This window comes from Cynocephalus volans, chromosome 8 (genome assembly GCF_027409185.1).
Source record: "Cynocephalus volans isolate mCynVol1 chromosome 8, mCynVol1.pri, whole genome shotgun sequence".
In the NCBI taxonomy this organism is placed as follows: Eukaryota; Metazoa; Chordata; class Mammalia; order Dermoptera; family Cynocephalidae; genus Cynocephalus; species Cynocephalus volans.
In genome coordinates this window covers 14,439,311-14,561,206 of record NC_084467.1, presented here as the reverse complement: position 1 = coordinate 14,561,206, position 121,896 = coordinate 14,439,311, and the positions used below count along the sequence as shown (strand labels likewise).

Below are 121,896 nucleotides of genomic sequence, written 5' to 3'. Positions count from 1 at the left end.
CGGGACCAAAATTCAAGCCAAGCCTTTGCCACCAACTTTCTGGTAACCTGGGGCTAGTCCTTACCTCTTTCTGGGCCTACGTTCTCTGGTACCTAAAATGACAGCATTAGGCTTGCTGCCTTCTGAGCTCCGTCTAGCTGACACCGACAGCCAGGACTTCTAGCCCCAGAAATCTCCAGATCTATATGGGCTGGAAGTAGAGTGACCGACTTGTCCCGTTTGGCTGGGACTTTCTGAGTTTCAGCACTGAAAGTCCTACCAAGAGAAACCTCCTTCAGTCCTGGCTAATTGGGATGGTTGGTTATCCTAGCTGGAAGGTGATTAGGTTAACCTCCCATCTCATCTTACCCACAAAGAGCAAGACACAGCACCTTGCTTTTGCCCCTGTGTGGCTGCAGAACTATTTTCTAGCCATTTTGTTTCTACATGTCATGTTTCTATGGCTCAGTTGAAAACCCCTTCAAGTCTGGGTACCACTTCTGCCACTTCCTTCAGATCTTCTGGTCTTTGCTTGGCCATCTCCTCCAGGTCAGGCTTCTCTCCTCTGCACCCCCCACACCTCATGTCTCAGAATGGTCTTTCTGTTCATCTTTGTCAGTTCTCCTAGAGCCCCTTAGTTCTTTCCTCAGCATTTGGTGCAGGATCTGTGCCCAGCAGGTGCTCAGTGAATGACTGTGGAATGTCTGAACCTCTCTGGTGCCCAGGACAGGGCTGCTCCCACCCCCCAGGAAGGTTTCACACACCAACTTCAGGGCAGCTCTGTGTCAGGACAAATCCTTCTGGAAGAGGTTGCAGAAAGACACTCCTCAGATGTGCCTTCTTAACACTTTCTGTTCCACAGGCCCCTCGGGAACCTGAAAAAGCCTGTGGACCCCTTCTCAGATTAATTTTTAAAAAATGCTTTGGGATTACAATGAAAATAAATTTACTAAAATACATCTATTAAAATATTAAAAAAACAGTTCGATCCCGGGTTTTAGCACCCCTCCCCCCCAAATGAAAACAAATTTGTGATAGTTACATGTATGCTTCTTTATTAATACAATAGATTATAAGATTTAGTGTGGATCTAATATGACCTTAACTTCAGAGTTGTGGTAGCTTAAGTGATACCTTGAGATACTTACAGTAACTGTAGTGTGATATGAAAATACATGTGATTTCTATTAGTGACAAAATCACAGGGACTTCTATGTGCTGCTTACATTCATAATCAAAGGAAATGCTAAATACCATTTAGTGATTACTGAAAATAAGGATATAACCTTCGTCCACCCCAATGTCATGGACCCCGCAGAATTCTATTCTCAGTCCCCTTAGGGGTTCATGAAACCCACTTCAAGGCAAAGGGGGGTTTTGATTCTTTAGGTTAAACAAGAAAATCATCAAGAGATGAAAGAACAGAAAATAAAGAGTAGTGACCAGATTGGGTTGGGTTAACCTGAGTAAGGTCTCCATACAGGTGAGTTTCGAAGCTGGATGTTGTAAAAGGTGAGTCCATTTTGGCAGGCAGCATGGAGCTGTGGTTGAGGGAAGGAAATATGGGGCGGGTTTGCTCATGACTGAATCGAAAACAACAGACTAACATCAGAACCACAACATCACCCCAGAGCAAAGCCCTTGTCTCCTTTGTCTTTTTTGTCATCGAGAACACCAAGGCATTGTCCCTGTAAGACAGGGCACCTGCCCTCAAGCTTACACACAAAGAGATAAAACAAACACAAGCATTAATAACAAGACAAAAATTAAATTGCAATTCGAAAAATGCAGCCAGAAGAATCTGGAACACATCACATATCTGGCTAAGGGCACACAGTGCAAGCCACAGGCGTTCAAAGGTGGGGTCACCTTCCCTCTGAGGTTTGTGGTGAGGATCAAACGTGGAAATGGACAGGAAGCTGGCAGTGTAGGAGGCCGGTTAGAGCATGTGCTTTGGAATAGTTTTGACTGCTCAGCTCTCAGTGACCTTCTCTGTAGAATGGGGATAATACCTAAGTATAATGTCTGACATATACTAATGTTTGCAAATTGGTTCAGGAGACTAGAGGACTTGGCCTTTGGGGTATAGGTGTAAAATCATATTTGAATGAATGAATGAGTGAATGAATGAATGAATGCGTCCTGAGGTTGGCTCATGACTCCAGACCGATTCGCTCCCATGCTGCCCCCTAAGGCAGTTCAGGGAAACGTGTGAGTGTTTTTTGGCGGCCGGCGGGTTAAGGGGATCCGAACCCTCGATCTTGGTGTTATAACCCCGCGTTCTAACTGGCTGAGCTAACCGGCCAGTCCCAGTCCAGTGAAATGACCCCTGGCTCTGGGGTGAGCGTGTGAGTGTGCGATGGTGGGGAGGGGTTCAGTCAGGGTCGGGGAGCCGCGGCCCCTCAAAAGAGGCGAGGCCCAAGCCGAGCTTGCGGTTGTCACCCCAGGAGGGTCTTTTCTCGCTCTCCCCCCAACCCCTCACGCGGTCTGGCCTCTCGGTGGACCTCGGACTAGGGGGATCCTCAGTGCCCGCGCTGATCTCGGGACGACGAGGCCCACAGCTAGAGGCGGGGGCAAGAGCCGAGGAGCCCATCCCCGGGTGGCCGCGTGGGGGACCTGCCGGCGGAAGCGCTGCCTTTCCAGGGAAGAGAGGGCTAGGCCATCCCAGGCTGGAGTGGGGATGGGGAGCTGACGCACCTTCCGATGCTGTGGTCCCCCAGCCCTTGTCGCATCCGTGGGAATCTGGGCCCGGGGGAAGGGGAGGAGCGGAGCCTCCTCGGCAGACGACGCAGGGGAGGGGGGGTCCCTACAGGGGGAAGCAAGCGCTGCCTGGGTTTCCTGCCCCTTTAAGAGGATGGGCTGGCTCTGCGGCGGTTCCAGCTAACCCGGTCCCCGGTGCAGCTCTGCGGTCTGTGTACCCGGGCAGACAATCCGAACGCAGTCGGCGACAGGACAGGACGCAGGGGAAGGCGTGATCTAGCTGGGGAGCTGGGCGGAGCCAGAGCCGCCGCGGCCGGTCTACTGAGCCCAGAAAGCGCCGGAGCCCGGGGGTGGGCGGAGCCTCGGGCCCGTGGAACGCCGCAGAGGGAGGAGGGGTGGGCGGGGCCAGGGCGGGGGCGGGGCCGGTGTCTGCAGTGGGCGGGGTCCGCCGCAGAGTGGGCAGTGCCGGCCGAGAGTCCTCTGCGTGCGGCTGCCGCGGCCCCTCCACAGCGTCTGTGACAGCCGCGGCAGTGGGACCCACGACCCTCGCGAGCCTCGCGCAGCCACCGCGGCCTCCATCGCGTCCGGAGGAGCGGCCGAGTCCCATCCCTCTCCTCGGCGCCCACATCCGGGGGCAGTCCGGCCCGCCGTCGCTGCGGAGGCCGCATCTGGCGCGCATCTGGAACCGCCCGGCCGGCCGCGCTGGAGCCCGCGCCCGCCCTGGCCCGGCCGCGCCGGGAGCCCTGCCCGGAGCTGGAGCCGCACCTGGAGCCGCGGGCCCGGGGCCCTGAGCCGCGCAGCCGGCGCATGGTGAACTCGCTGCTGTTCGGGGAGATGGCCTTGGCCTTCGGCTGCCCTCCGGGCGGCGGCGGCGGGGGTTGCCCCGGCGGGGGAGGCGGCGGGGCTGGCCCAGGGCCGTCGCCGGTGACGGCGGCGCTGCGGGACGACCTGGGCTCCAACATCCACCTCCTGAAGGGGCTCAACGTGCGCTTCCGCTGCTTCCTGGCCAAGGTGCACGAGCTGGAGCGGCGCAACCGGCTGCTGGAGAAGCAGCTGGAGCAGCAGCAGAGCGAGCGCGAGCGGCGGCTGCGTTACAAGACCTTCTCCCGCGAGCAGGCCGTGCAGACCGGGCCCGAGCTGCTGCGACCGCCGGCGCCCGGCGGCGGGCACGGCAGCGGCGCGGCGGCCGGCGCCGGCGCCAACGCCAACGCCGCGGTCCTGGGCGGCCTGCCCCCCGGCGGCGGCTCGCACCCGCAGCACTACGGCCGCCTGCCCGGGACCATCTGGAGCTACACGCAGGTGCGGCGCACGGGCGGCGGCGGCGTGGAGACCGTGCAGGGCCCCGGCGTGTCGTGGGTGCACCCCGACGGCGTGGGCGTGCAGATCGACACTATCACGCCCGAGGTCCGCGCGCTCTACAACGTGCTGGCCAAGGTGAAGCGCGAGCGCGACGAGTACAAGCGGAGGTGAGCGGGGCCGCGCCCCTCCCCCGCCGCTTCCTGGGAGGGGGCATCCAGGTCCAGGCAGCCCGGGAATGTGTGAGCGGGAGGGGTCTGGGTGGGCAGCTGATCCCGGCAGGTGGGCTGGAAGCTGTGTTTGCAGATCGCCCTACACACGCTGAGACTCAGTTATTAGATCCAAGAATGGGGGCGGGCGCTGACTACTGTGCGGGACACCTCTGCGCCGTCGCTGGTCCAGGCACGTTGTTTTCTAGGTGACATAATAGCTATCTGTGTTTTATGTGGTCTCATTTATCCTCACGATAATGCAGAGCGTAAGGCAGTCTTATCCCCATTTTTCAAATGAGGAATCTGAGGTGCAGAGATTGCAAGTGACTTGCCTAGGGGGGGCTTAGCTAATAAGCGGTGAGGCCAGGATTTGAACCAGTGACTTTAACTACTCCTGGCTAGTCCGTCTCCCAGTCTTGGTATTTTCCCAAGGATGCAGGAGGCAGGCTTCCCTCCCTCAATGGGTGAAATGAAAAAACTCTTAACCAACCCACTGCCTATTTCTTCTTTGAGTTAAATGAGATCATGTGTTTGAAAATGGATGGATCTGTCCCTGCTCATTGGGTTTGGGGTCTGCTGTCTTGCTCCAGCTCTGTATCGTCCAGCACGCTGGGCTGTATGACCAGAACTACATCAGACTGGCCACAGGCTTTTTATAATGCCTCCCTTCATCCCCTTCCTTCCTACTCCCCGAGTCTCATGGATTAGTTCGTTCATCCCCAACGAACTCTGCTTAAAGGCCCCCAAGGAGGAGATAACCTAGGGCTGGAAAACTGGACATCGAATGGACCCAGACCACCATCTCTGGCTAGAGCTGGGGGGTGGGGTGGGGGTGGGGCAGACTGCCTGCAGGACTGGCCAGTGGATTCCTGCCCAGCCCATATTCCCCAGCTGGGAGACTGTCATTGCTTCCTGCCTGCAGCCTGGCTGACAGTACCGTCTGCTCAGCTTTCCGGCTTTCCGATAAGAGGAGAGGGGTTGTCTGTAGCATCTTGGATGGGGGTGGGGACCCCTGGTCCAGGTGGCTGCTGTCCCGGGCAACTCTGCATTTGGAGCCACAGTTCCGAACTCCAGGGCTTGGAGGATGTATTGAGAAGGACCTTTTCTTCCATTCCTAAAGGTCTGTTCAGGGAGCTGGGCATGGATCTCCTTCCTTATTCTCCCACTGGGTAGATTAGCAACTGGATTGGATTCAAATGCTGGCTCCGTCACCTGCCAGTGAGATGTTGAACCACTTGGAAGCCTGTTTGCTCATCATAGGAATGGGAATAGTAAAATCCCACAGTTGCCAGGGGGAGAGTAGGATGGTGATGCTTTTTGGAAGGTATAAAGTAATCCAGTTGATGTTATTAAAGATGATAGGCACTTTGTCAAGCTTGCAGGGATGCCAGAGACTCAGGTCTCTCTCATGCAGAGCCTGACTTTCTGGGGGTGGGTCTTACACTCCACTGGGAGATAAGCTTCTCTCTTGGGGTACCTTTCTCTCTTGAGGACTTGAGAATGGTCCAGTGCCTTGCCACAGGGAGTCCACCTCTCTGCCCCTCGTGGTCAGCCTCTTTGGGGCGGGCTAGGGAAACAACCCTTGCTTTTGATGGTGAAACTCGTGGGAGGGATGGGCTGGGCCCTCCTGCCTGCCAGTGTTGATCGTGTCGTCATGCCTCAGGCTTGTGTTGTGATTGTTTTATTGTGTGTGTGCTTTTTGGACCTGGCTACTAAGGAGATGGAAAAACCATGCCCAATCTTAGAGGGAGATAGGTTGGCATTGAGCAATGATCTGTTCGAATTGCACCAAGGGTGTGGGGTGTGATGTCAGCCTCTGGCACTGGCGTGGAATGAGCCGGCACTGCTGAGACAGGTGGAGTGCGGGCGTCTCTCTTCCCGCCCTTATGGGGTGCATGCGCACCTTCTCTTCCTCCATTTCTTTGTGAATTGGAAAGACCCACTTTTTCTGAAGTTGAATGTGGGCTTTTCCGAAAGCCTATATATGCCCTTCCCTTGGCCTCAGTTTCCCTATCTGTAAAGTGAGGTGGGTTGGCTAGAGCTGTGCTCTTTGAAGTCCTAGGCTTCCTCAGAGATGCTTTAGGGGTTCCTTGAATATTTTATTAAAATTACTATTTAAAAACACATTAAGATGTTAATATAGTCATATAAATGTGCTCACTCACTTTTAAATTCTTAATGTTAACTCATTAGATTCTACTAACTTACTAACTTGTTAGTAGTTGGCTTCAAGTTAAAGCCTCTTGCCTTCTCTGTCTGAAGAGTTTTCTGAGACTGCAAAGCAAGCTGCTAAAAAACCATTTGTAGCTACTTATCTGTATAAGTCAGGATTTTCTTGATACTCTGCAGCCAAAACAGGAGATAGAATTAAACTGGATGTGGGACTGGCATCCATAATCCCAATTCTAAATGTTAATGGATTAAAATAGCCTCACTAATCTCATTGATTCAATTGAGAATAGGTGAGTGTTATGTATTTGAACCTACAATATAAATTTGTACAAGTAATATTCTGCTTTTACTTGTTTGTATATTTGGGTCTCTCATAAGAATTTTATTTTGAGAGGCGGGTCGGCATACGATCAACTTTTAAAAAGTTTAAGAACCCCAGGGCTAGATGATCCCAAAGAGTCTTCCTGGCCTTAGCAATATTGCATATAAATCTGAATTTGAGCTCCCAGCCTACCTCTGATTCCTGGCCCGTAAGAAAAGTCACAGTCTGAACGATGAGACCAAGGTGTTTGCCTGGACTGCTGGCCACCAAAGCCTTCAGATCCTCCCAGGATTTTTGCATGGAACTCCAAGCAGTGACTAATGGAAGGAGCCTGACCAGGAAAGGAAAGGTTCCAGTGTTTCCTCTGGTCTACCCGGAGGAGCACGCAGCCTCGGAGAACCCCATTTGCTTCCCCAGAGGGCAACCTGCAATGAGTGGCTCAGTGTTCTTTAAGCTGGAGGCGTTTTGGGTTCCACTCCATGATTTATGCGCATATCCTTGTGCTACCACCTGTACTATTCCTTATGTGAAATATTTTAACAGCTTTATTGAGGTACAACTTGCATCTCACAAAAGCCACCCATTTTAAGTGTACAAGTCGAAGACTTTTAGTCAATTCACAGAGTTGTGCAACCCAACATAATCCAGTTTTAGAATACTTGCATCGCCCCCCAAAGAAGACCCTTCATGTCCATTTGCAGACAAATTCCATTCCCATCCCAACCCAGATAATCGGTGATTTGCTCTTTGTCTCTATGGATCTGCCTTTTCTTGATATTTCCTATAAACGGTATCCTATAATATGAAGTCTTTCATGTCTGGCTTCTTTCACTTAAATAATATTGGTTCATGCATGTTGTAGCATGTATCAGTAAGAAGTTCCTTTTTATTGCTGAAAACATTCCACTGTATGGATAGACCACATTTTGCTTATCTATTCACCTACATATTCAATATATTTTAAATTAAAAATGTCACCTGTGTACCATCTAACATCACGTCGTGTGCCATCAGTGGTACATGAAATGTGCTTTGGAAATGCCAACCTAAACCAGAGCCCATGGCCTGGAGTGCACGAGTCCCAGCCCTGTTCACCATTGCTTTGGTTTCCCCTTGGCCCAACCAGCTCTTTACCATGTAAGAAATGTGGTCACTGAAACTGTATTGAGGGCAAGGTTGTCAAGCATTGATTTTGAAACCAAAACAAACATCTCCGCTCTGTTACCACCCAGTGCTACTGAAATATCCTGTTCTGACTTTGCAAACTGGGGGCTTTTCCCTGGGAGATTCCTCTTGAATCTATCTGAACTTTAAACAAGCAGAAAGTTCTCTGAATTGTCATCCAAGAGACCTGGACTCTAAGTCCAGCTCTACCACCAGGTGCTGTGTGACCTCTGGCCAACAGCTGTCCTCTCTGAGCCTCAAGTCTTCTACCCTTACATGAGGGGGTCTCTTTAGGTTATCCCTCCCAGTTTGCTGTGTACTTCAGGTCTGTGACTCGAAGGGGCCTGGGTCAGGGCTGATCTTTCTGCCTCCCGAGATGATGGTGTGTTCCCTGTGGACTTTCTCTGTCCTGGGCCTCCCGCTCCCTCTCCTGTTCTGCTCAGATGACTAGGGGCCAGGCTCTGGGCATGAGCAGTGCCGCCTAGCCCATCTCCTGGCAGAGCTGTTTCCACAGTTTCTTCTCTCTTCATTGGTTCTGGAAGGAAGAAGGAAAGCTTTGAGGTTGTCAAGAAAAAGGTTCCTGTAGCCCGGCAGCTGAGGGGAAAGTTGTCATGGGTTGTTTGAGGAAGTTGCCCAGCACTGGTGGTGCTGGCCCAGTTGCCTTTTGGGCAGGGTGACATTTTTGGGGGTCTGGTGCCCCCGGTCTAGAAGCCCCTCTAGTAGGATTTGTTGCTGGCTAAGTTTGTTCCCTCCCCATGCAGATTGCTGTGTGTATGTGCCCCTGGTTTAAGTCAGCTCAGAGGCTAGGTTTATTTTTCCCTGGCGCCTGGGGTGATTGGAGGGTCTTTTGAGAGCCTGGAGGGACTACCATGATCATTTAACCTGGTGGTTTTCAAGTGGGCTCTTCAAAGCCCTGGAGTCCAGAGCAGGGTGCCTTGGGTCAATTCTGGGGACAGTGGGGGGGCTGAGCACCTGGGATTTGACCCATGTCAACCACAGCAGCTCCATTTCCATCCGACTCCCAGTTTGATAGTCTGAGGAAGATTCAGTTTGAAAACAGGATTCTGCTGTTTAAAAAGAAAGAATGAAAGAGAGCGCTGATTCAGCTGAGTACTTTCATTTTAGAGATGGGGAAACTGAGGCCTAGAGGAGGCTGGCCCACACAGTCAAGCTGAGCAGACCTTCCATCTGCCATTCAGAGCTTCCCCCACCGCTCCAACGTGGTGCCCACATCATCTGCCTGCAGCCGGCGCTTGGCAAAGTTCTTTCCACCTTTGTGTGTGTCTGTTTTAAGCATTGGGAGGGACTTTTGTCACAGCTATTTCTGACCGTGAGCCGGAAGGGGCTGGCTGGGCTGTTGGCTGGAATGGAGGTCTCCAAAAAGGGATGGTGGGTGGGCCAGCTGGAGTGGCCCCCGCCTTTTCCCGTCATACCCCAGGGAGGCCCTCGAGCAGGTGGGTGTTGGCCCCTGAACTCCCCAAAGCCAGAGGACTGCCCTGGAAAGCTGCAGAGGGCTTCGTTGCCTTTGACACTTTTGTTAGTTCTGAAGCTGGCGCTGATACGGATTTCTATTTCTGGTTTTCCAGTGAGGCAGCCTGGGATGGTAGAAAAAGGGTTCAAATCCCAGCTCTGCCACTATCTGTGTGACTGTGGGCAAGTTGCTTGGCCTCTCTGAGCTGCCTGAGCCACTGCTTCCTCCTTGTAAAAGGGGCATAATAGTGTTGCTCTCTCAGGGATGGGGGAGGAACAAATGAGCCGTGTTAAGGCACCTGGGACTTGGAAGGCACCTGGTATGTCCCCTACCCCACTTCACCCCCCTTGACCCAGCAAAGTCTGTTCCCTTAATGTACAAGGATTTCTGGGCACAGCCCTGGACTGCCCAGCCAATCCATTTCAGGACATGTCGCCACTCTCTGTGTCCCGTGGAAGGCGCCAGAGGTGGTGTTGGGGGCGGAGGGAAGAAGGGCCGCTTCTTTGTCCAGCATCTAAGAGGGTGTTCAAGCTCCTTGTAGCAGTTGATTTGTGTCTCCGGAAATCTCTTGCCACCGCCAGCCCTTTCTTCCAACCTCCTTTAAAGAAACACACAAAACCCCCTCCATCTTACTCCTTGGTTCATGAGAGTACTGTATTACAGTCTCTTGGCCTGGCTGGCATTCTCACTGGGGACAAATTTGGGAGGGATTCTCAGAGCCTCAGGCTAGAGGGAGGGGAATGAGGTCCCAGAAAAGAAAAGGAAGCCGGGAGACAGCTGACGCTGAAGATTCCTTCTCAGAGGAATGCAAGGCGGGGCTTTTGCCTGGGCCTATGGCTGCACGGCCCTTGAGCCCCCTACCCCCAGCGTGTGTGCACACTCACACACACATGCATGTGCCACACAGACACCCACATGCACATGTGTGCACATGCATTCTCTCTCATACACAGATGCATACACATGTACACACACCCCTAGCCTCTTTCTCCAGGCCCATGGCCCACATCCCCACGTGTTGATATTTGAAGGACACGGAAGGGTAGACCCAGAATTTGAACACACCCTCTTCTGCAACGAGATGCATTGACTTCCAGGAGAATTGATTGAAACCACGCCGTGTATCAGTGACACCGGAGGCTGTGGACTTTGCATTTGTTGTCCTGGCTTTTGATTGCATCAGGGAGATGCAGCTGGGCTGGTGTTCCAGTTATCTCCCATGTCGCAGATGGCTGAAGGCCTGGGGTAGGGAAGGATGCAGCCCTGCTGTCCCCCATGCTCAGGATTCGGGATGGGTTGACCTTCCCTGACTTTCTTCCGTCAGGCGTCCCAAGCGCCCACTACCTCCTGCCTCACAGTCCCCACACCGTGAGTGGTAATTGCCTGGGATGTGTCTGCTCCCCCGTCGAATGTAAGCTCTTCGAGGGCTGGCTGCAGGTTTGTCTTCAGCTTGTGCTTGTGGCCAGCTAGAGCCTGGCCAGAGTCCACACTGAGTGAACATTCATGTGGTGAGAGAGGGCTCTGTGCCCAGCTGCTGTGCTGGTGGGCACCCAGGGAGTGAGGGTACAAGACAGACAGACAAACGACCCAGACTCAGTGTCCAGGGGTGGGGCTGCTTGTGCAAGGACGGGTCTGGACTTAGAGTCGGAAGACCTGGGCTTTAGTCTCAACACATCAGTTCAAGAAGTTTGAATAAACACCCAATGCCTGATCCCAGATGCTGGGGCCGTGGTGCAGGAGTTGAAAGCTGAGTGTGGGCTGATCACCGCGTCTCGGAGTCTCACTTTCCTCATCTGTAAAATAGGGATGCTAAACTCTGTGTCTTGAGTTGTGGGAGGAGGAAATGGGCTGACATAGCTACAGCATGAGGTATGTGAACGGTAAAGTTCCAGAAGAGTTACATAGGAAGCTTTCACAGGACAGTGGGTGGGTGCCCTAAGTGGGGTGAGCTGTGAGGTGGGCAGAGGTTGAAAACCAGGCTGGAAGCTGGGGGAGGGTGGCCCATGCCTTTTGCTCGCAGCATCTGTGGGTTGTGCAGCCTTCTGGGCATTGCCAGACTGGGAGGTGCTTAGAGGATTCTGGGCCAGATCGGAGGCTGGTGAAGATCTGTGACACTAAGAAGTAGCCTCCTGCCCACACTGGGCACCGGGTGCTTGGCTTCCTGGGCAGGATGTGGTTTCTCACCCTAGTCCCTAGTACAAGAGAGGTTGGTTGTTACCCAACAGCAAACCTGGCAAATGCCTCAGGTTCTCTCGAGGGGCTGTGGCCTGGCTGTGCCCCTTGGGTGGTGACATGGGTCAGCTGGAGCCCTGGAGAGTCCAGGCCCTTGTCCAAGCTTGCCTGTGGTGTGGTCTGAGCATCACTTTGCCCACTTGGGAATGGGGACAGTGGAGAGGTGGGCTTGCTCGTGGCCTGTGAAGACTGTGTTCTCTTTGTAACTTTATTGGAGTGGTCTGGATTCTGTTCATGCCATTTAATTTCTCACACCTCAGTTTGCCACTCTGTAAAATGGGGGTAGGGTATCTTATGAGGAACCCTGCTTTCCAGGGTTGATGTAAAAGTCAGTTGAAATAATGGAGTATGAAAACATTGTGAAAAAATGTTTAAAAATGAATTGATATGTCTTAGTAGCTGCCATTTATTGAGCACCTACTACATTACTAGGCTCTGTGATGACTTCTTTAAACAAGTGATAATTATTAGAGCAACCCCAAGGGGTAGGAATTGACTATGCTCATTTGAAAAATAAGAGGTTCAGAGAGGTAAGGAAATCTGTCCCAGATCTTACAGTGAGTTCAGTCTGGGTCTCCAGACCCTGAATTCAGTGCTCTTTCCCAGGAAGTGGCCTTGTCCCATGTCACCTGAAGGTTGGCTGACCCAGGGTGAGGAGGCAGGCAGGAGGCAGTCCATGGAAAGGTCTCCCCGGTGCCTGTCACAGTATTGCTGCAGCAGGTGGCAGAACAGGAGGTGACTGCTGCATTGGAAGACTTCCTGCTGTCACTTTACAGTAATTATTTCTTGAGAAGCAAATGAGTCACTGGCAACGGCAGATGTGCCTCCCAGGCCACCATAGCAATCCTGTCCAGCTCCCCTTCCCTTTACAGAAGATCTTAATGGGGGCCAGGCCCCGGTGGGGGGAGCTCCTGGTCAGCCACAGCTGGTGGCACACTAGGCTGGTGGGGCTGGCAGGGGGAGGGATGAGAAACAGGGGACATATATTATTACTTGTCCAGTGCTTTCCCTGTGGTCCCATTTAAATCCTGTGGCAGCTCTGCAGGATGAAAACCGAGGCTCAGAAAGGAGAAGTTACTTGGCTCCAAGTCTTGTAGCAAAGCCAGGGCTGGCTGTAGGTCTCAAACCCTAAATGAATGCTCCTTTTATCCTGCCCAGCCCCTGAGTGTCCCCGGGGCAGAGCCACAGGTTCTCATCAGCTGATGACAAGCAGGAAGGAGCACTGGGCAATCTGGTGGCTGGAAGGAAGCTGGTCTCCAGCCTGGGCTGGGGTCTTCCGAACTTTTGCTTTCGTTCAGTGCGGTGAACTTTGCCAGGGTATAGGGAACTTGTCATAGTCATTTTGTGTCTCTTGATGGGGAAGATGAGACTGCTGGGTGTGGACATTTGAAAAGCCAAAGCTCTGTTATTCTTATGACAGTGGCTGAGCACCCACCGTGTGCCAGGCCCCATGCTGGGCACTGGGCTGGGGGTAGGGGTAGAAAACATAGCCCCTGCCCTCAGGAGCTCACAGTCTGGGGACACAGGCAAATATGTCATGCCATGTGCCAACATCATGTGACAAATGTTTGCTGAAAGAGTGCCTGTGCATACTAGGAGTACAATAAATATTTATTAGTTAATTAATTTATTAAATGAATATTTATACAGCGGTTACTCTTTGCCAGGCTCCATTCAAAGCAGCTTACAAATATTTAATTCATGGAACCTCATAATAACCCAGTGAGTTGGGTGCTATCATTAGCCCATTTTAGAGGTGCTGAAATTGAGCCACAGAGACATTGAGCGAACTGGGCCAAGACACAGCTGTAAAGTGGCAAGGTAAGATTTGAGCCCAGGAAGTCAGGCTCCACATCCAGCCTTTATCCTGTGCCGTACCCAGAAAGGGGCATGCCCATGGCAACCGGATTTCCTGCCCTGAGCCTCAGCTTTCACTTCTGTGAAATGGGGGTGATAGATCTGACCTCATGAGGCTATTTGGAAGACTAACTGAAGTGATGCCTGAGGAAGTACTTTGTAAACTGGTGAGTGCTGTGCCATGGGGACTAAATCGCTGGAAGCCCTGGGCCCTCCCCAAATACTGTTTCTTCTCCAACTTCCCATGCAACCTGGAGCTACTCACAGCTCCATGAAATGTCTTGTCTTCTCCTAGCGTTTATATTCATGCCTCCCCTGGATCTCAAGACACACTTGGATGGGATGTTTTACAGAAACCTGCTAAATTAGATAGCTTGGAGCAGAGCATTTGTGTGGAACTCAGAAGCTGGGAAGAGAGGAAGCCTTAGGGTGTTACCTTGGGAGAGTAACTTTGCCTTTCTGAGCCTCTGTTTCCTTATCTTGAAAATGGAGATATACCACATGGATTGCTTGAGAAAGCAGATGAGGAGATGGCACTGCTGATTGCTAAATGAGGCTGGGGGTTCTGGGGAGAGGAGCCAGGTGGAATCGAATGGCACTGGGGCCTTGGCCTGCTGGGTGGGGGGCTGTCTCTGAACTGTCTCCAACATGCTTGCTCAGCGATTTGGGCTCCAACTCCACAAAGTGCAGGTTCACACAGACCTGCGCTTGCTCCTCTGCTGCTCGATGGCGGGAGGCCCCTGCAGTGGAGACATTGCATGTGCCCTCTTAACTGGCCAGTTTTATTACTTGGGTTATTTAAGATGGATCTTGGCTCACTGCTGCCTATTTGCCACCTTGGGGGAGGGGAAGAACTGCTGGTCTAAGGAGACCTTGTGAAATTCCCCGGCAGACAGGCTCCTCTCTGGGCAGAGTCGGAGCATCTTCCTAGGGCCCATTGACACCCTCTTTTTGCCCCTGGCTACTGTGGTAATGGTCAGAAGACAATCTTGGGGGGATAGTGGAATTGCTTTAGGGGAAGCTTATTGCAAAGTCAGGACCAGAGAGCCTTGGAGCTCTGGATGGAACACTGGCAAGACCCTGGGGTGCCTCCAGTCAGGGCCAATCAAGGAAGGCTTCCTGGAGGAGACATCACTTGGGTTGTATTTTGAAGGTCCAGTAAGTGTGTGGAAGAGGAGGAGGGGTGCTCCAGGTGGAGAGAGAACGGCTTGTGCAAAGGCCTGGAGGTCGGACTGCCATGCCAGGGCACAGTCTGGAGCCTGCTCCTCATGCCCAGGCTTAAGTCTGGACACAGCCAGAACTTGGCCTGTCCTGTGTCTTCTTTCCTGTCTCGTCCTGCTCACCCCCCCCCCCCCCGCCATGGCCTTTCTGGCTCTCATTTCTGTTCCGCTATCTCTTATCTTCCCTCCTCTCCTTTCCTTTCTTTCTTGTTTCGATCTCCCTTCTTTATGACTTGCTCTCTCACCCCTATATTGCCCCCATCTGAGGCAGGGGCAGGGCTGTGAGGGGATACACTGTCCCCTCCCCCACCCAGCCAGATGCCAGGCCCCAGTGGGTAGCTCTTGCTGCTGGGGATTTGTGAGCCTGTGTGTGTGTGTGCGCATGTGTGCATGTGAGTCTGTGTCCAGCAGCCTCTGTCTATACCCTTAGGATTCAGAGCCCCCATGGGCAGGACCCCCATTAAGGGGCCTAGGATTAGACCTGGGTTAGAGAGTGGGGGCCAGGCTGCTTACCTTACCTCTCCGGTCTGACTGCCTTGCCTGTTCCTTCTCCCTCACACCTGTGACTTCCTCTTATCCCCTGGCAGACCCAGAGGGCTTGAGGTACTCTCCAAGGTCATTTCATTCATCCCCACTGCTTCCAGGCAGTCATTTCCCTGCCATCCCAAATAAGTAGGTGTACCTCTGTCTTTTTCAAAAGACCTTCTGAGAGGTTGTCCTTCAGTGTTTTATATATTTTTTCCGCTCCCACCTTCACATACCCATGATCATTTTACAGATGACAAAACTGAGGCCCAGAGAGGGAGAACAACTACCTTGAGGTCACACAGCAGAGTAGGGGCTGGAACCCAGGGCTTCTCACCCTGCCCTCCTGAACAGGGCTCCTCTGAGACCTTTGAGCTAAGGGCTCCTTCTGGGGCTGCTAGTTCTTTAAGGAGGGATTTTGAAAACTCCCAGAGGCCAGAGCACTTGGAGTTAAGAAGCCTCTGCCAAAGTCATAACATGGAGCTTGTAAAGTGGGGTCCACAGAGACCAGGACCTGCCCCTTGACCAGACATCTGGGTTCTCAGTGCTGGGGATGAGTCTCTCTCAGCCCACAAATAGACCTCCGAGGTCACCTATGGAGTTTGTCCACTTATAACAAAAGGCACTTCCCCGGCACCTGGCTTTGGGGCGTGGGGGTGTTGACTGACCTGCCGTCGTCTGCCAGCCTTGTGCTTGGCTCATTTCTCTGTGCCTTGGTTTCTTCTTGTGTAAAATGAGATGACGAGACCAACAGGACTGTTGATAGCCTGGCCCAGGGAAGGCTGTTCCTGTCCCCTTATCTCTGGGGTAAGTCTTGGCGTTGGACGGTTTGAGAACTTTGCCTAGAATGTTGGAATTGGGTGAGCTGTAAAGGCTAATCCTCCAGTCCCCGTAAGACCATGTTTCCAGAGCCCCCTCTCTGGGGATGTGGCCTGACAAATAGTGCTTTTGGATTTGTATACATCTTTATACGGAAAGTCTTAAATTATATTGCAATTGGTTTTATACTTGCTGTTAAACAAAATACTAACATTTAAAACATCAGGACTTATCTGACTTGGGGAAACTGAAGGCCTGAGCTCAGCAGGCAGAGCCATGATTAACCTGATTCCAAGTTCAGAGGAACCCAACTTATAGGTTGTTTGTTCCTTTCTGAGCCTTAAGGCACAGGTCAATTGGGGGCAATTAAAAAGTAATTGGTCTTGCTTTCACTTGCATGGGAGTTCCAGCCCCAGCTCTAGGGTGAGACTGCCTGGGCTCATTTCTTTGCTCTGAGCCTCAGTCCTCTCATCTGTAAAATGGGGATGACAACCTTAGCTCATGAGATTGTCGTACCTTAGCTCTTACTGCTCTGTCCCTTCGGCCCTGGCCTGGCCCTCCCCAGCCCCCAAGCCCCAATACAGTGAGAACCGCCTATTCCCTCTGCCTTCTGGCAGCAGACTGGGCCCTTTGTGTTTGGGCACTTCCTTTCCCCAGCAGAGCTGCCTGCCTGGCCAGCGAGGAGGAGGTCACGTCCCTTCTCCTCCCCAGCATACTGTCAGCGCAGGGTGACTGGGAGGTCAAGACCCAGCATTCTAGGCTGTGTTCTGTGTTTAGTACAGGGTGTCTCATGGAGGCTGAGGCTTCCAGGTGGGCTTGATAGAGCGTGGGCATGCATGGGTCTTTCTGACCCTGTGCCTGCCTCCCAGCGGATCACAGAATGTCCCAGCCTGCCCACTGTGTGGATGTGGAAGCAGCCTCAGGAAGTCATATCACTGGTCTGAGGTCTCACTCTGAGACAGGGGCAGAGCTGGGATTCAAATCTATGCCTGGTGGACTGTTCACCCAGAGTACTTTCTGCAACATATGTGGGCTCAGTCTACCAGGCTGAGAAATGGGCCTCATGTTCCTGGCCCCTTTCCTGGGGCTGAGATACTGGAGTTGGAAAATAGGGGTTCAATCCTACTCTGCCCCTAGCAGGCAGCAAGGCAGCTGTTCTTCCTTCTGGGACTCTGTAGGTGATGAGTGGATGGCTTCTGGGTTCCCACAGATGACCTCTGCGAGGACTTGTGGGTGAAGCACTTGCTCCCAGGCCTTGCAGAGGGGTGACGTGGAAGGCTGGCTTGGCATTGTTTTTCCAAGGTTGACGTCAGGGCAGCAGGTTTAGGGTTTCATCTGTAAGACAAAGGCTGCTTTGTAGCTTCTGCCCAGTTTAAGTCTAGGCACATCACCCTCCAAGGTGGGAAACGAGGTGGAAGGGATTGCAGGGCCCAAACAGCAGAGCCCTGGGAGGCTTGGCCCTCAGCTCCCTTAAGAAGGAAGCCAGGATCTCCTAACCCTGTAATGCACATCTTGCTCATTTCTCAAGAGCATCCTGTGTGCCCATTGCGGTGCACAGAGCTTCTTGGATGTATTCTCTTGAACATCACAACACTCTAGAAAGGTAGCTGTGGTCATGCCCATTGTGCAAATGGGAAAATTGAGTGTCAGCAGGTGAAATGGCCTGTTGCTTGTCATAGCTAGAAAGTGATAGCACTGGCATGTGACGTCGGGTCTCTTGGGCTTCAAATATCTCCATTGGGTTCCACCACGTCGAGTTTGATTTCACCCCCAGATTTGGGAGGGGAGTTCTGAAAGCCCAGACACCCTAAGGTGAAGCTGGAGCAGGTAAACCTCATGGCTTTGGGGCATCCAGAGATTTAATTTCTCTTCTCAGGATTCAGAGTTGGGTCACTGTGTTTGGAGCGTGTGTTGTGTATATGCGTCTGTGTGTGTAGGTATGTGTACATGTAGGTACAAGTTAGGGAAGAAGTTTGGATGCTAGAGGTCTATAGTCACCGGAAAATAATTCCAGGGAGGCCTTGTGGGCAGATGTAAGGAGTCATCCCAGGGGACACCTAGGACCTTCTGCTCTTCTTTTTCAGGATTACTCTACTTGAATATTCATTCATTCATTTGTTCATCTATCATTTTCTGAACTCCTATGCTTGGGCCTTATGCTTGGGCTTTGGGGATGATACTGTGTGAATCGGGAGCTTGCCAAATGACTTTTAAATCAGGGCTGCAAGAGTACTTAGAGAGTGTTTAAGGACTCCCCCTATCTCTCTTTTTCAGAGAGGGGCAGTGACTTGCCCAAGGTGACACAGCAAGCTAGTGGCAGAGCTAGGACACAGGGTCAGATCTGCAGCAGCATGTTCCCACTTCTCTGCTGTGCTGCCGACGGCTCTCACTCCTGGCTGGCAGCCCTCTTACCCAGCCATTCCCTCTACAGCTATGTGTTCTTGGGCTTTCTGGAGTCCTCCCCAACCTCTGTTCTGAGAGACATCCCGAGATGCCTACTGGGCCCTTGTACAGGTCTCAGGCTGGAGCCGAGCTTGGTCGTGCTCTGTCCTGAGATGACACCCTTGCTCGTCTGGAACATGAGGTTAGCTGAGCCCCCAGGTGCAGAGACTCCGAGGCTCTGCTTTACTTTTCCTTGCTGGACACTGGCTTGTTGTCCCCAGGGGCTCTTTAGAGGCCATCTGTTCCTCCCTCACCTTGAGGCTAGGACCATTACAAATCCTGCTTAAAGATCTGACTGCCTAGGAAGAGCATTCCAGAGCCTTCCCCTAGACATGACTTTCAGCATCTCTGTGGCCTTTTCCATTGGAAAATGCTTCCTGGTCTCTAGTTGTATCCCTAATGCTGCTCTCCCCACTTCTTTAGCCTCCCATAGAAAGGGAAGTGGGTGGACACCAATTGCCTTGTAGTTCTCAAGGCACCCTCTTCCCGCCTAAAATCCCTCTTTCTTCAATTTCCTGTGTCTCGACTCACAGACACAAGTTGGGGCATGCTCTTTGTGTAGAAAGGATCTGGCCGGTCCCTTTAGGATCCCACAAGTTCCTGGGAAGGAGGCACACTCCTTCTCCTGGGATCATGGAGCCCTCTGAGCTGGAAGTGGCTCTCAAGCCCAGAGATCACCTGGCCCCACCTTTCCTGATGGGGAAACTGAGGCCCAGAGAGGTTGAACAACATGTCTACAGCCATCAGCCAACCTGGTGGGGTTGGGTGTTCTCCTTCATGGGGCAGTGCTGTTTCCGTGGTTTGGTCAGGGGCTCGGTTTTCCAGCTTGGTAAAGAGGCTGGTGGCCTCCTGGCTTGCTGGTCCCTGCCCCAGATAAATGTCCTGGAAGCAAAGCAGCCAGGCCCACATGGTTCCATAAGGCTCTCTGGCCTGGAATCAGTGCCTTTGCCAGTTGCCCCTCTGGGTTGGCAGACTCTTGGTGGTCCAGGGCTGCCCTCAGAGCCGAGCTGTGGCACCTCCTCTGCTCCCACCTGTCCTGTGGTTCCCTCTCACCCCACAGCCTCCTAGACTCCCTTTGGGCCCCGTAGTCCCCGGGCAGGCCCCTCACTCCCAAAGGTGGAAGCTAGGAGGCCTGAGTGTAAGTCAGTGATAAAGTTGCCAACGGGATGCTCGCTGCTGTGGCTGGGGCAGGAAGGGGTTAAGCAGTTTTGCTTGCCAGGGCTGGACTACCAGCTGGTGTCCTGGCCCCTTGGGCCAATGAGGCCATCTGGCCTGACAGATGCTACATTGTGTCCCATCTGTCCCAAGGCAAAGTCACCAGGAGGAGACTGCCTGCTGCCTTCGTGGGCCTCCTGGGGTGGGTGTGGACCCACTGGACAGGCTGTCCTCTTCCCATTGCCCTGGGGTAGCTGGCTTACGGGGTCTCCCCGGGCCAAAGGAGGGAGAGTCTGAACTCCTGGGCTGGTTGGAGCTTTCTTGTGCAGATGGATCCAGAGAGGTACAGGGACGGGCCCAGGGTCACACAGTGAGTCAGCGCAGACAGAGTGGAACTTGCACCCAGGCCATGTTCACTGCTCCGCGCCATGGCTCTAGCTCACAAGGGTGAGGGCTTACTATGTGCCAGGCACTTAGAGACTCTGGGTACCTGACAGCACCCCAGTCCCAGCACAGGGGAGAGGAAGCCCAGAGGACAAAGCCTCTGAGGGGAAGCAGGGCACATTTCGGCCAACTTCAGGGCCCTGGATGCTGTGACAACCCTCCCAGCAGACAGAAGGAAAGGGGACCAAGAAAACATTAGGCTCTTGGCATTCACAATCTTGTAGAATCCTCACAACCCAGTGAGGTAGGTACTGTTGTTATTCCCATTTTACAGATAAGGAAACTGAGGCTCAGAGAGGTAAGGTCACTTGTAGCAGATCCCCAGCTGGGGGGTGGCTGAGTTGGGCATCCATCCCAGGTCTATCTGACATCAAAGTATTTTGGGGTATGGGACAGGGGACAGGTACAAATGGCCTCACCCTTCCCCCAGGCTGGCTCCGTCTCATCTCTCTTGTCTCAGACTATCCCCTTTTTGGCTTTTTGCTGAGTCCAGGCCAGGGATCATGTGGCCAGAGGACCCAATCTCAGGGGGAAGAATATCTCCAGTTGTGTTTGAGTTAAGAAGAGAAGCCATGCGAGTGCTGGTCCTTTGGCATAGCTGGGGTTGGTGTCCCTCTGCCTTCTGCTGGCAGCTTCTGGGCAGTGCTTTGGGGACTCCCCATAGACTCTGCCCATTTGAGGGTCCCAGGGCTCTGCCCTCCAATGGGGGCTGGGGTAGGCCAATGGGAGCCCTACCCCAGGAGCCACACAGTTAGGGCCAAACTGCCCCAGTCTGGCCACCCAGGGTGAGGCCTTCAGCCCTTTGGTCTTGGAGGTTGGGGGTGGTACACCTTGGGGTCCATTCTGATCCCTGGGAGACTGAAGCATACCCTCCTTGACCTTCTCCCAGCTGCCTGGTATAGAGAAATGAATCCAGGCTTTGGGGTCAGACAGACCCAGGTTCTAATCCAGCATCCATCACTTCCTAAGGTGAGTGAAGCTAAAAAGTCTGGTGGTTATGAGCTTGGGCTCTGGAGCCAGACTGCCTGGATGCAAGTCCTGGCTCCACCGCTTCCGAGCTCTGTGACCTCGAGCAGGTTGCTTCATTTCCTTGGGCCTCAGTTTCCCCATCTTTAACATGGGCATGATCTAGTACTGACCTCATAAGGCGAGTTACTAGCACATACTATCAGTTCATAATGTTAACTGTTAGCACAAGTCACCTCACCGAGGTGAGGCTCAGTTTCCCCATCAGTAGAACGGGAATGAGGAAATGAGAGGCTCCATTAAGATGCTGTGCCAGGGGCTTTACATCACAGAAGGTTCTCTGGAAGTACTTGCTCCATTTTATTCCCCCTCCTGTCTTGAGGGGACTGACTTCTCATGGAAAGAGGAAGACTCGTTTGTGTTGAGGGGTGCCCAGTGCCCCGCCTCTGCCCTCCCCACTGGTTCATGTTGAGTTGAATGCCAGGGCCCACTGTGATGACAAGAGGCTGGTGTTAAGTAATGAGTCTGTCCCCTTGAGCTGCATGAATATTGAGTCACTAATCCCTCTCTTGGCATGGGCAATTGCAGTCTAATTACCTGTCCCAGCTGTGCCTGGAGCCTGCCCCTTCCAGGCCAGTTGGGACAATTACGGCACTACACATATAGGCAGTCCCCGCCACGACCCATCCTCAGTTGCACAAACCCCATGTGTAATTGCTTTACTGGGTCCTTGTCACTTTTGCCTTCTTCCTTCTAGTGATTGCTCAGGAATGTTCTCCCTTTACCAGCCTGATAGCAGGAAGCAATGGGCCCTGGAGTTGCACTGAGTGCTGCCTGGCTGTGACCTTGGGCTCATCACTTTACCTCTCTGAGCTTCAGACTTCTCATTTATGAATGGCCTAGACTCCTGAGCCTCCCCTGCTGACATCCAGGGATCCCCTGTTCTGTGCTGTTTTTTCACCTCACACGGAGCTGGTTTGTGCTTGCCTATCCTCATTTAATCCATTTTACAGATGAGGAGACTGAGCCCTAGGGAGATGATTTGGCTCAAGGCTGCAGAGCCTTGTTTTAAACCTAGATTGGGAATGGTACGAACTCTTGCTGGGTGGGCTCTACCTGGCTGCCGACCCCTCATTTCCTCATTTGTCCCGGCTGCAGATGATCAGGGAGACTTTGAACCCAAGGCAGTTGGCCCAGGGCTGCTCCTGGTGACTAAGGTGGTAGATGGGGAGTGTGAGGCTCTGATAGGGAAATTACACTGAGCTGCGACCCACAGTACCCTGCATTTACCTTCAAGGCAACACAGTCACTTGGAATAAACAATGGAGAGACCCAAAGTACGTATTAGGTTTCCAAAATAGTCTTGGGAGCTGCTGTTTTTCTCAAAGCTGTAAACATATCCCTGGGTGGGGCCCCCCCACACCCTCCTGGGCACAGACCACCTGGGCCTCCTGCTTCTTGGCCTGGGTGCCCAGACCCCCTGCTGGCTTCTGGACTTGGGTGAGAGCTGAAACCCTGGAGGCTGAGAGCCAGCTGACACTGGGGATGGGGGCTGGATGGGGGTCTTTGGGGTCTTGGCCAGGCCTGGGCAGAAAGGCAATGTCTTGGGGTTGAAGAGCTGTGGACACAAACCTTTTCATCACCTGTCCCATTATGAGGTAGGCCCAGGCTTCAAGGTGGAGAGAAGAGTGTAGCAGAGCCAGCCTGGACTGTGGAGATTGTCTAGGGAAACTGAGGCTGATGGGGAGGGGTGGGCAGGGAAGCCATGTCCAAGGCCACAGTGAGTTAGTGCTACACTGGTTCTAGATTGGATCTCCTAGGGAAGGCACTGGAGGTGATTCTCGATCAGCCCTTTTTATTCAGTGAACACTTATTTGGTGCCTACTGTGTACCAGCCTCTGTACTGGGTACTGGAGTAGTAACTGTGATCCAGAGATGGGCCTGATCTTGCAGGAACTGAGTTAAGTAGGGAGGACTGGCAGGTGCACAGATAGCCTTAGTACCAAGTGACCCAGAGCCTTTGCAGTACAGAAGTGGGGAACCTGACCCTGACCAAGGAGTCAGGGAGGGCTTCCTGGAGGAGAGGTATAAGCTGGGTCCCAAAGTCAGCCTTATATAAGGGAAAGAGAGAGAAATGATGAAGGGGAGGGTGAGTGCCAGGGGCTTTACCATCACAGAAGGGAGAAGAATACAGGCAGAGAACCCAGTACATGCAAGGGCCTTGGAGGTGTGATGCAGCATGGCACATCCGGGCTGGAAGTGCCAAGGGTGTGTGTGTGGGGAGGCTGTTTCATCTTGCCCCACCCTAGCATGTGGCTGCTTGCTCCAGGGCTCATCACCCACCAGGTGAGACCTCCACCCTTTTGGAGAAGAGGTGTCAGGCCCATTTCTCAAATGAGCCTGATCTCCCAGCCCTTGCTCCTTGGGTAAGTCAGAGTGCCATCTGTGAGGAAGGGCAGTGTTTATGGTGCGGCCTTCCTCCACCTGGGAATGAAGCAGCATTTTGCCTGTGGGGAAACTGAGGCACAAAACAGTGTTGCTGCAGGAGCTGGGATAGGACCCAGAGCCCCTGCTTTTCCTTGGCTCCCTGGGCAGCTGGGAACCTGTGGTGGGGAACGCTGGGGAGCCCCATGCGTGGGTAGCCTTGATACACACAGCGCTTTGAGGGGCACTAAAGCCTTTTCTAAGTCTTCACGCTTGACCCAGCAGCCCACTGCAGAGGGATAACTGGACAGATATGCAAATATTAGTGTACCAAGATGTTCTTTGCAGTGTTATTTAGATTGCTAGGACTTGGGAATGACAGCGGAAGAGCCATGAAATCAATGGTGCCACGGCCTCCTGCTGTATCACCTGCTCAGGATGCTGTTGTAAATTAAGTGGAAAAAGCATGCTTGAAAACCACATAAGATCTGATTTCATTTTCACTTTTTAAAAATCATGTAAGACAAAAAAAATCTTGTAAGAAAAAGTTAGGAAGGGTGTGCAGACAGTGTTTGCAGTGATTTTCTCAGGGAGGGGAATTTAGGTGGGTTCTTAATTTTTTTTTTTGTTTGGCTTACCTGATTTTTTTGTTTCTTGTGTAATCAGCATAAAACACTCATGCAATTTAAAACAAGGGAGACATGAGCAGGTATTTCAGTCTTTTAAAAACTTAAGTGATTTTAGTTCTTTGACTAGGTATACGTGACATTGTTCAAAATTAAAAAGATACAGAAGGAGAGGAAATTCTGACACATGCTACAACACAGATGAACCTTGAGGACATTATGCTAAGTGAAATAAGCTGGTCCCAAAAGACAAATACTGCATGATTCCTCGATATGAGGTACCTAGAGTAGTCAGATTCGTAGAGACAGAAAGTAGAAAGGTGGGTACCGGGTGCTGTGGGGAGGAGGGTATGGGGAGGTGTTGTTTAATGGGTAGTTTCATCTTGCAAGATAAAAAGAGTTCTGTGGATGGACAGTGGTGACGGTGGCACAACAGTGTGAATGTACTTAATGCCACTGAACTGCACATGTAAAAATGGTGAAAATGGTAAATTTTGTATTATACGTATTTTACCAAAATTAAGATAAAAAGTTACAGAAGGGATAGAGTGAGAAGTCTCTCCCTCCCATCCCCCAGCCACCCAGTTCCCTCTCTGGAGGTGGCCAGTGTTTTCAGTGTGATGGTGGGTCTTTCTTCTCCTCTGTCCTGCTCCTGCGTACCAGTGGTCAAGGGCAACCTGATGGGCTCTTCACTTATGGGCAGAGTGAAGATGCCTCTTGGCCCTGAGAGCCCCGGCTGAGTGCCCCCTTCCATCCCTGCTTCCAGTGCCCAGATCTGCCTGTCCTTGTTGGGATGGAGGGATTGAGGACCTGAGGCTGGAGGAGCCAGAGGTTCTGCCTAGAGAGAGCCCCAGAACTCGCTTTAGCTCCAGAACTTGCTTTCCCCCTCTCCGTGGGAGGAGAATACTCTTATTCCACTCTTTTGAGTCCCCAGCACTTGGCTCCTGAGCCACCACTTGCGAACGGTTTGTTGAATCTATCCTGGGGGAAGATGAAATCTGAGTCGCAGCCACGCTGAGATGGGCTGCTGGGCCTGGGTGTCTCCAGAAACACCCACACTCACTCACTGGGGCTTCCTTGGTGCCAGGTCATGTGCCAGGCACTGGGACATGGCGCTGGCTTTGCCACGAGGGAGATGAGCCTTCCTCCTGTGTGTCTTTGGCAGCCCTGTGTTTTGCCAGGCTTTGATAGCAGGGGGCGGTTTGGCACCCAGGTCTTCTGTCTGGTGCCCGGGGCCCTGGCCAGTCTACTCAGTGGAGCTGCCACCCTAACTGAGCGGGAAAGACAGGATAAAGGCCATGTTCCGTGACTCATGATAGCTAACATCTATTGAGCATTTACTAGGAGCTGGGTGCTGTGCTAAGTGCTTAACTAAGTATGTTGAGGCACTTACTCCAACATCCCCACAGGGAGGTGCTTCTTTTAGCCCCTACTTAAAGGTGGGGACCTGGAGCACAAGAGGTTAAGTGCTTTGCACAAAGGCACATGCATCCCAGTGTGGTGGGGCTAGCTCTAAGACCTCTGCAGTCAGCGCCTGATGACAAACTGCAGCCCCACCCCACCCCACGATTTCCATATGCAGCAGAGCCGGAAGGAAACTGAGGCCAGAGAGACAAGGATGCTGTCTCAGACCCTAGAGCTAGTTAGCGACAGGGAGGGCAGGGAAGGGGAGAGAGCAGCTATTGTTCAGAGCCTGCACATATCATCTCTTTCACAGGCTGTGTAGCAGCCCCCAGGGGTCCTTTAAGATGTCCATTTCACAGATGACCAAATGGGGAGGCTCAGGGATAGGAAATCCTTTGCTCAGGAGCATGTTGCCAGTAACGTTGGGATTTGAACCCACTTCCACCCAACTCTGAAGCCGGTTCCTTTTTTGCTCATCCCGTGCTGGTTTCAGCTGGTTGCCTTGGCCGGTCGAGGTGGTAGCATGCTAAATCCCCCTCTACCTGGGTTCTAGAACCTGAGAAGTGAGCACATGGGCAAAGCAACTACCCTGCTAAGCAGCTCTTTTCCAAGTTAGTGACTGTGTCCCCATGTGTGCACTTTTGTGCACCTGACCCTGGAATTATAACCAGGGGTTGTGTGTGTGTGTGTGTGTGTGTGTGTGTGTGTGTGTGTGTGTGTGTATTTTCTGAGCAATGTGCTGTGGAGCACAGGTAGGGAGGGGGATTTATGGAACTGATGAGAAACTGGCTTGCCATTGAGAGGCTGCTCAGGCTTAGGTGTCAGATTGAGCTGGATTTGACCTTGAGCAAATTGTTTCACTTGAGCCTGTTTCTCATCTGCAAAGTGGGAATGATAACACCTGGCTCACAGAACTTTGGTGAGAATCAGAGATGGTGGGAGTAAAATGATTAGGCTAGCACAGAATAAGCATTTTACAATAAATGCAAATCCTTCCCTTCTCCCAGGAGAGCCAGTCTGATGAGGGAGGCAGGGAAGTGAAAATTTACAGCTCCCTGGATGCTGTGCTGAAGGCATTGGCCCAGGACCTGAAGCACTGGGACAGGTGTAGTAACTCATCCTGGGGAAGTCATGAAGAGCTCTCTAGAGGAGGTGATGAAGGTGTCCCCAGGCCTGCAAGAGTTTGGAAGTGGTGCCCCAGAAACCTCTCAGTGGCCTGCAATTTGGGATGCAGCTTCCTCCACACCGTGAGATGCCTGTTGAGTCACTTTCTTCTTGGAGTGGCCTGCTTTGTGGGGATAGTGCCCACTTGGGTGTGGTTTCTAGACAAGCTCTCAAAGGATGGCACTGCCCAGCACGCTGCTCCGGATTACGAGCGTCCACAGAGCCACAGTTTCTCCAAAGGTGTTTTCAATAAGTGATACCAACTGTGAGTGACGCTGGGAACTTGGGCACAAACAGACACCAGGTAATTGGAACAGATGGCTCATAAAACAGCTAAAGCCGCAGATTGGCATTGGTCAGGGGACCCAGGGCTTCTCTGGATCCCACTTTGCCCACAAAAGTCAGTGCTGGCTTGAGAGAATGCCTTTAAATGCTTTGTAACTGTTGGGTGGTGCCATGAGACCAGCTGGGCTCTCCTGCCTTGGTTTCACCTGCAGCTGTGGTGGCACTTATCAAGACAGACCTGAAAGGGCTGAGCATGTGCCCATTAATTCTTGGGGTATGTGTGGAGAGTGTGGAGGGTGGAAGCAGATGTTTGCTTGATTTTGCTGGTGGGGGTATTGGGGCCATTAGTGTCTGGCTTCTTTCCCTCTGCCACCCTCCATCCCCATGGGCTGCTGGTCACATAGCCAGGTTATGGTGACATCTAGCTCATTATCATAATCATCAACACCATGATTATTATGGTAGCATGATAGGGTTAGACAGCCCTGGTCTGGCCCTGTCACTCGTAGTGTGGTCCTGGAGCACTTTCCCAGCCTCTCCCATTCATCATTGGGAAGTCGTGGGCATGACAATCATGACACCAACTACATGCTCATGGTATGCCAGGCACTGTTCTGGGTACTTTTCATATATTATTCCGTGGAATATTTGCCAAAAAAAACCCCTGTGAGGTGGGTGGTAATTTCTCAGGGTCACAGAGCTGCAAGATGGACAGCTGGGATTTGATTCCAGGACCCTATCTATGGCTCTAGAGTCCCTCCTCTTCTCACTACTGCACACACTGGTTTGAACTCAAGGACTGATGTCCCAGTTGGCTTTTCAGATTTTGCAGTTTATCATATAGCTCTGTGGTTAGTGTGTTTGTCCAGGGACCAGGGAAGTTTTTTTCCATCCAGTCTGACACCATTGCATTACTCATGGGAAAGTGAGGCTAGAAGAGGGGAAGAGACTCACCCAAGGTCACACAGCCAGTTAGGGGCAGAGGCAGAACACTCGATCCAGGGCTTCCTGCACAACACTGCCTGCCTCTTTGCTTGAAGGTGTGTGGGTCTGGGGTCCAGGGATCAATTAGGGGCTTCTTTCCCACCTCTCTCAAGGCTTGGTGGCTTGGAGACTGGCCAGCTGCCCTGCAAAGGGTACCCATGGTCAGCAGGAAACAGGTGGGAGAATGTGGATGACTCCATGCAGCCAATCCCCACTGCCCACGGGCAGGACTGGCTTTCACCTCCTTGCTGGGAAAATTCATCAGCAACTGAATTTCAGTTGCCTCTGGGTGCCTAGAGTGTCAGGACAGGATGGAGAAGTGTGGTGGTCCCGATCTTCACCCACCTATCTGCCCCTCCCTCCTGTGGCAAGTGCAGCCAGGGTAGTACCAGTAATGAGAGTGGCCGTCGTCCATCAAGCGTGCCTGTGTGCCTCACTGGAGCCTGCTCATCCCATCTGACCATGAACCCTGCAAGGGAGTATTGCTCTCCCCATTTTACAGAGGTGGAAACTGAATTCCTAGCTAGAGGTTAGCAGGCCCTTTGGGGACCACACAGAACTTTCTCAGTTTGCCTGCCCTTCCTGGTGGGGTCAGTAGAGATGCCTATGATCTGTGATGCTAGGCACTCAGGAACTGTTTGTAGAATGAATGAGTGACAAATAAATGAATGAATGCATGCTGCCACCCCATCCCCTGCTTCTTGGGCAGGGAGAGGGTGCTTGGTGGGTGTCTCCCACTAAGGACAGGCAGCCAGAGGCCTGACATTACTCAGGACAACTCTGGATGGAGTTGGCATCCCTGAGGCTGTCCACCTCTTCTGGGCTCCAATGAGGGGCCAAATCCAGGGCCTGCAAATAGCACTGCAAATGTCATATCCGGAGAGATTGTTACAGATCTTATTATCAGACTGAAGCCCAGGGCGGAGAAGGGTCTTGCCCGGGGTCGTGCAGTGAATTAGCAACACAGCCTGGACTCCAACTAAGATCTGCTTCCTAGCCTGGTACCCACCCTCTCCTCCATAGGGAGCTTCCCTATGGACATTAGACACCCCCAAACTGCCCCCTATTCCCTGAGCAGCCTTGCAGACCTCGCCTCCTGGGCCCCCTGCAGGAGGCTGCTGTTTTAGGTTGAAAGCAGGTCTGTGTGTCTGTCTGCGTGGGTGGCAGCCTGCTGGGTGGAGGGGCATACTTGACATGGTGGCTCTGCAAACCCAACCCATCACCAGCTTGCAGTGTGTACTCCAGCCTGCCCGGGCCATTACTGCCTGCCTGTAATGGAATCGGCTGCCCTGGTTAAGTGTTCACATTAAATTAATACCTCCTCCGTGGAGACAATCAGTTGGCATTTAATTTGTGTTTCCTTCCGCGAGCAGCGGAGGGCAGCTGGGCAGCTGGGCTCTGATGGGCATGTCTGCGGGGCATCCCTTCCCAGGGATCAGGGTCTCCATGGAGATGGGAACGCCAGGGTCCACAGGAGGAGGGTGGCGGTCAGGCTGGGTGCTGCCTGTGAAGGGCAGGGCTCTGTTCGGGGCAGGCAGGGCCGATGGTAAAGTCGGAGGGGGCCTCCCTGCTCAGGGTTGCCTGAGCTTACTGGCTGTCCATTCTTCTGGGAGAAGAGATGCTCCCACCAAACCGAGTGGGAGGAGGACGTCAGGAGGTGAGAGCGTCCTGTGTTCCAGCGTTTAGCTAGCGCCTGGGAGGATGTGCTGGGTGTTAGTGGTGGTGGGGTCTCATTGGATTGCCACCCGCTCCCACTGCCCTTTTTCCTTTTCTGTATTTTTTTTTTTCTGCCACAAACACAAACTGCCTGTAGTATTAAAGGGGGATGGTGTGGAATGAGGAAGTTGACCCAGGCATGATTTTTAGGCTCTCTAGAAGGGCCCGGCAGAAGCAAGCAGGCCTCTGGATCTTTACCGCAGCCCTGACACATAGGAGAGCCCGCTGTGCTCGGTGACTCTCCGGCTTCTGTGAAACTGCATTTGAAGAAAAGCCTCCCCGGTCTGCCTCTGTGCCGATATCCTCTTCCTCCAGCTCAGATTTTATTCTAGAGAAGAACTGCCAGTCAGCGCGCTGGGGCTTGGGCCCTCCTCCGCTGCAAGACCTTAGGCAAGGCGCTGTCTCTGCGGGGATGGGACAGACTTTTGTGCATGTGCAGATGGACTAACACAGAAGCCTGCGTGGCGCAGAGTCAAGGGGTACCAGCCAGGCCAAATCTCCTGTGGTCACAGCCACTAGGCTCCAGCAGGTTGCTGGCTCCTGGCCCTGCTGCCATGGGGTGAGGTCTGGTGGCCAGGGTGGAGCAGCCAGGGCACAGGTGCTCGACCCGCCAGGAAAAAAGCTGCCCTCCACCCCAGCCTGTCCGCCACCAGAGGCCAGGCCCACGCTTGGCCCAGAATGAAGCTTTCCACAGATGGCCCTGGCCCAGCCTCACCTGAGCTGGTTTCCCATCACCTGAGTGAGTCGGCCTAGGCGTGCCGGCCACTCGCCTTCCCTGGCAAGGTGTGTACCATTCCTGCGGTGGCCTCCCAGCTCTCTGTGTGGCTGTGGGAGCTGGCACAACGCTGCGCAATTCCAGCTGAGCTGCTGAGCATCAGTTGTCTGCTGCATGCCGGGGACGGGACGGGCTGTTCTCACCACACCATGCCCTCGTGTAGTTCTCACAACTACCCTCAAAGGTGGGCGGTGTGCCTCCCGCCTCATAGATGGGGAACTGAGGCCCAGAGAGGGTAATTGACTTGCCCAAGGTCACACAGTGGGGAAGTGGTAGGGCAGGATTGGAACCTCCTCTTGCTGCCCAGGAGTCTGAGGACTCTCCCCGCAGGAGCCTTAATTGTTTTGCTGGGGCTGCACCCACTTTCTGCCTGAGCTGGAGCCCCGGAGCCTCTTTCTCTGAAGGCACAGGAAGTGAAAACCCTGTGAGTCAGCCCCCCTGCCAGTGACTTCAGCTTGGGTTTCCGCCCCTCTGCAGGCCAGGCTTTGTCAGCCCCTTTCCTGTGGGTCCATGTGTCATATTAAGCTGATGGGGGAGGGGGAGGCACTGGCCCTGAATGCTGGGTGGGGGCGGGGGCTGGCATTGAAGCTGCCCACTCCCTCCCCCCAGTGGCCATTGGAGACTTCTCGTCCATCACGTGGTCCCAGCGGTGGCTCCTCAGGAATGCGGGGAGACCACATCTGGTTGGGGCGGGTGCCACCACCTCCCCCTTCTGGCCACCAGCCTCCCACGTGTGCTCCTTCTGCCGAGATGGTGCCGAGGCCCCAGATCTCAGCTGCAGTGTCCTTTTGTGGAGTCATTTCCTCTCCCTGCGCTCATTGTCCTGATGTCCCTGCCTCCCTTCCCTGGCCCAGGAGGGCTGTGGGAAGTGGGAGAAGGAAGGCTTCTCTTTCTCCCTGTTTCCTGCCCTGGCCTGGCCTCTCCTGGCAGAGGCTCTGGAGCTGAGTGGATGGAGCTGGAGCCGGGGCTGTGCTGGGAACTCAGCTCCCAGGAGCCCCCTGGATGAGATGGTCCAGATTAAGGATGCTCCAGGGGAAAGGGGCTCTGGCTGGTGGGGAGGGGTGGCTTGGGAGAGGTGAGCAGGGGGCTGGGATGTTGAGTGCAGCTTGGATTCATTCATTCATTCAATAAATCCATTCGATAAACAGCTGACTGCTTACCAAGTGCTGAGCAGGTTTTAGTGCAGGGAATGCAGCAATGAGTATAGGAATGGTGATTATAACCAGTTCTCTGGACTGGTGGAAGCGCTGGACCCCAGCTTTAGACCTGGCTCCTCTGCACCTCTTTTCCTGCCTAGACCAGGGATCTGGCCCCTCGTTTCCTCTCTGCCCACTACCCTGGCGGTACTGGAGTTGGTGGTGGAGGGGACCACCCACTGGAATCCATTGCTGTCCCTGGTGTCACGGGGCTGGCTCTTTTGGGCAAGTGCTGTGTGCCATGGGATACCACGGCCAAGCCTCCTGGGAAGAGGAGGTCCTGGGGCCGGCTGCCTCAGCCCATGGAGCAAGGAGGAAAAACAATTGAAGTGGATGCTGAGGCTTGGGGAAGAAATTACATTTGATTGTTAGTTCTTTTTTTATTTTTATTTGTTTTTTGGCAGCTGCCCAGTACAGGGATTGAACCCTGGACCTTGGTGTTATCTAACACCCATCTCTAACAAACTGAGCTAACCGGCCAGCTGAAGAGATGATGTTTGAGCCAAGCCTGGGAGAATGGATAGGATTCCAGGAGGCTGAGGAGGAGGGAAGGAAAGAGCAAGTTACCTAACTTCTGAGCCTCTGTTTCCTCATCTGTAAAATGGAGACAATCCTTAGGGGAGGGCCAGGTGATATTTTATATATGTATGTATGTATGTATGTATGCATGCCTAAATTGGCGAATACCACTGAGAAGATCATTAGTAAATGTACCTTCTCTCATCTAACACTTGAAGAGAGAAGAATTTGGAAGTTTCATGAACTATTGGGTAAGGGTACACAGGGGCAACTCTAAGTGGTTTAGATCTTCATTTTTCTACCTGTAAAACGGGGACAGGGTTTCTCTGTAGCTTGACAGCCCACTGCGTGTGAGGCATTGGGATGGGGCAGACCTATTTAAAGGCCCCGGCTGCCTCGTAGAGAGTTGGGATGTGTATGTCATCCCAGTTTCCTCCAGTGACAGGCCCTTCAATAACCTGGGATCCTCTGACCAGAAAGGCGCGACCCCCTCTTGGTGGCAAATGGCTGCTGGCCTGTGCCTTCCTGCTGTTCTGTGTTTATGCTCGTCCGTCTGCCTGAAACACCCTCCCTGCTGAAACCTTACTCCTGTGGGCAGCCCAGGTTAGGGGAAGGGACTATGTCTGAGAAAAAGGTGTTGACATCTCAGAGCCAACAATCCTGGGCTGACCAGTTTTGGTTTAAGCTGCGTGCTCCCTCGCTCTGGGCTGAATTGCAGTGAATGTGGGGTGTTTGGGGCACCTTAAGAAACACCCCAGTCAGTCAGAGCAGCTGAAGGGCAGAACTTTTCTGCACTGTCAACACTGGAGCCGGCTGAGCCAGGCTTTCCCGCCGCCACTGGGAGGGACGTCAGTATGGGCTGCGGGCTCGTCTGTCAAGCCAGCTGCTGTATATAGGCGAGGTCTGTCCTCAGTCTCCTGGGAGCAGGCAAGCTGGCTGCCCACCCAGCCCGGCTTTGGAAATAAAAGGCCTGTGAAATCATTTGTGCAAGCTCATCCCCGGGGGTGCAGCTCAGGAAACATGATCGAGGTGTGGGGCGGGAAGGGAGGGCTGGATCGTGTGGTCCTTCAGAGCCTGGCCACTCAAGTGCCATCTGCAGACCAGCATCACTGAGGAGCTGTCTGCCCACCCCAGACCTGCTGAATCAGAGTCTGCATGGTAACAAGATCCTGTGCACATTTTAGTGTGACTCCCTGCTTTGGAGTGGGGACTAGGTTTGAGTCCCAGCTCCCTGCTTACTAGCTGTGTAACCTTAGACAAATTACTTCACCTCTCTGAGCCTCAACTCTCTCATCTACAAAATGGGTTTGGGTAAACATTTTTTTACCTGAGAGAATTAATTCACATTAAAGCATAAGATATATGTATATAAGGCATTGAGCACGGTATGTGGGACCCAGCCCATGCCTGTCAATAAATGGTTGCTGTTAATGTGTCTGGAGATCCGAAGACATGGGCTGGTGTTCTTGCCGTGGGTTGATTCTGAGCAAGTCGCTTTCCCTCTCTGTGCCTCATCTTCTCCATCTGTACAATGGGTCTGTTGACCCTTGCCCCGCCTTCCTCATGAGATAATTGCTCAAAGGAAAGGTGAGGGGGTGCTGTGCCTCATTCTCAAGGGCCCATCTGGGGAATGGAGGTGTGTATCAGTGAGATGCCCCCGGGTGCCTGTGTTCAAGGAGAAGACATGCCTGTCATTCCTCACCCCTCACTGCCCCCTTCTCTGCTGTTGCTGTAGGATGCAGTAGAGAGGCTGTCCCCAGAAGCCAGGCTGTAGCCACACCACACTTGGGCTCTCCCATGCACCTGCTGTGCTCAGCTGCTTTGAAGTCGAGTCCCCTTCCCCCCTCAGAGCAGCGTGGCCAGGAGAGATGATTCAGCTCAGGACCTGTGTTCTGGGCCTTCACCTCCCTTGACAGAAGTCCCAGATGCCCCATGCTACTGGGTGGGGTGTAGGTGGCTTGGGGACTTCTCCCAGTTGGGATTCTTGTCCTCCACATTGGGCTTGTCCTTCTTAACCAGATGTGGCCTGGGGCTAGACTCTTAGCCCTGCCCTTGATGTACTGGGTGACCTTGGGCAAATGATTTGTATGCTCTGGGTCTCAATTTCCCTATCTGTACAGTGAGGGGGACCAGTGAGATGGCCCTGCCTGGGTTAGGCACTTAGATCCTCTCCCTGCCCCTCCTTAGCTAACTCTGTGTCCTCCAGCCCTGGCAGGAGCCCGAGTCCCAGCCCCACTGCTGTCCAGGTCCGGACCCTGGAGCCCGTGGCAGATCTAGGCCTGGCAGCTAACGTCGGGGCTGGTAAAGACCAAAGAGAGCTGGGAGAAGGAGAGCGCGTGTGTCCTCTGGGAGCCCTGGCTAGGGCCGTCTGGTGTAGGAGAGGAGGAATTTTCCTCTGTGTGTGCAAACAATATCCATCTTCTCTTGTTTCCAAAAGCTGGTGACGTCATCGGCTCTTCATTCGTTCCTCCCCTCTGGCCTATTTTTAGCTGGCCCCGACAGCATCCTAAAAGGCTTCCAGACCTCCCTGCTCTGAGGCCATGTAGGGAGGGCAGCAGTGGGGTCAGGAGAGAGAGAAGCTTGTCTGTCTGTCCCAGGATGGAGGGAGGGAAGGAGCCTGCCCCCAGCTCTTCCCGGGAGGGAGGGGACTCTGCATGGGGACTGTGGGTTAGAGCTCAGGCTTTGATGGCTCCTGGGTCTATGGGGAGCCCCGCAGGGGGTTATGAGCAGTCAATGTGGGGCCTCCCACCAGGGTTTGAGTCCTGGCTCCACCTTCCTCACCCTGACCTTGGGCACAGGACTCTGTCTTCCTTTCTTCACCTGTAACACAGGGATAATGATAATGCCTACTCCAGAGGGTTGAGTGACTTTATGTAAAACAGTGCCTGGTACAAAGGAAGTCTCCATAAAGGGGAGCTGGTGTTGTTACGGTTATTATTGTTATTATCATCTGACCCCAGGGAACTGCTCCTACCCACTTCCTAGGTACACTGTGAATCTTGTTGTGCCTTCTCCCCTCTCTCCTTTCCTGTCGAGCTTCAACCAATGCACGCATGAATGAAACAATACATGGAAAGTTCTCGGTATGGGGCCTGGCACATAATAAGCGCTAAATAAGTAAGAGCTATATTTATTGGGTTTTGTTTTAATGTAATAAAAAAGACTTGGGCTTGAATTGCAGTCCCATCCGCTGACAAGCTGTGTGTCTTTAGGTGAGACATTTAACCTCTCTGAACCTCAGTTTCCACATCTGTAAAATGGGATGATAACACCTATGTAGGAGATTTCTGTGTTGGTTATGGTGGGCTGCAGGACAAAGAGACTACAAGATTGCAATGCTTAGCACAGTGAAAGTTTGTTTCTCATGGATGCAAAGAAGAGCCTGAGGTTGGAGCTGGCTGCCTCTTGCAGCAACAGAGGGAGCAGCAGCATTTGCACAGCACTTTAGTTTGTGTGAAGGCAGGGTGGCGATCCTGCCCGCCTTTGTCTCTCCCCCATGCCGTGCTCATGCCTCGAACTTGGCACTTGTCACCACCACCTGGTATTATGGTCATGCATCAAGCCATCCTCTCACATACTATCCCTAGGCTGGGAGCTCCTGGAGGGCAGGCAGGGATGGAGTCCCCAATGCACCCTCCTCACCCAGCCTGGGCACAAGCTGGCATTGTGTCCGAGGGCTGGACTGGCACGGGGAGGTCACACTCTGACCACCTGTCCTTCTTGGCTTTTGCAGATGGGAGGAGGAGCTCGCCAAACGCATGAACCTTGAGACCATGGTGGAGACGCTGCAGGAGGTAAGAGCCCTCGAGGTTCCCATCAGGAGAGGCACACAGGAGAGCCATGTGGCCAGGGCACAGTCTTCATGGGCAAAGATGGGAGGCAGTTCCCAACACAGTCCCTGTTCTGCGTTTCCTCCTGCTGCCTCAGTTTCTCCTCTACGGAGCCCAGAGGCCTCTTCTGCATCCTTTACTTTAGAGCTAGGAATAGACCAGCCCAGTGTCACAGAAAAGCTCAGATACAGGAGTTGAGAAGCCTGGGTCCAAGTCCCAGGGATGCCCCAGCTTGCTGGATGACCTGGGACCAGTGACTCCCCTCTCTGGTCTCTGTCTTCCTACTTAGGGCTGGCACTAGGTAGTCCCTAAGCCCCTGGTGCCCCAGCTAGCAGGTCCCCTGCGTTGGGGCAGAATGCCTTGGAGAGGGGGTATGTAGGCATGACACCAGGAGGGCTCCCAGCCCGATCAGACTTCCAAGAGCATTGAGGACCTTCCCCTTGCTGCTCTGGCCCCCTTGCTGCTCTGGCTGGTAGCTCTGCATTCTGGGCCTGCAGTGCACCCTAAACAGCAAAATTCACCTTCTTGGCCTCTATTTTCCTTTCCATCAAATGGGAACATGAGTAGTGACCCCATGAAAAGACATGAAAAGTTCTTTCAAAATTTCTAAAACATTGGGCCAGCCCATGGCTCCCCTGGGAGAGTGTGGTGCTGATAACACCAAGGCCATGGGTTCCGATCCCTATATAGGGATGGCCAGTTAGCTCACTTGGGAGAGTGTGATGCTGCCAACACCAAGTCAAGGGTTAAGATCCCCTTACTGGTCATCTTTAAAAAAAAAAGAAAAAAAAAAGAAAATCTAAAAAATTGCTTTCTGATATTTAAAGCATTTACCTTCTAAGAAAGTTAGAGATAGATTGAAATAATTGTCAATGTATAGAAGGAAAAGGATGAATGCCCCCCTTTCATGACAAAAATATTTTTTTCTTTACAAACGTAGCATGTTGTGGTCAAATAGTAGGAAAATTCAGAAAAGCACAGAGAAGAAAATAAAATTACCTCCAGTTCTACCTTCCACAGTTGATAAATTGGTGTGCAATCTTCCAGTCCTTTCTGTGCAACACACACCCAGACCCTCTCGATGCACATGTTAGGTTGACATACATGATGTTGCCATTTTTAAGACCAGAGATGGTCAAATACTTTCAGTTTCACATGGATTGATATTTTAATGTATTGAGATCACTTGTTACATTAACCTGTTCTTTTCCTCTTAACATCTGCCACGGATTTTTCCATGCAATAAATAATCCTTTGAAACCTGTTGTAAGCAGTCAGCAGGGAAGCCAGGCAGGGACGAGGTCCTTGGCTCCCTTCGCTGGCATGCAGGCGCCCAGCCTGGTTGGACATCGGGAGCCCAGGGCTCTGGACCCAGGTGTCCAGTCCCTCCTGCCTCTCAGGATGCCTGGTCCCTCTAAAGCCTCCCCGTCTCTGTCCCCGCAGGCAGCGCAGGAGGCTGACGCCATCCAGGAGGAAATGAATGAAAAGATCGAGCGGCTCAAGGCAGAACTGGTGGTGTTTAAGGGGCTCATGAGTGATGTAAGTGCCACCTGCTGTCATCCCAGGTGTCGTGACCTCCCCCCACACCTGTCATGCAAACGCTTCATTCACTCCGAGGCTCCAGAGCTCGGCTTCTAGTTAGAATCCTGGCTGGCTGCGTTTGACCGTGAGGATGACAGATGCATCGGAGACCGGGCGCCCTTCTCCCTGCCACCTCCCCATTTCCGCTTCCGTCGGTCTGAGTAGAGATGCATTAATCTGCTGCTTAACCCATCCCGCCCTCCCTGGGGCTTCCACTGATGGTCTGTGTGTGTTTGCTCTGACCCCGTCCCAGCGTGCCTCAATGAGGATGGGCCCAGTGGGGCCACAGTGGGGCACAGTGGGGCAACTGGCAGCTTGGGGCCCAGTGTGGTCTGGTCTGTGCCAGCCTCAGAGGCTCTGCCGTGGCCTTCAACAATGTTACTTGTAGGGTCAGGAAAGGCCAGTGTGCGTGTCCTTTTGACAATCTGGGCCCCTCTGAGTAACTACCGGTTGGGGGAGCTGTTGGTAGCAAAGGTCTCCTTGCTGCTGGGGACCTGGGTGTCCTGATGCCTTTGAGCAGCAGGTGGCATGTAGACAGAGCCTGCCAGAGAAAAAGAGCCTGAACGTGGGTGGCTCAGCCTGGTGTGGCTCCTGCTGCTGAGGGGCATGAGGCTGGGCGTGGTTGGAAGAAGCCTCTAGGGACCTCAGGTGGAGGCCACCTGGCTTCCCCTCACTTGGGTCCTAGACGACCCCCCGCTGCCAGGATAGGAGGAATCCGGGAGAAAGACCTGCCTTGGCAGGCACTGCTGTGTGGGGAACAGGTGGGGCATGCGGGGAGGCAAAGAAGGAATATCTTTCAACAGTGGGAGTGGTCTTTCTTTTTTTCTCTGCTCTAACAAAATCGACACTGACTCTGTGTCTGCTGAGAGGACGCCTTCCAGCCCTTAGGGAGACCAGCACACAGAGCCTCACACTGTCCGCTCGATGGGTGCCGAAGCCCTTAACTCTTGAGGCCCCCACGTCCTTCCCTACCCTGAGCATCGCTGACCCAAGCCTCCACTCCCAGGAAAAGTTCAAGGCTCCCTCGGACTCTGGGGGCCTCCCCACCTCTCTGCCCAGCCCCTCCTGCTTGCTCCATCCCTCACTCACGTAACCCCCTGCTGTCCTCCCTGCAGCCCATGACAGACCTGGACACAAAGATCCAAGAAAAGGCCATGAAGGTGGACATGGACATCTGCCGCCGAATCGATATCACGGCCAAGCTGTGCGATGTCGCACAGCAGCGGAACTCGGAAGACGTGTCCAAGATCTTCCAGGTGACCAGCTCACCAGCTGCCACCCCCACCCCCCAGAGCAGCCCTGGCTCCACCCCTGCCCAGCCAACCCTTTTCCCTTGACAACCCGCTCACTTTCCTTCCCAGAGAGGTAGCATTTACCTGGCGCTCTGGCCTCCCCAGGGAAATGTAGAATCAGGGACTCAGGGACTCATAGGCCCATCTGACTCCACCATCGAGCCTGACTGCTTTGTCCTGTGGCTGAGGAGACCGAAGCCCAGGGTGATGTGATGTGCTCAGGAAGGAAGTGGCAGAGTTGGCTAGAACTCAGGTCCCCTGATCCTTCAGGGCTCGGTCCACCAGCCTACACAGTGTCCTCTGCCCTGCTGCCTGTCTCTTCCTCTGGGTGCCAGAACCGGGCATCATCTCCACGGTTAGGGAGCCCTGGCCAGGCTACTGGGAGAACTGCAGGAGCTGGCCTGGGCCCTGGCAGACGGGCCTCAGAATTCAGAAGAGGAGCTGTTGGCCTTTGACTATTTTCCGTTACCTCTAAAGAGTCTCTCCACACCCCCCTGACCTAACGTGCAAGTGTGGGTGACCTGAGCGAAGGCGCCGGGTTAGCATTGGTGAGGCTGGCCTCTGAGAGGCCTTGGGGGCTGGTCCAGCAAACTGAGGGCACACACCATTCTCCGAAGGCTGCTTCTTGATTTTTGGGTGTGGTTTGGCTTTTGCTTGGGCCCAGGGCAGTATGGTGTGTTGTCGCTTTATGTGTGTGACTTTGGACATAGATGGCGTCATCTGGGCCTCGCTGGGGCCCTTTCTCGATCTCCATGCCTTCTCACTGCCCCTGTGCTGGGAAGCAGGGGAGATTGAGGCAGGCTCTGTTTGCTCATGTCTTGTCTGCTTGGAGTAGAAGCTCGGTGAACCTTGGGCCACCTGTTCGTCGCTTTTGCATGTGAGCAGGAAGGCTCTGGGAAGCATGGAGTGGTTTTGGCCATTGTGAGGGGTTCTCTGTCTTCCTGGCTGGCTCTGAGACATCCAAATGGACTCTGTGCCCCAGTCTGGCCCGATGCTCTCCCCAAATCCTGGAGCTGCTTCTTTGTGAAGGGGCGAGGCCTCCCAGGGCAGGGAATTCCAGGCCATCTGTGTCCTTCACTCTGCATGTCTATCACCTCACGCTTCCTGCTAACGCCACCTGCTTCTTAGAGGACCTGCGCATCTTTCCCAGCAGTGGCTGGCCCCAGCCACACTCCATCCGTCCCGTGGGATGCTGGCTCCCTTCCCAGTCTACCCCTACCCTCCATCCCAGCCAAGCCCCCCAGTTACCTTAATCTCTTTCTTCCCCGTTCAGGTGGTCCCCAAAAAGAAAGAGCGTAAGGTGGCTTCGGATGATGACATCTCCGAGCAGGAGGGAGAGGTGAACCGGTTCTCAGATGACGAGGTTGGCTCCATGAACATCACGGATGAGATGAAACGCATGTTTAACCAGCTGTGAGTGTCCCTGCTGCCCCTGCTGGGCGCTTCTCCTCTCTGTTGCCCCAGATGGCTGGGGCAGGGCTGGCCTGGGCTGGAGCGGCCTTCAGATAGGTTTAGTTGGTTAGCACGGTGCTCTTGAAGAATTTGGGTTCATTTTCAACATTTATCATTTGGGGAGTTTCATACTTTCAGTCTCTCTTGGAATATTGATAAGAGCAGGCGTCGCTGGGCCCCTGGCATAGTGGAGAGGGTGGGTTAGCGGCTGCTGAATCTGGACCCGGTGGGCGCTCTTCTGCATGCTGCCATCCTTCCCCCTAAAAAGGGGTGGGAGGAGAAATTTGCTTCAGCTCAGTGAGGGGGATGGGGGGGCTGTTCTTGCCCATGGTATGAAGGGGCTAGGCTGTCCCCTGGGCATGTGTAGAGTGTCTGATTCTGATGACTCCATGATCCAGAGGGCCCATGGTAGTGGATCATATTTGTGGGCTATTCTCAATCAGGCCTTCGATGGATCTGCTCCACTAGTCTGCCTCTGCTGGGTTGGCTGAGTTGACCCATGCATGGGTCAGGGGAGGGCTCCCGAAGTTCCCTGAGCATTGTCCATGCCAAGCGTGCTTTACAAACGTCATTTCACTGACACTCAACCTAGGAGGTAGGGTTCTCACTCCCCTTTTGTAGACAAGGAAACTGAGGCTCTGAGAAGAGAAGCCACACGGCCGACCACTCAGACCTGGGATTCAGACCAGGCCTGTCACTCATTGTGGTGTGCCCCCACTGTGCCATGCTGCCTGGGGATGGGGATGGTCAGAAATGGGCCAGAGCGGGCTGGTACCAGCTCTTGGAAGCTGGTTGTGTGCATGTCTGTCCACTCCCTGTTCAGTGATGTCACAGCAGTAGCTTAAAATTTGCCGCTGTAGGAAATTGGCAAATGCTGCCAATCAGGGCTCGACTCCCCCGCCCCTACAGAGAGCTTGTTTACAGCACCTCACTGGGTGTAGTTGGCTTGGGGCAGGAATGACATTGTTGCCGTGACCCTTTCAGTGCCATATTCTCATTCCTGATCCATCTTTACTCTAAGCCATGTAGTACCCTAAAGTGGGATGAGGCAGGGGAAGAAACAGGTGCAGCTGCGGGCATAGGATGACTTCCCTGAGGGTCTTGAGTCACAGGGTAGGGCTGGGACTTGGTCTCTGGGGTCTGTCTTTTCCCCAGCCCATTGGCCTGCTCTCTCCTTGGAGTTCCTCACAGTCGGGCCCCTACACCCTGAGAACTATGCTTTTTCCCAGTCCTGAGGCTGGCTTAGTGTTACACAGCCCAGAGATCACACCACCCAGCCCCTGCATCGTACGGATGAGGAAACAGGCCCATGCGAGAGGGGCACGCGAGGAGTTAGCACAGAGCCAGGCCCCTCTTCACGGCATCACTGCCCCTGCCCTGGTCCCCTTGCAGCTAAGCCAGACTGACTCATAAGGAAGATGAGGAGGCAGGGGCAGGAGTTGGAACTGGGATAGGGATGTGAGTTCCTTTGCCCGATATTTTCCTGGGTCTGCCATTCCCTCGAAACAGAACAAGATGGGGGCTGTATTGGGGGTTTACTATTTGAGGGTGATGAGGAAACCCCCTGATTCATTCATCTTGGACATCTCATATTCTCTTCTTTGGCTGACAAGAGGGGCTGTTGAAAAGAACTACTGGTTAGGTATAGGTTTTCTGAATGTTGCTCTGAGCATTTCTGAGCCAGAGCCCCCAGGCTGGGTTTATTTGGTTGAACTAAGGGCTTCTCCGGAGAAATTGCAAAGTCCCCAGGGAATTGTTAAGCTGACCAGGAATGGAGTGGGCTGCAAAGGGACACATTCTGAAAGCCAAGTCATGGGCAAAGGCTCCTGTGTGTAGAAAAAGCATTCAGATCAGTCAGGCGAGAACATGCTGCAGAAATGGGCGCCTGCCTGTCGACAGATCTAAATTGGGTACAGTATCTAATTAGATTTGTCTGTTTGTAAAGTTGCCCAAGTTAAAGAAAAACCCTCTGATCCCTTTGATCACCTCCAAGCCCCCACTCCGTAGTTCTAAGCAAGGCCACACTCACCCCACCCTGGGCGGGGCCCTGACATTCCCCCCCCCCCCCCCCCCCCCCCCCCAGTTCTAGTGAAGTCTTTGAATAATGCACCCATGTCAGGGCTGTGTTTTGATTTGATCCAAATCAGTTGCTTGGGCTTCAGACCAAGGAGAAGAAGAGGAATTTGCTGCTTTCTCTGCACCGGGGCCAGACCTGCTCCTCAGCTCAGCCCCACCTTCTAGATTTGTGAAGGGTGGGGGTGCCTCTTCTGAGTCCCTTCCCTTGTCTATCTTCCTTTCTCTTTTGGCTCCCGGTCCCTCAGCTGGGGTTTCCTTGATATTCCAGAGGCTGGGAAGGAAGTGAAGTCAGGAGTTGAGTATGTGATGCGGTGATGGTTGACCCCAGGGTCCCCGGAGACATGCCTCCCTCTCCAGCACTTCCCCCTTCCCCCTCCCCCAGTTCTGGTCCCTGGACTCCGAGCCACCTACAGGCTCCCACAGAAACTGCTTTTTGGGGAGGAATCTGCCCGGCCTGACTCCAGGGGGTGCTGTAAGCAGCTTTTTACCAGAAATTCTTTCGCATTGGGCCGATCCAGTGATTCCCAACCCAGTCCATCATATGGTGGTCGGGAGCAATGCCCTGAGGATCAAGGAAGGAGTTGAGGGAGGGAGCGTAGGCAGTGGGGAGAGCCCTGGGATGGGGATCTGGAGATGGCATCCACACCCTCCCATGCCAGTGATTTGCCGGGTCAAATGATTTGACTCCTCCTCACTCAGCTTTGCTTTTGAGTAGTGGGTGTGCTGGGTGGGATGATGTTTAAAGTCCCCTCCAGTTGGGATAACTAGAGCATCTTGGCAGACCCCTTAGTCCCAGGCAAACCTGGACGGTTGTTCACCCAGATCTAGACAATCAGGAGGCCCTGAAATCACTTAGGTTTTGAATTCAAATCCATTTTCCAGCATGTAATGGTCTAGAAGGCCACCCAATCCCTCTGAGCCTCAGTTTCCTCACCTGTAAAATGGGAATAATAATTACGCTTACCTCACAGGATTGTTTTGAGGGTGGCATTGGTTGCATTTTAATATATACTTAATGACCATCCCAGTGCCCAGCACACAGTGGGTGCTTGGTGATGTTTTCATGGGGAGGAAAAAGATGTAGGAAACAGAAGATCTGGCTTTCAGCCCCAGTTTCTGCTACATGCTAGCTGTGTGGCTTTGGACAAGTGACTTATTCTTTCTGAGCTACAATTTCCTCGTCTGTAAAATGGGAATAATAATATCAACCTCTCCCAGTTGCAGAGAACATGATATAAATCATCTCGTGCAAAGTAGCAGCTGAAGAAATACCTGTCAAATGAATGAAAAAAATCACAAATTGGACTCAGGAGGAAAATATCTTTAGTCTCCATTAAATCCTGGCACCTTAAAAATATACATTTTAAATGGTACAAATAATATATATATATATATATATATATATATACATTCTTCATTTTAAAAGAGTTAAACTCTTTTTGGGTAAGGCCAGTGTCCCCTCTGGCTACCACCCCTGTCTTTTTTGAGGACCGCCTTGTAGGTATATACCCACTGAACAGCTGCTCCTTTGTGTCCCCTGAACGGGCCCCTGGAGTCTGCCTTCTGCTCACTCATGCCCTCTGGTGTCACCCCCATAGGCGGGAAACCTTTGATTTTGACGACGACTGTGACAGCCTGACTTGGGAAGAGAATGAAGACACGCTGCTGCTCTGGGAGGATTTCACCAACTGCAATCCAACCATTGACTTGCAGGGCGAGGTGAGGCCAGGGCCTGGCTTCCCAAAGCCCGGGGGTTGGGGGGCACCTTGTTTCAATGATCCCTCATCCTGTTCTTCCCCTGCAGCCCCCACCACCCAGCTAAATTGTCCCCTTTGTTCTGTTTCCCCAGCAAGAGGAAAACTTAGGCAACTTGATCCACGAGACTGAATCCTTCTTTAAGACGAGAGACAAGGAGTACCAGGAAACGATAGGCCAGATAGAGGTGAGGTCTTGGGCTGTGGAGTCCACTAGTGAGGCTCCCCTGAGGGCCACACAGTTGAGACCCATGGGAATCAAGTGCCCATGTGGGCAGGGCTGGCAGAGTGGGGGAGGGACAGGGTCAGGAGGCCTACCAATTCCCTGCCTGGTGCTGGGTGAGTCACATCCCTCTTAGGGCCTCAGTTTCCTAATCTATAAAATGGGGACGATGATCCCTGTATGTCCCAGAGAAGTTTTTTTTTTAATTCAGCTGAGATGATAATCTCCTCATAACCAGAGCTGACACTGAGTGATATCAAGTGACACTAACTAAGCACTGAGTACACCCTCCCAGTATCCTTACCTCTACTCTATGCGGTAGGGACTGTGCACCCATTTTACGGAGGAGGAGATGAGGTTGAAAGAGACCATGTGACTTGCCCAAGGCCTCACAGCCAGGAAGCAGCATTTAAGCCAGTTCTCTCTGGCACCAGAGGCTGTGCACTTGACCACTTCTATAAGTGAGAGTTACTGCTGTTATCATGCTGGAGAAAGAGAAGCCCGGTACTGTCCCTAGAGGAAGTATCATTTGGTAGAGGAGAAGGATCAGAAACATGCGAGAGATGACGTGAGGATTTTTTCTGATCAAGTCCACCATGAAGGAGCTCAGAGTTGCTGAGCATGGTGGAATTATCAGAACTCCATGGGGCTTATCAGAGTAAGCTGCCTCTGGGGTTGCTAAGTCACCACTCCCCTTTGACCAGAAGTGGTTCTAGAGGTGATGGACCAGTGTGCAGAGAGCAGAGGGTGATGGAGGTTGATGTCCTGAGGCAGAGTCCTGAGGGCCTGATGTCCAGTGGTGGCCTTGATGGTGTCACCACTGAGGAAGGGAGGAGAGAGGTTGCTGAGGGCTCTGCCATGAGGATGACTCGCCCTCCCCCGGGTCCCCCTTGGTTCCTCCCAGCTGGAGCTGGCCACGGCCAAGAGTGACATGAACCGACACCTGCATGAGTACATGGAGATGTGCAGCATGAAGCGTGGCCTGGATGTGCAGATGGAGACCTGCCGACGGCTCATCAAAGGCTCCGCAGACAGGTACCTGGCCTGCCCTACCTGGGGACTTAGCAGTGGAGTCTTTGGAACTGTAATTTATAGCCTGGCCATGTTTCATCTTCCCAACCCACCTGTCTGCCCCTCCATCCATCCACCCCTGCATCCAGGGAATATTAGCCCACCTACTATTACTGTGTGCTGGATGACTTACATATCCAATCTCATGTAACTACTGCCACAAACCTGCCCCCCAGTGATTCAGCAGATACTTGTCAAAGGCCTCCTATGTGCAAAGCCATGGGGATGCAGTAATGAGCAGAGCCCCTACCCTCTTGGAGCTTAAGCCCCATTTTCTGCTGACTTGGGGTGGGGTGGGGTGGAGGAAGTAGATGGGGCATCCCACCATTGCTGATTAGGCTCCTATTGGGAAGGTATTTCCCTTTCTTTCCCATATGCCATCCCAAGGCCAGATGTGCCTGTGTCTGGGAAACTGACATGCATCAGGCGTGACACAGACAAAGACAGAGCCCCTGACTTCAGGGCATGCAACCTTGTTGGGGGACAGATGTGCTGGTAACAAAATGAGATAATACATGGAGAATGCTTGGCATGGAGCACAAATACACGTCGATTGTAATTGTCTTTCTTATTATGACTTTGCTGTACAAGAGGGAGAGATGCTCTGTGGGAAGCACTGGGGGCAGGGGGCTCAGCTTAGCCTGTTGTGCCTCTAACTCACCGAATCCCCCAGAACCCACTGCTATTATCTCCATGATTCAGACGGAGGAGCAGACCCTTAGGCAAGTTGACGAGGTTGCCCGAGGCCCCCAGCTCATCTGTGATAGAGCCAGAATTCCAGGCCAGGGCTGGTGATTGGAGGTTGAGAACCGAGCTCAATCCGTGATCCCTGCTCCCATGCTTGGGCTTTCCGTTTAGAGAAGCCGGTGCACCCAGACCAGTTAGGGGCCAGTGCAGGGGGCCCCATGAGGTCTCAAGAGCCATGTGCAACTTATGAGCTTAGGGGATTCTGAGCCAGGTCCGGACTTCAGGGCAGCACCCCCTCTGAGGGTAGATATTACAGGAGTGACTGCTCAGCCCTCCTGCTCCTTGGCCCGTTAGGGGCCCCAGGCTGCTCCTAAATGTTCCCCTTTCTCTCTTACTTTCCAGGAATTCTCCGTCCCCCAGCTCCGTGGCCAGCAGCGACTCAGGAAGTACAGACGAGATCCAGGATGAGTTCGAGCGGGAGGCAGATGTGGAGCCCATGGTCAGCTGATGACCGAGGCCCCATGTGCCTGGTGGTCTTGGTGATGGGGCTCCTGCCCCCCCTCTCCGCATGGGGCCAGGAAGACTCCTCGGGGTGGGGCTCAGGTCCTCATCACACAGACTTCCTGCGCCTTCCCTTCTCTGGAGGCCCCGAGGGACTGCTGCTTCCTTCCACCTTCCTCCCCCAGCGCCCCTTCTCCACCCACCCAAGGAATGGTGCTGTCAATTTCTATTGTTCTCCACATTACAAATGCAGACTTCTGTCCGGACGATGCAGTGTTAACTGTGCCTTCTCCCTTAAGCTGAGCCACTTTGAGCTCCAGAGAATTATTCCTAGCAGGTGTTTTTATACAAAACTCTAAGGTGAGGGTGGTGGCCCCCCGGGCGTGGGATAATGTGGTTTTCTACCCTCCCACCTGCTCCTCTGATTGGCCATGAGCTATGCCCTCCCTTCCCGTCTGCCAGCGCTGACCTATCTGGGGCTGGGGATGGTCTGCCTCCGCCGCAGGAAGCAGCCACTTGCCTCTGCAGCCTTTCCAGGCCTGGGTGGGGACTTCCCTGATATTCTTACTCACTGAAAGAAAAGATGGAAGGAAGGGAGGGAAGACAAATTTTTATTTTCTTTTTGGATCGAGTGGCAAAGTGGAGGGGCAAGGCACCGTGGGGGCAGGTGGAACCTCACTGTGTTTAAACTACTATGCAAAAAACAAACAAAACAAAAGCAGCTTGCCTTACATCATTGTGGGAGGTAGGCCCTCTCCCAGACTCCTGGTTCCCATGGCCCCCCTGGGGCTGGGAGGGAGGCCCAGGTTGAGATGGGACCATCTCTCTCGCAGCCTCTGAGGGTGAGCACTGACCGGGGAAGGGGTGTGGTCAAGGTTGGTAGCGAGGCCTGGGTTCCTGCAAGGCCACAGTCCACCTGACTGCTTGCTTTCTTTGGGACCTCTTGGGATCGGGGTGGGGGTGGGGGTTCCTTTCATTGCCCTGATGACTTGATGTTCTCCCTCCCTCTCTAGCCAACAATAAGGGGTTCTAGGTCTGTAATTTCTCTGTGAGAAAGTCTGAAGGGGTCAGGCCTGCTAACCACCCCCCTCCCCCAGTGGCGCTTGGATTGGTACTGGCCTGCTGTCATCTTGGTTCTCCGTGGTGCCGCAGTCGCCCGCTACTTGGCCACTGGTGGGGAAGAGGCATTGGAAAGGGAAGGAGAGGGAGGCAGCAAGGGTTGCTGGCAGATTGGAGGTGGCTTGAGTGGGCACTCGAGTGAGGACCATCCTTGTTCTGTTCCTGGATGTGCATGCAAGCCTCTTTCTGTAAATCACTTGACTGACCAATAGGGGGGTGAATCTGAGCCAGTATCTCCCCAAGACCTGAGTGGCTTCAGTGGGCCTGAATTGAAGAGCAATGTGTTGAGACCACCCACCAAATCTCAGCTTGGAGCCAGCCAAGCAGGCTTTGCTTTTTCTTTTTCTTTTTCAAACTTCTTTTTGTACCCACCATGGTGGGTATGAGTGCTGATTTTTGTTTTTGTTGGCCTGAGAGCTCCCTCTGGAGGTCAAAGGAGCAAAGTGTGCCCAAGGACCACGAACCCCCTCACTACAGGCTGTCTGTGTCTGCAGGCAGAGGAGGGGACGCTGGGTTTGAGTGGGATCGTGGTCCCCTGTCTTTCCTCTCCTGGGCACCATCGACCTTTCAGGGCCTTTTCTCTCTTCCATTTCCCCCACCTGTTTTGTAGTCTTAAAACCATTGTACAGAATATTCAGATAAATGTATAGAGAGAGACAGAGAGAATGTTAGTGATTGTGTGTGATGTAATTTATCAGAATCTGGTGGCCTTTATCATGAGTTTCTTCCTTTGCTTTACTTTGTTTTGTTTTGCTGGGAGAACATCCCACTGGTTCTCTGCAGCAGTCTGGCTATGAGGTTTCCATTGCCAGTGTCCCTTGTTAGCCAAGCAGTCCCTTTTGGCAGGTACTTGGAAGGACAGTGGTTTTGGAAGAGAAATAGCTCCTTCCTCTCCTCCTCACTGACCCTTGTTCTAAAGGTTACAGGGTTTCAACATACCTGATTATTATTGTTATTGTTGTTATTGTTTTATTTTTATTTTAACCAAAGGTTATCAGAGCCAGTTGGGCTTGGACCTCAGCTGCTGAAAAGATTTTCCGTTTCCATGAGGGCAAGAAAATGCTGTATCCAGGGCTGAGGGAGGTTTGGAAGTCGGGTGGGCAGAGTGGAGCCAGCCCTGGATTGTTTCTCAAGGTGGTGGGAAGGTGACAGACATATCTTTAGAGTTAAGACAGTAAGAAGCGGTATAAGTATTTGAGGACAACTAAGGCTACCATGGCAATTGGTGTCCAGTGGTACTATTTTTGCTTTGCCTCTTGTATACATAGGTCATTTGTTTTGGGGGACTAGGGTGCTCTGAATTTGTTTAGGGAACATGAAAGTGGCAGGAGCCAGAGAGAGGGACACTGGCCTGAGAGTTCCTGCTGGCTTTCAATATCGGCTCTCCCCTTGGGAGGGAGAATTGGGGGCAGGAGGATGGGGGCAGGGATAGCAAAGGTGTGGTGGATCTGCCTCCTGGGCTGGTTCCTGGGTCTTGGTCTAGCTGCCTTCCCAGCAAGTTCTTTTTCATTTTGTTGCCAGTGGGCCCTGCTTGTCCCCTTGCCATGAGCCCACAGCTTGCCAAGAAGACTCCACTACTCGCTGGGGCAGCACCAGGCCCAGTTGGGACAAACTGGTCCGTCCTTTGTAAAATTGTAAATACTTCATTTTGGTTTTCTATTTCTAAGCCCAGTGTCATATTGACACTGGTATATAGAATTGTTCTCAGATGGGCCCTTCTGTGCTGCCCTCTCTCACTCTCCTATTTTGGGGGGTTTTATACACAAACAGAGGATTGGGGAGGGGCAGGGATAGTAGCATTCTTTTGGCTCCCAGGTTAGTTGTGAAATACACACACACATACACACACTCATGCGTGCACACACACTCCTCTGAGACTCTGAACACAGAAAAAAAATTATCGGCAAGCAAATTTCGCTTTCTAGTGGCGATATGTCCTGAAGTCTCTGAAAGACCAGTCCATCATGGACATGGCTCTGTGGGTAGAGCTCAGATGACCTAGTGAGAATCATACCACTTTGGTTTGGGATGGGAGGAGAGGGGGCAGGGTAGGGGATAACGTAGAGTGTAATGTAAGCTTTATAAAGCCAGAGATTGTCATCTATTTTTATGAAAGCAAAGGTTTTTTACTCTAGGGTAGGCAGTTGGGATAGCCCAGCATTTTTCTGTGGACAAGATATTGTGCATGTTGCTGCTGGACTGAATATAATCAGTACCCCTCGCCTGTCTTGTTCTCCCATCCTCAATTCTGGTTCATCCACACCCATGAGCAGCTTCAGCAGAGTGTATATCCCACTTCACCCCACTTTCCTCTTCCTGGACCCCTCAGCTCCTTGGAAGTCTTTGTGAAGGACACCTGTGGGGGCAAGTGGGCTTTGAGGGATTCAGAATTGAGGTGGGTGGGGATAGGGAAAAGGAGAACTCTGTAGGTGATGAGATCTGTTGCAGAGGGTAGGCTCTGAGTAGTTAACCCAATCTCTGGTCTGCCAAGATCCATTTCCAACTTCACTGTATTAGGAGAGCGTTGAGAAGCAGCAGAATGCGGGTGGCAATGGGGCTGTTGGTTTGGGGAACACATGGCTTCCTTAGGGCCTGGGCCTTAGTGGGTCCCAGGTTGTCAGGCAGCTGGAGTAGGAGTGGGAATGCTAAGATGCCCACAGCCCAGTGCCAGTTGTGCCTATGCCAGGCCAAGGGCTGGGCTGCAGTCCCTGTTGTGCTCTTCCCAAGCCGTGGATGAGGGACGAGGGAGCTGGGGGACTCCTCAGACTTGGGTCCTCCCCCTTGAGACACCGAGTCCTGGGTCTAGAAGGGCACCCTCAGAGAGTGGGGAGTCTGGAGGTGGCTGGGTGTGTACTGTTTGTAAAGCCAAATTCTCTCTGGAAGGGAGTTTTCCATGAGTGGAAGATTTCCAGGCTCAGGATGAGCTATGCGTTAGTCTTGTGCAAATCCTTCCCCTCCCTCCCAGTCCCTCAAAGAAATGAGGCAAAGACACTCCCTGCCAAGACCCCTTTGTGGACATTTTAGCATCTACCTGATTTTTAGCCCCATCCAGGGAGACCTATCCTACCCGACTCTTGCTGTTTGTCTGCCAGCTGGGTCTAGCATCACGGGGAAGGGGGGGTTTATACTCATGGAAAGACTACTGATCCTACCAGAAAACCAACCTGTTTACTGTACTGTTGTAAATATCATGCCCTTTATATCCTGTATATTGGCTTCTTTTAAATAAAGTGAAATGTCTTAGAATTGATGGTGCGTTTTTTAAAAACTGAGGATGCAAGTGGTGATGGGGGAGGGGCAAGATGACTGAGGGCCACATAAACACTAAAACAAATTTATTAGCCAATTAGTGATAAAATAGGGAAATTTCACATCGCCTGTTACATTTGCATCTTGTAATAAAATCTTTGGAAGAAGATAAAGCGGGAATTACTACATTTTACAGAAGTGGAAGAGAGGGCCAGAGAGATCACAGGCCGAGTAACAAACAGGCTTATCCTGGTTAGGAACTGAGTTCCTGTTGACCCAAAGCCCCAAACTTTGTCAAACTTTCCCGATGTTGTTCACAAGAGGCCACCTCTTGAGGTTCTGGATTTGATACTGTCCAATGTTCTAGTTTCTTCTTGTTAATGGCCATATTCAGGGCGACATTGCCCCATGTGAACCGAGTCCACCTGAGTAGGGTCTTCTCCAATGATGAAGAGAAACAGCCACCACAAATTCCAATTTGCTTTTTGCTATCCCTAAGACTTGCACTTAGGTATTTTTTTTTTCCTACTCCCCACTCTTTGAATGTTTCAGTTCCCCAAAGTGTCTTAAATGTGGAGGTGATCTGGAGGAAAAGGAGTGGCCTAAGTGATGGGGGCATTCTGAAGTGGGTATTATTACCCCTAGTTTACAGACGAGGAAACTGAGGCCCCGGCAGGCTATGTAATTGGCCCAATGTCATATGGAGACCACAATCGGCATCAGAGCAGACTGCTAAGCAGGTACTTGGTCCATGCTGTTTGAGGAAATAAAAACACAAAACATAGCAGGACAAAAACCCTGACAGCACTTTAGGAATAATAGAGTGGGTCCCTAAGCCCTCGTCATCGGAGATGATTTCAGAATCCAAGTTTGAAATAACGCTCCAGCGTTCCCAGAGCAAACTCTCACAGGGAAAACTGAAATAGGGTGGGGGGGAAGGCGCAGGAACAACTGGTTTTGTGGCCAGAGGCTTTGAAGGAAAACCTAAACATAGACCGGCTGGGGTTTTACATTGTGTTGATCGTAATCTGCAAAGAAGCAGGCCCTGGGAAGCTGGCTGGTTCCACTACAGACAGGGGGCTGGCCGGGCTGTGGCCCTGCGGGGTCGAGGAGTCCGGTGATGGGCAGTTTCCCAGCCTCCCACCGGCCAAGTGCAACCGGAGACGAGGGACAGGCCAGACCGCACCTGATGCGCGGGCCAGAGGCTGCGGCGCAGAGGCTCCTTCCGCCCCGCCTCGGCACGTGTCCCATTCCCGCTCTCTCATTGGCTCTTTCTACCCCTCTCTCCCCGGCCTAAGAAGGCTGCACCATGACCGCCCCGCCGATTGGCCCAGGAGCTATCATATGTCACTCTGATTGGTCGGCGCTGCTCACGCCTTCCCCGCTGGGTCATACCATAAGAGAGGGGGTTCCCTGGTCCTGTGTTACCTATCGCCTCGGAGGAAGGTCGGAATGATATGATGTCCCCCTCCTCACCAAGTGGTGCGCTCCGGGCGGGGCCGCGCCGTCCCGCTGCCCGGGGGGCGACCGCTCGGATCCGACAGCCTCGCCGTGCGCCTGCGATGCCTCTTCTCCTGTCGCCGCCGCCCGCGCTCTGCCGCGCCCTGCTCGTCCGCCCCTGGAGGGGGGCCGGGTGAGTGAGCCCCGGGCCCGCGGCGGCCTGAGCGCGGCGCTGGCCGGCCTGGGAGCCTGGGAGTCGCTGCGCGCCCCCCGCGCCGGACTCCCTCCTTGCCTGACCCCTGGCTGCTGCGGTCCCCCCAGGCTTCCTCAGGGGATCTCCCCCCGCCCGGGGTCGCTTCCTCTGGTGCCCCAGCCCCCCACCCAGGGCTTCCTCCGTCTGAGGTCCCCGTCGCCCTCAGGGAACCCTGCGGCCCGGCTGGGTGCCTCGGAGCCGCGCCGGGTCCCACTCGGAAGGCGGCGTCCTTCCCCGGGGGCCGCTTCTGTGTTGAGCGCAGCGCGCTTGTCACCGCTCACCCTCGACTCACGTTCCGGCACCCCCAGCTTCTGGATTCCCTGACCGCTCCTCCTCCTGCCAGGGTCTCTAGCTCTCTCTGCAAGTGAGATGTTGGGCAGACGAGGGACTCCTGCCTGGTGGTAGGTGGGGCAGTGACACTGACCGAGCGCTGGGCACTTGGCGCGTGTCTCCTTGCGAGGATCACACGAGTTAATACACGGAGAGTTGAGTGCATTGAACAGGGCCGGGCACGCAGGCCGTGCCCGGTTATCCTCGTCGTGACATCATTCTCTCTCTCGTTTAAACTTGTCGTCCCTGTGATGTAGATACTATTATTCCAAACAATGAAGAAAGCGAGGAGCAGTTCCGCGGTGGAGCTGCGCTTCAAACTCAGATTTGCAAACCCCGACATTGTGGAGTGGGGTTCCTGGGCCCTTGCCCACTCAGTGACAAGTGTTCTCAGAGCCCCTCCTGCTCTGGGCTGGGTAGGGGGAGGGAGATAGGACACAGACCCTGCCCCCCGAGGGGCGCACAGTGTGGTGGGGCTGTCCCTGCATGGACCCGTGTTTCTGTCCGCCTGCCTTTCAGAGCTGGGCACCCCTCCTCCCCATTTGAGTTTTGTTTACCTGGCCCGTAGGGCTGTGACCGTCTGTCCCCTGCTGAGCTATGCTCTTTCTGAGTTAATGAGTGTCCCTCTCCCTGCCCCCAACAGATGGCACAGGGGTGTTTGAACACTGCTGTATGTTGTCTGTGGGTGGGGAGGAAAAGGACATGGGACAGAAGGGCTCCTCTTCCAAATTGAGATCTGGGAACGACACTTGCCACATCCTCTGTGATCCCATTTGCAGGCCTCTCCTTGCATTCTGAGACCACCCCTCTCAGACCCCAAGATGGAGGCCCCAGGGAGATGGGGCCATCTCACGGATTCATGTGTTTCCTGAGTACCCAAGCAATATATCATCCCATTTTACAGATGGAAAAGTATCTGCAAGTTAAGGCAGATGTAGGATTAAAATTACTGACTCACATTCATCCCTTAATCACAAGGCCTCCTGAGTTGAGAGGGGAGAGAGCATTTTACAACCAATCTCAGGCTCAGGTTACCTCTCCCGGTAAGCAGCTGGCCCGATGCCCTAGACAGGATTTCTCAACTTCAGCACTATTAACGTTTGAGGCCAGATAATCCTTTGCTATGGGGTCTGTCCTGTGCATTGTGGAACGTCTAGCAGCATCGCTCGCCTTTTCCCACTGAATGCTAGTAGCACCCCCAGTCATGACAATAAAATAAAGTCTCCATTCAATCCCTTTACTGACCAGCAAAAAAAGTCTCCAGACATTGCCAGATGCGGGTGGCGGGGGGCGCAGTTTTCCCAGTTGAGAGCCACAGCTGTAGAAGAACAGCTTTGGTATTTGATCACTTGTAAATTTATTCAACAAATATTTAAGACACTCGGTGTGCCATGTCTGCATTTATGGAGAAACAGTTTTAGGACATTTTTAGTGGTATCTCTGTGTCCTATATGTAAAACTGTCACCCGAGAAAAAACCTCTTTTGAGGAACTGAAATGGGTGATATTTAGTGTTTCCTGCTTTGCCCCAAGTGCCAGGAATCTGAACCACTTTTTTTTTTTTTTTAAAGATGACCGGTAAGAGGATCTCAGCCCTTGGCTTGGTGTTGTCAGCACCATGCTCACCCAGTGAGCCAACCAGCCATCCCTATATAGGATCCGAACCCTTGGCCATGGTGTTATCAGCATCACACTCTCCCGAGTGAGTCACGGGCCGGCCCCTCAACCACTTTTGAAAAAAACCCCTTGACAGTGTGTTTTCTTTTCTTTTCTTTCTTTTTTTTTAAAATATGTGTCCATTGTAAAAAGTACAGGTAAAGCAAAACAAACAAACAAAAACCAAAAAACAAACAAAAAAACCCCCAAAACCAAAAAAACAAAAATCACCTGTAATCTCACCACACAGAGGTAACCACTGTCAACATTTTGACTAATGTTTTTAACTTTACATAAATATATATATGCTTTAAAGAAAAAACAACATAAAAATGGACTCATCTGCAAATACTTTTTTGTAGTTTACTTTTTCCTTTTATAGACTTATCTGTCTTATTTTATGTCCCCAAGACCTAAAACAGTGTCTGGTACCTGGTAAGCCCTCGGCAGATATCCGGTGAATGAAAGAACTTATCATGTGAGCCCCTCCTCGTCAGTAGATATTTATCACAACTGATCTTGAGACAATAAGCACAAACACATGGCCTTAGTGGATGGCCCTGGTGGCAATGGCTACCATTTGCCTTTTATGTGGATTGATTTACTCAGCTGCTCAGCAACCTGTGATGTAGGTGTTACTGTCCCCATTTCACAGATTGAACAACTGAGGGCCATGGAAATGAAGGAAAAGTCCAAGGCCTCAAGCTGGTAAACACCAGGCCTCCCAGTTGATTGTCCTTTTACTCCTCTGACCCTGACTTCCTGCCCTTTTCTCTATTAACTTTATCACCAGTGTCTTTGATTATGTCTCTGCAAATTCTCTTTGGAAACATGAAGGATACAGATTTGTATATAAATTTAATAAATAAAAGAGCTAACCCAGGCACATAATTGGCTTACAGTAGATGTTAATTTCTGTTCCTTGCTTGCCCTTGTGCCAGACCCTTCTGGTGTGGGGTTCCGGAAGTGACTCCTACTTGGCTTGCTTGAAGTGGGGGAGCTTGTGGGCTGGCATTGGCCACTGCCCTGTGCCCTGCAGTTATCCTGGGTGATTGTGGACTCCTCTCAGGCTACCTACCTGTTTAATTTTCAAAGTATCTAACCACCCAGTGCTTTTCCCAGCCTGCCTGGCCCTTGCATGGGCACAGGTTGCCCTGGGCAGGGGGCTGGCACCTCCCACCATGCCCTGGACATTCTCTGCTCTTGAACTCCTCCACATGGTGGCCGGGGCAATGCCTTTGGCCTGGAATGCCCTCCCCCTGGCCCCTTCTGTACACGCACACTCATCCAGCTCTTTGTGGCCTTGGCAAAGCAGCTGTCCTCTGGTGCTTCTTGCAGATGGGGATCATCACGTTAACAGCCATGTAGCAGAGGTGATGTGATGAGGGCTTCTGTGTACCTGGTACTTAGCGTGTGCTCTGTGAATATTTGAGTGGAGAATACATGGAACTTATAGTGATCTTAATACTTCCAAAGCTGTTACAGTCCCCTCTCAGGCAGCATTTGGCGCTGGTGCTCCAGGGAGCACTCTGTTCCCTGTGCCTGCACCTGACTTGACACACAGTGGGTGTTGAACGGTTGCTGTTGAAATGGCCCAGTACATGGAGAATGGCTTGGATCCTGGCTCCACCTCTGAGCTGCTCTGTGGCCCTGGCAGGTTACTCAGACTCTCTGAGCGGCCTCATGTTCTCGCGTGGAAAATAAAGATCATAATAGCAGCTCCCTCCTAGGGTTGTCTTGGCAATTAAATGAATTTCTACATGAAAGGTACTTTGAAGAGTGCCTGGCATCTAGAAAACTCAGTAAGTGTTGCTGTGATTATTATGAGCCCCCTCACCCACCAGCAGGTTGCCCAGAGTGATCCTTCTTGGTTAGGAATATCAGGACAAGAGGGTCCCAGCAACGCAAGAGTGATGGTAGGGCGGGAGGTGTGGAACTCACATGTCCTTCGTCCCTTCCCTTTCTTCTAATTAGTTACCCCAGATGCAAAACTCCTTTTGTTGGGGTTGACTCTGCTCACCCCAGGGGATAGGGAAGACACCTACTCTTCTTGGGGGCTCCTGATTCCCCAAACCTTTCCCGGTAGAGGCCACAGCATGGAGTGGGAAGACCCCTGGGCTGAGCGCAGTGTTGGGGGATGTTGGGCAAGTTACTGTCTGTCTCGAGTGGCATCTTTCCCCCTGTGGGAAATGAGGAGGTTCTAGCTGTATGCTGAGGGGGATTCATCTGTCCCATCGGCCTCATTTGACTGACTATGGGCTTCTGAGATGCTCCTGGTGTTTCAGCCATAGTGTATGTCTTCTGAGTAAGAAAGACCTGGGTTCAGATCCTGCTCTGTCACTTCAACAAGTGGTGACCCTGAGCCATGAGCTAGTAATCTGTCTAACTCTCATGCATAAAACAGGTCATAATAACACCTCCCTCAAGCATTTGTAGGGTACAGTCAATGAGATAATCCCCATATCTCACTTAGTTTAGTGCTTGGCTTCTGTGAGTGCTTAATAAATGTTCTCTGGTGTTTTCCAGGGTAATAAGGTTGAGCAGCTCATCTGGCTTCGTGGCCTTCCCTCCTGGCCCCACCCTGGGCCCTGCACTTTCTCTGCTCAACTCCACTGCTGCTCTTATCTCGGTGATAAGGGGGATTGGCCTTATCAGGCCCCAGATAACAGCAGGAAGAGCCTGAATGAAGCTAATTGAGGCTGAATTAAGTTAATTTTCTTTCTCCTCACCTTGACTTTGGCCACACCGACCCCTTCCACTGGGGAACCCTAGAGACCTGTGTCTAGCCCCACATGTTCGCGGAGGAGCACTGGCCTCAAAGTCCAGTCCCAGGGGCCTGGTGTCAGCTCTAATACCACTTGTACATTGATTGTTTTTAAAGGTATTTCTCAAGTTCTTACCGTGGGGTGTCCACTGGTGCATGGAATGGATGTGGGCTGGCTCCATGGAGCTTGTGGCCTGGCAGGAGCACAGACAGTCAGAGCTCTGTAAGGAGGGTTGTCACTGGTTCTTCGAGAGAAGTATGGGGCTATGAGATGATCCGATAGGGGCCCCATCCAGGGTGTGAGAGGTTAGCCCCACGAAGAGCATCCCAAGCAGAGGAGACTCCAGAAAAGATCAGGGTGGCCAGATTGCAGCCAATGGGTGGGGTGGTGGCGAGTGAATCTGAAGGCCTCGGTAAGGATTCTGATTTTTTATTTTAGAAGAGGTAAGAAGCTTCTGAGCAGTTTTGAGCTGAGTGTGCTCTCACTCTCTGATGATAAGATTTTCTTTTTCTTTTTTTTTTTTTTGTGACCGGTAAGGGGATCGTAACCCTTGGCTTGGTGTCATCTGCACCGCGCTCAGCCAGTGAGCGCACCGGCCATCCCTATATAGGATCCGAAACCATGGCCTCAGCGCCCCCAGCGCCGCTGTGCTCCTAGTGCCGCACTCTCCCGAGTGAGCCACGGAGTCGGCCCTGATGATCAGATTTTCATGTTAGAACTATAACTTTGGTTGTGGTGTGGAGGGTGGTGTGGAGACAGCAGAACAGGAATGGCGTTGCATGAGTCCAGGTGAGAGTTAAAAGTACGTTGGCCCAGGTGCTGGGGGCAGGCTGGGGGCTGAGGGGGTGACCTAGGAGCCCAGGCCTTGCGCTTCCCGTTTTTCACTCTAGATTTCTGAGCTTGCATGGACTGGTTCTCAGCTCCATGCTGCCCTGACATCTGCTGCTGCAGGAGGAAAAACTGGCTTTTGTAGCTCAGACACCAGGACCTGCAGAGGGAGGGGCAGTCTGAGGTCTCAGGCAGTGAGGTCCCCAGGTGTGCAGAAGGGGCACCCCAGGTTGTTAGGGAAACCTGAGCCAAATTCAGACTCTGCCCTGTGCTTCCTTCCCCAAATGGGAGGTTGGGTTGTAGGCCTGGGTGCTCAGGAAATTTGTGAATGATTAAATGAATGAGCTATTTTATAAACCTGGTCCAATTTATCCCCACATCATTGCCTTATGGAATAAATGTGTGCTGACTGTTTGAATGAATGAATGAATGAATGAGGAATGCAGTCCTGCCTAGAAGGTACTCACCAATCCTCTTAGAAGTCTAAGTCCTGTGAGTGATTCATCTCGGCCTTCACCTGAATCAATGGAAGGATGCTCGTGTTAATTCAGCATGGCCCATAAGCCAAAGCCAGGAGTCCCTGGGTTATTTTTGGCTGCAGTTGACTCAGGATGAACTTTGAGCTAGTCTCTGTTCCACAAGCCACACTTGGACTGATGGACAGCTGGGCCAGGGCTTGGAGATGTTCCAGGCACAGAGAAAGCTATGGGGGCATGTGATTCTGGGGTCACAGTGGGCCTCTGCCCTGTGGAAGGTGGAGGGAGGCTTGCAGGATTTCTGTTTCTGACACTTCCTGAGAGGGAACAGAAAAAGAGCCGGTAGCTTCTACATTTTCAGGTGCGGGTAGCATACGGTGCTAAATTTATTCCACTAGTAGTTGTTTACCACCTGGGCTAGCCCCTGAGAATGTGATCCTTGAGGGCATCTGGGAACCAATTTTCCTTTGAAAGCCTTGCCTAGTGGAGTACCATTATGAAACATCTTTAGTTTTCTTAGAAAAACCCCAGAGCAGGAGGGGTGAAGAAAGGCCAGCACTTTTAGTCCTCATGATGACACATCAAGGTATGTAGTATTATCCCCGGTTTTCTGGTGGGGAAACAGACGCTGTCAGGGTTTATAATGATGTGCTAAGGTCATGGAGCAGGTGTAGATTTGGGTTCTGGATTTGTCTGTTTCCAGAGTCTGTGCTTTTCCCATCTACCCAGGCCAGACCCAGGTATTTAGAGTCCCACCTCCTAGCTGGAGGAGGAGATGGTGCCGTCTGCTTTACCATTCATGGTGGGTGTGGCTTTTGGAATAAGCAGTCAGCAACTCAGCTCAAATTCCAGTCTTCCCCAGATGATAGGGGAATTTAATGCACTGAGCACCTCTGTAGCTTTGCCTCATCTGGAGGGAAACAAGCTCCGGAGTGTGACTTGCTCAAGGTCACACAGTGGTGGGAGGCAGAGCTGGATTGGAGCCCAGGTCTGTCCTAGTCTCCTCCTTCCTTTGGTTAGGGGAAGGGCGTGGCCTGAGGAATGTGGCTCTGGCTTCTTTGGCTGTGGTGGGGGTAGGGGGCTGCAGAACCCCTGGTGGGGAGTGGGGGAGGGAGAAATCCCTTTGCTCACTTGACCCCTCAGGATCTTGGGTGATTTGGCCCCTGCCCCTGTCTCTCCCTCCAAACCGCACAGGCCCCTTTCTGCTCTTCCTGTTCTGGGCCTTTGCATGTGCTCCTCTTTCTGCCTGGAATGCCCTTCCCAGCTCTTAGACCTCTTTCAGCTGTTTCAGAGGTCACCTCCTCGGAGAGGCCCTCTCTGACCCCCCGGTTCCTTGCTCGTGTTCACAGTCACCATCTGTGATTATTTTGTTCATTTCCTGCCTGTATCCCCCGCCGGAGGTCAGCTGCAAGCCTCGTGGTCTTGGTCATGGCTGTATCTCCAGGGTTGAGATGGCATCAGAGATGCTGTGGGTCCTCCATAAACCCTGTAGAGTGAATGAAGGACCTGCCTGCACCGTCCTGTTGTGTGTCCTTCCTCCAAGTCTCCCAGGCTGGCTCTTTGAGCCTCCAGGCTGTTTCCAGTGAGAAAGAAAGAAGAGTGGTCCCCGACTCTCAGCGCCAGCATTTTGTTCTCCTGTTGGGTGTAAACAGGCTCACAGAACAGCAGCCTTGGAGCAGCCTCGGACGGTGTTACCCTGAGACCGTGGTGAAATGAGACACAGTGGGCCTGCTTCATAGTGGTGTCTAAGCACAGACAAAAACAGCTCACCGTGCCGTCTACAAAGTATCAGACACCCCTCTTGCTGCATGAGGGTCTGCTGCATCTTTGCTCCATCATAGAATTGCCCCCACTTTCTAACAGCTTCTAATCCAGAGCAAACCTGGCCTTCCTTAAACCTGCACATCACCCACCCAAAACCCAAATCCTACAATAGGTTTTTTCTACCACCACTTTACCGAGACACCCTCTGGTTCCCCGTGGTGTGTGTTCACCTTCACTGAGACCACCAGTAAACCCATTTGTCCAACTCCAGTTCTGTTCCTGGTGGTCTCTGGCTGGGAATGTTAACACCAGAGGGAGATGATATCTGGGTTTCTTGACTCAAATCCAGGTTCCTCCTAATCTTGATCTGGAACTAGTCATTCTCCTTTTAGGAACCTAAATGACCTTATTTCTCTTAAGGGGCAGCTGGTGAGGCCCATCCTGTGCCATTGTGGGTGGGAGGCTATGCCAACACCAATGGGCCCCTCGGACAGTAGAGGGGCTTTGGAGTCACTATTATCCTCATTCACAGAGGAGGAAACGGAGGCCTGCAGGAGGCCTGCCAAGTCCCACAGCTGGGAGGTGGCAGAGCTGAGGCTGACACCAGAGTCCCGGCTCTGACCCACCTATCCTCCCACCTTATGACCCTGAGACATGGTAGGGGGTGGTGGTCACTAGTTACTGAGATCATAAGATTCAAGCAAGGAGTTCTTGAAACTCAGTACCCTGGAATCAGACTCCGAACCCCCAAACCAGCCCTCCTTGTTGCTGTGAACTGAGCTCAGGGCAGGCCCGCAAGGTCACAGTCTACATCTTGGACAGTCCCGCTCGCCAGAGCTCTCTTTGGCAGCTCTCTGTCAGCCAAGAGAATCTCAGCGGGTCCACATTCTCAGGAGACTCAGCTCTGGAATGTGCTGCCTATTCAGCTTGGGTGTGTTGGGGATAAAGGCTGCCGTGTGGGAAATAAAGAGAGAGGGACCCTTTACATGTGCAAAGTACTTAAACATAAGGTTTTGCATCTGCGCATTTAAACTTCAACCACGTGAGCTTGGTATGATTCTTCTCACTTAATAAATGTATAAACAGGCTCAGAGGAGGCAAGTCACAGGCCCAAGGACACACAATGGCAGGACTAGGACTTTTGGCTTTTGGACCCCAAGCAGGTTCTTTCCCCTGGTTCTTACAGTTGCTATGGAGTTCAGGCTCTGGGTCCCTGTCAGAGACAGAGGGGTTGGGCCTGGGGGAGGTGGCCGTTGCTGACCTGTCTGCGTCTGTCCCCTGCTGTTGTGCCCCAGGCTGCGATGGAAGCACCCCTCCCCACTGAAGGTTGCCAACGAGCCAGTCTTGGCATTCACACAGGGCAGCCCCGAGCGAGACGCATTGCAAAAGGTAACAGGAGGGTGGGGAGCATCCAGAGGGTGTAGGACATGGAGACAGCCCCAGCAGCCCCCAGATCCCTCTCCATGCCTATAGCCACGACCCTAACCCTGACCCTAACCCCTGCTCCCAGCCTCGGGAGGCAGCCTGGGGTTGGGGGACCACTATTGGTCTGGAGGGTGAGAGAAGCTGGGGCAGCAGGGTGGCAGCCTGGGGACACTTTGGGGCCTCTCAGGCCAGGTCAGAGGTCATAAGCCTAGATGTGTTGAAAATATTTTCCAATTGATTGGCAGTATTTAAAATATGTGATTTCACATACATTTCAGATGCAGTTTTTTATCCTTTTGTAATGTGAAGACCTAGCAACACTGGCCTCACCTTCTTGCAGGTGACAATGGCTAGAGCTGAGTCCTGCTGCCCCCTTCTTGTTTATGTGTCCACCTGGGCAGCTCTGTTTGAAGACTCTGTATCAGGGTTTTAGGCGGGAGGAAGAGGAGAAGGAAGTGCCCATCTGCCCTTTGTCCCTCGCCAGGCCTTAAAGGACCTGAAGGGCCGGACAGAAGCCATCCCGTGTGTGGTGGGGGATGAGGAAGTGTGGACATCGGACGTGCGGTACCAGGTGTCGGTAAGTCCAGTGGGTGGGCAGGCTTTGGCCTCTCCCGAGTCTGTGGTCTCCCTCTCTGACAGCTCATAAGCATATAACACGTGGTCTCTGCCTTCATGGGGTTTATGGTCCCCTCCCACATTGTGGATTCCATGGGCCAGTAAAAATTCCAAAAGCAGAGGGCCCTGCCCACACTGTGCCCAGCCCTTAACTGTATCCTGTCCACAGGCAAGAAAGACCATGAGGAGTCCACACAGCATTTTATTATTCCTGATGGATTTCGCCACGTGGGGGTGAAGCTATGGCAGAAAGTAGGGCCCCAGACCCTGTGCTCCTCAGATGACATTGGCCTAAAAAACCCACCTGCTCAGAGTTTATCCATCCAGAAACTGGCATATACTTCATGTGGACCAGGACACTCATAGGTCCATAATTTGGGGGAGAGATGAGTGAGGGGGGAGGACCCAAGCCTCCCACTGTGAGGGTTTCAAGGGCAGCCAGGAGCAGGAGTTGTCCACAGAGGTGTCCAGGATCCTCTACTGTTGGATCAGGACCAGAGGTCCCGACAGCTGGAGCTGTTGGAGCATGGCCTGGGGTCTGCAGGCTTCCAGCCAGTTCTCTTACACCAGGTGTGTGCCCAGGTGCCAGCTGAGAGCAGCTCCCACGACCTGCTCACTGGCCTCGTCTCTGACTGCCTAGAACCTGCCCTCACCTGCAGCTCCCCTAACCTCCGAGGCCACTGTGGCACCTGAGATTTTTCCAGGCAGTGACTCCAGCTGGAGGTTTTGGCCACATGGTGATCGTTATAGCCTGACATGTGGGGTAGTGGCAGGTGTGAGGGTGGGATCTGTGTTTGCTGGGACAGGCTCAGTTTGAAAGCTCTAGGTCCTAGCCACTGTCTTGGCCCCTAAGCGTCACAGGCCCATCTCAGGCATGGGCAGGATACAGGTGACCGTGCCAAGGGTTAAAATGACGGGAAGAGGCCACTTTCTACTCAGACCTAGACCAGCACTTTCCAACAGAACTTTCTGCAGTGAGGATGGTGATGTGCCCTATCTGCAGCCACCAGCCACGTGGGGTCACAAGCACGTGAACATGGCTGTGGCTGCCGTGTTAGACAGGAAAGTGCCAAACAACCCAGTGGAAGACTATCAGGTGGCCAGAGTGTTGACAGCTGTGGCATAAAATGATATGTCGCCAGCGCTGGGTAGGGAAGAAGGGGCGCTTCTCGCCACTGACTGCTCACGCTAGCGTTCGGCGCTTCCCGGTTCCTTTTGCAAATGTTCCTTGAAGATCTTTCCATTTATATGAGTAAATCTGAGTCTCATGCAGAAGGCTCAGGGAGCAGGTGCTCTGTTCTGTAATCACTTTGGGGGATGGCAGAAGTCCCGAGCGTTTCATGACACCCGTGTGTCATTTTGGGCCTCGCCTGGTGATGGCACCCATTACTGAGCTGCAGCCTCGTGCCAGACCTGGTTTGGAAGAATTTTCATCGGGGATTCCATCGGTCCTCCTCGCCGTGCCACAAGGCAGGGGGCACAACCCCCATTTTCCAGATGAGGAGGCGTGGAGGAGGGAAGTGAGCTTCCACAAGGACCCACAGCTAGTAGGTGGGATTCGAACCCGTGTCTGTCTGACCACAAAGTCCGCGCTTGCCCTGAAAGACCATGTGACCTATGCCTTTCTCCTGGGCTGTGAACCTTCTAGAGCAGGAACCATGTCTTACTCATCTTACAGCAGGTGCTTCTTGACCTCAAGAGGGAGAAATCGGTGGGGCTGGGCCACTGCAGAGGGCTCTGTGGAGAGCCAGAGAGAGAGTGAGCCTGTCCAGGACTTTCCTGGAAAACAAGCTCTGAACCTGGCCCTCTCCTCTCCAGTCCTGGTACCTCCCTCCTGGACAGTGACCTTACTCTTTTCTTCTTCCAGCCCTTTAACCATGGACACAAGGTAGCCAAGTTCTGTTATGCAGACAAGGTGAGTGAGTCCCCGGAGACTGGGTTGGAGTTGCTGCCCCTGCTCTGGCCTGCCCTGCCCTCTGAGATGCTGCTGTGGAGGTGGACATCAGTCGCTGCTTCCTTCTTTGGCCATGGGAGGTGTCTTTGACAGGGCCAGGCATGCAAGGGTTAACTTGAGTCAAATGACAGCTGCCTTGGCCAGGACCAAGACATCCCCAGACATGCCCATTGCTGTAAGGCAGACCGTGGTTTGGGGATGAGATGGATCCTGGAAGGCTGAGTCAGGGCAATTGGGAACACCTTAGATGGAAAGCCAGGCAGGGAATTGGCATCGAAGGGGCCAGCAGGACAGGATGGGGTGATCATAGCACAGGGTCTAGGAGTTGGCGTCATGTGGTGATGATGGGGCAGGGGGTGTACCTGCTGGCAGCAGGTATGTGTCTCAGGTTGCGGTTCTGACCTCAAGGGCAGGAGGCTCTGGATGGTGGGTTCAGGAGCACCGGGTCCCAAGAATAAGGTGAGGCCTTGTTAGACCATGAGAGAAAAAGTGGAGCAGGCTTGACAGCTGAGGGATTTGATGCCAAGTCCTTGGCGTGCTCGCCAGCCTGGCAGTCCCTTGGACTTTAGACTGGCAGCAAGATAGTCTCTGAGCCTTGGGCAGCCCAGCTGGCCATGGGACACAGTGTCTGCAGCTGTGGGGATGAGGGGACTGAGGGCCAAGGGAGCCAGGGGTCTTCCCTGGCTGGGGTGAGGAGTGGCCTTCCAGATCTCTGCTCCCTCTCCTGGGGCCCTTCCTGCTGCAGGAGGCAGCTCCAACCTTTCCTGTCTCATCAGGCTCTGCTTAACAAAGCCATCGAGGCTGCCTTGGCCGCCAGGAAAGAATGGGACCTGAAGCCTGTTGCAGACCGAGCCCAGGTCTTCCTGAAGGCAGCTGACATCCTGAGTGGGCCACGCAGGGCTGAGATCCTCGCCAAGACCATGGTGGGACAGGTGAGGCACGTATGGCCCTGATGGGGTGGGAGGCAGTTGTCCCCCATCCATTTTGGCAGATGTCAGCCAGACAGCTTCTGGCTGCCAAGCCCTGTTGGAGACTGAGATATCCTTAAAGGACAAAGCATAGGAGCAGGTACAGATGAACACAAATTGCTAGACAAGGCAGGTTGTGCTAAGCCCACGGGTCCTACTGTGGCCCCTTCATCTCCTCTGCCCCACTCCAAGGCTTCTCTGTCCTTCCTGGCTAGGCCGTCCCATCCTGCCTGGGATGGAGCCAGTTTGGACTTAGCAGGACTCCCTGGACACCGCAGGCATCCTCCCTGCCTCTGTCCAGTGTGCCACTTCCTGAAATGCTTGCGCTCTCTTCCCTGCCTGGTGAACTCTTACCACCTGGTGCAGCCTAGATACCACCTCCTCCATGAGGCTTCCGGAACCTTCTCAGTCCACAAGGATTAGTCCCACGTCTGTTCTCCCATAGCATGGTGATCCTTGGTCAGTCACTGCTTGGATCCCATTGGGGTAGATTGGATTCTTATGTACTTATCGCCCCTTTACAAGCTTTTAGGGCATAGTGATCATGTCTTGGTATTCGTGGTTGCATGGTCTCTAAGGAGTCTAGAAAGCTCCTGATAATGGCTTTGGAGTGGATGCATGCTGAGTGAGAGTGGCACTAGCAGGGTGGAGTATGCCAGGGGAGGGATCCGAGCCTTAGGGTGCCAGCTGATTGGGCTCCCGAAGGGCACATCATAGAAGCCCAAACCTGGGCTCTGCCTGTTTACTCCTTCCCTCTCCTGTCCCCGCGGTTAGAGCGCCCCCTGCCGCATGGAGGCAGTATGACAACTTCACACCCTGTCAAATGTCTCATTTGATGGGCTCAGCCACCCTCTGGGTGGGCTTCTGGCTCCGAAGGGTTCTGGGTAAGCCCCATGTTGGGCAGAAGACACGCACACACATGCTCTAAGATAAGGTCAAGTTCCTTCTTTATTTGGCTTGAGGATCAGGAGCTTCTAGGAAGCATGGTACACATCTCTGCCCAGCTTCCTCTGCTTGCGACCCAAATGGGGTGCACACTTGGCAGTGACCCTGTGTGCCAAGGAGTGGCCTGCCCAGATCTGGAAAAGCCCCATTCTTGAGGCCCAGAGTCCTTTCCCCTTGGCTAATGTTTGCCATCAGGAAGAATAGACAGTTTCAGGGGATCACAGTCATTGGCCTCCTGGTTCTTGGCCCAAACTAACCAGGGAGGCTGAGTACCCATCCCAGGGGAGAGAGCTGTCTGCATCCTGTGCACAGTATCTCTGCCCGGGTTCAATGGTGGCAGGTCCCCCACTCATGCTGAAAACCACTCACGATGTACCCCTTTATCTGAGCGGCTCTGCTCCTGAGTTTGGTCTAGGGATCGTGATCATAGATCCAATCCCGGTTACCACCATTCAGGGTTTCTGTGAGCCTAAGGCAGTGATGTGAAATGCCTGGCCCGAGGCAGGGGTCAGTAAATGCCGCTGATCCTGATCCTGCCCAGGGGGCGATAGGCTGACCGTGGTCACTCAGCTACTTGAGAATCGGTTTCCTTTCCCTCCTCAGCCCCTGGGATGGGGCTGGTCAGTCCACTGAAGGTTCCCGGTTTCTGCTGGGCCCACTTGGCACTCGCCATGGGCACAGGGTTGGATGTGGGAGACGCATGCCGCTGCCACTGATCCCCGGCCACCTGCCTTGCAGGGTAAGACGGTGATCCAAGCAGAGATCGATGCTGCGGCCGAACTCATCGACTTCTTCCGATTCAATGCCAAGTTTGCCGTGGAGCTGGAGCGGGAGCAGCCCATCAGTGTGCCACCCAGCACCAACAGTGTGGTGTACCGGGGGCTGGAGGTACCCGTGGTGGTGGGGGCGGTGGGGGCTGCTGGAAGCCTCAGGCTTGGCCTCACTGCCACCTCCTTCCCAGGGCTTCGTGGCGGCTATCTCACCCTTTAACTTCACTGCGATTGGCGGCAACCTGGCGGGGGCACCGGCATTGATGGTGAGACATGGGTCCAGGTGGGGACAAAGGCGGTGAGTCATTCTCCTAGTCCCAGTAGACAAAAGGCCACAGTGAGCCCCTCGGGTCTCAGCCCTTGTGGGGGGAAGTGCAGAAGGTGGAGGCAGCCTGGGGCCATAGATAAGCTTTGGGGTCAGAGACCTGATTTGAATCCCAGCTTTGTCCCTCTCTGTTGGTGGGGGCGGCAAGCCCCTAGACTTCTCTGAGGCAGTTTCCTCATCTGCAAGATGGAAGTAATAGCAAAGCCTGTTACAGGGTTTCGAGGATCAAATGAGACACGTCTAACCCCAGGCAGGTGTGGCCCCGAGTGGGCTTAGTACAAGTGCACTTCAAAAAGTTCCTGGAAAAATGGAATTAAAAGATAATACAAGTTCTTCCATGAACTTTTTGAAGTACCCCCGTATATGGCAACTCTGTTTACAGTGATAGTTATCGCCCACTTTGAGTGCTCCCTGTAAGCCTGCCACTGTTAGGTACTGGACGTAGATGACCTCATTAATTCTCTCAACAGCTCTGAGGGGTGTCTGTGGTTGTGGCTCTTTGCCAGATGGCGGAACTGGCACACACAGTGGTAACTTGTTTGTCAAGGTTCCATTGCTAGTAAACAATGAAACAGATAGGGATTTGGACTTGGTCTGTCTCAGGGCTGGGCTCTGCTGCCATAATCAGAGTGAAGGGGGCTGTCACCATATGAGCTCCCAGTCTTATGGGGAAGACTGCAGCCCAGCCCTCAGGCAGCCTGGGCAGGAGGAGGGCGGACATGGCCACTGGGAGGCCTGGGCCCCAGATGCCGTAGCTGGACACTGATGTCCAGGTATGTGCCACGTGCCTGAACGGGGATGTCCTTGTGCATCTGCAAGCAGACAGATGCAGCATGTGCGCAGGTGCCCACATGTCCTGACCTAGGACACGTGCAGAGAGAGCCTGTGAGCACTTGCCTAGTCATGCCCAGTGACTCGGAAACGTGAGAACAGACCTGCCTGGGGGTGATGGCAGGACCAGTTGGTGCAGGCTCCTAGAGAGAGGGAGCCCTGGCCATAAAGTGCAGGAGACAGGGCTGGGCTGTAGCCTTGTCAGCAAGGGCTTTTGGAGCATGGTGCCAGACACTTGGAGGAGTGAGGTTGGGTAGGGGGCATGCTGGCTGGCACAGGGCCCTTGTGGCTCCAGTGAGGGATGACCACGCTGTGGGGTGGGGAGGGGTTGGGGCTGATGGCCTTTGGCCTCATAAGTCATTGTCACACCTCCCGGGCAGGGCAACGTGGTCCTGTGGAAGCCCAGTGACACTGCCATGCTGGCCAGCTACGCTGTGTACCGCATCCTCCGGGAGGCTGGTCTGCCCTCCAACATCATCCAGTTTGTGCCAGCTGATGGTCCCACATTTGGGGACACTGTCACCAGCTCCGAGCATCTCTGTGGCATCAACTTCACAGGCAGTGTGCCGTAAGTCCCTGGTGGGGCGGGTGGTTAGAGAAGTTCACCAGGCAACCTCTTGTCACCTGCTGTCTGCCCAGGGGCTGGTGCTGTGAACCTACACTTGCTGTGTGGCCGTGGTGAGCCACTTCACCTCTAGCAATGCCTACCTTGTGAAATAATTGTGAGGATCAAACGAGTTAAGGAACAGGAAGAGCTTTGTAGGTTGGAAGTACAGCCTACAGATGTTGCACAATACTGATTTCAATGCCATCCCTGCCACTGGCAAGGGCACCAGGGAGCTTGGAATGAATTGGAGGAGGAGTCAGGAAGGCTTCTTGGAGGAGGTGGCATCTAAGCAGAGGAGTTGGCCAGGCAGAGGGGAGAGGGCAGGGGAAGAGTGTTCTAGGAGAGGGACTAGCACACAGGGAGGCCTCCAGGCAGCATGTGTGTGCTTTAGTGGGTGGCGGGGTCCCATGGGGCTGAAGTGTGGAGTTCAGAGGCTGAACGGCAAGAGGGTGAGGATGGGCATCATGGTTCAAGATGAGGCAGGAAAGGCAGGCAGCTGCTGGGTCCGACCGTTCATTCACTCACTGACTTAGCAGGTGCACATGGTCCCCGACTTAACGACAGTGGGACTTAAAAGTTTTTGACTTTATGATGGAGTGAAAACCAAACACATTCAGTAGAAACCATGCTTTGAATTTTGAATTTGGATCTTTTCTTGAGCTAGCGATAGATGCGTGAAATGCATTTTCGAGTTGCAGCGAGTTTATCAGGACGTGAGCCCATGGTAAGTTGAGGAGCGTGGCTGCGCTGGGCTGTGTGCTTGTGCCGGGGCTCAGTTGTGAGCAAACACGATGGACGGGGTTCCCAGCCCTCGGGGCATTGGGTCCAGGGCCTATAAGACCCTTATGCGTCTGTGGAGGTGTCTGCTCATTTTGAAGGTGACGGGAGCCATGGAAGGGTTAAGCGGGAGGAGCAGCTTAACCAGAGTTCTGTTTTAGGTGGATATTACAAATGATGGCCTTAAATCGGACCTGGCCAGTGGCTCTATTTTCTTTGACTCCTAATAGTGGTGGCGCAACTTTGTGTAACTGAGACAATTTCATATAAAATCCAGATGTTGGCTCCTCTTGAGAACCTGGACGCTCTGGTCATCTGAGCCTGCATCTCCCTGTGGCACCGTTGGCTGGAGGTGGGCAGGTGCTCTGGTTCCCCATCCCTGCCAGGAACTGGGTCTCTGCATACATGGTCTGCCCCTTTACTTGTCCTGCCTGGCTCCTCCAGGCCCCTGCGTCTGCACTGTCTGTCATAGATGATCGCTCTGGCTCCTGTGTGTTCTCTGGCTGGAAGCAGGAGACTGGTTAGGATGCTGTCGCCATCGAGGCAGGGATGTTGGGGCCCGAACCAGGGTAGAGACTGTGGGAATGTAGAGAAGGGGACAGATTCAAGCGGGAAGGTAACAGAGAGGTGCAGTGGTGCTTACCTGGCCACAGGGTGGGATTGGGGTCGGGGGGAGGGAGCGAGCAGGAAGCCCAGTCTTTGGGCAGAAGGGGCATTGTTCACCAAGGTGGGCACCCGGGGGTGAGCAGCTGGGGGGGAAGATGAATCGCATGTTGGTCACTTTGGCTTTGAGGTGCCTGCGGTCACCTGGGTGGAGATGTCTGGAGGAGGCCTGATGTCTGGGTCTGCAGCTTGGCATCCTTCCAGGTGTCCCCTAGGACACTTGTGGTGGCTTCTCACCTCCGCTGCCCAGCCTCAGGCTCTGCCACCCCCTTCCCTGCCAAGGTTTGCTGGGTGGCCATGGCAGCGTTAGAATTGCTGAGGAGGGCCGTTTTCCAGAAGGCCTGCTCTGCCAGCTGCGGGCCCCCCGGGTCCTTGCCTATTAGCGGGTGGAGCAGGCCTGGCCCCTATTTGCCATGCTCTGATGAGCAGCAGGCTTAAAGGTAGGAAAGTCATAAATTAGTATTAGCTACTGTGTCACTGGCTCCTGGGTGATTAGCATTTTTATTGTTTTGTGGTGCTGAGGTTGGTCACACTCTGAGCCTGGGGAGGAGGCGAGGACCTCCAGGCAGCAGCTTGGGGTGGGGGCCTGAGTTCCCTCTCTCTGGACCCTCCTCCGTTTGGCCTCTCAGGCCTGGGTGCTGGGCTGGGGGTGGCCCTTGCAGACCTTGGCTGTCTCTGTTCCCCAGTAGGCACCTGTGGTGTGCCCAGCATGGTCCTAAGCCCTCAACTCACATTAGAGATAATCACAAACCCCTGCCAGGTGGGGATTGTTCTCTCTAGTTCCCAGATGAAGTGCAGAATTTGAGGCTCAGAGAAGTTAAGTAATGAGCCCGAGATCACACAGCTCTGAGTGTCTGGGGCAGAATTGGAATCCAGCACCTCCTGGCTTCAAACCTGGACCTTCTGTGCACATAGGGCTGCCCACCCTCCCTCCCCACAGGCCTGGAATGCGGCCTGCTCCCAGCTGCCAGCACCTGCTGGACTGCTGACCCCAGTGCTCCTCCCTGGGCTTCTCAGCCCCCTTCCTCTGGTAGGACCTGCTCCCAACCCATGGGACCCTCTCCCTCCCAGGTGCCTGAGCCTGACTCCCTTATCCCTACCCTGTCCTCCTCTGGTTCCAGCACCTTCAAACACCTGTGGAAGCAGGTAGCCCAGAACCTGGACCGGTTTCGCACATTTCCACGCCTGGCTGGAGGTAAGGGCCTCTCTCCCTAGCCCCTCCTCCCCTGTGGCTTTAGGAACCTCTCCTCTGCCATCCTGAAAGAGGAGGAGATAGAGGTGTTACAGCCACAGATCAGGCGGGATGAACTGTCTTGGGCAGCAGCACCGTCCAGTAGAGCTTCCTGCGACGATGGATGCGTCTGTAACTGTGCCCTCCAGTAAGAAAGCCACCAGCCACATGTGGCCATCGAGCCCTTGAAATGTGGCTAATGTGACTGAGGAAGTGAGTTTTTTGTTTTCTTTCATCTTAATTAAATTACGTTTCAATGGCCGAGTGTGGCTGGTGGATACTGTGGTGGACTTCGCAGGCCTAAGCAGGGGAAGGTGCAGATGCGAGGCCACGAAGTGGGAATGAGCTTGTGTTTGAAGGAACAAAGCGAGACCAGTGTAGCTGGAGGAGGGAGTGGGCAAGGGTGGCAGGAGATGGGGCTGAGAGGTCTCCGGGCCAGAGCTTGTAGACATACTACAGTTTTCCCACAAAGAAACAGTTTCGTGGTCAAGGAAATTTGGCATGTACCGTGTTAAAGCAAAATGGATTCCTCTCCTGCAGGACTTCCCAGAGCCTTTAATGCACTAATAGGTATTGCCCATCTTCAAGGGCAAGGTCTGCCATGCGTTGTTTCCCAAAGGCATTGGGCCACAGAACCCCATTTTTGCAAAGGCCCATAGACCAAGTGCTTTGTGGAACACACTTCGGGGACACTCTGAGACCTAGAGAGAGAAAGGGCTGCCAGGGTCACAGGCGCACTAACAGCAGGGCTGAGGCTGGTTCAGTGTCCTCACACCCAGGGGTGAGGTGGGGCCATGGCGAGTCTGGACCCCATTCCTGACTGGTAGGAGCTTTGATGGGAGTGTCAGGAAAAGTGAGCCCACTTCAGGGTCCGATGTGGCATGTCCAGTGTCCAGCCCCCAGGGCACCCCGGCGCCACCTTTGTGAGATACAGAGCAGTGAGCCCCTGCGTGGAGCTGTGTGTGGTTTTTTGCCCTCAGAGGCTCCTTCCCACCCTCTCTGAGGGAGAGAGACCACTTTTTCCTACTTCTCAACCAGGAGCATTTAACGTCGTCTCTCTGTGCCTCAGTTTTCTTGTCTTTAAAATGGGAATAATAATGGGAGGTTGTGAGGTTCAGTGAGACAAAGCACAGGTTCCTTCTAGAGCCTGGCCAGTGGGAAGTGCTCTCAGCTGCTGTTAGCTGACATTTCCCACAAGTGAGGAAACTGAGGCTGGGAGGGTGCAGTGACCTACCTGAAGCTCCCTCATGCTAAGGAAACTGTGGAGTGGGGCTTCTTGCCATGGTAAGGAGGAGGAGCCCGGCCCTGGCAGTGGACATGGGCTGGACTCCCCTCTCCCCTGCTGGGCAGGAGGCAGGGGAAGCCTCAAAGAGAGCTCTGCCCACTTCTGGGAATGGACTGCTCTTGGGAGCCTTGGATTCTGGTCCTTCATCTGCCTTTGTTGGGCAGTCTCAGTTTTCTCATCTGCGTGATGGGGAGTTGGGTCTGATGACCTCCAATGCCCTTCACCATGCTCTGAGCCTCAGTTTCCTCGTCTCACACTCTGTAGAGTGGGAGAACAGACTGGCTTATTGGTTTCTGGGATATTGTCCGGTCCTCACTCTGTGCCTCCTCCTGCTGTCATCTGCTCAGTGCTGGTGGCTGGTCATGGGGCCCCGTGATGAATGTAGAGGGTGCTTTGGGCCCCTGGGCCTTTGGGGCAGCCCGCCCTCCAGCCAGTTCCCCACCTGGGTCCCTGTAGAGTGTGGCGGGAAGAACTTCCACTTCGTGCACTGCTCGGCTGACGTGGACAGTGTGGTGAGCGGGACCGTGCGCTCAGCCTTCGAGTACGGCGGCCAGAAGTGCTCAGCCTGCTCGCGCCTCTACGTGCCGCGCTCGCTGTGGCCGCAGATCAAAGGGCGGCTGCTGGAGGAGCACGGCAGGATCAAAGTGGGCAACGTAAGTGACGCCTTGGTCCCCTGCTGTGGCGCAGCGGGTGGCTGATGGGATTGGGTCCCTGGGAGGCTCCTGCAAGTGGGGCTGGGGTGTGCAGGGAGGGGGTTCCCTTTGTCTCGGCCTGTGGCGGCTCATCTCTTCTGGCATCTCTTGCCTCCAGCCTGCAGAGGATTTTGGGACCTTCTTCTCCGCAGTAATTGATGCCAAGGTATGGGGCAGGAAACAGGGCATTTCCTGTTTGGGGGGCCAAGCCCTGGACTGTGTAGGAGAGGGAGGAAGAGAGAGGGGAGCCCTGACTGGGGGGTGGCCTAGCCCCACTGCTTGGAGCAAGGTAGCTCAGTAGCCACACATAATCCCCCCAGCTCTGGAAAGGGCAGAATCATTCCTAACCAGAGAGGAGTTCATCTCCTGCACACCCTGAACCAGGCTCAGCAAGCCTCTCGTAAGTGCACATGCATGTGCACACACACATGCACAGACACAGGCAGGCCCACGCATCTGCGTGCACACACCCAAGTACACATGTGCATATGTATGTGCATATCTGTGAGCACGTTCACGTAGATGTCTGTGTAGTCATGCATGTCGGTCTACCCACATTAACACATCCACATGCACTCAGCACACATAAATGCATATACAAGTCTACCCACATGCACGCATGTATACGCGGGCATACAGATACCTACATGCTTAAACATAAAAGCCACGTGGCTGTGCATGTGCCCATATATACATTTCTATGTGTGTGTGCATGTTGATACGTAAGCATACCTGTATTTCCGCCACACACATGTGCGCATGTGCGCGCGCACACACACACACACACACACACACACACACACACACACGAGCGTGCATGTCTCTGCTTGTCTCTGCTGTGGCTCAGCCAGACCTTAGCTTTTGCCCTCAGTGTCCCCCTACCCCTCCCTGTTTCAGAAGTTGGGCCATTCAGGCACAAGGGTGGGTGTATTGGGAGGCTGCTGCTGGGGTGATCTCCCAGCCTGTCTTTGACACACATCCCCCTACACCCGCTCCAGTCCTTTGGCCGCATCAAGAAGTGGCTGGAGCATGCGCAATCCTCGCCCAGCCTCACCGTCCTGGCTGGGGGCAAGTGTGACGACACTGTGGGCTACTTCGTGGAACCCTGCATCATTGAGACAAAGGACCCACAGGAGCCCATCATGAAGGAGGTGACTGGGGTGGGCAGCTGGGACACCGATGAGGACAGCCTCATCTTAGCACAGCACACACACAAGGCATTTGGATGGGGTCTTCTCCTTGAGACATGACCCCATTTCACAGATGAGGAAGGTGAGGCCTTAAAAGGGAATGTCTCACATCTGGAGAGAGCAGAGCCAGGTCTTGAGCTCAGGCCTCCTGACTCTAAATCCAGTGCTCTGTCCTTGAGCTGCTGACTCTGGCCGGTGTCCTAGCACTTCCACTGCCCACAACAACCACGGCCACCGCAGCGATTCTACCAGCTAACATTCACGGACTCTTACTGAGGGCAGCCATAGCTGAGCACTTGACACAGAGGAGGTGGGTGTTATCATCCCCATTTTACAGATGAGAAATGGAGGCTCCAACAGGTCAAGGCACTTGCCTGGGATGACAGTGCAGGGGTGGGAGTGGCCAGAGGAGGAGGAGCTCTTCCTCATCCCCTTGATGGCAGGGGGACCAGGAACCCTCCGGGAGGGAGTGTTGTCATCGGGCAGTTCCCATGCCAGCTGCTGCCGGAAACCTCCCATTTCCAAGGACCTGGACCATATGCTCTCTGGGTGTGCGTTTGGCAGGAAGGGCCAGAAAGTTTTTAGATTTTCTGCCAGGTTGGACTAGGGTGGGCAGGGCAGGGAGCTGGGCACGTTGCTGTCCCTGGACAAAATCCAGGAGGAGGCAGTGCCTGGCCTTTGTTGCAGGGGCTGGGAGAGGGAGGCCAGAGCAGGGAGACCAGGAGGTCTCAGGGCACTGGTCCACGTGGAGGGCCTGACTCCAATCTCTCTCCCAGGAGATCTTTGGGCCGGTGCTGACTGTGTACGTCTACCCAGATGACAAGTACAAGGAGACGCTTCAGCTGGTTGACAGCACCACCAGCTACGGCCTCACGGGGGCAGTGTTCGCCCAGGATAAGTGAGTGGCTGGCGGCAGCCCCCAGAGCCCTAGTCCTGGTGTCTTGTACCTGCTGGCTCCAGCCCTATCCCCACCTCCTAAGCATGCTTCCTAGTAGTGATGCTGCCCCTGCCTTCTCTCCATGCACCTCCCCTCAGCCCAGGCAGGCAGGCAGGCAGGCAGGTGCCCCAGCACAGGCATATGCAGGCAGCTAGACTCTTCATTACGAATGCAGGTGCTGGGGCCCCACTGGTGGCCCCTAAGCCTCAACCTCTGTGGGGAGGCCCGGGAATCGGTGCTTTTGACTGGCTTCCCCAGATCTGAGGGAGCCCCTGAGCGAGGTGATTGCCGCATGCTGCAGAGCAGACACGAGGCTCGGGCTGGGCTCACTGCTAGTCATGCAGAGGCAGGATTCAAACCTGGGTCTCGTGATTGTAAACCTGAGGGTTTGCTTTTCTTCCCTCCATGGCACTGATTGCCGCCCTGTGTCTGCCTCTAAGAGGCAGTGGAGGTGGGCTTGGAACCTGAGAGGAAGGGGGGAGTCTGGGAGTTTCCCCCGTTCCTGAGGGACAGGATGCTTGGACCAGGGTGGGCCTCTCCCTGGGGTGCAGTCTGACCCTTCTTTCTCCCATTCAGACCTCAAAGCAGCCCTGCAAGGGAGGCGTGCTAACCCCTTTTCCAGGGGAGGGAGCTGAGGCTCAGAGACTAGGTCACCCACCCAAGGGCCCACAGCTAGCAGTTGGTCAGTGCCGCATGTCTCAGACTGCCTTCTGCTTAACCTAGAAAGCCAGTGTGTGTGGGGGGCAGGGCTCGTGGAGAGGGGTGAGCCAGCTTTCCTCTGACCACTGCACTGCCTTGTAGGGGCGTTGTCCAGGAGGCCACGACGCTTCTGAGGAACGCTGCCGGCAACTTCTACATCAACGACAAGTCCACCGGCTCAGTGGTGGGCCAGCAGCCCTTTGGGGGGGCCCGAGCCTCTGGTGAGTGGGTCCCCCATTACAGAGGGGAGCTGAGTTCCTGGCAGGACACCCTAGACCCTACTTCTCAAGGGAGTTTAGAGTAATAGGGATGGCATGAGGGACTGACTGAGCACTTAACGGTGGGCCAGGCTTGCATGGTGACTCTGAATACTCTCAGCAACCTCAGGAGCAGGGTGTCCCCATTTTACAGAAGAGGAAACTGAGGCACAGGGTCAGTGACTTGCTCAAGGCTGCATGGCTGGAAGGCGGTGGGGCTCCCGCACCCACACTTGGCACCACCATGCTCAAGATCACTTCAGTCCAACGCCCTCCACTTCACAAATGGGGAAACTGAGGCTTAGAAGGGGCGGCGACTTGCTAAAGGTTACTGCTCCCTAGTGGCAGAGCTGGGGCTGAAGCCAAGTGTGGGGGGGCGGTTTCCTACACCCATGACTCTGGCTCTTGACAGACACCGACTGGGAGTCCTACAATTTAACTGAGTTTTGATATTAACTGCCCGTGGTTAGTGCAGACCCCACAGGTTAAGGGCTCAGTCCCATAAGACTGTCCCCCACTTCAGATACCAGTTACAAGTAGTGGGTCTGCAGGTTTCCCCCACTTCTGTCTGACGTGGCTACAAGTCAGAGGTTCCCATGACCCCCTTGTGAGGTTCAATAATTTGCCAGAACAGCCCTCAGAACCCAGGGAAAATTCACTTACTATTACCCATTTATTACAAAGGATATTTTAAAGGCTACAGATGAACAGCCAGGTGAAGAGGTTCATAGGGTAAAGTCTGGAAGCATCCCAAGCACAGGAGCTTCTGTCCCCGTGGAGTTTGGGGTTTGCCACCCTCCTTTTACGTGGATGTGGTCACCAACTAGAAAGCTCTCCAAATCCTGTCCTTTAGGGTTTTTATGGAGGCTGCTTTACTGGGGCTTTTTTGATTAAGTCACTGGCTATTGGTGAGTGGCTCAACCTCTAGCCCCTCTGCCCTCCCAAGAGTTGGGGTGGGGGCTAAAAATTCCAACCCTCTAATCACAGAGTTGGCTCTGGCAACCAGCCCCTATCCTGCTGGAGTCACCTCATTAGCATAGTCTCTGGTGTGGTTGTAGGGGCTTATTGTGAATGACAAAAGATGCCCTTCTAACCTGGACCACTTGGGAGCTCTGGCTGGAATGAGATGAAGACCAGAGGTGTTACAGTGTCACCCCAGGACCCTGCCTCCCAGATAACCCTTGCTGGTGGGGCGCAACAGCTGTCCCAGCCCCTCGCACCTTTGCAGACTGCAGGGTCTCCTGCTGCCCCCCGACTCTCCTCTGCACCCCAGGCTGGGCACCTCCGTGAGGCAGGCTGTCATTTGCTGCTTGCTAGTGCCCCAGTTGTTCGACCCCTCATCCCCACTCTTACCCCTCTGCTCAGAGCTGTTGTATCTTTTGGGAGAAAAACAGAACTGTCTTTTCCACAGGCACCAATGACAAGCCAGGCGGCCCCCACTACATCCTGCGCTGGACGTCACCCCAGGTCATCAAAGAGACCCTTGAGCCCCTGGGGGATTGGCGCTACTCGTACATGCAGTGAACCCACTTGTGCCTCCACTGTCCACCTGTGTGTCTGTCCAGACAACTGACCTGGCTGCACTGACCCCACCCAGCCCCTCCACCTGCTCCTCATGGACGGCCCCATTTCTAGACTAAGGCTTGGCCCCTCCCCACCACTGGCCTGTGTGCCAGCCTCTCTCATCCATCTGTGTCAGGTGTCCAGACTCTGGTTTGAGATCATGTTGGGGAGGAACAGGGCTGCCACCCCTTATCATATTGACCATCCTAGGAATTCTACCTGGTGGGTATGGCCTTGGTGCCTGGCAGGTTCTTTACTCGTCTGTTTCTCTCTCCCCTACCCTGGGGCCCAGTGGCTCAGGAACGTGGGGAATGAAGATGGAGAAGCTCTTGGGATCCTCTGGGGAAAAGCAGGCAGCTCTGGGCCCCATGGCAAACCTCACCGCTCACAGAGGCTCCTGGCCTTGGCTCTGTCTCCTGCAGGTATCCAGGTGAGGTGTGACCCAGGGTGGCCTGCAGGGCACACGCGGGGCCAGGCGGCCTTGCCTCTTTGGTCTGGGCTGCCCACATTCCCCATTCTATCTGTGCCTAAATACACCTGAGCCAGTGGGTACCTGCACCCAACCATGTGCCTTAGATGCTGCGTGCCTTTCTCCAGGTGCCTGCGTTCACCTGAGGCCCTTGTGATTCTGGGCTGCCTTCACACGGCAGGGCTGGGGGCTGCTGGAGGCTACGGCCAAGGTGTGAGATGAGTGGTCCTTCTGTTTGGGCTGTGGTTTTGGAGGACCTTGGGTGGCCTTCGTTCTGTGTGGCTTCCCTTAGCTCTACTGGTCTTACCTGAATGTCCCCTCCCAAAACCTTTGTCAGGGCCTGGGCTTTCCCTGCAGGAGCTCAGTGCCTACCGGGCTGTGGTGGACAGGCCAGACAGATGTTGCCCTCCCTTCTCCCAGTCCCCCGAGACCTGGCCTTGGGTTCCCATCAGCCTGGGCCGAGCATGCTGCCTGTAGAATCTTCCCTTGTTACATGTAAGCAGCTCCTGGTGGACTGGCCCCTCCAGGGCCTGTTCTTTGGCACAGCCAGTCGGTGGCCACGGGCAGATTCCTTCTGGTCTCATTCTGGGTGGTCAGGGATCTATGAGTTTGACTTTCAAGGATGGTTTTTAGGGCACTGTGAAAGTGCTAGGTCCTCCTCAAGGTCAGCTGCATGGGGCCACCACGGAGCTGGTGTGGCTGTTCCCCAAATGCTGTGTTCCACACTGTGGCCCACAGTCGGGTGGGTGCAGTGCTCCCTGGGCCGGGGGTGGGTTCTTCTTCTTTCCAGGATCTGTGTCGTTTGCCATGAGGGGCTGATGTTCCTGGTTCTGCACTGTGAGGTGGCAATGGGATTTGCCCTGATGCCACCCAATAAAACACCTGTTACTTAACCAAAGCAGTGGTCCTTCTGGTGGGGGTGGTGGGGGCTGACCGACTTCTTCTAAATCTGATGGCATTGCCAATGTGTTGTCAGGCGGCAGGGTGCAGCACCCTTGATGTGAGGGAAGGAAGGGTGGGCCTGCTGTTTGGGAGCACCTCTAGAGGCGGTGGGAACTCTGGAGTCAGATGGGCTGGGTTCAAATCCTGGCTCTTCCTCCCAGCTGGGTAATCTCTAAAAAGTTACTTAACCTCTCTGACCTTCTGTGTCTTCATTTTTAAAATGGGGATGCTCTCCCCTCCCCTAGGTTGTCATGAGAATTAAATGAGTTAATCATATAGATGCTTAGAGCAGTGCAGATCCATAATGAGATTCAAAAATGTTATCCTTTTACCCCTTTTTGTAACAACCACTATCATGTGCTGGGATGGTTAATTTTATGTCAACTTGGCTGGGCCATGGTACCCGTATATTTGGTTAAACACATTCTGGATGTTTCTGTGAAGATATTTTTAGATCAGATTAACATTTAAACCAGTGGACTTTAAAAAGTAAAGCAGATTTCCCTTTGTAACATGTGTGGGCCATGGTCAATCAGTTGAGGGCCTTTTAATAGAACAGAGAAGGTGCCCCCAGTGGGAAGGAGCCGATACTCTTCCTGGGTCTCCAGCCTGCTGCCCGCCCTGCAGGTTTGGGGCTTATTAAACCTCCCCCATCACAGGAACCAATTTCTTAAACTCTCTCTCTCACTCTTGCTCACTGTGTGTGTGCACGTGTGTGTGCATGCATACACACACATGTGCATCCTGTGGGCTCTGTTTCTCTGGAGGACCTGGACTAGCCTGTGTGCCAAGGACTCTGCATGTGCTTTCTCACGATAGCCATGCTCCCACTTTGCAGATGAGGAAAGTGGGGTGCAGAAAGGTCAAGGGACTTCCCGAGGGTGTGGTATTGCTGGGATGTGAACCCAGGTCTGTCTGATCCCCAAACCCATTCTCTCTCCTTCACCCAGATGTCCACACATGGTGCTGGACTGCCTCGGAAAGACCCGCCCACTGGCCAAGGGATGATGTGGGTGCTGGGGAGAGGCTGGGCCAGTTAGCTGGAGCCCACGCAGGCCAGCTGACTTTTGGAGGGGGAAAATGGATGTCCTGGGCTGTCTCCACCTGCAGATAACATAAGGGGGGCTGTTCCCTAAGCCACATTGACAGCTCCCCTTCTGAGGGCCCTTGCATCCGGGCTGTAAGCCTGGAGGCTCTCAGAGCTGTGGGGAGGCGGGTGGGGACCTCACCACTTGCCGGAGCCCCCCACTCCATGTCACTCAGTAGCTACCGCTGATTTGTGCAAGAGGGAGCTTGACTCTAGGCAAGGAGCATGTGGTGGCTGTGCCCAGGGACAAAGCACAGTACCCAGAGTGCCCAGGGAAGGGTGGCAACTGCACTTGATAGATGAGGGGCATTTAGGCTCTGCTAATGTTTATGAATGAATGGTATGACTGCCTCAAGGTCACACTGAGACGGTAGCAGCGTTGGCCAATTACTAGCTGAGTGCTTTACCTACCTAGTCTCATACAGCCTTGAGAGTGACCTTACCTGGTAACTGTTACCTGATTTCTGTGGCAGGGCTAGCTCAAGGTCACACAGCTGGTTTGGAGGAAGGCTGGGGTTTGCACAGTCTGCGGGTGCCCATAGCCCCTGCTCCTCGCACCTGTGCCATCAGACCCCTGACTTCCAGTTCTTCCTCTCCTGCTGTCATTTTGTCCTGCTCTTCCCCACCCTGGCACCTTGGCCTCCTTCTTAACTTGGGCAAGGGGTGACTCAGAGCCATTTCTCATTCTGTTCTCTCTGCTGTCCTTCACCCCCCAGAATTGGGGCTAGTGGTTCTTGAGGGCCCAGTGCCTGTTCGGGTACCTGAGGACTCTTTGCATGGTCACCACAATAACTCCCCGTGTCCGCGGTGGCCCAAGGAGCACCTTCATTTCCCTGCTGTGGCCGGGGGCCCAGCCGCAGCTCTGAGTTTGGAGCGTGAACCATTTGACTGAGGCCGGACGTTGCTGCCACCACTGTCCCACGGTGCCAGTCGGGCGTGCACCTTAAGGAAATGAAGGGCCACCTGTGCCGGCTCATGGCTACCAGGTGACCTGGAGCTCCTGGGAGGCTGGAGGAAATGCTGGGGAGCAGACCCGGCCTCTTCACGGAGGGTCTTCATCTTCATCAGTTGATTGTGATCCCTATATGTTCTCAGAGGCCAGACTAGTAACTAGTAACAGCCGCCATTACTTGAACGCAGCCTGTGTGCCAGGCATTGTGCTAGATGCTTTAGATGTCATAGCCCCAGATCCTCACAGCAACCCCATGGAGTATGTACTGCTACTCCCATATCACAGATGAGGAAACTGAGGCACAGATAGGTTGAGTAACTAGTACACCAGCAGGAAATGACTGAACTGGGTTTCAGTCCCACTGACTGCCAGCCTTTGCTCATAACCACTGAATAGACCCTGGGGCCAGACAGTCCTGGGCTTGAATCCCAGCCTTCTCCCCTCTTACCTGTGCCTTGACCTCCCAGCCTCAGATCTGACATGACTCAAGGAGCTGAGGATCAAATGAAATAGTGAAGGTGGTACCTGCTCCACCAGCCAGGGCAGCTGCCAGCAACCTGGCCGAGGGAGGACAAGGCTGCCTGGTGGTTTGGAGCCAGTGCCATATCCCACCTGCCACCAACCACCCAGAGGCTGCTGGATTCCCGTGAGAGACCAGGCTGGTGTGGTCCACGATAATCAGGGGGAGCACCTGGCCCCTTACTAGGTGCTCAGTGAAATCCGCTTTTCCTCCTTCCCAGGCGCACATGTATCCAGAATGAAGTGCTGAGGTTGAAAAGAGCAAGTTCTCACTTACTGAGCACCTGGCTCTGCCAGGTCATGGGACAGGGAAGGCATCACTGTGAAGAGAGTGAGGCTCAGGGAGGGAAATGCCTGGAAGAAACCACACAGCCAGCAAGGGGCAGAGCCAGGATTGGAACCCCAGTCGGTCAAGAGTCACACACGGTCTAGACCCCCCTCCCCCTTTTACTGGGGCCAAAATGGAGGGCCCCATGCCAGGAACGAAGCCATCAACACTGTAGTGTAGCATTTGCTCTCATTTCTCGAGCAGGTGCTTGACGTGTTAATGTCATGTAATCATCGTTTGAGGGTGGCTGTGGCCGCTTTACATTCTCATTCATTCATCCACCAAGAAGGCTGCTGGACTCCTGTGAGGGGCCAGGACAAGGGTGTGCTGGTGTGGCCACCAGGAATGAGTTCGGTCTTGCCTCTGCCCCTTCCTGAGTGGGTCTCCCTCCACCTCCCTGAGCCTCGTTTTCCTCATCCGTGAAATGGGGCTAAGACAGTACCACCTCCTTCACAGGCTGGTGCGGTCCAAGGTGAGGTGAGGAAGCTGAGAGGACTCAAAGCCTGCAGGTGGCCCCTGTCCACTGGTCCAGGCTCGGCCCTCTGGAGCCCCTCACAACAGGACCACCCTCCGCCCCATCCCAGCCCTTTATGTCCCCGTCAGGAGCTCTTTGAACCTCTTCCTCCCCAGGCTGAACATCCCCAATTCCTTCAGCTACTGCCTGTGGGGTGTGGTTGCTGGATCTGTGTCCACCTCGTGACCTCCTCTGGTGATGCCGAGGAGAGCAGTCTAGAGTCATCCTGAATTGGGATCCTGGCTGTGTGACCTGACTGAATCACATCACCTCTTGGAGCCTCAGTCTCTTGTGAAACATGGAGATATAATGAAAAAGTACTTAATGAAAAAGTACTCATCTCTTACAGTTAGGAGGATTGGGTGATCCAAAACAGGAAAATGAACTTAGTCCTAGGCCTGGTGGCCAGGGAGGGGTCAGTCAACACAAGTCACTGCTTTTACAGTCATCCACCCATGTGAGGTCTGATCACATCACATGGCAGGATTGTCACCTCCCTTGTTCTGGACAGTCTTCTCCTTTTGATATAACCTTAAGTTTAAGGTGGCTTACACTAATGCAATGGAAAGATTGGAAGGATTATGAGTTCTGGAGTGCAACAAAACTGGATTCAAAGCCCAGTGACCTTGGATAAGCCATTTAGCCTTCTGAGCCTTGGTTTTGTCATCTGTACAATGGGGATAAAGCCCTTCACAGAACTGTGGTGAGCAGATGCAAAGATATCTGAGAGCACAGCAGAGGCTCCATAAAGTCTGCTTCCTTTACTTTCGGGCTTAGTGACTATCACCCTTTTGGCTCTTATTGACCTTGTGGTCATTTGAAAACTCCAGATCTTTTTCTGGTTGAAATACATCCTACTTGAGGTCACCCAGCAAAATTTGGTGAGGAGCCTTGAGTGGATCTCTGGGTTGAGGGGTTTCCCAACCACAGCAGTCTCCTCCTCAAGCTTTAGCTGGCCCCTGGGATCCTAGTCTCCAGGGGCCACCCCCACCACTGCACTCTTTAGGCTTCTAACCTTCTTAGAGGGGTGGGCTGTATAGTGTGGGCCCTCTGAGAACTGGTTCTGAAGGCTCCCCAGTGACCCTCCTCCAAGGTGTCTCTTAACCAAGCAGGCTGGCTTAGGGCCCACCCATCTCCCAGACTTTCCTTGGGGAGGCTCTGCTTGCCCACCCCACCCTGCTTTAAGCAGAGACAGATCAGAAGGTGGGGTGGGGGAGAAGAGCTAATGCAGCCCCCAGTGCCTGGGGTCAGCCAGCAGGGCAGGGGGAGGAAGGAACTTTGGGGCAGCCTCCTGCAGGCAACGTGCCCAGTTCCTTTCTGTGAGCACTGGGGGAGCAGATGCCAGGCAAATGGGTGGCTTCTGGCTTGCCATTTCCATGACTTGCCCCTCTCTCTCCCTCACCCGCGAACTTTGCATAAGTCTGTCATGGCTGTCCGTCACCTTGGCAACCAGTGGCCACACAGGTATGAGCATGAGGACCTCAGACCCTGTACTGGGCCATGAGGGTGGTAGCTATGTTGGGCCTGGGACACCTTGGGCATGTGCGAGGTGGTGGCACTGAGGGACAATCACAGCAACACGGTGTTCCTGGGCATTTGTCCTCAGGGCAGCCAGCACACCAGACAGCATCCTCTTGTGCCTCCTGGATGATGTCAAGGCCAGAGGGACCTCTGAGATCTCAGCCCAGGGTCCCTGGATGAGTGTCATGGGCTTACAACACCTTGGATTTGGGTGCACAACTGCATTTGTGGGGTGTGTGTTAAGAGTGTAGGGCTTTCATCAGAATCTCAACAGGATCCTTGTCCCTGAAGTGTTAAGGAGCACTGAGTCCATTTTATATATGGTGAGACTGAGGCTTGGAGAATGAAAGTGACTTGCTCCATTGCAGCCTGCAAATTGGGGCAGAGCTGGACCAGAAGCCAGGACTTTGACTCTGTCCTGGTGCTCCTTCTTCAGATTTTGGTCTTCATAGAGATCATAGGTCCATATTGACAGCCCACACTAAGAAGCTCTCCCTGTCAATGGGACCCCCGTTATTCCTTCCGCATTCGAGCCCCTTGTCCCTATTAGGTCCCACCACTCCCTTTAGTCCCCATTAGGGTCTTGGGTTGCTGCAATCCACATACATGCTATGTGGCTTTGAATAAGTTACTGTCCCACTCTGAACCTCAGTCTCCTCGTCGCAAAATGGGGAGATGATAATAGCACCTCAAACAGGATTATGAAGCGTGGCGAGCACTCAGCACAGTGCCTGCATGTAGTGAGTCCCCAAAACACTTTAATAATGGGAATAACTTGTGCTCACCACCACCATCATTCTCCCGTGCTTCACAGCACAGACCTCACCGCTCCCGAAGAGCTCTTGGCTGGCTGGTACCTCCTGACCCGATCTCAGTGGCATCGTGGAGCTGTCCTGACACACTTTTGATTGATTTAACTGGAGCCGAGGGGAAATCAACCTGCCTTTCTGAACTTTGGGTAACTGCCTGTCTCTGAACCTCAGTTTCCCTATCTGTATAATGGGTAGGTTTGTAGATCCCTGCAGGCCCTCTCAGCTCTGACACAATATGCCACACTATGGATGGCCCTGGTGCCGTGGTATCTTCCAGCATGTGCTGCCCTCATCAGGGGCCTCATTTCTGTCCTCGGACTGTAAGCCATATCCCTTGTGTGTCCCTGGCTGCATCTCTTGTGCTGCACCCACACAGTGGGCTCGGCCAGTGCCCACTGGATTAAGGGCTTTCTCGGCTGTTCTTGCTTGCCACTAGCCCCTGGACCCTGAGATTGGGGCCATATTGGGGGTTCCTGGTTAATTTAGATTCTCTCTTTCTGCCATACCCTTATCCCCAATCTTTGCTAAAAAACCTAACTTTGTTGGGAGCCTCCAGAACCCTCCAAGGTTTCCCAGCCCCGGCATCTTTATGTCTCGTCTTCGGAACTGACATGTGCAGTCATTGTGCCTCCTGCTGGCTGTGCCTGAGAACTGATCCTTCCCCAACACCTGGGCCTTGAGGTGGAACCTGCATTGCGGGAGGGCGATACCGTTCCCACCACCCCAGTGGGAGTAGCAGTGACAGCTTCTGTGGACAGAACATACTGAAGTCACATAGCACAGGGGTTAAGAGCTTGGGCAAATGGGGTTAAATTTTGGCTTCACCACCTATTAGCTGTGTGACTTCTTGCAAGTTGCTCAACCTCTTTGAGCCACAGTTCTCGTCTTTGAAATGGGAATAAAAATGGCTCTACTGTAGGGGTAGTTGTCAGAATTAAATGGTATAATGAGTGTAAAATGCTTGGTATAGTACCTGGCATTTAATACTCTGGGAAAGGTGCTGTTGTTGTTACAACCCACTCAAAACCTCCTAGGTGTCTGGCAGGGCAGGTGACTATGGTGTTGGAGGCCCCTAGAATCACCCCAGGAAGATCCTCCACGGACCCAGATCCAAGGAGGCCAGTGGGGCTGTGTTTGGAGGCACATAATGCAGGAGAGAACAGGCTGGAAACACAGGGAAAGGGAGAATGAGTGAGTTGGAGCCAGGCTGGGGAGGCGTCAAATGCCAGGACGAGGAGCCCAGAATTGATCCTGCAGGCAGTGGGGAGCCCCAGGAGGTGTTAGAGCAGAGGAGTGATGAGCCCAGAGCTGTATTTTGGGGATGAAAACAGGAAGGATGTGGGGAAGGTCTGAGCTTGGGGTGTGGCATGGAAAGTGGGAAGGAGTCTGCAGAGAACCCACAGGGCAGAGGTGAATTAGCACTGGGGCTTTTGGGTAGCTGACATGGAGGGGACAGGGGCAGTACAAAGATGGCCTCCCCATTGTACAGATGAAGAAACCAAGGCCCAGAGAGGGGAGAGGCAGGCCCAGAGCCCACACCTCCAAACACCCCATGCAGGGGTCTTCCTTTTGTTTTGTGGGTCCTCTCACCCTCACCTACTGGTTTACATAGGCCCCGAGAGGGGCAGGGGCAGGCCTGAGATCACACAGCAAATCCCGAGTCTTCGCGCAGCACCAGGAGGCCTCTCCTGTTGTTTTAAATGTCCATGGGATATGCTCTTGGATTGGAAGAATCAACATAGTGAAAATGTCCATACTACCCAAAGTGATATACAAATTCAGTGCAATCCCCATCAAAATTCCAATGACATTTTTCTCAGAAATGGAAAGAACTATCCAGACATTTATATGGAATGACAAAAGACCATGCATAGCCAAAGCAATGCTGAGCAAAAAAAATAAAGCTGGAGGCATAACACTACCTGACTTTAAACTATACTACAAAGCTATAATAACCAAAACAGTATGGTACTGGCATAAAAACAGACACACTGATCAATGGAATAGAATAGAGAATCCAGAAATCAACCCACACACCTACAGCCATCTGATCTTTGACAAAGGCACCAAGCCTATACACTGGGGAAGAGAATGCCTCTTTAGCAAATGGTGCTGGGAGAACTGGATATCAATATGCAGGAGAATGAAACTAGACCCATACCTTTCCCCATACAGTAAAGTCAACTCAAAATGGATTAAAGAATTAAATACACACCCTGAAACAACAAAACTTCTTAAAGAAAACATAGGAGAAACACTTCAGGAAATAGGACTGGACACAGACTTCATGAATACGACCCCAAAAGCACGGGCAACCAAAGGAAAAATAAACAAATGGGATTATATCAAACTTAAGAGCTTCGGCACAGCAAAAGAAACAATTAACAGAGTTAAAAGACAACCAACAGAATGGGAGAAAATATTTGCAAAATATACATCTGACAAAGGATTAATATCCAGAATATACAAGGAACTCAAACAACTTTACAAGAAGAAAACAAGCAACCCAATTAAAAAATGGGCAAAAGAGCTAAGTAGGCATTTCTCTAAGGAAGATATACAAATGGCCAACAGACATATGAAAAAATGCTCAACATCACTCAGCATCCGGGAAATGCAAATCAAAACCACACTGAGATACCATCTCACTCCAGTTAGGATGGCTAAAATCCAAAAGACCCTGAACGATAAATGCTGGCGAGGTTGCGTTGAAAAAGGAACTCTCATACATTGTTGGTGGGACTGCAAAATGGTGCAGCCTCTATGGAAAATGGTATGGAGGTTCCTCAAACAATTGCGGATAGATCTACCATACGACCCAGCTATCCCACTGTTGGGAATATACCCAGAGGAATGGAAATCATCAAGTCGAAGGTATACCTGTTCCCCAATGTTCATCGCAGCACTCTCTACAATAGCCAAGAGTTGGAACCAGCCCAAATGTCCATCATCAGATGAGTGGCTATGGAAAAAGTGGTACATCTACACAATGGAATACTACTCAGTTATAAAAACGAATGAAATACTGCCATTTGCAACAACATGGGTGGACCTTGAGAGAATTATATTAAGTGAAACAAGTCAGGCACAGAAAGAGAAATACCACATGTTCTCACTTATTAGTGGGAGATAAAAATAAATAAATAAATTCACACACACACACACACACACACACACACACAACAACTGGGGGGGGGTGGGAAGAAGACATAACAACTACAATTCCTTGAAGTTGATACGACAAGCAAACAGAAAGGACATTGTTGGGTGGGATGGGAGAGAGGGAGGAGGGAGGGAGGTTTCGGTAATGGGTCACAATAATCAACCACATTGTATATCGACAAAATAAAATTAAAAAAAAAAAATGTCCATGGGATGACCCCACCCCAGAAGAGATCAGGGGCAAGGGCGGGGGTATTCCCCTGGCTCTGGAGCTGCTAAAAATATCCAACATCCTTCAGGGTAACTTCAAGAAGCTTTGGGGCAGGGAGGGGCACTTTCAGCTGGGCATGGAGTCGGTGGTACCCCCAAAGCAATTCATTTCATTACACGAAGGGACAATCTTGCACTTTAGCAAACACCTTTCTCCAGGGCCTGCTCTGCACCAATTCACATATGTCATTTTATTTAATCCTTGCACCAATTTCGTGAGGCTAGAATTATTATCTCTATGTCATGGGGAGAAAATAGAGCCTCAGAGAGGTTTAGTAACTTGCTCAAGCTCACACAGCAAACGGCTGATGTCAAATCCACGTCAGTTGGAGTCATTCCGCCTTGAGATTCCTTGAGTGTCGACACAAACTTCAGCAGGAACTGGTCAACTGTGCAAGGCTGTTAACAGGTGCCCCGTGACCATACCGATGGGAGGGTTGTTGCTGCTCAGAGCAGGGGAGCTTCCCTTGAATTGGGGGGGAGGGGCCATTTCTTGGAGGAGGTGAATGTCACTGGGCCTTGGAGGAGAGCAGGGCTTTGCTGGGTGGGGCACGGGGACAGCACTGGGTTTTCAATCACGCTTTTGTACCTTGAAGCCTCCTCCCATCAGAACCCCGGAACCCAGCAGCAGTTGTGCCTGTGACAGACCCATCGGAGCTGTGCATTAAACAGCAGGTCACCTAAAGCTCCTGCTGGGCCACATATTGTTAGGGCTGGAAAGGAACAAAACAGCATTACTCAGACAAGGCTCTCTGATTTAAATGGGTCCCTAATTCACTGGAGCTGTCTCCCTCCATCCATCTCCTTTGGGGTCGTCACCTTTGACTTTAGGAATTTTCAACTTTGTTTTGCCAACACCCCTGCCCCTTAGCATGGGTCACAGAGGGGCACCCAGAGGATTGTTGGTCTGAGAGATGGCCGCCTTCAAAGGGAGCAAGATGCCCCCCATACCCCTACACTTTGTTGCTGCAGTAACCTCATGATGCAACGGTGTGGTGAGTAAGTTCCCAGCCCTGGAGTCAGAGAGTGTGGCTTGAATCCTAGCTTAGCTAGCTGTGCAACCTAGGGTGGGTTTCTTAACTTTTCGGTGCCTCAATGTCCTCATCTGTGAAATGGGGTTGGTAATAGTCCCAGTTATTGTGCGCATTAAACGAGATGATGGATGACAGGTGCTCAGCATGATGCCTGGTTCTTACCGATGATGGCTGCTACTTTTTGAACACCTACTGGGCCAGGTGCCATATATTACCATGTGCCAGGCCCAACCTGGTCAGGCTCTGTCTAAAGCTTGGGTGCCCTACTCTGTTTCCTGTGAGCACCTATGTCATTTACTCTTGAAATGTTTGAAACGTCTGGTAGATGAGACCTATCCTCCAACTAGTGGCAGAAGTCTAGGGTATGGCCAAGTTTTCGGAGGCTCTCTCTTCCTCCAAATGGTGCTCTCCTGGACCACTTGGGCCCCATGTGTTCTAAGAAAAGGGCATCCTAATTCCAGCCTCCTTCCCTTCCCCCAGAGCCCTTAAACCTCTCCACCTGTCCGAGGTGCCCCACGGTCAGTGGCAGGACCATCTCTATGTAAATGTCTGTGCAAATGCCTGGGTGTCAAGCCACCAGATGTCCTGTGAAGCAGAGCCACCTCTTGAGACCATTACTTCCCAGCCATGGGGCCCTGGGCAAAGATGGTCTGCTCCCTGTTCCTCCTGCTGAAGGTCCTGGCTGTGTCAACTAAGAACTCGGACTTCTACCTGGCTGGGGATTACCTCCTGGGTGGCCTCTTCAGCCTCCATGCCGATGCGAAGGGCACTGTCCATCTCAATTACCGGCAGGTGCCCAAGTGCAAGGAGTGAGTCTCCAGTGTGAGGCTGGAAGTGGCAGGGAGGGTGGGGGGATGGGAAGCCAGGCTGGTCCTCTGGTCCTTGGGGGGCCAGGCCAGGACTGAGGACTCAGAACACTCCTCCTCCTTCATTGCCAACCCCCCTATTCTAGATCCACCCCATTGGCCGCCAGGGAGGCCCCACACAGTCCATATTAGCAAAATCTTTGGCAATTGTGTTCTGAAACACTGAGACCTGGGTCTCAATGTCATGTCTCTTTATAAAGAGTTATAGGTTGTTTGAGCCTAGAGGGGCCTTAGAGACCATCAAAACCTCCCCATATGTTTTGGCAACTGGATGACTCCCAATGAGTCCAAGTCAAGGCCCGGTCTAGAAACCAGCTGTTGCACCTTTGGGAGGCAGAATGTGTTTTCTGTAGCAGGCTCTCAGACTGGAGGGGGAGGTCTGCATTTTCCAAGGGCTGTGGTTGGGTGGGTAGGGATGCTTCCAGGACTGGAGGGGATTTCCTCTTCCCCTATTTCCTTCGTGAGCCTCTTGGGATGGCAGCATCACTTGAGGACTGGGTGGGCCATCTTCACGCAAGCATTAAGGCTGGGACACTGGAACCAACCTGGGATTAAAAAATAGTGACCTCGTTCAGAGAGAGTGAAGGCATTCTTGGAGACGGGGAGGAAGAAAGGAGGGTGCACAAGATGATCAAGTGTGGACTATAAAAAATGCACCATTTACGTGATGTTGGGGAAGAACGTGTGCTGGCCTAAGAAGCGTGAGGGCAGTGGTGCTAGTGGTGGCACTAGGCATGATGCTGGATATTCTGATGCCTGTGACGATGGTGGGGAGTCTGAAGATGGTGATGGTGCTGATGGTGGTGGTGGCAATGGTGGTGATGGTGGTGGCAGTGGCGGCGGCGGTGGTGGTGGTGATGGTGATGGTGATGGTGGTGGTGGTGGCGGTGGCGGTGGTGGTGATGGTGGTGGTGGTGGCGGTGGTGGTGATGGTGGTGGTGATGGTGGTGGTGTGGTGGTGGTGGTGGTGGCGATGGTGGCGATGGTGGCGGTGGCGGTGGTGGTGGTTATGGTGATGGGGAGGTTACAGTGGGTAATGGTGGTAACATCAGTGGACATCAGTAGAATGGTGATGGAGGTCCTAGGGATGGTTGTGATGGTGGCCACAGAGATCACAGTGTCAGTGGTGGTCATAGGGATGATGGTGACCCTAGAGATGTGGTATGACAGTGATGAGCTAAAAATGCCAGAATCTTCTGGCTTGGCTCCTTCTTGGTCAATGCTTTGGTTTTCCTGTGGCAGGGAGGAGGGGCACGCTGGATCTTCCCTCCCCCCACTCCTCACTCTGGACCTGCTTCTGTCTCGTGCCATTGTGGCCCCTCCAGGTATGAAATGAAGGTGATGGGCTACAACCTGCTGCAGGCCATGCGCTTCACGGTGGAGCAGATCAACAACCACAGCAGCCTGCTGCCTGGTGTGTGGCTGGGCTACGAGATGGTGGATGTCTGCTACATCTCCAACAATGTCCAGCCTGCACTCTACTTTCTGGCACAGGAGAACGACTTCCTGCCCATCCAGGAGGACTACACCCACTATCTGCCCCGTGTGGTGGCCGTCATTGGCCCTGACAACTCCGATTCTACTGTTACTGTGGCCAACTTCCTCTCCATCTGTCTCGTTCCACAGGTGGGGACCTTAGGCCCTGGAGAATGGGCAGCGGGGCAACGGGGTGGTTGTCCAGAAGGCTCAGAAGCCACTTCCTTCCCTCAGTCACGGGGAGCGGTGGTAGAAGCAGAAGCCGGGTTAGAACATCAACCCCAATCTTGGGAGGGCAGCCCAGCCTACGGATGAAAGCTCAGGCTTTGGAGGCAGAGGGACCTAGGTGTGCACATTGGCACTGAGTCTTGGCCACTGTGTAGCCTTTCACAAATCCCTTAATTCTTCTGAACCTCAGTTTCCCCACCTGTGAAGTGGGTTGATAAGAGTTCCATTCCTGGACTGTCTGAAGATTAAAACATTCAACCAGTGTGAGAGTTTGTAGCACATGATAGGTAGTTAATAATGTTATTATTGTTATTGTGTTAAGCATCTTGCACAGGAATGAAAACTCAGAAAGTGCCCAGTGTTCTCCTGTGTAGTTGCCTAGCATAGGGTCTGCCTCATAGTAGGTCCTCAAAACAGTGCTAGTAGTATTACGACTATTATTATTACCATTATTATCAGCATGATTGAAAATGCCTGGTCCAGTACTGGTATAGACTATTCATTAAAGAGCAGCTGGCATAAGACTTGGCACACAGTTGGTAGTTTCAAATACTGTAATTGTCGCTGTTGTTTTTATTTTGCAAAACACTTAGCACAGAGTCTGATGCATAGTAGGAGCGCAATAAGTGTTAATATTTTTATGTGAAGCATCTAGTTGAGGACCGAATTCATTCTTCTGTTCATGTAACAAATATGTATTGTATATTCATGTAACTAATATACATTGAGTACCTACTGTGTGCCAGGTACTTCTGTAGGTGCTCGGATACAGCTGGAACAAAACAAGCAGAATCACTGCCTTCGTGGAGCTTCTCTTCTGTTGGGAAGAGAGAGAGGCTAACTCTAAATGAATGAGTGGTGTAGGATGTTAGGAGGTTGGAAGTGTAATGGATAAAAGAAAAAGTTGAGCAGGGTGGGTCAGGCATGTCGGTGGACAGGAGGAGTAGCTAGAGGGAGGTTGCGATTTTCAACAGGGTGGTTGGGTGTGTCTCACTGACAGTTGGATGAAGACTAGGGAGGTGGAGTGAGGGAGCTATGCAGGTATCTAGGAGAAGAGCATTCCAGGAGGAGCGTTAGCAAGTGCAAAGGCCAGAAGGTGCCTGGTATGTTCATGGAACTAGGTGAGCAGAACTGGGACTGGGGGAGAGTAGGAGATAAACTCAGAGAGGTCAGAGCTGGGCAAATGCCGGAGCCCCTCAGGGGCTACTGAAGGGCTCTGGTTTTTTTCTGAGTGACATTAGGAGCTGTTGGAGGGTTCTGAGCAGAAGAGTAATGTGATCTGACGTGCGTGAGCAGGGTCACCTTGACTGCCCCATTAAGCATAGGCTGCAGGGGGGAAAGGTGGGAGGATAATGTTGCAAGCCAGGCCAGAGATGATGGTGGTTGGACTAGGATGGATGGCGTGGTGGTAGGCACTGGATGGGCACATTTTGAAGGTAGGTAGATCCAGTGGGATTTGCTGATAGATTGCATGTAGTAGCACGTGTGAGAGTGAAGAGTTGAAGACGGCTCCCAAGTTTTGCGCCAGAGAAACTGATCTGCCATTGACCGAGATGGGGAAGATTACGGGTGGAGCAGGTTCAGAGGACAACAGGAGTTCAGTTTTGGATATGTTGAGACAGAGATGCCAGGTAGGCAGTTGAAAATACAAGTCCGAAGTTCAGGAGAGAGGTCCAGGGCAGGGCCACCCACTGGAAGTTGTAAGCATGGAAACGGGATCCAAAGCCAGGAGGCTGGATGGGGGGCTGGGGGAGGAAGAACAGGTAGAGAAGAGACAAAGACTGAAGCCTGTGCCCTGGGGTTCTCTAAGGTTAAGAGGTCATAGAAAAGAGAAGGAGCCCACTGAGGAGATGGAACACCCAGAGAGTTGGGAGCAAGCCTGAAATGTGACATCCCAGAGGCCGAGGGAAGAAATGTGCTGGTGGATGAGCCTGGTGAGGATGGCATTATGCTCTGGCACACACAGTGGGTGCCCAGTAAGTGTCACCCAGCCCAGGGCATGGGTCTCACAAATGCTACTGTGCTGTGGACCATGATGGCGATGGTGTACATCATCTGAGCCAGAGCATGGCATGCAGTAGGTTCTTACATGTCACTACACGATGACCATGATGGTGGCATAAATTGCCTAGCCCCGGGTATGGCTCTCACTATGTGCTCCCCAAATAGCACCAGTATGGTGATGGCAGGTAGAGCCCCTATGGGGCTGGGCACCCAGTGCAGCCTTCGCTAATGCCACGGGCCCCTCCCCTCTTGCAGATCACCTACAGTGCCATCAGTGAGGGACTGCGTGACAAGCGGCGCTTCCCGTCTCTGTTGCGCACGGCGCCCAGCGCTGACCACCACATCGAGGCCATGGTGCAGTTGATGCTGCACTTCCGCTGGAACTGGATTATCCTGCTGGTGAGCAATGACAGCTATGGCCGCGAAAACAGCCACGTGCTCAGCGATCGCCTGAGCCGCCGCGACATCTGCATCGCCTTCCAGGAGACGCTGCCCACGCCGCAGCCCAACCAGGTCGTGACGCTGGAGGAGCGCAAGCGCCTGGAGGCCATTGTGGACAAGCTGCAGCAGAGCACCGCGCGTGTCGTGGTCGTGTTCTCGCCAGAACTGTCCCTGAACAACTTCTTCATCGAAGTGCTGCGCCGAAACTTCACAGGCGCCGTGTGGATTGCCTCTGAGTCCTGGTCCATTGACCCGGTCCTGCACAACCTCACCCAGCTGCACCACGCGGGCACCTTTCTGGGCATCACTGTCAAGAACGTGCCCATCCCAGGCTTCAGCGAGTTCCGCCTGCGCCGGGCACAGGCTGGGCAATCGCTGCCCAAGACGACCAGCCAGAGGCCCACCTGCAATCAGGAGTGCGACACCTGCTTGAATACCACTGCGTACTTCAACACCATTCTCACACTCTCCGGAGAGCGTGTGGTCTACACCGTGTACTCCAGTGTCTATGTTGTGGCTCATGCCCTGCACAGCCTCCTCGGCTGCAACCAGACACACTGCGCCAAGACGGTGGTCTACCCCTGGAAGGTGAAGATCTGGCCTGTGCAAAGCCAGGGCCCCACAGGGCAGGTGCAGACTCTGTGGTTGCTGTGGACACCCCAGGACACCCCACTGCTCTGCTCTAGTCTGCCCCTCCTTTGCGGGGGTTCAGGGCCAGTGGGTGTGAGAAGCCATGGGGCATCCCCTGCCTCCAGAAACATAGAACCAGAAGTCTTTCCTGGTGCCACGACAAAATTCCTTTCTTTATTAATTTAACCCTCAGCATCCAAGATAGTCTGTCCTTGGAGATTCAGGCAGAATTTGCTGGAAGGAAGTCCCACAGGCAGTAGGAGCCCCAGTTTTCCCTGCGGTCTCTCTGGGGTTGAGGCCCTGGGGGTGGGCTTGTGTGCTCCCATGGGCTCTCTGAGGCCCTGTGTCAGGTTTATGGATCTTTTCATTGACCTAGTTCTGCATCGCTTTGATTCAGACCTGGAACTTTAAATCTGTGTTTTCTGATTTAACATACACACACCCTACCATGAAGACTTCGGGGGTGTAGTTTTTATTGAGAATCAGAGAAACAGAGGGGATTTACATTAGAGATATATACTTTATACTTTGCTGTTAGACATCTCTGTTCTTAAAAATTTTGTGGCTTTTTCAGTGTGGGGCCAGCCTCCCACTTCCCCAAACCTTGCCCATCTGCCCTCTTGATTGCCCTTTTCTGGATCCCTCTTCCAGCCCCAAACAACTGTTCGCTTCCTTAACGAGCAATTTACTTAGCTCTTTAAAAATTCTCTCTTATTCTATTTCAATTGTATCTCCCCATCCCATAATCCCAAACTTGCAACCTTAAGCATTTATTTTTAAAAACATGCAATTATTCTTTAAAAGGAATTCTGGTGCCAGCTGGTAGAACACTGTATTGTGCTCTCTGTCCTGCTACATTCATAATACACATAGATATCATGGGTGCTTTACTGTTTTCTGAGCACCCTCTAGGCGCCGATTACCCAGTATACATCATGTCTAGCTCATGTCCATCCTACGAAGTTGATAATCTACAGATAGAGAAACTGAGGGACAAGGAGTATGTGATCTCTCAGTGGTAGGTGGCAGGCCCTGGCTTTGAACCCAGGTCTGGCCCATCCTGCTTTGGTTTTCCCACTTCTCCTTGCAGGTGTTCTCCCAGCTGCAGTTGGCGGGAGCTGTGATAAAGGACAGTTGAGTTCTTTCCTCTCCTAATAATGGAGACCAAGGCGTACCTGTCATATCAATCAGGATAGCCAGTTCCATTTATTGAGCACCTACTATGTGCCAGACCCTGGGGACCCCCATCTTAGGAGAAGATGAGGACAGTTAATAAGATCTATCTCTGCTAAGTGCAGCAGGAAGTCAGAACTGCAGCTATGCACGGGGGTGGGACACAGGGGGCATTGCCGTACTGGGAGGGGGCCAGGGAAGACAGGATTGCAGTAGAGGGAAGGGCAAGCACTAGACATTCCAAGAGGAGAGCCGGAGAGCGGTGGCCTGGCCACGTGGTCAGGCTAAAGTGGCAAAGATGGCTGCAGCACAGGGCTGCAGGTGACCCTAGAGGGCATCAAGTGACTGATGAAGGAGTTGGGGCTTTGTCCTGGATGCAGTAGGAGTTTGCAGAGAGTTGCAAGCTGAGCACTGAGATTGTATTTTTGAGACAACCCAACAAGCCAGTTTGGGGCTGGGGCGGAGGGGTGATAGAGACAAGAGGCAGGGAGCCCAGCCCACCCTATGTGGGCTTCACCCAGGGTCTCTGCTGGCATAAATAGTGTCATTGTGTGAATTAGAAAATGATGCCCCTTTCTGCAGACAAGTTAGACAAAGGTGCCCGTTGCTCCAGATGTATACCACTTTGTGGTGGGTGCACAGCTTGGTGAGCCGAGTGGGCTGGACTCCAGCTGTCCTTCCCTGTTGCCCTAACCTGACCCACTTGTGCAGTGCACAACCTGCAAAACTGTCTATGGTACCCTTACACTCCCTCATCCCCGATGCTGGGTCACAATATGACATCTTCTTTATTTTTTGTCATAACACTTCTCCCAGGTTGCTATTGTGTTTATTTGCTTTTTTGTTTATTGTCTATTCCCCACCAGCCCCCTGCCCACCAAATGTAAACCTGTGAGAGCAGGAACCTTATCAATCCTATTCAGTGCTGTATCCCAAACTGCTGGCACAGAGTCTGGCTCTGAGGTGACTCAATGAGTATTTACTGAATGAATGAGCGAGCACACACTCTGTGCCTGGCACCGTGCTTATCCCCTTCATACCGATTATCATTCATCCCCAAACACCCCGTGAGTAGACACTCTTCCTGCACTGCTGCTTTCCTGTATACAGTTGAAACTGAGGTTCATAGAGGTGACATCGCCCAGCTAGGGTGTGGCCAGGGGGTGGTGCAGGGGCACTGGGATGGGCACTATGAGAGGTGAGGAGGCCTTAGGTGTGACAAGGAGACTTGAAGACAGTAGCTGGGTGGATGTGTTGCCCACGGTGGTGAGTGGGTCAGACCAGGAGAAGCTGGGTAAATCCAGGCTGGCAAATTTTGGGGGCCTGTGGCCATCCAAGTGGAAATGTTCAGCAAGTTATGGATCATAGAGGGTCAGAGTTGTGAGGTCTTCTCAGAATCTTCTGGTGCAATCCCCTTATTTCACAAATGGGGCTCTCGGGGCCCTAATAGGGACCCTTCAGCCAGCCTGCTGCACAGCCACAACCACAGCCTAGCTCTCTTGCCACCTGCTGGCCGTCCTCACTAGCTCTGCACCACACCCTTCTTTCCACCTCTCTCCATCCCTCAGGCATCTCAGATGTGGCCCGTCTGTCTACATGGTGGAAGGCAGGTGGCGATAAGCTGAGCAGAGCTTTGCAACCAGACAGACCTGGGTTCGAATCCCAGCTCTGCCACCTCTAGCTGTGCAAACATGGGCAAGTTACTTAATACCTCTGAGCCTCGGTTTTCTCGTCTATTAAATAGAAGGAATAATATGTACCCTGCTGAGTTATCGAGAGGATTACCAAAAATGTCTGCAAATTACTTGGTGTAGAGAACCTCTTCCTCTTCCTCTTCATTCATTTCTGACACCAAGTGCCTGGCCTCAGGAGAGAGTGTGGGGCTGCAGAGGTGGGTTTGGGTTTGCCTTGGAGGCGGCACCAATGCTGGGGGGGGGGTTAGGGCTAGGTGAGGAAGGAGAAACAGGGCTCAGACCCAATAGGGGAGCCCCAAGTTGCCCAAACCCCTGACAATAATAGTTCAGGCTCTCCCACTCTGGAGAGCTACAGGGATGATGCTTTCTGACCATTTGGGGGTCATATCTTGGATCACTCGAATCCCAGGGCACTCAGCCCAGTGTGGCCAGGTCACTGCAGGGGTGAAATGTGGACACCCAGGACCTGGCCTCCCAGGGGCCTCTGCCATCCTCAAGCCAACCACCTGGTTGGAACCTCTCTCCTCTCAGCTCCCGGGACCATTGCCCTTGGGCCTAGCAACCTGTGCAAATTCCAGAAAGTCTTCCTGAGCCAGGGCCTCCCTCCCTGGGCAGGGAGGGGAGAAAGGTAGGGCGCATCTCCCATGGCTGTTATCTGTCTGTCTGTCAGTCCCCGAGGTGAGGTGAGCTGTGGATCCCTGAGGTGGATCTCCATTTATGGAGGGAAAATCCAGGAGCCAGACTGACGGGATATCTGAGCTGGTAGCCCTTTTGGGATCAGCCCAGCGAGGTTCAGTGACTTGCCCAAAGTCACACAGCATAGTGAGGACAGAGCTGGGACTGGAATTCAGGTCAGAGAGTGCACAGTTCAAAGCATGTCCTAGTTAGTACCAGCTTCTGCGGACTGGGTGATGGGGGGCGGGGAGGGCGAGGCAGGAAGGACCTGGGAAGCAGGGGAGATCCCAGTCGACCTTTGCAGGTGATAGAGATGATATACTCTGGACCCCACAAATTGGGTCACAGAGTGATGACCGAGGTGACTTCCCAGGAGAAGGAATAGTATCAGTGCCTCAGTGGGAGGTGAGTACTTCCTGTTTCTCAGGTACCTTTCTAAGCCTTGAACATAGATTAACTCATTTACTGCCTCAGAGCCCAGAAGATAGGGTTGTACTTCTCCCACTTTGCAGAAGAAGAAACTGAGGCTCAGAGAGGTTAAGCAACAGGTCCAAGTCCTCACAGCAAGTGGCAGAGCTGAGGCCTAAACTTAGATGTGTCTGATTCCAGAGCAGAGCTTTCAACCACTGCCTCTCAAACTGCCACCTTTTCAAAGACTTACGGCCCCCCTTTCACAGAGGTGGGAATCAAGGCTAGTGGGACGGTTGACTCTCTCCCAGGTCTGGCCCTGACTCTGATGCCAGCTCCACTTCCCTTTCCTCCTGCCACTCCAGCTACTTCAGGAGATCTGGAAGGTCAACTTCACCCTCCTGGGCCACCCGATATTCTTTGACCAGCAAGGGGATGTGCCCATGCCCTTGGAGATCATCCAGTGGCATTGGGACATGAGCCAGAATCCTTTCAAGAGCATCGCCTCCTACTACCCTGTTGAGCGGCTGCTGAAGGACATTGGCAACATCTCCTGGCACACCCCCAACAACACGGTCAGCCCAGAGGGACTGGGGGGGTGGTGGCGGGGGGTGGAGCCTGGGGGCTCATGCTGGGGAGGCAAGGGCACTTTTTTTTAATCAAGGAGGGTACCCAGAGATTCATTCTCAATAGCTGATGGGATTTCTCTTTGTGGGTGTGTAGTCTGAGGTCCTGTCCTTCCCTTGTTGATTCGGATGGATGTTCAGGGCTTTCCAGCTCCTTGGGACAGAGTAAACACTTACTGAACATGTGTGTGCTGAGGACTTCAATTCTCATATCAACCCTAGGGGACCTTTCTCCTCATTTTATGGATTAAGAAATTGAAGGCACAGGGAGGTTGCATGAACTGCCTGAGGCTGCACAGTTTGTCCTTGGTGGAGGTTCTCTGTACACGTATACAGCATTCAGTCTGCAGCCTGTCATTTAATACTTATGTTTTTGGTATGGTAACTGTGCCTTCAACTGTGTGTGACTTCTGTCAATCTAAAGATCCTTTGTTTTACCCTCTTTAGTTCAGACCATCAGAATTCCACTGGACTGGAGAGTGATGGTGACCAGCCTTGTGGAATTGGGGAGGGGATCGAGGGGTCTAAAAGCTTCTCGAAGAGCCTTCATCATTCTCCCTTGACAACATCCTGTCCCCCCACCCCACCCACCCCAGCAACACACTTTATCCCTAGCTCCAGAGGTACCTTGTGCTGCTAATTCCTGAGCTTCTTGGGGATTATTGTGGAATAAATTGGGTTGGTGTCTATATTAGTTTTCTAGGGCTGCCATAACAAAGTATCACTGACCGGGCAGCTTGAACAACAGAAATGTATTGTCTCACAGTTCTGGAGGCTGGAAGTTCAAGATCAAGGTGTCAACACGGTTGGTTCCTTCTTATGAGGGAGAATCTGCTCCAGACCTGTCCCCCAGCTTCTGGTGGTTGCTGGCACTCTGGTGCTCCTTGGCTTGCAGAAGCATCACCCTGATCTCCACCTTTATCTTCACATAGCATTCTCTGTGCGTGTGTCTGTCTCCAGATTTACCCCCTTTATAAGGACACCAGTCATATCAGATTAGAGACCCCCCCTACTCCAGTATGATCTCATCTTAACTATTTCTGAATAAGGTCACATTTTGAGGTCCTGGGGATTAGGACTTCAAGGGTGACACAATTCAGCCCATAACAGTGTCTTAGTCTGGTTTTCCCCCAGAAAGCAGAGCCCGAGACAAAGGTTTATGCGCAGATAATTTATTCCAGGACATGATCCTGGGGAACAGAAGTGAGAGACTGGGGAGAGTTCAACAGGGAAGGGGGAAAGTCAGTCCAAGGGAATATCCTCAAGCCAGACACTGCTGTGAGCAACCGGAGCTCAGTCTCACTGGGACCTTTGAGGAGCTGCCTTAGGATTGTCTCCCAAAGGAGGGCAAAGGGTAGCGCTGATCCACTGGCTCCATCCCCTAGCAGTCAAGGATCACCCTGTGGGGTGCTAACTCCCTTGCACTCCAGATCACACATGTGTGACCAAGACAGTGAAAAGCAGAGCAGTGCAGTAGAGGCAAGGTGCTGACAGGTGACACCTGCATGGAATTGGTGGCTGCAGCGATGGCAGGAATAAACGATGGGCAGAGAGAACAGAAGGGAGTCCGCAGAGATGTCTACTCTATGTACACATGCTCTTCCTTGAGTGTGGCAAATCAGAGTTTCTAGGGCAGTGGCCAGCCCAGTTTCTATAAGCAGAGAGCTTGTGGGCCCAGTTATTGGCCCAATCTGTCACCTCTCCCTTCCGCCATCCTTTCTTGATTCCTCAATCTCAGCCAGCACGTAGCTGCTCTACGGCACCTGCCTGGTGGGGTGATCCAGGCCTTCATGCCCAAGGCTCCTGAGCCCTTGGTTGACTTGCCCTTGCTGGGCTATCCCTGCTACAGTTATGACTGGGACAGAAGAACTGAGGGCTATTCTGGCAAATCCCCTGGATTCCAGACCAACTCCTTCCCACCCTCTTGTGTAGCTGTGACCCCAGCTCCTCATGCTAATCCATGTCAACCCCCTCCTTCTTTCCTGGTTTTCTCACTCACTGGCCTGAGGACCCCAACATGACCAGGTGGTAATCATGGTGCCCTACTGTGTCTGCTGGTGGGCGTGTTCCTCCTTTGGGGACCAGAATCTCTACTCTAGAAGAGTCTAAGGTTATAGAAGGAAGGAGCATCAATTCCGCAATGGGTTCCTGAGAACAATGGTGAGTGTGGACAGTCCTTCTTCCACCTCATGGTTGCTGGACCCACGTATTCTAGCTCTTGGGGCCACAGCACTATACCCCAGGCTTTTATTCAGTGTATTTCTATATATCTCACCCTAAGGGGTGGTGTCTCCACCCCATGGAATGTTGTCCCCAAGATGGTACCTTAGCTAAGCCTTTAATGTGCTATCCCATCGTTTTGTTAGGCTGGATCCTTTGGGGTGATGTGGTGTATGTTAGGATCAGTGGATCCTGTGGTCATGTGCCTGTGTCACTCCCCACTTCACCATACAATGGGACCCCTGTCTGAGGTGATGTTATATGGAATCTCGTGTCAGTAAATCATTCTGTCTGTGAGCCCTTGAATAGCGGTGCTGTAGTCAGGGAAGGCAAATTCTTATGAGGATGAATCACTGTTTCCTCCAGAGAGGACAGGATCTGATGTAATAGATGTGCCAGTGGTTGGCTGGCTGGTCTTCTTGAAGAATGCTACCAACTCAAGGGCTCAGCGCTGGTCTCTGCTGCTGGATGGTTAGGTGTTCAGCAATGGCTACTGCCATGGTCGACCATGATGAGAGGAAGCCCGAGCTGTTGGCCCATGCCCATGGCCTCTGTCCCTGACCCCACGGCTTCTCTGTGCAAGTCCTGGGTAGCTGAGGACAGAGGCCAGCTGACCGCCACTTGATGAGTTGTCCTTTCAGTCTGGTTTTTGATTATTCTCTGCATTCTCTGGTGGCATTAACACAGGACACAAAGATCTTTATGCTTTGTGCTCACTCTCATAGATCCATGCACACAGCTCTCCCCAAACGATCTTGTCTCTACTCTTCTAGTCTTGCTCTTTCCTGGCTGCTGAACAACCAGCCAAGCCATTCAGCATTGTCCAAGAGCCCAGGATATCTGTCCTTCAGGATATCTCTTCATTCACACAAAGTGAATGACAAAGTGCCTGCTTGCAGCTGCTCAGTCTTGAAACATCTTGCCTCATTTCTGTCCTGCAGGATCAGCTCTGAGAGGAGCTTAGTGTGGCAGCGGCCCAATGTCAGTTCACATTAATATATCCCACTGACCTACCTGTGAATCATTCCCGAATGTTCTTCTCTATCCATGGCCACTCCATGAGGCCTCAGGTGTGATTTAAGGGAGGGGCATTGCTACAACAGAGGTAGAGAGATAGGAGTCACAACCATTGATTTAAGAGATTTGTTTGTACCCACTGGAGTTTCTTGGGTACCATTCACATTTCACAAAGACTTCCTGCTTGTCCGGCCTTACCATATGACTCCTGATTCTGAGAGCCACTTGATGGCCTGGGGACAAGTGTTCAATTTCCATATGGCCCAGCAGGACACAGGGGTTGATTTTCAAAGAGTGAGTAGTACTTTGTTGTAGAAGGCATGGCATTGCTGCAAATCTTCTTTTGGGGCTTGCCCATCCTTATCCACCACTGATAACTCGAACATCATCATATCTGCTTGGTCATGCGGCTTGAGTGGCAGGATAGCTTGCACGGAAGCCAAGGCCTTCTGTAGAGTCTTTCTCTGGGCTTGTTACTCTCTGCCTTGAAACCAGAAGCTTTCTCAATCATCTGGTAAGTGGGCTGGAGAAGTATTTCCAGGACAATTTATTGCCATGCTCCAAATCTAAAGAGGTTCACCAAGTGCCATACTTTAATGGCAGGAGGTATAAGGTACAGGACTTGCTTTTTTACCTTAGAAAAAATATTCTGGCATTCCCCAGACCAGTGGACCCCTAAAAACATCACCAATGTGGCAGGCCCCCCTTGAATCTTTGTGGGGTTTATCTCCCACATTCTGGCATTCGTACGTCTTGGGCATAAAAAGTATGTGCTACTTCCCACTCACCAGATCCAGTTACGTGATGTCATTAATATGGAACCAGCATGAAGTTCTGCAGAATATCAAAGTGATCAAGTCACAATGTGGGCTGCATATGATAAAAAGCAGAAGAGGAAACTTAACTCTGCAATAAGATAGTGAATGTTAGTGATTTGAGATCTTTTTTTTTAAGAAGATGACCGGTAAGGGGATCTCAACCCTTGGCTTGGTGTTGTCAGCACCACGCTCAGCCATTGAGCAAACCGGCCATCCCTATATAGGATCCGAACCCGTGGCCTTGGTGTTATCAGCACCACACTCTACCGAGTGAGCCACGGGCCGGCCTATCTTTTTTCTTTTTTAATATAGACATTGGTAGTTATAAATTTCCTTCTAAGTATTGTTTTCACTGCATCCCATATGTTTTGGTATTTAAAAATATTTTTATTTTTCATTGTAAAGAAACATGTAACATAAAATTTACTATCAACTATTTTTAAGTATACAGTTCAGTAATGTTAAATCTATTCACATTTCTGTGCAGTGGATCTCTAGAACTTTTTCATCATGCAACACTGAAACTCTATACTCATTAAACAACTCCCGATTTTCCCTTCCTCTAGCCTCTGCAACCACCATTCTACTTTCTGTTTCTACTAATTTGACTACTTTAGATACCTCACATAAGAGGAATCATACAGTATTTATCTTTTTATAAAGTTATGAGTAGCAGTTTTTATTTTCATTCATCTCAGAGTATTTTCTAATTTCCCTTGTGAATACTTTTTTGACTCCGTTATTTATGAGTGTGTTGTTTAATTCCCACATATTTGTGAATTCTCCAAATTTCTTTCTGCTGTTGATTTCTAATTTCATTACATTGTGTTTGGAGAACATACCTGGTATAATTTCAATCCTTTTAAATTTATTAAACTTTTTTTATGGTCTAAATGATCTATCTGGAGAATGTTTCATGTGCATGTGAGAAGACTGTGTATTCTGCTGCTATTGGGAACACTGTTCTATAGATGTCTGTCGGGTTTAATTGGTTTATAGTGTTGTTCAAGTCTTCTATCTCCTTGTCAATCTTCTATTTAGTTCTATGCATACTAAAGATTGGGGTATTGAAGATTCTACTTATTATCATTGAATATTATATGTTAAATTATCTAGGTCTTCCTTCAGTTTTGATGGTTTTGGCTTCATGTATTTTTGGGCTCTCTTGTTCAAAGAATATATGCTTATATCCTTTTTTTTAGGGGCTGGCTGGTGTAGGGATCTAACCCGAGACCTTAGGGTTATAAGGCTGACCAACTGAGCTAATTAGCCAGCTCCATTATATCATCTTGATGGACTGAACTTTTTGTTGTTACAAAATGTCCTTCTTTTCCTCTTGTAACCATTTTTATTGGTATTTTTCCTCCTCTGGCTTCTATCAAAATTTTATCTTTGTCTTTGTTATTTGCAGTTTCAATATGATATGCCTAGGTGTAGTTTATTTGATATTTATCCTGCTTGGTATTCTCTGAGTTTCCTGGATCTGTAGTTTAGTGTCTGTCATTAATTTTGAAAAATTCTCACCCATTATTCCTTTAAATATTTCTTCTTTTCTCTCTTTCTTTTCCTTCTGGTATCCCCATTTTGTGTGTGATACACCTTTTGAATTGTCCCATAACTATGGGACAATTGGATAGTCTATTCTTTTCCCCCCTGTTCTTTTTTCTTTTTGCTTTTTAGTTTGGGAAATTTCTGTTGATATATCTTCAAGCTTACTGATTCTTTCCTTGGCCATGTCTGGTCTACTGACAAACCCATCAAATGCATTTTTTATTTCTGTTACCATGTTTACTTATTCATTTATTTTGTATTTCTAGCATTTCCTTTTGATTCTTCTTTAGAATTTCCATTTCTCTGCTTATATTACTTATCTTTTCTTACCTGTTGTCCACTTTTCAACTAGAGCCCTTAGTAAATCAACCAGTTATTTTAAATTCCCCATCTGATAATTCCAAAATATCTGCCATATCTAAGTCTGGTTCTGATGCTTGTTTTATCTCTTTAGACTGTGTTTTCATGTTTTTTGCCTTTTAACATGCTTTGTAATTTTTTGTTGAAAGCCAAACATGACATATTGGGAAAAAGGAACTGACGTATCTTTAGTATAAGCTTTAATGTTTATCTGGATAGGAATTAGGCTATGTTTACTGATTTCTGTAGCTGTGGTGTTGGACGCTAAACATTTTTCTAGTTTTTTTTGTGGGGGAGAGGGGTATCCCTTGGTCTTGGGGTTTCCCTAGGGACTCCTTCTTAAATAGAGTCTGAACTTTGCAGTTCTTTTGGGTGTAGTCCCCAGCTATTGTATAGGAGCCTGATTGATGTGGCAGTGAATTTTGGGGAAGGGGAAGTATTCTGTAGGTCTCAGTCTCTCAGTGAGCCTATACCTCTGGGCTGTGTCCTTCACAAGTGCTTCTCAGCTCCCCTTTCCCCACTAATCTTAGGTGAGACAGGAAGGTTAGAAGGGGTCAGAGTTTGGAATTTCCCTTCCCCCATGTCAGTTAAGCTTTGGTAAAACCCACATTGGTTGGGATCTGGTAAAACAGTTTCCCTTGAGGACAGGCCTTTGTTAAGGAGAAGAGAATGCTCTGGGAATATTTCAAAATGGAAAATGGTTACTTTCCCCTTACCTCTGCCAAAGGCATGAGGGGATTTTTCTCCAATCCTCACCTTGAAAATCTGGGGGACTACTGGAGGTTAAACTTATGAAAACATTGGGGGCACCCCTGAGGCTGTGCCCTTTGAAGGTTTTATCTCTAAGCTAGTCCACACTCAGTCTCCAGCAATTAGTCATTTACTCTTAAGTTTTTCTACCAGTTGTGGGTTCCAGTGGCAGTTTCTGCTCCCAGTAAACTGAATGCTGTCTGTATACTCTGAATACTAACTGTACTCACCTGTCTCTCTAGTTTTGGGGGCTGCAGTTTGCCCTGTGACCCCAATTCTCTGACGGATCTATGAAGAGTTGTTGATTTTCAGTTTGTTCAGCTCTTTTCTTGTTGTGAGGATAGGAATGATGACCTCCAAGCTCCTTACTTGACAGTCTGGAAACAGGAGGCCCCCCAATCTCTCTTGGACTCACTCTAATGAGGCTTTCATCCACACTACTCCTCTGAAATTGCTTTTGTTGAGATCACCAATGTCTGTGTATTGCCAATCCAGTGGTTATGATAATGATAAACTTGTGAACAGTATTTGACACAGCTGATCACTTCTTCTCTTTGGAAACAATATCTTTACTTGGATTCTGAGCCATTCTCTCTCTTAGTTCTCTCACATCCATGCCTATTCCTTCTAGGTCTCCATTCCTGGTTTTTCTCATCTCCTCGATCTTTAACTCTGAAGGGTGTCAAGTCTCAGACATTGGACTCCTTCTCTTCTCTGACCACATGGCTTGAAATATCATCCATATGTTTACAACTCCCAATTTTATATATTCAGACTGGGCTTCTCCCCTGCACTCAAATTTAGATATCCACCTACCTATTCAAATTTGTGTTCAATGGCAACACCATCCTTCCATTATTCAGATCCAAAACACTGAAGTTATCCTTGACTCCTTTCTTTCTCATTCAATCCAGCAAGAAATGCTGTCCAGTCTACCCCCAAATACATCCAGACTCTGACCACGTCTCACCTCCTCCACTGCTACTTCTTTAATCACAACCACCGTCATTTCTCACCTGGACTATTGCAACAACATCTTATCTGGTCTCTCACTTCTGCCCTTACCCTGATAGTCTATACTCAACACAGAAAACAGGGCAATCCCATTAAAATAAAGTCAGATCCTGTCACCTCTCTGCTTGGAATCCTCCAGTAGCTTCTCAACTCACTCAGAGTAAAAGCCAAATTATTTTTACTCCACCTCTTTCAATTGACCCGTCACTCTTCCCTGTTACTCATTCTGCCCAAGACACATTGACCTTGTTGTTTCTCAACTATGCCAACTCTCTACCACCGTGGGGCTTTTGCACATGCTATTGTCTCACCTGGAGCAGATATCTTCACAATGTGCTCCCTCACAACCTTTAGGCCTCTGATGCAATGTCGCATCAGTGTGGCCCTTCTTGTGCACCCCATTTGAAATTGCAATCTGCTCCCCCATCATTATTTATCCCCCTTTTACTGCTTTATTTTTCTTCATGGTATTTATCACCATGCACCACATTATGTATTTTTACGTTTGTTGTCTCTCTTTCCTCATGAAAATACTAATTCCATTAGAGCAGGACTTTGCCTCATTTAGTTCATCACTATAATCACAGTGCCTGTCATCAATATGTGTCCAATAACTTTTTGAATGAATGAATGAATGAATGAATGAATTGCAGGATGAGATTCCAGAGTACGAGGAAGGATTAATTTGGTTATTTAGGAGATAGAGAAGAGATGAGTTTGGAAGGGGGGAGAGAATACCTGGCAAGGGAGTGGTGGGATGTAGGTCTGGATAAGGTGCGTGTTGTGTGTGTGTTGGCGTGCACATACCTGCATGTGTGTGTAGTCACAGGCAAGGCAGACCACAGAGAACCTAGAAAACTTAGCAAAGGATCAAATGTTTTATTTTGGCTGATGGAGAGTCACTGAGGTTCTTCCGTGAAGAAGCTTCCAGGAGGGGAACAAGATGTCTGGAAATGTCATCTGAAAGTGATGTTCAAGAGGGACTAGAGGTGCAGAACACGGAGGCAGAGGACCTCCGTGAGGCAAGAAGAGAGGGGCTCTGGGATTGAGTGGTCCCACCACAGCTCCTGTTGTCTGGGCCCTTGGCCTGTCTTATGTGTACTCTTGCAACACCCTCCCAACTGGTCATCAGAATGATAGTTATACAAGCCATATGTTATCAGGCCACTCACCCGCTCAAGAACCATGGTTGCCTCCCACCGCCCCTGCTTTTTTACTGTGCTGTTGATGAGCCTTTGGATTGTGGCTCTTCCACCCTCTCCCTGAGCATCCTGACTTCAGCTAGGCCCAGATACTCTGTCTCCCCAGTCATGTCACCCTCCTCCACTCCTCTCCCCGATTGCTCTTACTGTTTCCTCTATGTGTAATTCTTTCATGTGTTTAGTACACAATGATTGGAGGCCTCCTCTATGCTGGATACTCTTCTAAGGTTCTGGAAATACATGAGGGTTCTTAGAAAGTTCATGGAAAATCTAATTGAAAGATAATTTGAATCTTTGCATGAACTTTTTGAGGTAGCTTTGCAGCAGTAAAAACAATAGAGATGCTCATGGCCCACCTGCTCTTGTTCACCTGAAAAACCCCTGCCCCTCCAGAAAGGCTGCGTTAATTAGGAACCTTGGTTGCAGGTGAAGGAAAGTGATATAAGCAAAGAGTTGATGTATTTGCCTCATATGATGGAACACTCCAGCGGTAGACAGTGAGGCTTCAGATGAGGATGGATCCAGGGTCTCACTCCTTCCATCTCTCAGATCATTCCTTGGGCATGTTGTACCCTTCATGACAGGATGGCTGCCAGCAGCCCTAGGGTTGTGTGTTATCCTCTTAGCAACTTCAGAAAGTCTCTGTCTCAACAGCTGGGCACTTTTACCAAAGGAAGGTGGATTAGGTCTTGGGCAAGCAAAACTAATAGGGCCCCTGCAAAGGTACAGTTCTAATGGCAATTCCAGCACCCCTCCCCTTCCCAGGCAGGGACCATCCTGCTAGTTGGGGAAGGTGGAGGCCCCTAGAGTGTGGGAAAAGTGGCCTCAGGGTCTCTTGCCCTCCTTCCTGCAGATCCCAGTGTCCATGTGTTCCAAGAGCTGCCAGCCTGGGCAAAGGAAGAAGTCTGTGGGCATCCACCCCTGCTGCTTCGAGTGCCTTGACTGTGTCCCCGGCACCTTCCTCAACGAAACTTCAGGTACAGCTCACAGGCCAGCTCGCCTGCCCACACCCCTGCCCTGCCCCTGGGGTCTCCAGGGCTCTTCCCCCTTGAAAGGGTCTCTCCCAGGGGATGTAAGTGTCCAAAGGCCAGGAACCATGTCTGATTCCTCTTGTATCTCCCCCATACCTGGTGTAGAGCAAAATCCTCAATACAGGCTGCTTCAGGGAGGGAGGGAGAAGGGATAACACTCTCCCAAGGCAGGATTGTAAGTAATCCCCACTCTGTACACACATAGCCCAGGGCCCAGGGGTGTCAGGCCAGGAAATGTCCACTGGATGATGAATGAATGAATGAATGAGTGAGCAAATGGCTCTCCCAATAGAAGGAAAGTTTCTGGTAGACAGGGACAGTGTCTGGATTTCTTTCTGGCCTCCTAAGTGCCCAGCATAGTGCAGAGCATATAGTGATTGTTCAGTGAATGCTTGTTGAATGACTTTCTTTGTTTGGACAATTAACATTTCTTCCTATAGAACATACACTGTAGGAAGTTGGGGACAATGTCACCTCTGCTCTCATCAGTGTTTAGCACAGTTCAGAGTTGGGGCTCAAAAAAAATGTTTTTCATGACTTCACTAATGTAAATTAAGTAGATGATTATGTCTGTTAATAAAGGCACTTCCTATGTGCCTGGCAGAGCACAGGACACAGAGAAGGTGCTAAAGAGAAGTTTCTTGAATGATTTCACTGGCCTTTTTCTCAACAGCCTGAAGGCAGGGGCTTGGTTTTATCCATCTCTCTGCGGCCTTCCACCTCAGGGGCCTATCACAGTGGGTGGTGTTCAAAAAAATAGTTTTGTTGAATGAATTCTTTGAATAAGTGGCTGAATGTCTCTCCCACTGGAAGGTGAGGTCTTGGAAGGGAGGAATTATGATTGGTAGGCTCTGACTGAAGGAGACCTGGGTTCAAATCCTACCTCTGTAACTTATTGGCTATGTGACTTGGGATAAATGACTTACCTTTGCTCAGCCTCAGTTTCCCCATCTGTGAAATGGGGTTGCTGTGAGGATCTGATGAGCCAATGCATGTAAGAGACTCAGTGAGTGCTGGCTATGAATGCCAGAGTTGTCTTTGCTTTCTCTCTACCCCTGGGACCTGGCCCAATGCAGGGCCTAGAAGATGTAGGTGCTCACAAGGGGGATTCAGCTGATGGGAACGGCTGTGGGCTTTTGCAGATGAATATGAATGCCAGCTGTGCCTGAGCAACGAGTGGTCCCACGGCAGAAGCACCTCCTGCTTCAAGCGGCGGCTGGCCTTCCTGCAATGGCACGAGACTGCCACCATCGCTGTGACCCTGCTGGCTTTCCTGGGCTTCTTCAGCACCCTGGCCATCCTGGTGATATTCTGGAGGCACTTCCAGACCCCCATCGTGCGCTCGGCCGGGGGCCCTATGTGCTTCCTGATGCTGACGCCACTGCTGGTGGCGTACTCGGTGGTGCCGATGTACGTCGGGCCGCCCACGATACCCAGGTGTCTCTGGCGCCAGGCCCTTTTCGCTTTCTGCTTCACCATCTGCCTCTCCTGCATCACCGTGCGTTCTTTCCAGATTGTCTGCATCTTCAAGGTGGCCAGCCGCCTCCCACGGGCCTACAGCTACTGGGTCCGCTATCACGGGCCCTACATCTTTGTGGTGTGTATCACGGCATTCAAGGTGGTCATCGTGTCAGGCAATGTGCTGACCGTGACCACCAGTCCCACCGCCCATGCTGACCCCGATGACCCAAAGATCTTGATTCTCTCCTGCAACGCCAACTACCGCAATGGGCTGCTGATCAACTCCATGCTGGACCTGCTCCTCTCGGTGGCGGGCTTTGGCTTCGCCTACATGGGCAAGGAGCTGCCCACCAACTACAACGAGGCCAAGTTCATCACCCTGAACATGACCTTCTACTTCACCTCCTCTGTCTCCATCTGTACCTTCATGTCTGTCTACGATGGGGTGCTAGTCACTGTCATGGACCTCTTGGTCACTGTGCTCAACCTTCTGGCCATTAGCCTGGGATTCTTCGGCCCCAAGTGCTACATGATTCTCTTCTACCCGGAGCGCAACAGGCCAGCCTATTTCAACAGCATGATCCAGGGCTACACCATGAGGGAAACCTAGCGCTTCCCACTGGCATCGGGACAGAGGGCTTCGGTGCTGGGCGATGGAGGCCAGGGGTCTTGTGTGTTCAACTTCAGATGGATGCAGGGGAGCCACCCCTGACCATTACCACCCCACCCTGGTCTCTGATTTGGCCTTCCGAGGTTCTCTGCATCCTGGCTGTCTTTACCCACTGAATGATGGACCCTAAAAGCACCCACACTCTGTTCCTTTCCCTTAGCTGTTCAGCCAGTTGCTGCCACCCCCTTCTAGTAAAAAGCTACCCAGGATGACCTATTGGTCTCCCAGGACAAAGTCTGATTTAGCAGCCTACAGCCGCCATCTGGCGGTAGCTGTGGGCATCGGCAGGTTCTGGCTCATTCCCTTCACTCACGTTCAAGGCAAGAGAAGCCATACTGGGGGGGCGGGGGGGTTGGGGTTGGCGTGTGAGCTGCAATAATGCTGTCCTGGCACCATGCTAGCTGTCTCAGGTGTCAGCATCTCGTTTCCCGATTCCCGAGGTGCTCAGACCCAGGCTTCTGTATTATCTCTAGGTGATGGCGGGGCATAGTGGGTGCTTCATAAATGCTTGTGAATAAACTTCACTTGGGTGAAATGAATGAGCCTCCTTCTTGCTTTCAGAGGTCCCCTGAGAAAGAACGTGTGGAATCAGAGAGAACTCGATTTTAATCCTAGCATTGCCACTTCCAAGCTGTGTGACTTTGGTCAATTGTTTACTGTCCCTGAGCCTACCCTTCCCTGTTTCTAAAATGGGAACAATGGCTTCACAGGGACATTGAAGGATCAGAGATAATGTATATAAAGTGCATATAGTAGGGGCTTAACAAATGCCAGCCATCACAGATCCACATGCTCCTGGAGCCACCAGGGACAAAATAAGGTTATGTTTCTTTTTTATGCCCAGATTCCATGGCACGTACGTGCCCTAGTCCATGGTACTAGCCTCTGTTGAAAATTAGCCTTCCTTAAATTGTTCCTCAGCCCTGCCCCACCCCAGCAAATTCTGGGTGTTGTCCTGAGGGTTCCCAGGCCTCCAGTATGCTCCAGAGCCAGTGTGCACTGTGGCACCACTGCCTTTGCACTGCTGAACCTTGGAGAAGCTGAGCTGGTGGCCATGGCCGTGCCATGCTGACCACCCTGAGTGGTCGGAGGGGCCCTGACTGCCTGTGTGCAGGGGTAAACTGGCCTCTCCCAGCTCACCAGGGGGCCAGAACTTCAGTGCTGGGGCCTCCAAATTGCTGCCCAGAGAGGCTGAGTGACTGGCTCAGGTTTATACAACGTGTAGGCGGGAGAACCAGGGTCAGAGCTTCTGCTGCTGCTGATCACACTCAGGCAGAGGGACAGGCTCCCTGAAGAACGTTATGGCGGTGACATCATGAACCACTCAAAACTCCCCTGGGAGTGATTTATAGCTTGTCCAGCATTGACCCTGGCAGGAACAACTTCTACAAGCTTATTGGCAGCTGGGAGGGCCGGGTTGCCTCCTGCTTGTCCTCAGTTTACCTCTTTCACTCTTCAAGGGGGTGGGTGGCGGGATCTTGGCTTGAATCATCTGGCATTTGGGGAGTGTCCTTCATATTTGGGGGCCAATTCTCCATAATGGCAGGGATGCTGCCTGTTCCTCTTCCCCGAGCCACTCTCCAGGGCCTGGCTCCTGGCAGGTGCTCCGTGAACACTGAGCGCATGGCTAGATCACTATCAACTCCCTTCCCTTTTCCTCCACCACCCCTTGCCTCAAACCATGGCCTCATGAATTCAGTTTGTCTATTACAGCCTCGGGTGCAGATCCTGAGAGGTATTCAGAAATACAAAACAAATACTGGTGCTTGCAATCATACCGTCGTGTCGACCACGATGAGGACATTTATTGCCAGGCCACTTGCTAAGAACTTTATCACTTCATCCATTTATTTGTTACAAAACTCTATTAGTCGAGTACTATCAGTATCTTTATCTTACAGATGGGGAAAAAAAAAACGAACTCAAAGATGTCGTGGGACTTACCCAGGGCCACATGGATTGTCTGAACCCCTCACCCAGCCCACAGCCGGAACCACCATCCTCTGAGGAGTAAAATCCTGATGGCCCTGCCTGGAAAGCTGTTTGGGGGAAACTGCCATGCAAGGCGGGAAGACTTAGTCTTCTTAGACAAGGGACTGTGGTGGGGTGGGGGGCTTCGGATTTTAGGGAGGTGGCTGTTGGGTACAGTGGTCAGTGAAAACTTTGGGGGAAGCTGACATTTGGAAAGAGCCTTAAAGGAAAGAGAAGTGTTGGAAGGCAGGCAGTTTGGGCAAGTGGGGGAGGGGCAGGTGGGGACAGCAGGAGGAAAGGTGGGTGAAAGGAAGTCCAAGGCAGTTCCAAGGAGAGCACGTGGCTGAGGGTGGCCGGGTTGTGAGAACTCAGCTTGGAAGGACAGCTGGGGCTAGATGTGGGGGACCAGCCCCGGATGTCTGGACCTTGTCCTCCCTGGGTGGCCACTGCCTATGTCCCATGCACATGCTGGTTTTCTCCTCTCCTGGGTCACCTGAGATCCCATTCTGCTTCCCCCGCCACTGTATCCAGCCTCTGATTTGGCTCGGTCCTCTTTCCACAGTACTCAGCATTGGCCTGGCCAAGTGGGCTGAGACTGCTGGGAGGAGACCCCAAGGAGAGACTGTTGGGGTCTGATGCTGTCCCCTCCACATACTTTCCAGGGTCTCCCAGAGCCTTAGCTGAGGCCCAGCCCAGCCTTAAGCTTTCAGGGAGCAACTCTGCATGGTCCCATCTCCCTCGCCCTCGGGACCAGATTGTCAGAGGCTCAGGGAGTTTTAAGCTCTTAATTCTCTTTTCTTGCATGCTTCTGATGCCTTGGTTTAATTTTTTTAAAAAAGAAATAATGACCTCATTTCTTGGTTCTGCCTCTGGACCACCATTAGAGAAGAGAATCCTGGATTCCCACCGGCCTCAGAGGGCACCTGCTCCACCCCTCTTTCTATAGCTGCCTGCGTGGCTGGGGTCTAGGGAAGCTGACTCTATCTCCTGGCTCCAAGGGGGCAGAGCAGGTGATCTAGGCCAAGCCAATCAGCACACGCCCTCCCCTTGTCTGCTGTGATTGGCTCTGGGCTGGGCACATGACTTTGGTTGGACCAATCAGAGAGACTTGGAGGACTTTTGCTGGGACAAAGATTTTTTTCTACAGAAACTAGCAAGGCCATAGACCCGGGAGCTGGGGGCAGTTCTTAGTGTGCCTCAGATCCCCACGGCTCCCCACCACCTCTGCAACCTCACTGTACACTCCTCTGCAGCCACAATGGCCTCCTCGCCACCCCCCCCGAACATGCCATATTTCTGCCTCAGGACCTTTGCACTGGCTGTTCCCTCTTCTTGAAATGCTCTTCCCCAGGTAGCCATGTGGCTCATTCCTCATTTATTTTCTCTTCCTGTTTAACTTTTTTCCTTAACACTGAGAACTGTCTAACACACCATGTATTTTACTGCTTTGTCTTGCTTAACTCTCCCAGTAGACTGTAAACTCCATGAGGACAGGCGGTTATGTCTGTTTTGTTTGCTGATGTGTCTCAAGCCCCTAGAGAAGCACCTGGCACAGAGGAGGTGCTCAGTACATGCTGTTTGAATGAATGAATGAATGAATGAGTGTGTGAAGCAGAACTATAACAGGTCATGAGGTCAGAAGCCAGGAAAGCAGCAGGTGGGAAGTATGGAAGTTAATGTTCAGGGTGAGTGCTTCAGGTCTAAGTCCACGAGCAAGGAGAGGCCAGCGCTCATTCATTCACTCACTCATTCATTCATTCATTCAGCAAATGGTTTTTGAGCACTACTAAGGGTCAGACCCTGTATGGCACCAAGGATACAATATTCCCTGCTCCCGAGGAGCATGAGTTCTCAGGGAGGAGTTGGGACATGACACAGACCCTCATGGCCCCATGTGATAGGGATGTGAGGAGGTGACCCCCAGGTGCCGTGGAACCACCCAGAGAGGACCTCGAAACTTTGGCGGTTGAAGAAGGCTCCCTGAGGTGGTGATGGCAAGCTGGCACCTGAAGAATGGGTCACTGTGGCCACACGAGGGAGGCATTGGAGGGTGTGTGCCAGGCAGAGGAACAGCCTGAGCAAAGGCCCTGTGGTGGGGAGGCCGGGCAGGTCTGGACGACAGACTGAGGTTTAGTGGAGCTGGAGCTCGGGAGTGAGAGTGGGTGAGTTGAGAGAGAAGATAGAGACGGGGGTGGGGGTGCTGAGGAAGGAGACAGAGGAAGAGAGAAAAAAAGGAGAGAGGGAGAGAGAGAGGAGGAAGAGGGAGTGAGATGGGGGAGAGGGAAAAGGAGAGAGAGGAGGAGAGAGGGTGGGGGTGGGGGAGCTGTGTTGCGTGTGACTCTGGTTGGGTTCACTGGCCCCTTGGCGCTGCAGTCTCCTCTTCTGTCACAGGGTGACCATGCTGGCACCCCTCACAGGGCTGCTGTGGAGTGCTCGGCAGGACGCCTGGTGCAGAGCGAGTGTTAGCTACGATCATGGCAAGGAATTTGCACTTTGACCCAAGGTAGAACTTTGAGGAGTTTTGAAGAGAGGAGACAGGTGTGTGGGGAACGGGTTCAAGGGGTCTGAGAGAAGAGGTCGGGAGAGCCCTTGGTTGTCTGCCACCAGTCCAGGTGGGTGAAGATGGAGGCCTGGTATTGGCCAGTGGTAGAGTTGGGCCCAAATCACTGTTCTTTGGTTACCGGTTGGCTGTTGGGCGGCTGACGAGTGGGAGTGATCCTGGTTTGGGTGGTGGCTGGCTGGGAAGGCTGTTGGATGGATGAATTTGGGCCACCCAAGAGTTAGCAGAAGGGACACCCTGAAGTCATTCACACCATCCCCCTGTCCGTGTGCGGGCCTGGGACCCAGCCTAGTGGCCAGTGCTGTCTCCCAGGGCAGGCCCACGAACACTAGGTGGAGGGACCTGGCAGAAGCTAGAAATTCTCAATTTCTGAGAATTTGGGACCACTTCAGCAGATTCCCATCCAGCCCCACTCCATACCCAGAATCCACAGTCCTCTGGGAATGGGAGAGGAGGCTTATTTTCCCACCTGAGGCTCCCCTGGGAGGGACTCAGACTTGCTGCCATCAGGGGGGTGTCCAAGGTGGGTGAGTGGAGAGGGGCAGTGCACTGCCGTCCCCTTCTACAGGGAGGTGGGAAGTATTGGTTTTCCATACAGTAATGTGTAGGCCCATCTGCTTCCAGTTAGCAGCTCCGGGTGAGCCTAATTGGCAGATCAAACCATTTGATGTTCCATGTTAGATAAGTAGTTAGAGCAGCCCCAGCGGAGTCTGACACTTTTTGGATAGAGCCCAATCTCTGTGTCCGACCACCACGGGGCCTGGGGTGCTAATGTGAACCAGACCCTCGTGCACGGAAGCGGGAGGATATTACCAAGTGTCAAAATGCTTTGAAGCATCTGGGCTGATGCAGCCCTGCCTTCTCCTCCCTGTGCCGAGGAGGGTCGTGGGGGCTCCTGAAACTTAAGCTTGAATGTTAAGGAGGAGGGAAGAGCTCTTAGAGGATGGTTTCCTGACACCAGCTGTGGCCGGGGACATCCGAGAGCCTGTAGGTCCTGCCATGGCAAAGAGATAACAGTGGAGAGTTATTGGATTCAAAGTGGGGAGATGTGGGTTTTCACTTCCTTTCTGGCCTGCTGCGGGTCACATGATGTGAAGGGACTGACGCTGTGTGGCTTTGCCTCTTAGAGCCTTGGCATCCCCATCTGCAAAATGGGGGAAAAGAATCGTGCCTCACTCAAGGCAGACAGATTTGTTCAGGTCCCAGCTTTGCTACTTACTGCCTCTTAACCCATTAGAAGTTGACTAACCCCATGTGTAAACAGGGCTAGCAACAGGAAGCGTCTTATCAGGGTCACTATGAGGAGCGAAGCACTCAGAATGGTGCAGGCTGCAGGAAGCACTGTAGAAATGCTAGCTGTTGTATCAGTCAGTGTTTGATAGGTTGTGCTCCCGTGACAAACATCCCCTCAATCTAAATGTTTGCAGAAACAAGGATTGCTCTCTCATGTTACAGGGTGGCTGTGGGCTGGCTGTGACACTTCCACATGACTTTTTTCTGGGGTCCAGGCTGAAGAAGCAGGCCCTATTTGGAGCATGCTACTCTCAAGCCAGGGGGAAAAGAGCCGTGGCAAACCTCGTGATGACTGATGACATGTAAAGCTTCCATGGGGGGTGGTACATGTCCCTCGTGCCCACATTTTATTGGCCGAAGCAAGTCACATGATCTTGAGCCTGCTGTTGATGGGGCCATTTTGGTGAATGTAGCGACATGGAGATTGGGGGATGTTATCCAGACGTTTTGTCATCAGGTTGGTTTGGATTGTGGCATGGGGGTGAGTTTTTCAAACTTTGTCATTAATGTTTCTCCCTTCACTTTTTCATACTCTTTCTCCCTTCAAATGCTGGATTTCTGGAGGTTCAGGGCTCTCACTCAGCCTGTCCGATCCCCCCTACTGTAGGGAAAAGACCTCCCAGAATAATCACAAAAGGTGAATTGGTGTCCCTCCGAGAGGAACGCTGGGGCCATGCTTGATGATTTGCCGGGGAGAGCTTCCCAGCACACAGGAGGTAGCTCAGCCCTGAGGAGGATTGTGTGGACGTGGTTATACCCACTGCCTGACCTCAGATCTGAGCCGCCAGCAGAGGTGAGGGACTTGTGGAAAGCTTACCCCTTGGCTTTGCTCTGAATTGTGAGCCAGTCTGTCCCAGTCAGACATTCAGGATCTGCCTCAAGACCTGCCTTGGGGGGTGGCCTCTGAAGTGGAACCGTGTACCTGAACTCTTTTCTCAGTGACCAGGAAACACAGACTCCCAGGGAGGGTACAGGTTTGCCAACCTGTGGGTTCTTGACCGCACTAGTCTGAGCCCCATCCGCCAGCTCTGATGGTTCCTGCCTAGCTATGGCACCACAGGTGCCTTGAGCACAAACATTAGCCCCCAGGGTGGGTGTGTCTCCACCATGCCTGGCACTTCTCTAAGTCCAGGGAAGACCCCATGCATGGTCTTCTCATGGTGCTAGACGAAGGTGTTTCACAAAGATGAATAGCAATGACAGTGGATGACATTTATTGAGTGCTTCCTATGTGCCAGGTGCTGTGCTTACATTTTACACACATTGTCCTAAATGGGGGGTTGTTATCGTGCCCATTTTACAGATGGGATAACTGAGGTCCAGGGGAGTTAAGTAACTTGTCCCAGACTGTTCATTCAGTCATGGATGGAATTTTTGACTAAGATCCTAGATCCAAGTCTGTCTGACTCTAACGTAAAAGTGGAAGGGACACTTCTAGTTGTTACGGTGGGGATAACATCACAATGGCCTCTGTAATGATGCTGTGATAACAAGTCACATAACTACAGTACTAGTAACAACAGCCCCCATCGAGGGGACAGCTCTGGAACAGACAACATGGTGAAGAGATAGGGAGGAGGCCTGTGTGTTAGTACATGTTGTTCCTGTCATACTACATCATGTGTTTAATCCTTGTGACAATCTTACAAGGTATACGGAATTATATATTATGAAATTACCTATTTTCTGAAGAGGTTATTCAGGTCCAGAAAGGTATAGTGACTTGTCCAAGGTCATAGAGCACTTAGGTGGCTCAGCCAGGACCGGAACCTGGAATGGTCACTTGGTGTTGGTGATGGTGAACACAGTGTCACTGTCAACTGTTGACAGGAGGTGGTTGTGCAATTAGGACAAAGGGGAGTAGACTACAACAAAGACACCCCTCAAATGCTTAAACATGGCAGAAGTTATTTCTTTGCTATTTAACAGTTTGGAGGTGTGCAGTTGAGAACTGGTGGCAACTCTGCCACATTCATCTCTGGACCCAAGGTGGCTGCTCCAGCTCCCGCCGTCACATCTGCATCCCAGGTAGTGGGAAGGAGAGCGGCAAGGGGAGTACCTGCCCATTTCTTTTCAGGCATGACTTGGAAAGGGCAGACATAATTTCCTCTCACATGTTACTGGCCAGAATTTAACCAGTTGGCCACATCTTGCTATAAGGGAGGTGAAGATGGAGTATTCAGTGGGCATCTGTGCTGGACGCTGCGGAGCACTTCCCAGACCCCCTTCAGGATGGAAGGACTTCTTCCCCCAGCTGCTGGGAGCGCTGCTGGCTGATGGTCTTCAACCCTTTCTAGAAATGGCTCTTGGCTGCAGAAAGCTGCCTTGCCCAAGTTTACACCCCCTTCCCAAGGGGCAGCCTCTGTACAATGACTGAATGATGTGGGAGTGTAGGGGCCTGGCCTCTCAGTAACAGTGCAGGACAACTGTGAAGAGCCACCCAGTCTTCAGAGGTCCTCGTGGGATCACCCAAGGCCTTGGCTGAGACACCCCTGCAGCCCAACTTCTCCTGCCCAGTTCCACTCCCTTTCCTGCCCTCCATGGCTGCTCACCCCAAGGGCACTCCCCAGTGCACCCCCTGCCCATGAATCACCATTTCAGGGTCTGCTTCCCGGGGAAGCCAACCTGCAGCAGCATCCGTGTACCCAAATCACCCTGGGGGCTCTGTCATTAAAGGAAGCAGGGGAGGGTGCCCGCTGACAGACAATGGCAGGCTCTGCCTCAGTCATGGTGGGGGCCATGGCAGTGGTCGCTGTGGGATGTGAGAACATTGGAGGCCATGGGGAAGGTGGGCATGAGGCTGGTTGCCATGGCGATGGTGGTCATGGCCATGCTAGAGAGTGGGAAGCTGGGATGGTGCAGTGTTGATATTCATTCACCTGGGGTGGGCACCCCTGCCTGCTGGGCCCATAACTGAGAAGCCACTCACTCCTGACCTGCCCTTGTCCTCGTGAGCAGCTCCTGTAGGGGCTGCTCTCTTCCCCTCTTTGACATTCCATCTGGACAACTGTCCAGCTGCTTTCTTGCTCCTCAGACTGTCTCGACCTTCTTTCCCCCAGCCGGCCTGATGCCTGCCCTGGAAGAGCTCCCATCTACTGTTTACAATCTCCAGTCCTGATTCTAGGCCAACCCCTGTCCCTCAGCTCAACCTCCTCGCTGGTCTTCCCTGGGGGCTGGTGCCCAGCCCACTCCCACTGTCTCCGGGTGGCTTTCTGGGCTCAGTCTCGGCTGCAGCAGCTCCTCTTTGCTCTCCAGTGCAACCCAATCTAGATCTGGCTCAGCAATGATAGTGGTGAGGTGCTGATGGTAGTGATAGTAGTGATGGGGGTGATAGGGTTGGTGGAGATGCTGGGCGGTGGTAGTGATGACAGTGGCGACTGTGATTATGCTGGAGATGGTGCTATTAGTGGTGACGGTGTTGTTGGCAATGGTGGTGGTAATGGTGATGTGTTGGTGGTGGGTGGTGGTGACCGTGGTGATAGTGATGGTGGTGACGGTGGTGTTGGGGTGCTGGTGGTAATGGTGATAGTGATGGTGGTGACGGTGGTGGTGGTGGTCACTTCTTTTGTCCTTTCTTATGCCAGCAATATACAGACTGCATTATTCAGCAGATCTGGGTTGTCAGGGGATTCATCCAGATTCTGGCTGGAGTGGAGCAGACCATGGGATGGAGTGGAGAGGGGATGAATCTGGAGGCCAAAGCCGTGTCCTTCCCAGCCCTTCACTGCCAACCCCCTTCTCTAGAAAAGGGTGGGCAGCCTTGACCACACCTCTGTCCCTGTCACCCCAGTCCTGAGGGGCAGGCTTTGGGCTTGCGGTACAAGAGAGAGCACTGGACAGGGAGTCAAGAGACTGTGCCCTAGTTCTGACTCCTGGAGGGGCTGTGACAAGTCCCTTTGCCTCTCTGTCTCAGATTCCTTATTTGTATAATGGGGGGTTGGACAAGAGCTGAGGGTTTAAGCTGTTTCTCGCAGTGACACAGGACTGTTTCTGGGGCA

General features: G+C 52.4%; 3 protein-coding genes across 3 annotated transcripts; all 3 read left to right on the top strand.

The window, feature by feature from the left end:
- The first annotated feature begins 3,193 nt into the window (after positions 1-3,193).
- IFFO2 (intermediate filament family orphan 2) lies at positions 3,194-50,901 on the top strand. Its single transcript, XM_063105335.1, has 9 exons — positions 3,194-4,145; positions 35,803-35,863; positions 37,343-37,438; positions 38,596-38,736; positions 40,046-40,185; positions 43,899-44,019; positions 44,150-44,242; positions 45,182-45,312; positions 46,438-50,901. Exons 1-9 carry the CDS (start codon positions 3,487-3,489, stop codon positions 46,541-46,543), a joined length of 1,548 nt encoding a protein of 515 aa, XP_062961405.1. The 5' UTR covers positions 3,194-3,486; the 3' UTR covers positions 46,544-50,901.
- A 1,460-nt stretch (positions 50,902-52,361) lies between these two features.
- ALDH4A1 (aldehyde dehydrogenase 4 family member A1) lies at positions 52,362-79,503 on the top strand. The gene is made up of 15 exons (XM_063104433.1): positions 52,362-52,537; positions 61,711-61,804; positions 62,325-62,417; positions 64,323-64,370; positions 65,186-65,341; positions 67,061-67,210; positions 67,284-67,358; positions 68,629-68,816; positions 71,417-71,490; positions 73,268-73,464; positions 73,622-73,669; positions 74,502-74,654; positions 75,470-75,591; positions 76,432-76,550; positions 77,998-79,503. The coding sequence occupies exons 1-15, from the start codon at positions 52,362-52,364 to the stop codon at positions 78,108-78,110; spliced, it is 1,806 nt and encodes a 601-aa protein (XP_062960503.1). The 3' UTR covers positions 78,111-79,503.
- A 10,883-nt stretch (positions 79,504-90,386) lies between these two features.
- Positions 90,387-112,014, top strand: TAS1R2 (taste 1 receptor member 2). Its single transcript, XM_063106243.1, has 6 exons — positions 90,387-90,568; positions 91,951-92,251; positions 94,589-95,362; positions 99,720-99,929; positions 109,766-109,889; positions 111,086-112,014. The coding sequence occupies exons 1-6, from the start codon at positions 90,387-90,389 to the stop codon at positions 112,012-112,014; spliced, it is 2,520 nt and encodes an 839-aa protein (XP_062962313.1).
- Positions 112,015-121,896: the final 9,882 nt, after the last annotated feature.

Coding starts and splice junctions, on each gene's coding strand:
- IFFO2 (XM_063105335.1), top strand. CDS start 3,487: ATGGTGAACTCGCTGCTGTTCGGGGAGATGGCCTTGGCCTTCGGCTGC. Junction 40,186..43,898: donor AAACGCATGTTTAACCAGCT/GTGAGTGTCCCT, acceptor TCACCCCCATAG/GCGGGAAACCTTTGATTTTG. Junction 44,243..45,181: donor AAACGATAGGCCAGATAGAG/GTGAGGTCTTGG, acceptor GGTTCCTCCCAG/CTGGAGCTGGCCACGGCCAA.
- ALDH4A1 (XM_063104433.1), top strand. CDS start 52,362: ATGATGTCCCCCTCCTCACCAAGTGGTGCGCTCCGGGCGGGGCCGCGC. Junction 61,805..62,324: donor AGCGAGACGCATTGCAAAAG/GTAACAGGAGGG, acceptor GTCCCTCGCCAG/GCCTTAAAGGACCTGAAGGG. Junction 64,371..65,185: donor AGTTCTGTTATGCAGACAAG/GTGAGTGAGTCC, acceptor CTGTCTCATCAG/GCTCTGCTTAACAAAGCCAT.
- TAS1R2 (XM_063106243.1), top strand. CDS start 90,387: ATGGGGCCCTGGGCAAAGATGGTCTGCTCCCTGTTCCTCCTGCTGAAG. Junction 95,363..99,719: donor CGGTGGTCTACCCCTGGAAG/GTGAAGATCTGG, acceptor CTGCCACTCCAG/CTACTTCAGGAGATCTGGAA. Junction 109,890..111,085: donor CTTCCTCAACGAAACTTCAG/GTACAGCTCACA, acceptor GGGCTTTTGCAG/ATGAATATGAATGCCAGCTG.